At 40.1% G+C, this 144,179-nt stretch overlaps 2 protein-coding genes across 3 annotated transcripts; one reads left to right on the forward strand and one right to left on the reverse strand.

The window, feature by feature from the left end:
- Positions 1–80,257: 80,257 nt before the first annotated feature.
- On the reverse strand, positions 80,258–112,819 carry LOC147625271 (SKP1-like protein 21). 2 transcript variants are annotated; one of them, XM_086818576.1, is made up of 11 exons: positions 112,729–112,819; positions 112,354–112,550; positions 111,168–111,446; positions 110,888–111,079; positions 110,693–110,803; positions 110,520–110,598; positions 81,745–81,857; positions 81,490–81,650; positions 81,013–81,193; positions 80,748–80,862; positions 80,258–80,612 (listed from the first exon to the last, which is right to left on the reverse strand). In XM_086818576.1, the coding sequence occupies exons 2-10, from the start codon at positions 112,372–112,374 to the stop codon at positions 80,836–80,838; spliced, it is 1,164 nt and encodes a 387-aa protein (XP_086674702.1). In that variant the 5' UTR covers positions 112,375–112,550; positions 112,729–112,819; the 3' UTR covers positions 80,258–80,612; positions 80,748–80,835. The 2 variants fall into 2 exon arrangements, with proteins under 2 accessions (XP_086674702.1, XP_086674701.1); XM_086818575.1 differs by lacking the exon at positions 112,729–112,819 and having other exon boundaries at positions 112,354–112,675.
- LOC147625272 (uncharacterized) lies at positions 88,759–91,469 on the forward strand. The gene is made up of 2 exons (XM_086818577.1): positions 88,759–89,584; positions 89,704–91,469. Exons 1-2 carry the CDS (start codon positions 89,016–89,018, stop codon positions 91,268–91,270), a joined length of 2,136 nt encoding a protein of 711 aa, XP_086674703.1. The 5' UTR covers positions 88,759–89,015; the 3' UTR covers positions 91,271–91,469.
- Positions 112,820–144,179: the final 31,360 nt, after the last annotated feature.

Raw genomic sequence — 144,179 nt, forward strand, 5'->3', positions numbered from 1 at the left:
CATAAACCTGCTCACCTGTGAGACTATAAACTGAATGTCCGGCCTCATAATGCATACATAAATGAGGCAACCAACAGCTGTCTGATAGAGTGTGACATCAAAGTAATCTCCAGCATCATGAAGACTACCATATAAAGCCTTTTTCAACCTGCACACTTTGTTTTCCTACCCTCTTTGAACAAAACCACGAGGCTGCGATACATACACCTCCTCATGCAAATCTCCATTCAAGAACACAGTCTTTATGGCCAACTAATGTACATTCCAACCATTATGAGCTGCCAATGCACAAATGCTACGAATGGTAGTCATATGACAAGTGGGAGCAAAGGTCTCATCAAAATCAATGCCCTTTTCTTGAGCATAACCCTTTGCAACAAGTCTAGCCTTATAGCGATCAACACTGCCATCTGGCTTTCGTTTCAACTTAAAAACCCACTTACATCCAATGGCCTTTTTACCAATAGGCAAATCACACAAAGACCATGTACCATTCTTCATTATAGCATCATATTCACTTTGCATTGCAGCCAACCAATTTTTTGAATTTTGTGCCTCATAAAATGAAAGAGGTTCTTCCTCTTCACACATACTAGACACAGCCAAAGCATAACAATCTCATGTATAAGAGGCATGCTGAAAACCTGAACGAGTACGACTAGTCATAGGTGCATCAATCTTACTATCACACAAGGTTTGCACCAGCCATTTAGGCATACCTCTAGCCTGCTCATTTTCAGCCCTATCCTCATGAATTACATCCTGTAAATCTACATCAGAAATAGACTGATCTATGATGTCATTTGAAATCTGCATAGGCTGAATATTTGCCTCATTAGGACTTACATTTGAATTTCCACCTGTAAAGAGAGGCAACAATGTATCAAATACATCCCGTGAGCTCACACCTGTCTCTTTGGTACATGATAACAAGGACTGCACAGCATCTTCCACAAAAACAACATCTCGACTAATCAAGATACGCTTTGACTGCGGATGATACAATCTGTAACCCTTGCTTTCAGCACTGTAACCAACAAAAATGCATTTGACAGCCTTATCATCCAATTTTCTGTGTTGTTGCACAGCCACTAAAGCATAGGCCAAGCAACCAAAGACACGCAAGTGACCAATAGAAGGCTTCCTGCCATGCCAAGCTTCGTATGGAGTAATAGACTGCAAGGCTTTAGTGGGACACCTGTTGAGTACATATGCAGCACACATGACAGCCTCAAGCCAAAACGCATGTGGCAAAGCTTGGCTCTTGACCATACATCGTGCCATCTCCATAAGTGACCTGTTCTTCCTCTCAGTAACACCATTTTGCTGAGAGGTATATGGCACTATACATTGGTGTTTTATCCCACGACTAGCCAGAAATGCATCAAACTCTTTAGACATGTACTCCCCCCCTCGATCAGAACGGAGGGTGCCCACAGTACAATTGGATACATTTTCAACCATAAGCATAAACTGTTTGAAGCACAAAAACACTTCGGACTTTACCTTCAGTGGATATACCCATGCATGCCTTGAGTAATCATCAATGAAAGTCACGAAGTACAAGTGTTTACCAAATGACGGAGTTTGCATAGGCCCACATACATCACTATGTACAAGCTGCAATTTGCGAGTGGCCTGCACAGAACCATCCTTTGGAAACGCAGAACGCTGCATTTTGCCCAAAATACAGCCTTCACAAACATGTTTCAATGGTGCCTCAAGAGGGGGCAATGAAGCAACCATATCAAATTTCTGTAAACGCAGCAAACTAGCAAAGTTCAGATGACCAAAACGAGCATGCCATAGTTTTGCATCTGAAACTACCTTTTCATCAGAAACTGCATTTGCTGAATCTTCCACACACTTGTCATAAGAATTGAGCCTATACAACCCACGAAACAAGGTGCCAGATACAATAATCGTATCACCAGAAGTCAAATCATGAACAGTACATCTGTCATCCACAAATTTGACTACAAGTCTAAGTCTAGCAAGCGCAAAGACAGACAATAGATTCTTCTTTATCCCTGGCACATACAAAGCATCTGAAAGTGTGAAAGCGCTGCCATTTGCAGCAGCAATGAGCATAATTTTACCAATGTCCTTCACTGGGTAAGAAGCATTATTGGCACATGTGACAGTATTCCCATTAGGGACAGCCTCAAGAGAAGTGAACATATCACGATGCGAGGTAATGTGCTTTGTAGCACCACTGTCAAAATACCATACATGAGAGTCAACAGAAACTGCCAAACATGCATCATGTACAGATGGGTCACACTGGCAATACACGCTAAACGCCCATTCTGTATCCTGCACAACATTTGCAGAATCTGTATTTGTAGAAGCATCCACTATTGTGGCTGCATTTGACTCTTTCTTCTTTGCCTCTTTAGCCTTTAGCTTAGGGCAATTCTTAATGACATGATCATTTGCCTTACAATAGTTGCACCTGGTCTTTTTCTTGCCTTTATCAAGAGCCTTCTCAGACTTATTGTTGCTACCTATGGAAGGAGAAGAAGTTGCAGACCTACTAATAGGAGAAGAAACAGTGGAAGGGACTGCCTTACCACTTCTTCTCTGCTGCTGCTGCTGCTGGGCAGCAATAAATGCTTGATCAACTGCATGCTGTCTGGCCCTGTTTTGCCTGGACTGCACTTCTTGCAAGAGCTTGTTGACTAAAGTATCATACTTGACAGCATCAGGTTTATCCTCATTAAGAAGTCTCCATGTGGAAGCAAAAGTCTGATATGTCTCAGGTAAAGCATCAAGAACAGTCTACACAAGAGAATGATCAGGAATAATCTCACCTGCAGAAATCAACTGTTCTTTGAGATCTTTAATCTCAGCAAGAAAAACATTCATGTCATCATCTTCGTGCATAATCTTCAATTCTAGCTCTTTACGCAGGTAAGCGATTTTTACCTCGTTACGACCTGCATACAAACCAGCTAGAATATCCCAAGCCTGTACGCAGGTAAGCGATTTTTACCTCGTTACGACCTGCATACAAACCAGCTAGAATATCCCAAGCCTGTTTTGCTGTTTTAGCTGAATGAATATATGGGGTGATGTTACGTTTGACAGAAAGTGCAATCAAGGCATGAGCCTGCGCATCTTTACCATCCCAACGAGCTTGTTCAGCAGTGGGTAAAACAGCAGCAACAGTAGAGCTGCTAGAACCTGCAACATCCTCAACAGATCCTACATCCACAGAACCTGGACGTACATCCATACCCTGCACAATGTTCCACACTCCTTTTGCAACCAAAACATGCTGCATCATGTATGCCCAAAGTGGGTAGTTGATGTCTCCATCCAATTTGTCATCAGTAGATAACATGCGAAATACATCATTGCTGTTATATCAGCCATGGCCACTAACTGAAACTAATGCAAAAGCTACCTGTAATGAAGCAAAGACTGAACAGAAAACAACTCGTGCTATGTAGCATTGTCCACAATAGAGTGCGTATGCCTGTTTTGCAGAAAACTGCACTGTCAAAATTCCTGCAGAAATTGACGAAAACACCTGTGCAGAACTTGAAATGCAAAAACGGAGCCCGAAACGACCTCAGATGCAATTTCTGAGAACGCATAGCCCTATGGGCTGATTTGTAGAGTATAGGGACCGGGAAGCGCTCGTGAAAGCTCACCTCAATCGGAGAACATGAGTCGGAGGGTGCTGGCGGCGTAGCCCTTGGAGCCGATGCCTGCTCTAATACCAATTGTTGGAATTAGGGTTGCAGGAAAGCACACAAAGCTTGGAGAAGAAGAAGAAGCAAGAATGCACACAACACAAAGTGTATTAGATTGTGTCAATGTACAAAAGATAAGTTAGCCTTGGAAGGATGGGCGTATATACAAGCCGAGGGAAAAAACCTCCTAAAGAAGAAAAAAGTGCCCCGGTGGTCCTAAGTGTGTTCACACACATCACTGCCTATATATATATGGCAACAGAATCATTAAACACTTTTTGGAGTTGTTTAATAGTTAAAACATTTGGAGAGGATTGAAATAATTTAGTCTACTTGTGAGGTTGTCGAGTTATTTCTTGTCAAGGGTCAAAGGCTATTTGGACAAGATCATTGATTGTTGTGTGGCGAGGCTAAAATTTAAGGAATTCCAAGTGATGGTTCATACCACATGGATCAAGCATACACCCACCATGGTCCCCCCATTAAGAGATGTACCTAGAATGTGTTGATGATGAGGTTTCTACCAGTGGGGTTGAGTAAAGGTTTACTCTCATTGAGAAACGACTTCCTTTTATTATAGTAGACACGGTTGATTGGCCAATTGAAGACTATTCTTTTTTATGAATAGACCACAGGTGTGATTCTGAGAATCACGGTGGTGAAAGAGTCTATAAAATTATAGAAGAATGGTTTGAAGGATTTGAAATATAATAAGAAAACACTGTTGGCCATGTGGTTACACAATTGAGTAAGTTTTAGCCTCTGTGATTTTTTAGGTGAAGCAGTCACATCCATGATTGTTGAAGAATCACTGATGAAAAACCTATCTTTACACAAGATGATGATTAGAATCACGGGCATTATTCTTGGAAAAATTACAATCATGATAATTAATGCAAAACAACAAATGAATGTATAATATACATATGGAGTGCATTTGCTAAGTCTTGATCATGATTTGAGTGCATTTGGACATGTCTTCCAACCATGATTTTGCACAAGTGAAGTAATCACGGGTGTGATTCTTGAGGAATCATGGCACTCAAGAATCATGATAATGAAAACTTATTGAGATACAATGATACTAGTTCTTTGGTGATGTGGATATCATGGTGAGACATCTTGCACTCTTCCCTTTTTCAATGAATCCTTTTAAAATGATTATGATTTTAGTGCATTTGGACATGTCTTACAACCGTGACTTTGCACAAGTGAAGTAATCATGGGTATGATTACTTGAGTCACGGCACTCAAGAATCACGATAATGAAAACTTATTGAGATACAATGATACTAATTCTTCGGTGATGTGGAGATCATGGTGAGACATCTTGCACTCTTCCCTTTTTCAATGAATCCTCTTAAAATGAATATGATTGGCATGACTATAAAGCAAACCTTATGGGATTGTTGATGTAGAGGTTTAGGCATACTCCTTCATGCTTATGGATCATCACTGCTCATACCATTCTTTGGCTTTCTACTAACCTTTGGAAAACATGATTATGGAATCATGAGCGTGATGCTGGAGGTAATCCCGAGTGATGAACTAAAAGCTTTGGAAAACATGATTGTGGAATCACGGGTGTGATGCTAGAGATAATCGGGGTGATGAAAAAACCTTTGTAGAATTGATCTTATGTAGATCTTTTATCTATTCTTCTAAGGTGGACCCATTAGTAATCACCATATTTCTTGTATGTACAATGAGTTTTGGTTAACGTGATTTTTAGAATCATGGGTGTGATTTTTGGAGAATCACAGTTGTGAAATAATTTTGGAATCATTTTCTATCCTTTGTCATTTGACTCTTGAAGTATTTGATAGAAGTTGGACACCCATGAGTCCAATCTAACCCTTTATGCTGATCTTTCTTCTTGGTAGCATCCATTTGGCTAGTGATATGAAGTCTTTGACCTTTGCACTTCTTCCGATGATGCTTCACCATATTGTGTTTGTGGGAGGTTCTTGTGACATTCTACCTTTGTAGGTAGTGGTTCTTGTGGTTTTTTGGCATTTGTTTTACCATTATGTGAGCAATAGGTTCTTGTGTCCACCTCTATTTTAGGAGAGCAGGTTCTTGTGTTTGTCACCAAACTGAGATTTTGCAACCTCAATTGATTGTTCAAAGAGTGGGTTCATGTAGATGATCTGGGAAGTGGGGATATATCCAATTGCATCCTTTCATTAGATGAAGTGATGGGCAAGTCATCCTGATCTAGGCAAGTGGAGTCCTTTATGGGGTGGGTCTGTGGTCGCTGTGGTCTCCAAACCATAGAAGCCTTTTGCACACATTTGGTAGTTGAGATTGATGATGAAATTTGATTATATATGATAGCTTTAGGTACCCATATGAGGTTATGACCATCATAATATCCTTGAGCCTGAAGGGAGATTTGTGGGTATGATTTCAAGCATTGCACCTTGATTGATGGGCTTTAGGCTATGTCTTGAATTTTACCAGATCCAATTATGAATTTGATCTCTTTTGTTATTGTAGACTTAGGGACTTTAGCAAGAGGGGTTATCATTGATGAGGCCTGATGATAGCTTTTCCTTTGCCAACTATGCAATGATAACCTTAGTTGTTATGGTTAAGGGTTACGGAGGTGGCAATAGAGAGGCTATTAATAATGAGGATCCCTTGATGTGTCTTTTCTTATGTCTCATTGATGTCTATGGATGACTTTTCCTTGTAGTAGAATTTTCCATCCTTGGGTTCTTCGTTAGACATGGGTTTGACCATTAGTGCCACCACTAGTGATTGGGAATTATTTCTAGGAGTGGGTGTGTAAATGAGGTTTTGTGGTTAAGATGTTGCTACTTCCTTGGTGAAACTTGTAGAAGAGGTTATAGAAGAGGTTTTGTGGTTGAGATGTTGCTACTTCCTTGGTGAAACTTGTAGAAGAGGTTATAGAGACACTATCTTGGGTGTCCCTTCCTTCAAAAGATGTGGCCCTTACTCCGAGCCTTGGAGAAATAGAATGGTCACCTTCATAGAGAACTATAGTTTGAGGAATCTAAATATGTAGATTTGTAATTGGGTCTTGCTTTGGGGATATGGCTAATTTAGAGAGATTATCACAAAGGATTTTCAATGGAGAGGGGGGTCTTCAGTAGGAGTGGCCTCCTAATATAGAAGCCACTTGCCTCTTTTGGACAGGTTCATAATAAAGAGCATTGAGTGTTATTTCATCCTTGTCACAAAATGGCACCATCACTTCTTTGTTAGAAATCTTCATGGCACATGTTCGTCTGACAAAATTTGGTATAGCCGCTCGATCCTCCCGCCCCCCTCAAATGGATGTCTACGCGCTAGGGTGGGCTTATTCACTGCATTAGCCTAGGCCCTCAGAACTAGACAGCATCACAATCACTTACCTCAATCGGTGAACCTCATTCTCCCAATGGTATGAGGGATACCATGGGCCGACTCTGGGCCTTACTAATGTCTCCGCCGTCCAGCTACACATGCACAAGAATGGGGCAACGTCAAGGCAAGGAGAAGTTGAACCTGTACCTTAATTTAACCAAGATAACAATGCATTTACTCAACTAAACCATAGGAATAGAATCCACGTTAAGAAAAGAACCCTTTCACAAAGATTTTAGCATTTCAACTTGAGATTGCAATAAGCCTTTCTTTATTAAGGCATATGCTGTTGTTTAAAAGAATAAAAACTTTAACTAGTAAATCATTCAAATAGATCACTATTAACAATTAATAGTAGAGAAGCCGGGGCCATACCTCAACCCCTAAGAATGATATATAATTGAAAAATAAAAATATGTATACCTTATAAAAATTTATCGTTTATCGTTGTCTTTGCTCGCTAATAAGAGTTTCAAAACTTGATATATGAGAATAGAGAATCTTCTAATACCTTCTCTTACGATTGAAATCATCCGATCATCCCCACGCTTTATCTCCTCTTACTCGTACTTTGACTTTTCTCTCTTTCGAAGGTCTATGGCAAAGTAGCCTTCTCTTGCAGGGCTATGGCATACTATTCTTTCTTACTCGTACTCTGACTTTTCTCTCTTTCGAAGGTCTATGGCAAAGTAGCCTTCTCTTGCAAGGCTACGGCATACTATTCTTTCTTTAAAAGAAAAGCTATGGAGTAGTAGTCTCTTCCTCATAAAGGTCATAGCAAGCTAGCTTTCTTTTCCAAGAGATTAGATAAGAATGAAGGGATATATGCATCTCAAGGTCTAGAATCACCTTGTGGCTACTAGCTGCATTCTTAACAGTTTCCCTGTGTAGAGACCTTGACAGAACCAGCAAATTATTTTTGTCATAACTCTCTGATAAAAACTTAGAATATGGTCATGTAACCACTCAAGAGAACCAAAAGGCATCTAGTCTACAAGACATCGTGGGTAGAATAGGCAAAAACGTCTATATATAGCTGCAAACGTGTCATCTTTAGAAACGCATTATATTTCCATATTTTTAGCGTGCATGGACTCTAAATATGTAAAACTACTCTAAATACAACCTCTTATCACCCAAATTTGAATTTCTATTTTTGGAGATACTTATCTCTTAATAGAACTATTCTTGTCTTTTTATTTCTTTTAGGATTTTTTTTGGAGCTAATATTTTTATTCTATCACTTTCCTAATGTTTCTAGCCTTATTGTCTTACTCTTCTCTAAGTGCACTCTCTTTCCTTCTTGAAATCTATATTAAAAGAGACACATACATGACTTGGGAGGAGGGACCCTACATGTCTATAGGGATAGATTTGAGATTGGATGTTTTTGACTACCAAAGCCAATTTCTATACTAGGAATCCATTGAAATGGTTTGGATCTTAGGTTCTGAACCTTGAAGTTGTTAAGCTTTTAGCTATTTTGGATTTGTTAAGATGTGTTCAGACTCTATAGTTTAACTTTCAGGCAAGGGTTTCTCTTTTTGTAAGAGCAATGTAAAGGATGTGTCAAGGGTTCTAAAAGAAGTTGGTTTGTGTTGTTTTTCAATAAAATACCAGGTGTTGACCAACCAATCACCACCAAGGATAACATCTTCTAGCTCCTTAGGAGTAGCTTGAAATTCATATTTGATGTTATCATCCTTATTGCCCAAACTTTAAGGTCATGGCATTTTGTATCTAGCAATTCATTTGCATAGTAGTGAGGATGGGCTGGCTTAAAGATGCCCAAATTCTTCCCGAATAGCATTGTGAGGCTAATTACTTATTTTTAGTGAATGTTTGTGCCCACTAGGAAATCTAGGCAAATGTTGATTTGATCCTCAAGAGGTAGTAGATATGTTTTGGTGAAATATTCTCATTCACTTATAGATTGATTTTTAGTCCTCATTTCATATTCTCCTATGGCACTTTCAAGTCTACATTTATGCATTGAGGATTGATGAAGGGTTTGAAGGTCATTGTCAGGGTCCACAACACTAATTGTGTCCAAAGATGCATATCGTTTACCCCCTTCCCATTGGTTGCATTTACATTTGTGTCTAATTTGCATGGACACGTTTGGTTTCATTTACTTCTAGCTTATCATTTTCAATAAGCCAATGACATCATTCTTCCTCTGTATAGCACATTGAGTTCTCGCAAGTTAGCTTATCTGAGAGGTTGAGTTTCATATGGCAAATTTGACTCATTTTGAAAGGGAAACTGATAACCCTCAGGTTGGTCTTGTTGCTCTTGCATGAACATTTGGAAAGTAAATGGGAAGGAGTCCTTGGTTTTATTTGGTTTCTGAGGTTCCAGATCCCTTTTCTGAGGTTCCAGATCCCTTTTCTTTGGTTGAGCTTTTGGTTAATTTAAGGTTTTTTTGTCTCCATTTTAATTTTTGGGATTCATTCTCCAACTTTGAATCCTCATTGTGGTTTGATGTGTCATAACATAATTTTCCTTCGACCCATTTTGAAGTTTCAGCGTTGGTAGATTTTGTTTTGGCTTGCAGCCGTGTTAGCACATTCAATTGTATGGTGGTTATAATCATCTATTATGCACATCAACAATGTTGAGTGGTACAACTTCTATTGTGTTTGGTATTGATTTTTTTAGTTTCGGGCAGTCTTTGAACAAGTGGTGTAATGCACATTTCTCACATAGGGGTTTCAAAGTGTTGGTAGCTCTACTAGGGAGACATGGTGTTCCATATTGGGTAACCTACTATCTCAGTTTGGTCCACCACAATAAAAGCACTACAGTGATGGTCTTGTCATTTCCTTAACAATTTCTACCCCTTGTTTGGTCTCATTCTGGACAAAGGGAAGCACTAGACTTTCTAATGTAAGTTCTTGGATTTGTAGGATTTAGGGTTTTGTATCTCATGCTAATTCATTTGTACAGTATTTTACTTAGTTGAATATGTAGCACCACCATTCCACCAAGGTTTGGTGTACAACTTGTGTTTGTGATTTATTTGGTTAACTTACATAAGTGTTCGGACAAAGTGTGGTCTCATGGACTTGTTTGCAATGATTACAATATAAAGCATAGGTTTCACACCCCCAAGTGGAAAACGTTTTGGATTTTGTTATCGTTTAGCCCCATTTTCATCTTGGATTTCTTTCGCCATGTTTTCCATTGAGGTAACATAGAGCTGTTGAGTGGTGAACTCTAAATTCAAACTATTAGCCCTCCCTTGTTTGGATGAGAGATTCCCTTTCTCTAAGTCACTATCCAACATATTATCATCCAACCAGATAGCCTCTTGCAACATTAGTTAAAGGTCTTAGGATTTGATACAAGGATCAAATTGTGCAAGACATTTTTCTTTAGCCCCATCATAAAACATCATTACAATTGAGCATCATTTAATTTTTCCCATGGTTCACACCCTGAATCTAGAGGTTTTATCCAAAGGATAAATTCTCGTATGGTTTCATCAGTTTTTTGCTCAATTGAGTAAAGTTTACATGATGCACAGCACCAAGTGACCTTATCTTGAGAACTATCAATAAAGGCCTCTTTTACAGTTCTAAAATTGACCTTTATCTCTAGCCTTAGAGTTTGAAACCACTATCTTGCTCTGCCTTCTAAGCATAGTACATGCACAAACTCACTAGATACTAATCCTAAAGTGGTCGATTAAGTCTGTGAGGCCCTAGAAAAATGAAATGAGATTGCCAAGACTAACACCTTTATGGCAAAGCTAGAGATTGGTATAGGACTCTCAGGGCTGAGGAACGCATGAACTTCATAGTTCTTAGAATATTCTTCCTAAAGCAATTTGTGCATGAAGCGAAAATATGGAGTGTAGCTTCATAGCAGCTGCACAAAGCAGAGAGAGAGAGAGAAGAGTTGGATATAGATCTCATTATTCCTTCATTTGACCTACTTATTTGCATGTGAAAAGAATTATTTTAGTCACGTCCAAGATTCTATCTATTTTTTCACGTGTAAACATTTCATGTACTTTGGTCCTTGGTGCCTCATTGGAAGAGATTTTGTATGACCATCTTGCCGCTTTGACCAAATTTTATGCACGTGATAATTTTGAGATAATTATGACATGACTATCTCACCTAGTTTTTTTGTGTGTAATCCTCTTACACAATTTTTATCATCCTGATGGCTTAGATGATGTTGAAGGGTTCTGCAATGAACTAGCATTGATCACTCAAGGCATGGAGTGACAACATGGGTGTAGGAGCACCATCCATAAGCAAGAAGAAGGGCAAGATTACCATGAAAGCTTGTTAGTGCAAGAGACCAGGGTTGGCCACTCAAAGCATGGAGTGACAACATGGGTGTGGGCCACCATCCTCACATCTCAAAGCATGGAGTGACAACATGGGTGTGGCTCACCATCCTTACATCTCATATGGGAGAAGTTCACCATGAAATCTTGGGAAAAAGCACCAAGAAGACATGAATGTCTATAAAGTGAATATGATTAAAAAGGGTACAATGTCCATGAGCCCTATGCCTCATATAGTCCAAGGCCCCTAAAAGTACACATTTAAATGTCCCTAAGCCCAAGTGCCTAGGCCCCATTCCCCATGTGCATGTGCACCCAAGCCTACTTCATTATAAACCATCCCCTCCTACAATGATTTTGTCCTCGAAATTGAAGGGTGATCGTGTCCAAAGAAAAGACATATACAAGTGGCTATGTACAAAAGCCAAAAATCACATCCATGACTAAATGTAGCGGAAGACCCATGTATGAATCATATGACCCCCTGAGTTACATGGAAAGGGTAGAGGGTATCCATGCAATCTCTTGGATCCAAAGGAAATCTGAGGCATGCAAAATCCAAGGCAATGGTCCCATGATAATGCATTGCAAGTGGAGAGGATAAGGAATCACTATCGATTGATGAAGCTAGTTGAGTATCCTCCAGGATCAAAGGGATATGTATGGTATACACCCCAAACCATCGAGGTTGGAATGGTAGTAGCTCCTGGATCAAAATAAAAGCTTGACTCCAAAGAGATAGGATCCCCAGGGTTGAAAGGAAAACTCATAAGCCCATCCTCACGACCACACTGTGAATCTGGCATGAAAGGTAATTGCCGAAGAAGCTGGAAACTCCTGGCTAGAATGTCAAGTGGTCCTGTCACAAAAGAATCATCATGTAGGACAAGACTAGAATATGTCATAGATGCACCTAAATGTCGAGCCACATATCCAAAAACTATGCTCCGCAAATGGCAAAGAATGCATCCAAAGAAAAATGTCCTAAATCCAAAGAAAACAGGATCATGTCGACATCCATAGGAGCCAATTGAACACAGCTCAAGGTTGGCCTCATGTAGAGGCAAATGTGAACTCATACCACCGTCACATGTAGCACCACTCAAAAAGTCAAAGGCATGATCCACCATATCAATGTATGTATGAGTATGATCTGACCCATGCACAATATTATCTCCATGTGCAAGACACTCTATATGTGTGTGTCCCTCTAAAATAAAAGATGGATCATCATAAATATCATCATCACTAATAAGCACTGACAAAGTGTCTACACAAGAGATATAAGTGGTATCAATCGACTCACTATCAATGGAATCTCTAAGGCCACTAAGGTCATCCCCAAAGGTATAGACAAACTCCATCATCACAGTGGTGTCCCTATATGACTTAAATCCTATGATAGATCAATCTCCAATAGCACTGGATCTAAGGAAATACCTAGATCAAATGTAAAGCTCTCAAGGTCAATGTCATAGGATATGCTAAAAATATAATCGATATGCACTCCTATGATGTCTCACCTCTACGAACTCATCACTACTCTCATGCACTATCCCGGACTACTCAATCACAACAACTTGATCCACTCAAATGCTGCCAGCAGGAATGCTATGAAAACTAGGAGTAGTGGTCGTATCCGAAATCTCTCCACATGTAACAAATCTAGAGGAGTAGCCCAACACATCTAATACTAGAACCTTGGGTCTATGTTCCTCATGGTCTATGATGCGATCAACGACATGTGAAGTGTCAATCCCATATGTAACTAGGGATGTATGACAAGCCGAATGATCAGGACTAGTCAACTGCCCATCATCAAGATCATGGAATGCATCACTATGGTCATCTAATGTATCCCTATGATCACTAGGAATAGAGATACGTAGCTCTATGATGCTCGTAATGCTCGATGCGCTCACTGCTATATCTACCCTCGAGATCATGTCCACATTATCTAACTCACACACATCACCCTCACTATCACTAACACATACATCATCATCATGTGCATATGTGTTAGTGGCATCAAGTGCACATGTGCATATGTGTTAGTGGCATCAACAAGTGCACATGTATCACTATCATCATGTGTATGTGTGTGCGATATATCAATATCATCGTGTGTGTGTGTGTGTATACAATACAACATCATCCCCATCATAATACAATGAATGAGTCAGTCTAAGTAAATGAGAATCAATGAGATGATGGCTAGTCGATGTCATGGGTGAGTCGTAGAAGCTCTCAAGGCCCATGCAAACTATGATATCAACGAAAGTGGCAGCATGCTCGATCTATGTCCTCCAAGGATCCAAACTTGTCATGCCATAACTCAAAAAATGTATCCCATGAATGATCACTACGATCATCATCACCCATATAATCATCTATAGTCATAGCATGAACATCATCATCACTATCCACATCATCATCCCCTGAATGCATGTCATAATGATACCCATCCTCAAGTATATAGTCATCTCTACTCATAAATGTAGGGCACTCAATCAAGTCCCCACATACATCATCCCACGCAAGCAATGTTGAACCATCCCTCTAAAGATAGCCACATAGATCCTCAACAAAATCACCATATGTAGAACGTTTAGACCATCTGGCACGGACATTCCCCTCATCAAATAAGTGTCTAAACTGGCTAGGTAACAACATCTCAAGCTCAAACATCCATAAGTGACATGAATATGATGTGTCATCATAGCATGATGTGAGTGAAGAAAGATCTAGAGGTCAAAGTCGCGATGTGCCAAATGTATGTATGAACTCAAAAAATGATATGCATCACCTCACATGAAATGGCAAATCAAGATGACGGGCATAAAGTGATATGAGCAGATGCCACATGATCATCACTGGGATGGAGACATAGTGATGTCGACGACCATATCAGTGGGTAGCATGGCGATCGTAGGTGGGGTAGAGGTAGTAATGGATACCCATGTTGTCCCGTCAAAGCCCAAAAGTGTAGAAACACCTCTAAATGTGCTCAAGAATCCCACACCGCATATGGAAAAGGCACCAATATGCTCAAATGGTCACTTGCACATGAGCAAAAGCCAAAACAATGACTAAAATGCTCAGAATGACCACCCATGCATGAACAAGGGCCAAGATACACATGTGAACGCCAAAAATACATTAAATGGCAAAAAATGTGCGCGTGAACAACATCCAAAATGCACATGAGAACGATCTCAGGCTCAAAAAAAAATCTAAATCCAAAGAAGGAACCCACAAAAATGTTTTGGCACAAGAGCACATCAAAAGCTATGTGGAAACAAGTTGCAAAATGGGCAAGATGGGCTAGTGTGAAAAACTCCAAAGAAATGAAGGGAAAGGATGTAAAGTAGATGGAGGGTGGAGATGTGAGTGAAAATAGGGTTAAGGCCAAAAAATGATAGATTCAGAAAAAAAATCAAACACTCTTGCTCTCCATCTGCTTCTTCTTTTTTTCTCCTTCAGTGGTCGGCCACTTCCTTCTTCATTTGTGGGCTTGAGCAATGCAGAGTTGCTGAGAGCTTCAAAAGCTCTATGATGCTAGTAGTGCTCTCTACAATAAGCAAAAATGATGGCCTCTATTATTATTATTATTTTGTTTGTTTTTTTTATATATAAAAATAAATGAGCTCCGCCCGCTGGTCTGCGCTCGAGCAAGATTGTCTTTGCGCTTGTGAGTTAAGGTGATCTGTGTTGAGCCGTTGTAGAGAGTAAAGACAGTGTGTTGTGCAAAGACAGTGTCTGTTGAGCACTGTAGAACACCTTGGCTTCTACGCTGCTGAGAATCGAAGGTATGCTTGTGTTCTCGCTCTACCACCTTACCCATTGTGTGCTCAAGATCTTCCTAGAGAATGTGATCAGGGATGCCGTGACTTACACAGAGCACGCCCGCTGCAAAATTGTGAACGCCATGGATGTCGTCTATGCGCTCAAGCATCAGGGGCGCACCCTTTATGGCTTTGGTGGTTAAATAACCATCTCTTTTTTCCAGGTGTTTCTCAACACGACCTTACCTGTTCACTGCTCGACCTTACCTGTTCACTGCTGGGACTTGCAGTCCGTGAGAGAGAGAGAGAGAGAGAGAGAGAGAGAGAGAGAGAGAGAGAATGAATTAGACAGTTGCTGAGAGGGTTAGAGGGCTGCTTGCGCTGTTACTATTTCTGTTGTTTGCGTTGTTGCAGAAGATCCGTTTCCCTCCATGCCTATGCTTGATCATCTCCATCATATTACATCGCACTCATGGTGTTCATGCACTGTGGGTTGTTGGCAGCAGCTCGTTTTGGCACGCAGTATGTCAATGTAACTGATCACCGTCTTGTTTGAGCAGACTATCACTGCGCCTGTGAACTGGCTTTCTTCGTTGATGGCCTAATTTGCAGCATTCGAACAGACGCTGGCTGCTCGTTGTTCAGTGGTCCTGTGTTGATTATAGCAAAGCATTGTGATGGTCTTGCTCCTTAAATACGAGCTCGCTTCTGAGCTGCTGTTGAGGAGGTGGCAGATCACAATTTCCAAAGATTTGGAGATTCTTTTGAGAGATTATGGCAGCTTAATCTTTACTGCTAGCAGTTTGCCCGTGGTGTTTTGCTGCATTCATTAGCCTGGTCAGGTTTCAAATTCTCTGGGGAGAGACCGTGGATCTTGCATGTTCAAGTTGTCGTACATATAAATCATATTTGGTCACTCTGAAATCTTTGATCTTCTGAAACGCTTCACAACCACTTTTGCTATGATCTTTGGTGTCTGCTGTTGCATGGTCAATCTCTGATATGAATTGACTCATCTTTAGTCACCCTACCTTCTGGAGCACTTCAGAAGCACTATGTGCTAGGTATGATTTAGTTTTAGTCACTCTGACTTCTGTACTCTGAAGCACTTCAGAATCATCATTCTTGTCAACTTCGTTGTCTATTGTAGGTTCAATCTCTGATATGTATTATTCATATGTAGTCACTCTTAACTTTTCATTCTTTACAAGTGTTTCAGGATTATCATCTTTAGTGCTAGAGACAATGTTCTCTGCATTGTTTGACATGGTTGTCCCCCTGTAATTACTCCTCTCTTGGCATGCTTGTTGAGCCCCCACAAGGCCATGATGCTTTGTACAACGCTGAGCCTTGAATGATCAATGTTTTGAAGCCATTCACTAAAACTCTACTCTGCAGATTTTGCCCTATTGCATTTCACTGGTGCTTTGGATTATGTCTGAGAGCTGCCAAATCTCAATGAAGAAACTGCGTGAGCTTGTTGCAAATCCTTGAAGAAAATTGTGAACTCGAGGCTTAATGATGCCAAAATCCAAACTCCAAACTATTTTCTTTCTCAATCAAACCCTGCACTATTTCTCAGAGATCGTCACACTCAAGGAAAACTTGTACGCAAGTTAGGAGAACCTTGTGGTGTATGGGGCACATTGAGTTAAAAATGCAAGCAAGAGTAGGCTATGGCGAATCAAACACAAGAATGAACATAATTAGTAAAGTAATTAAAAGATAATTAAGATAAGATTAGTGAACATAATTAGTACATAATTAAAAGATAATTAAGATAAGATTAGTGAACAATTAATCTAATAGGATAATGTAGGCATAGATACTCAAAAACCAACAATTTCTCATTAGGCCAATGCCTCAATTTATGGGTTTTACATCCATAAGATGCCAAGCATCTAATCTCATCGATTTCTCCTTGATTTGTGTCACCTCCCCTACATCTGAGGGTACCTTTTCTTAGAATCTTTCCATACCCCTGTATTCACTCATGCCACCCTTAATTCTCTCATTAGTAGATTCTTCTCACCTTTTCATTGCTACCCACTCAATGACTGACTCTTTTACGATCTCTAGCTAAGGGCTTGTTTCCGCACACTTCCATTTACTTGCATATTTCAACACTCCCCTCAAGTGAATAACTCTAGCTCACTTGGATCCTATATCAAGTTTCTCTCTTACTTGGTAGCCCGCGACCAATGCCTTAAGTCTATAACTCATAGTCATTGACACTCTCTCTATGTGTCCAAGGCTATTACAAGTGTCCGTGACCTTGACTAAAGTGCTCACACATACATCTACCACATTGCCTATATCATCGGTGGCTCAGAGGTGGTTTTACTTTGTTGGGGTAGGTTACATTGGGTTGTGGGGTTTCTCTCTTTCTCTTAGAAAAGATGTCTTGACTCTTCTACCTTAGGAGTCTCTATGAAGTTTGTCGATGTCGATCTTTCTTCATTTGGTTTGTTAGCAATCTCTAGTCATATATCCTGGTTTCCCACAGTTGTGGCAAGTGAAGGTCCTTTCTCCTCCTTCCCTCTTCCTCGTCCTCATCCTCATCCTCGTGTGAGACCTCCTCGGGTGTAGAATGCTTTCTTACAAGGCATACATTGTGATATGGGGATCATACAATCTCTTGGTGCAAGTATGGCTTGAATAGGATTGATCATTACAAAGATTTCTTTGAAGTATAATACCAAGGATGTGATTTTGACTATATCTATGCTTTGAGAGTTGATTACCATACATGTGCATTGTAAGTACAAATTTTGAGAATACATGTATGTGTGTGAAGCACAATGTGACCATGATGTGATTGATTTTTCTCTTCCTCCTTTTCTTTTCCTCCCTTCATGGGAACATGGGTTGACTTGATGGTATACAAGATTGCTTGAGTAGATGAAGCCCAACATGACATAGATATAAGAAAACATGAGAATCTTGTGATCATGTAGTGGTTCGTGTGTGAGCACAACACAAGCAACATATAGGGTTCTTGCAAATTTGAAGAAGAGTCTCAAAATTTTGGGATTAGTCCTCAGATTATGGAGTGCATTTATACCCATAATGCCATGTGCCCTCCTTCTTTGAGTGAAAGTCCTCCATCTAAAAAATGTGTTCATTGTGAGGCACAATGAGGAAGCTTTGAGTTTTGGACTTGTGTGTGAGAGCCTTGATGAGTGGCCTTAGTATACTTGAAGATTTGTAAGAGCCCAACAATCAAGATTAAAGTCAAAAAAAATGGATTAGTGGTTAAACCACTTTTGTTCACTCAAAAGACTTAGAGCTTTTGGCTATGGAGGCTTGAGAACCTTTTGGCTATGGAGGCTTGAGAACCTTGTCTAAAAAAAACGATCACAACAGACAATTGGAACTGAATTAAGCCAAATCCTATGAGATCTTGTTAGACATGATGACGATGCAGCTATTCATATGATGGGTAATGCTGTCGATTGACGACGACATTTACAGATTTGACTATACGACTTGAAAACAGCATGAATTGGGAGAAAGCTTGTTCTCGATGGGTTGTAAGGGTATTTGTGCCAGAGCTGCGTCAGATGATCGCCTTGAGCTGAGTGAAATGTCCCTTACAGGATTTGGGTAATGGCTGAGTGGATAGGAAACATTGACTGCTTCTTCAAAGGGGTGTACAAGCAGCTATGGTGAAATGAAGGGCAATAGTGATTAAATCACTAAATGATGGATTAGGACATTAATGATAGGCTAAAGCAAGGATGGGCATGGATATTTGGCTCTGATACCAAGTTAGAAATGCAAGCAAGAGTGGGCTATGGTGAATCAAACACAATAATCAATATAATTAGCAAGTAATTAGAAGATGATTAAGATGAGATTAGTGAACAATTAATCTAATAGGATAATGTAGGCATGGATACTCAAAAACCAACAATTTCTCATCAGGCCAATGCCTTAATTTATAGATTTTACATCTATAAGATGCCAAGCATCTAATCCCACCGATTTCTCCTTGATTTGTGCCACCTTCCCTACATTTGGGGACACCTTTTCCTAGAATCTTTCCACACCTCTATATTCACTCATGCTACCCTTGATTCTCTCATCAGTGTATTCTTCTCACCTTTTCATTGCTACCCACTCAATTACTAACTCCCTTTTACGATCTCTAGCTAAGGACTTGTTCCCGCACACACCCATTCACTTGCATATTTCAACACACTGGCTCACACCAGTGGACTGGGTTCAATTCCCAGCAAGGTCATACTTGTAAACACAATCTTAATCAACAAACTTTTTTAATTTCTGCACTCAAAATCATAACACTTGTATACTTTTGCATCAACTAGTTATCGATATGCTTTCTGTATAATACTAATGCTCAGATCTGTAATAGAACAACATGCTATTCATCTTCTTGCTTGTAAACAGTGTTTTCTCAACACTTCTCTTGCTTCCTTTACTTCTAATACATCATGATTTATACTAATCTATGTAGATTTGTACTATTCCAATAGATTTGTAATCTATGTATATCTTATTTGCAAGAAAGTATCAAGATCAGAAATATTTGATCAAGAATCACTTATTGTTTTGTTTCTGTGTCAAGATTTGATTTCAGCACAATAAACTTTGTATAATTTGTAAATTGCTCTATTTTTACTGTAGATTTTGCACCAATCTTTGAAAATCTGTATTATCTACACATAATCTTGAAATCTGCACACCAAGATTTTGCACATTTTCTTGAAATTGTATCAAATTTTTGCACAACAATCTTGATTTCTACACAGCAAACTGTACTCTGTATAAACTCTATAATCTAAATACTTTGCACAGTCTACACCAGTCTTTGAAAACTGCAATGAAATTCTTGTTGCAACACTGCTTTTTAGCAACCAAACTTCTTGTAAATGTGCTCCAAGAACTCTAAGATTTTGGAAAATAGGACAAAAATAGAGACTTAATGGATTAATAATTAGAACTGTAGGCTCTCTAAGCAAGATAATGCAAGAAAATCCCTCAATATTGGTTGCTAAAATCTCTATAAATCCCCTAATTCAAAAATCAAGAAAATCAAGATCAAGAAGTTCAAGAAGTTCAAGAAATCAAGCAATAAATTGGATTAGGGTTTTGAAAACAATGTTAAATACAAATTCAAAAATGATTAACAAAAATTTATTTACTAATCTTGTCAAACAAGAAATTAACAAATCTGAAAACTATGTGAAAATCAATTTCAAATATGATTAATACTAATCAAGATTAAGAAAATGCATTTTAAAAAATTAGATTAACAATAATCTAAAAGTGATTATCATTAATCAAGATCTCAAAAAAGCATTCTGAAAATTGGATTTAGAATAATTCAAAAATAATTATCACTAATCACTTCCTAAGCAAAGATCTAAGCCAAGAACTCTGATCCTAGTAGGGATCTAAGCCAAGAGCTCTGATACTAATGCAAGAGACTAGGGTTGGCCACTCAAAGCATGGAGTAAAAACATGAGTGTGGGTCACCATCCTCACATCTCATATATAGGAGAAGCTCACCACGAAAGCTTGGGCAAAAGCACCAAGAAGACATGAATGTCTATAAAGTGAATATGATAAAAAAGGGTACAATGTCCATGAGCCTTATGCCTCATATAGCCCAAGGCTCCTAAAAGTACACATGTAAATGTCCCTAAGCCCAAGTGCCTAGGCCCCATTCCCCATGTGCATGTGCACCCAAGCCTACTTCATTATAGTTAGCTTGTAATTTGGATTAGTATGAGTTAATTATGATTAACAATTCACATTGGCCTATATACCATGGCCCCCTTTTCACACATACTTATTAATGTCTACCCTACTTGGCCTTTGGCCCACAAGCCTATGTCCCTCACTTACACTTGGCCCCTTGAACCAATACAGCTTATGCTTGGCTCTTAGCCTCATATGTATAATTTGTGTCCACACTTGTGTCCACCACTTCATTACAAACCATCCCCACCCAAATATGTTTCGTCCTCAAAACATGCACAAAGTCAAACCATAGTATGGATGGTTTGCATAAGCATCAACATGAACCACGTAACACTTCTTTGCCAAAGCTGTCTAAAAGAGCATGATTTGAGCCTTTGAGACTCTAAAACTTCATGTAATGCTCCCCAATTCATTGTCAATCATGGCTAAGAAGTGTATATGTCAATTGCATCCGTTTGAACCTCTTTTATGCCTCATAATAGTAAATTATAGCAAGCTGTTTTTTACTGTTTTGACTCAAAAATGCACCTCAGATGCATCAAAAAGGTGTTCCATCCCCTCCAACATAGAGGCAAGATGCTATGTTGCTTCATCTTGAGGTAAACCTTTCCACTTAACAAGGTATTCACGCAAAGTGTGGTTGCGTAACACCTTCTCTCTTTCTCCCAACACCTTCTCAGGAATGTAATCCACCATGCCATCTTCACTCATGGGTGGAATCTCATCCAATACTTGCACCTCGAGCCCAACATATGCTTTCAAATATGATATGTGAAAGACATCATGGATCCTTGTAGTAGATGGAAGTAGAAATTGATAAGCCACTTCACCAACCCTTCTCAATACTTTATATGGCCCATAATAACGATATGCAAGCTTTGTGTTGGTACTACCTTTGAGAGATCCATATCGAGTCTTAGGTATCATCAAGAATACAAAGTCCCCTTCTTTGAATTCCAATGGCCTTCGATGTGCATCTTCATAATGCTTCATCTTCTCTTGATACTTCTTGATGTTCTCTTTGCATTTTTGGAAAAAGAGTTTGCATTCTTTCCACTTCCTCCCTTGCATCTTCTGGATTTGCATTCTCTTGCTTGAATGCTACAATCGGTGCATACACCTTGTAGCCATATATAGCCTCAAAAGGCGACATTCCAATACTACTATGATAGGTGCTATTGTAGGCAAACTCCAAATACAACCAATCGTCCCATGCATGCCTCAAGTACGTCTTAAGCCACTTGTTGACCCTCTCAGTTTGACCATCAGTTTCCGGATGATAGGCCGTGCTAGGAGTAAACTTGGTACCCATGCTATCAAACAATGTATGCCAAAATGTGCCCATAAACTTCACATCTCAATCACTCACTATTTGCCACAAGGTTAACTTTGAGGTGCCAAAACTATGCAATGTAATAGTCTCCTTCCCATGCATAAACCTCAAAAAACATTGTTACAAATTCATAAAGAAGATTCCAAGAGTTGATAGCTAATCACACCCCAAAACCATATCAATTGGACCCATATCTAGCACCAACAATTCAGCTTTGCAAGTTTACTCCTTTGAGAGAATTAGTTCCACATTTCTACAAATCATTGTGTAGTCCATGTTATCCCCATTTGCTACTTCAACTTTTCTTTTCATTTCTAATGCCTCCATCTACAACTTTAGATTTCCCAATGATTTGTAGTTCACAAAACTATGTGTGCTACCGTTATCCACCATACCCCTTTGCAACCAGCATAGGATTCATTGGATATGAAACAAATAGTAGCATTGTGTTCATATGCATTTGCAGCACCCAAAGAGGTAATCTATCATCATAATCATAAAGATCACCAAGAGAACCACCAGGGTCAAAAGGAAACTCCCCTTCCAGTTCTAAAGAATAGTCTCGGCATCCACAAACTCATATGGCTCATCAAGTGGCTCCATTTCTTTTTCATTAGTATCATCCACCACTTCCAAATAAACCATATTAATTTTGACATTGCAGGCTTTGCACTTCTTCCAATGGTCCTTGCTATACTTCCCACCACATTTGTAGCATAGGTTTCTGTCCCTCATCTCATTGATGCGGTCTTCCCTCACAAATTTGGTCTTGGTAACCCCATAATTAGTTGGCTTTGCACTCGCTTGTGAAGGCTTTTGAGAAGTATTCCCACTTTTGAAACTACCCGCATTGTGTGGTTTGCCACCACTACCATAGACGATAGGAAATTCGGATACATTGGTAGTAAGAGGTGGCTTTGCGAAAGCATTTAACCCATAATCTGACCAACAATTCACCCATGTTTTTGCATACTTTTCTTCATATACCTTGGCCAAGATCATTGCATCCTTGAGAGTTGTTGGTCTTTGTGCCTTCACATCCGTTCCAATTGCATTCTTTAAGCCCTTGATATACTTCACTATTTTAAACTCTTCACTAAAACCTTCAACATGAAGCATAATTTTGAGAAACTTATGTGTATACTCCTTCACACTTGAGTATCTTTGTTGTAGATCATCCCATTCACAAACCATTTTATCTTTGTGCATCTCGGAAGTGAATGCGTCTCTCATATCTTCTTTGAATGCATCCCAACTTGTGGCCTCATAACCTTGTGATTGGAGATGCCTCCAGCATGCGTGCCAAGGGTTGGGGCCAATTCTTTGCATTGGTACCTAATCCTATGATGTACCACTTTTCCAAGACAGTCATGGCACACCGGATTCAAGACATGCTCCCCCCGCCCTCTGCACCATATGCCAATGTACCCTCACACATTCTAGATTCAATTGGATAAAATGTGGGGTACAAAGTGATGTGATAGGTGTGATTTGAACTTCAAAGATGTGGTAGGATGACTTACAATGCTTTGCATGAACTCATGCACAGTCCATCAAAGATGTAGGTAGGATGACTTACAATGCTTTACATGAACTCATGCACAGTCCATCATTTCATTATCATGTACTCATGCTCTACTTTCCCTTCCCAAGCTCCATTATCCAAACAATATCAACACCAATGCAACAATCAAGGTGAAGCAAATAGTATGTGGATTGGTATGTATCTTGACATTTCCAAGCATATAGATGGCTTGAATATCACACCAATGATTGAAGAAGCATCAAATGATTCCAATGGCATCCAATGGTATATGGAATTGATCAAAAACTCCTAAACTTAAGAAACATGGCTTGATCATTGGTCCATTTGAAGCATTAGCTTGCTTAATGGCACCATTAGTGAACCCAATGATGATTAGACAAGGCTAATGTCAAGTTGAAGTGGCCAATATCAAGGAATTAGGATTTCTTGGAAGAAAGCCCTAAATATTAAGTGGAGATTCAAGAAATCCAAGAAATCAACCAAGAAATGTAAGGGAATGCTTAGAAATTGCTCAAGCCCAATCTTGAATGTTGGTGAAGAGATGCCCTTACCTTGATGAAAAATGTGGACCTCTATTTGCAACTTTGTAGAGAGTTGATGGGCTTCATTCTCCATGAAATAGAGCTCTAAGAATCTTAAATGTTGTAGAAGACAACTTGGCTAACCATAATAGAGCAAATAAACTTGTGATTTCATGTCTTGGAGTTCACGAAATCGTCGCCTTGTGTAGAAAATGGCCACCGCCTTGCTACTACTTTTCCATGGCTTGAATCCCTTGCTTATGATGCCCACAAATCTTTACTAGTTCTTGGTTAGATGCTTAGTAACATGTATATGATGTTTAAGCAAGATATTTGATGAAACCTATGAGATTCTAGGTTTTTCTTGAAGCACAACAACTTTCCATGATGAAATTTGGGAAAATAGGATCAATGACAATCTCTGATGCCACTATAATGAACTAGCATTGATCACTCAAGGCATGGAGTGATAACATGGGTGTAGGAGCACTATCCATGAGCAAGAAGAAGAGCAAGATCGCCATGAAATCTTGTTAGCTTGTAATTTGGATTAGTATGAGTTAATTGTGATTAGCAATTCACATTGGCCTATGTACCATGGCCCCCTTTTCACACATAATTATTAATGTCCACCCTACTTGGCCTTTGGCCCATAAGCCTATGTCCCTCACTTACACTTGGCCCTTTGGCCCAATACAACTTATGCTTGGCCCTTCACCTCATATGTACAATTTGTGTCCACAAATTTGTGCCCATACTACTTCATTACAGGTTCCCTGAACTCCATGGGAGACATGTATATGTCCTCTATTTGAGCTACTTTGCTGCACAAGATTACCTGGAGATACTCATGTGTACAGATTTTAACCACTTTTCCAAGCTTTTCATCATTGGTAGAGCTTGTCCTTGGCCCAAATATCACTCATCCTCTAATTTTTTGCTTGAAAGGTATGACAATAGGAGTTATTTGAGTTTATTAGTTTTTAAAAATTGCAATTCTTCTTCCATCCAATTGATGTAGTGGTTGTCCCATACTCAATTTTGGCTATTCTATACTGGAGAGACGGAAAACTCTCTCACTTGTAGCAAGAGTAGTATGATCCACATGTAGCTCAATCCAATGGGATTTGCATCCCTTTCGGAGCTAGGGATTCAACCCGTACCGGTGCACAAAAGCTTATCCATTTGATGGAGAGAATACTAAGAATACTACTACTATTGACATAGACTTAACACACACACAAGCTCAATCTTGCTATTGCTCACTCAACTCCACATCCCACTCATCCATGCATCCAAACAAGAAAAAAGCTTAGCTATTGCATACACAAAATCAAAGCATTCTTCATTCTCAAATACTGATTTTCCTAGCATGCATACAACCCTTGAAGCTATCAATAAGAAACATGCACACTAGAGAATAGACATGAGAAGAGAGACAAATATCAACTCATTGCATTGAATTAAAGAAGAACTTACAATAATGTAGATGGGGAGAGAGAAGAGCTTGCACCTCTATGGGAAAAGAGGGAGAGCTAGTCTCAAGAGAGCTCAAACATGAGTTTGCCCAATGTGTCCCTAAGCTCTCAAATGAGCCACTTTTTATACAAAAACTCTAAAACTCCCAAAAGTTCCCATGTGGGATTATTGTCAAGCCCACTCCCACACTCATCTACAACTTGGAACTCTTTACAAGAGCCCTAAGTGTCTTTTTGTTGCATCCTTGCATCGATCTTCACTCGTCACGCAACACTCCCCCCTTCCTATTTCACGCACGTCCTCGAGCGTGGTAGAAGCAAGAACTGCAAAACTTTTTACTGTAGCCTTTGCCTCTACCCATTTAGTCAAATAGTCCGTTGCGACTACAATATATTCAATCAGGAGGTTTAATGGGACCGACAAAATCAATACCCCATTTTGCAAAAGCACGTGTGCTTAACATAGGCCGCAATGGCATATTGTCCTTTGTGATGGGAGGTTTGGTCCTTTGACAATCGTCACAACGTTTCACATATTCTTCGGCATCCATTTGTAACGTTGGCCACCAAAGCCCAGACCACCTAATCAACTTAGCTGTAGTATTTCCCGAAAAGTGTCCACCCCCGACACCTGCATGTGCATGAGTCAAGATTTTCAAGTAGTCAGCTTCACATACACACATGCGTAAGTTGCCATCCTTGCCCCTCTTGTAGAGTTGGTTCTCTATCAGCAGATAGTTGGCCGCTTCAACTTTAATAGCACGCTTTCAATGTTTAGGAATTTTTTGATCAGTATGACCATGCTGAAGATAGTCCACAATATACTTACTCCAACTTGGTGTAGTTGAAATTTGGAATAATGTGACATTATGAATTGGCTATTGAATTTGACATGAAGCACAGTTACGAACAAATGTTTCAGCATCTACATGCATGGTAGGCCACCATTGCCCATCCTGAGATATACGTCGCACACAAGTAGTAGCTGATGCATGGATTCCATCGATACCTGCATGTGCCCATTCCAAGATTTCCTCATATTGGTCAGGGTTAGGTATGAGCCGCAACACTCCATCATTACCCTGACGATATAATCTCCCTGAGATTAACTTGAATGGTCACCATAGGTCCACATTAGGACCCGCTAGTTGTATTTGCCCACTTGTCAAAATTTCTAAGATGGGTTCAGACCATTTAGGAGCTGTCTCTACAAGGAAAAGTGTTGAATCTAACATATCATCATCCACACCCACAGGAGCTTCGCCAGAGGTGATTCGAGATAAATGATCTACCCTAAGATGAGTTGTTCCTTTTCGAACTGCCACTTCAAAATCAAACTCAAGAAGGATGATAAACCACCTCACAATCCTTCCAGTTGCACAAGGCTTATTCACCAAATATAGCAATGCTTGATGGTCCACAAAAAATATGAATTTGTTTGCCAAAATGGTGAAACTTTTTCACTGCATATATCATGGACAAACCTTCTCTTTCTGTTGTGGTATAATTCTTCTCAGCATTGTTCAACTATCGACTAGCATATGAGATTGGGAAATCCTTATTATGTTCTCCCGATTGAGCCAAAATACATCCAATTGCAAAGTTTGAAGCATCAATATGGACATGAAAGATTTGGTTCCAATCTGGTGCCCGTAAGATGGGTGCAGTCACTAATGCTTGCTTCAACTTTTCAAAGGATTCCTTACACTCATCAGTCCAATTAAACTTTACAAGAAGAGCATATAATAGTCTGGCTAGGACAGCGTACATGTAGATGAATCGACGATAATAGCCACAATGTCCCATGAATGTTTGTACCCCTTTAGGGTTGATAGGCTGAGGTAATGAGACAATGACATCAATTTTATCCATATCTGTTGAAATCCCATTGCGAGAAACAATATGGCCCAAGATTTTCCCTTGTCTTACCATGAATTTGCACTTGTCAGGATTCAAGCATATACGATAAAGTTGACACTTTTGAAACACAAGTCTGAGGTGTTCTATGTGATCATCACGCTCTTGTGAGTGAACACATAAATCATCCATGAAGATCTCAAGAAATTGCCTAAGGTACTCCTTGAATATATGACTCATTAACCGCTGAAAGGTTGCTGGTGTATTTGTTAGACCAAATGGCATAACACGATAGGCAAAGATGCCATCTTCAATAGCAAAGGCTGTCTTGTGTTGATCCTTTGGATCAATTGACACTTGATTGTAACCAGAGAATCCATCCAAGAAACTATATGCCTTTTTCCCTGCAACTCGTTCCAGAACATGATCCGTGATTGGAAGTGGGTAATGATCACGTACAGTAGCTGCATTTACCTTCTTGAGGTTTACACATACTCGAAGTTTTCCATTTTTCTTGGGCACCACTACAATAGGGGAGACCCATTCAATGTGTTTAATCTCATAGATAAATTTTGCCTCTAAGAGCTTTTCTATTTCTTCCTTTATCTTCTGTGCAAAATTCTCATTGTAAGTATAAGGACGTTGCTTGGAAGGCTTTGCATCCTCTTGCAATGGAATTGTATGCTGACATATGCTTGGATCAACTCCTTTGAGGTCTTTATAACTCCAAGCAAAAACATCGCGATACTCCTTTATTGTTTGAATTAATAACTTCTCCTCATCTAAGGACAAGTGTGTGGCAATCCACACATAGCGAGGCTCTTCGCCTGGCTTAGCAATATCAATCTTTTTTGCATCTTTTGGACCATCATATGAAACCCCTGGTACGCTTGGTTTTTGTCGCATGGGCCGTTGAAGAACAATCTTCCGATCTTGAAGCGTGTACTGTGTGAAGTTAGGGGGAACATTGAGACCTTGTTCTTGTCCACTTGAGTCGTCACTCATTGAAGACCATGTGGTTTTGAGCTCTCTTTTGCCATCTTGCATCAGATTTTTTTGTTCAACCGTTGTCTTTGTACTTCCGACACTCTCTTTTGAATCGGTTTTAGACTTGAGTTTTTATTTTTGTTTCTTCATTTTTTTACGATTTTTGCTAACAGTTTTTAGCTTTTCTCCTGCTTGGAATCCATCTGATCGTTTTACTTGGTCTTTGATACTATCTTGTGCTTGGACATAGTATAGATATCCGTTCTTTCCTGAGAAGTGAGGTGGTGGTCGAGAGTGTTCACTCTTAATCTCCTCCTTTTCTTTTTGTATTCTCTCACATCATTCCCTCTCATCTTGTTTACGGATTCTCTTATGGCTCTTACAGCATTTACGTGTAGGTCGGCTTCGAGGGATCTCTACTTGAACCTCCCTTCCTCTCAAGAGTAGGCGTGCCTTTCCTAACTCTTCCTCAGGGATTATCACATTATTATCAACATCAGAGTCCCATCCATCTTCCTTATCAGCATCATTAGCAAATTCGAGTGTTAAATCCTCCACTGAGACTTCCTCTACCTGGCAGAGCTGTTGTGGATGCATCCCTATAGTACAAATCATCTAGAAGGTCATGTGGTTGTACCATTTGTATAGGAATAATGTCATATCCATCTGAGTCACAAAATTGAATTGGCTTAGGTAAAGCACATGTCGATAATGTTGCAAGGACATGACTCCATTCTAGTGGATCAATTAAGTGCTCAGGGAAGGGTTGTGGAATGTATGCCTCATCTGATACACTTCGATTACCCTTAAGTCTCTCAGTGTTGAAATCCCTACATGAGGCTCCACACATCCACAGATCTTCTCGCCCATCTGACAATGTAACCCTTGAGCCCTCAGATGAAGCAGAATCAAACTCATCTATTGGAGACCTTGTTACATCACGATATGAGTGATTCTTTAGGTTGACCCTTGTGATGACAGAATCATGTCAGAGGTACAAATAATTGTATCCCCAATCTTGAATCATTTGAAATTATCGCATGAATGGTCTACCCAATATCACTTCATAGTTTGGATGTTTTCCAAAATCCACTACTGCAAAGGTGTGCTCATATTCAATCCCACATGTGGTGACCAATATGTTCTCAAGCAGCCCAAGGGGATGTTCTAAGCTTCCATCTGCTAGCTGCAAGCGCATCCTGGTACTCCTAATAGCTGGTTTGCCCTACTTTTCCCAAATGGACCTTGTCACAATGCCCACTCCTACACCACTATCAAGTATTGCAATTAAAGCTACTTTTCGCACTTCTAATGGGAGGGTAGCATTTCCTTGATTGTCCTCACAAAATTTTCCTACTTTGTTGATAGGAACTGGCAAAACATGCTTTGTCTCAGGGTGTATAGTACACTCATGGGGGTGGTGACCCTTTTGTAGCAATACCTGCTCTGACAAAAAAGTGGCAATATCATTCCACAACTCAGGTCGAAGCTTTATTAAATCAAGCAAAGGTAAGGTACAAGCCACTGGTGCTGACAAAATAGCTTGCACGATACCCATATCCATCTCCTTTGTCAACCTTTTATGCATGGAGGGTATCCTCAAGGTTTGAGAACAGTTCTCATATTCTCCCAGATATGATGGTAAGGTTTTCATTGTATGCTTACTTCTAGGAGAAACAATTGTTTGAACTTCCTCTTGGATGCTTGGGCTTCTAGAGTTGTTTTTTGTGCCCCTGGTAAAGTCCACCTCTCAGAGAATGGAGGTGAAATAATAGAGGACATGTTCTCATTAACTTTCTCATGAACTGCTGCTTACATCTCATTTGCCATGTCCTTGTTAGCATCAATAACTTCATCATTGCATGGGAAGGCAAGGCTAGGTTGTGGCAGAATTCCTTCTTTCAATGGGGTGTCAATTGGTGTAGACCTCTCGCTATGAGCTTGTGAGATGAGCTCACTTCTCATTTCCCAACTTGATGACACTTGTGGTATGGTTTCTAATGTTGGCTTAAGAGAGGTTGGGCCCCGAGGAATGGGTGGAGGTGGTCCCTCAATTATTGATTGAGCTTCCCTAATGAGTTGCTGATGTACATCTAGATTGATCTTCTCCTCACGAGGGTTTGGGTATTCTTGAAGCTTCTTGGGTAGCTCAGATAAAGCTGCAATGTGACTTCTATGAGCATCAATGATGGCATCTAGAGTCTCATTCACCTTATCCACAAAAACAGAACCCCCAGAACTATCCTCAGTCGTACTAGCCTCATCTTGTTTAGCACTAGGCCCAGGTTGAGGTTGATGCTCCTCATGCACTTCTTGGGATGTAAAAGTTTTATCCCTCATGTTTTGTTTAGAGATTTCTTTAGAACTAGTGGATGCACTTTTAGTTTGCTTGTTGCGGTTCTTTTTCCTCCTAGTGGTCCTTTTTCTATTGGAATGTAGGGTCTTGTCCACTAGATTTGCCTTCGCATCCCTAGTTCGAGGTGTCTCATCAGTCTGTATTTCGGCATTTTGTGTCTGTGATCTAGTCATGACTCTAAGTGGCACGACATCCTCATTCTCAGATGAAGGTGGTGATGGAACTGCCCCTACAAGGTTGAGTGAGACCTTTGGTTGAGAGGCGCCTTCCTCATGTGGTTTCAGCAGACAATCCTTTGGGAAGTGTTCTACACGACACCCTAGATAATATCTTTCAATTGGTGGAAATTGTGGTATTGTTGTATTGGATTGAGCTGTTTGCCTTGAGCGATGTGGACAATCATGAGCCCAATGGGGTTCTCGGCACTCATAACAGGGGCCCATTAGTTTGGCTTCTACTTTCCTTTGCTGCCATTAACCTGAGGGGCCTAGAGTCCTAGGTTGGTAGCCGCCTAGCAACATCAAAGAATTTTGTTCCCCTGGTTGAGTGTCTAGTGCTGCTTGGCTTTGATATGCGGGACTTTCAAAGAGATTTTCCTTGGATGAATATGATGCATATTCGTCCTCCCCATAGCCTGGGTTTACCAAGTCTCTACACATATTTGAATTGTCGTAGTCAACAACCCTCACAGGAGCAGTCCCAGGAGCAGGAGGTTGAGCACCAAGAACAGGTCATGCTTGCTCTTGTGCCATCGGTGGCTTACGTTCAAAATTAGTATACTGGTGATACATTTGTGGAGCCACTCCACCCCTTGGCTGCTCACATTCCTGTCTCATTCTTGCAATGCGAGTACATTCCTGTGTGGTATGGGTAAAGTTCCAAGCACAGGCTTGGCACCACTTTTTTGTGGGTTGGTTTGTGACTAGAGGAGAAAAGGTATTACATTCTTCAGTTTTATGGTTACCGCCACATGCTCCACAAAGATGAGGACCTGTAGGTAGTACACTCCTCATTCTCTACTGCTGTTGTTGTGGCTGCATGGGTGGGTGATAGGTCTGTCCCAATCTCCTTAGTACTAGGTTAGCTATCTGGTCTGGATTGACTAGCGTGCTAGACCCTGAACTTTGGTCATCACCCCACTGATCTCTAGGTTTCACCTCAGGGCCAGTACCATCTTGGAATTTGAAGTTATCTGTGAAATCCATAGCATCATGGCAACACTCATTGAAATTTGTATGCTTCTTTTCATAGAGATGTGTATGTAGTGTTGAATTTTTGAGTCCTTTTAAGAAGAGAGAAATTAATCGGGGGCTTCTCATCTTCTGGGCAACGATTAATGTACTGCTTCATTCTATTTACACAGTCTCTAACACTCTCAGTCTCACCTTGCTTGAAAGAGTAGATGTTTGCTACTGTGTCATGTTGAATCTCCATCAAGGAAAAAGCAGCAATGAATCTCTCTTCCAAAACTCGTAAAGAAGATTTGTCTGAAGCCTCTAGTGCCTGAAACCAAGCAAGGGCCTTTCCCTCAAGAGTGAGCCCAAATCCTTCAATTTGAGTATGCTTGTCAACCACTTGCTCAGCTCGAACTGCTTGCCTAAATGCTGCTACATGGTCGTATGGATCTCCCGACCCTTCGTACTTCTTTACCAGTTTCTAAAGAGTTGATGGCCTTACTTGTCTTGAATACTCATCATAGGGCCTACGGCCTCTCACTCTCAGTGGGAATTGTTCCTCTCTTTGGTAAGATGGGCCACATGCATCCCAAATTGGTGTGGGTCCCCTATTACCTGCCTCACCAACCCCCTCCAAAGATCTTGTTACCCGCATTTCAGGAGGTGCATTTATGGGAGGCCGAGTTGGCTCCCCTACCCTCCGATTGTCATAGTGAGAGAAATGTTGTTGTGGTGTGACCTGTGGTCGCACTTTTGGTGTAGGACAATATCTTGGTGCTAGAGTTGGGCTACTAGCAGTGGTCCACTTTGATGTTGAGGGTCCCTCTCTAGTGAACTCTCATAGGGGAGGAGCAACAATTTCTCCAAGAAAGGCTGTCTCTCCTGGTTTGGCTGTATTTGTTGAGAACACTTCCATGAATAATGATTGTCCTTTCCACGTGAGCTCCCAAATCTCCTTCCAATCTAAGGTTCGGTATTCATTGGCCCATTTATCAACTATTCGGTTCCTGTGTCCTGCAAGCTTCTCGACTACCACCACAAGTGCTAGAGGAAGATCTAGCTCTGGCATTCTAGTTGTGGCATAATATCCCTCTAAAGAGTCCTTATAGACCTCTTGAAGTGGGTCATCTTGTAAGACCTTTGTCACTGGAATTTGTCGTACAAACTCCCATTGGTTCTCAGCTCCCTGATCCATTTTGCTCTTGCCTTTCCTATCCCTTTCCAAATTTGGATCTACAAGAAGTAAATCATCTATGGTTGGCTTTGAGGATTGGGCATTTGGATGGTCCTGGCATGTCCGGCTCAATGAGCCAATCATCTCTAGACTCCCTTGCTCTGGAAAGCTTTGATAAGTCTAAGAACTCGCTTTTAGAGAGCTCCCCTAGTTTGTCTACATTCTCTGGATGGTAGGTGACTTCATAGCGAATGCCATCTCCACCCATGTACATGTTACCCTGGTCATTGACTAGAGGTGCTCTATCAAGTTCTGAGAAAATGTCTGCGATCTTAACAAGATACCGTTGTTGTGGATCCCTAAAGATCTCCGCTCCTTGAGCATTAGTGTAGACATATTGGAGTCTCACATTGAGTGTTAACCCCATGGTGTCGGCTTCAAATGGATTAAAAGATCTTGTGGGTGTCCTATTTGGGGCTAAGGGATGACTATTTGACGGCCCTAGATTGTCCATGGACAATGAGCTAGTTGTTCTGGAGGAAAGGGTGTCGGATTGGGATTCAGAAAACGTTTCAGCAATATCTGCCAAATTTCCTACCGATTGGGTCCCACTTTCCTGCGTAGGTACTCTAGAAGGTGCCCTAGGCCCTATGGCAGAATCTATAGGACGTCCCGACCGCAAGTGCATAAGGTCTTTTTTTTTGGGTTTTTGTTTTTGTTTTTGTTTTTTGTTTTTTTTTGTTTTTAAATATATATACATATATGTATATATATATATATATATATATATTTTTACCCTACCTAACCACTAAATGAAACTAAAAATGAGTATGTGTGTAACTATCTATCTTATTTTTTTTATTTTTTTTAAATGGTTTTATTTTTTTTACTCTTTTTTTTTCTTTTTTCCTAATTACATAAAAATATGAATTACGCTAAAAAAATACTAATTATGCACAAAATTACAAAAATTTAAAACAATGCAAATTACTCTAATTATGTAAAAAATTATAGAAATTTAAAAAAATGAAAAATTACAGAATATGCAAAGAATATGGACTCCTAAAAAAACACATAATTTACAAAAAAAAAATTGTCATTATTTCTATTTCTTTTCTTTTGTTTTCTTCTCCTTTTTTTTAACTAATAAATTTCGTACTAATTACACAAAAATATGAATTACGCTAAAAAAAATACTAATTATGCACAAAATTACAGAAATTCTAAAAAAAATACAAGTTACTTTAATTATGCAAAATTTTACAAAAATTTAAAAAATGAAAAATGGACTCAAAATACAAATACAAAAATTGTTTTTTTTTTCTTTCTTTCTTTCTTTCTTTTCTCTCTTTTTTTTAATTTAATTTATTGTTTTATGGTTTTTTTTCTTTTTTTCTTTCTTTTCTCTCTTTTTTTTTAAATTTAATTTATTGTTTTATGGTTTTCTTTTTTTCTTTCTTTTCTCTCTTTTTTTTTTAAATTTATTGTTTTATGATTTTTTTATTTTTATTATTTTTTAAAAAAATTACAATTACAAGGAAATTAACATAAATAAATAAATAAATAAATCACTAACCTTATCAGCTCTGTGCCGTTCCGGATTCCTCGCCGGCTCCACGTGCCCGTCTTCAACGTTTGCTAGTTGTGCAGCTCTCCACCGTCTTCACAACTCCACGTAGCCGTCCGCTTCACCCGCCTCCTTCCACCTTTTGAGCCGGCCTCCTACGGCTTTTTTGCGGTCGCTCTGCAGCAGCAGCCGCCGCTATGCAGCCAACCTTCTCCTCTTCGACCTTCCAAGCACTCGCCTGCGTTGGCCATAGCAGGCGCTCCCAGGCGCCTTTTCCTCTTTCTTCTTCGCCGGCCTCAGCTCTGCCGGTCGCCTCTACCTCCAGCCCTCGCTCGGCCACTTGGCCTCCTTCTCTTCCACGCTTTGCTCCTTGCCAGTCGCCTCGAACTGCTGCTGCGAAGACCTCCTCCTTGCCAGCCGCCTTCAACTACTGCTGCGCCTCCACCTACACACCTCCCACAGCCCGCCTATACGCAGCTACAGCCCGCCTACGGCAACGCCATTAGCCACCTCCACGCAGCCTCCACTTTGACGGCCTCAGCTGCGCTACACACCTCCCACAGCCCGCCTATACGCAACTACAGCCCGCCTACACGCAGCTTCCACTTCGACGGCCTCTCCACGCCTCCATCGCAGACCTCCTCTTCGCGACGCCTTCACACTACCAGCCGCCTCCTCCACGTTTTTTTTTTTTTTACAGCCACATCAGCTACCTCTTCCTTCTTCCGCCAAAGGGCAGCAGCCCTTACCTCTTCTTGCCAAAGGGCAGCAGCCCTTACCTCTTCTTGCCACCATCCAAGACAACACACCAAGAAGACAATATAGATTTTATATATTACAATAGTGATCATGATGAAAGGGAATGGCACCGTTTACTTGCTTGCTTGCTACCAAAATTTTTATTATTTTTTACTAATTACATGTTAGCGAAAAGCATGAAAGCATGAAATAATGAATGTAAGCATAATGACAGTACTTGAAAAAGAATAAAAGCAATAAAACATAAAAAACAATACGGGAGAAACCTCAACCGCTCAATGGTTTTTTTTTCTTATCCTAACCTTATCCACTCACACCGGGATCGCACACCCGAACTTAACCTAATCACTCAATGGTTTTGTAACCAAAAGAGGAAATAGTGGTGGTTTCCACACACTCTCAACCGGATTTGAGTCTTCTCCCCGGCAGCAGTGCCAATGGAGAGACGGAAAACTCTCTCACTTGTAGCAAGAGTAGTATGATCCACATGTAGCTCAATCCAATGGGATTTGCATCCCTTTCGGAGCTAGGGATTCAACCCGTACCGGTGCACAAAAGCTTATCCATTTGATGGAGAGAATGCTAAGAATACTACTACTATTGACATAGACTTAACACACACACAAGCTCAATCTTGCTATTGCTCACTCAACTCCACATCCCACTCATCCATGCATCCAAACAAGAAGAAAGCTTAGCTATTGCATACACAAAATCAAAGCATTCTTCATTCTCAAATACGCATTTTCCTAGCATGCATATAACCCTTGAAGCTATCAATAAGAAACATGCACACTAGAGAATATACATGAGAAGAGAGACAAATATCAACTCATTGCATTGAATTAAAGAAGAACTTACAATAATGTAGATGGGGAGAGAGAAGAGCTTGCACCTCTATGGGAAAAGAGGGAGAGCTAGTCTCAAGAGAGCTCAAACATGAGTTTGCCCAATGTGTCCCTAAGCTCTCAAATGAGCCACTTTTTATACAAAAACTCTAAAACTCCCAAAAGTTCCCATGTGGGATTATTGTCAAGCCCACTCCCACACTCATCTACAACTTGGAACTCTTTACAAGAGCCCTAAGTGTCTTTTTGTTGCATCCTTGCATTGATCTTCACTCGTCACGCAACATATACTATCATCTAATCCTAAGTTTTCCACCTCTGTTATTTTCTCTCTCTCTCTTTGGCTTTGGTGTTAAATAACAATTATAGGTGGCACCTCCACATGTCTATCTGCTTCTTTTGTCTCCACTAGGCTAAGTTGATAGTTTGGCACTAGTGATTTTCTTTCTCCAAATCATGTGAGATTCTAGAGGCTTTTTGACAAAAATTTCTCTTGTCGTAGCTTGTGATTTCTTCTTGGGCTGCCAACTGTTGCCTACCTGTTGTTGTAGGTGTGGCTTTAGTCTTCTCCTCCCTTCCATATCTAAGTGACACCTTGATAATATCCTTGTACAAATAATATAGCTTTTGACCCCCAACAAGTTTGACATGTAGGCTTTTCCTTCTTTCTAAATTGAGCCTTTCTTGGATGGGGAAATTGATGATGAGTTTCCCTTGGTTCCTACCTTTTTTATTGACCTTTGTTTGGGTACTCATAGCTCTTATGATCCTTCATGGTACCCTTGTGCTCTTGATCTCAAGAGGTTTGCATCCTGGATTATTTTACTTCCACTTCTGTAGGATCTCCTTATCCTCCCTTGTTGTACCTCTATTTTACTTACATTGTCATGTCCTCCTTGTTCAACCTCAAAAATGGTAAGGATCTGGTAAAGTCAGCCAAAGGTAATACTCCCTCCTTTGGGTGAAACCCAAAGTGGTATTTTCACCTAGTTTTACTATCTTTCTATAGTTGTGCTTAGTTGTGTTGTGCCTTCAATGTATTGGTTGGTGTAGTTGGTTGCACTAATCCATGATCATCCTAGCAATAGAGCTACTATTCCATCATTCCTATATGCATCACATAAACCTTTCCACACGTAAGGTTATTTTTAACATTAATATGAACCTTTAATGACCCTTTAACTTTTACCATGATGGAGTGAAAACTACCAACTCTAGTGTTAGTTGGTTCCAGTTCATGTATACCCAAAGTTTCTCATGTTTCATAGGGACATCAAGTTGTGACTTGCACCTCTATCTATTAACGCAACACTTGAGGAATCGTTTATTACATCAGCAACTTTCACTTTTATTCTTGAACCTTGCCTCCTAAATTTAATGAGAAAATCTTGTGATAGATAATTATAATTTACTTTTAATATTAGATCTAGGGTGCTGATACCAACTAACAGCCTTATCCTTTAGTGTAAGTGGGAAAATATGTAACTTTTGATCATCGCCTATACGGTTTCATTAGCCACACATGTGACCTTAAATCTTTGTTTTATGAGCATCAAGATCTTCATCCCAAAAGTCCCCCCCAAAAGTCCCCCAAACTGGGTAAAGTCCGTCAAACAAACTATAGCTCTAAGTGTTGAGACAACCATTGTTTCAAAGAAAAGCGCACTTAGGTCAAAGTCCTCTTCTTCTTCGAAGAACTCTAATTCTTTCCCTTTAGGTATATCCTTCAAAGGCCGAAATCCTTACTATTTTCTAGATCACTAAATTATGGTGTATGGACACTACTTTCCTCCTCCTCCCTTTTCTTTCCACTACTTTCTACTTCCTCTTTGATTGGACTTACATTGGGTTGATAGTCACACTATTTTACTAATAGGACTTGAGACGATTCGATCCCAATAATGTGGATCGTTCACACATGCTTGAGTGTTTACTTCCCATTTTTATGCATCCTTTGTTTATGTTTAGACTACCTGATACCTCTCCTCTAAATCCTCCCTCTATTAGTTTGTTTAACCTCTCTAATTGCTCTACCCCATATGCTCACCTCTCATCTCTACACCTTTGTTGCTCGTCTCTCTACTCATCCATCTAACTCAACTAATTCACCTCTCAACTCCATTCTATCTTTTCATCTAAACTTCTTCTATGGTTGGTAAAGACGCAAGGGCTTCCCTCATTAGCACTTGTTTTGTAAAGGCCTCATTATAATAGAGAAATTCTATATAAAAGATTCAAAGCTTGCTAGTCTTCCTATAATGCTTCTAAGAGCATTTTTAGTAATAGACTCAGGCATTTATCCCACTTATAACCCTTCTTAAATGCTATAAGTTCAAATGATTTTTTTTAATCTACTAAATAAGAATGCTCCAAACGCACTCTAAATCTTCTAGTTCCTTTTTCGTTCTTGGGCAAAATCCTACTTTTCCATACCACTACACAAAGTGAAATACTTCCTAAAAGTCTTCAAATCACATGTAATAGGGAATTTGTGTAGTAGGTTTAGGTCCCCTCCAATAGCCCGAGCAACTTGAAAAATTAATAGTCGATTTTATCCACCACGAGTCCCCAATAATAAGTGGCTAACTAGATAGCTAAATAACTAAAGTTCGCATCTTCTATGTATTCTAAATCATAAACGTCTACACACAAGACTAAGCCTTCTTCTTGGGTTTCTTCCTCCACTAGTTCCCTCTTCTTGAATTAATTATTGTGTATGTCTCTCTTGTGTATCTTGGTTAGGATCTATCCCTTCCTTTTAATGTAAACACTATTATATAGGTTTCTTTAAGTAAGCACTCTATAATTACCAGGTTTACATTACTTGGGAGTTTACTCTACTCCAAAATAGCTCTCTCAACAGGGTTCTAGCCAGCCAAGTATTAGGTTGTTGTTGCACTACTTATTAAGGGTCAATTACTTATTATAAGTAATAGTCTAATCATCTTACATATAGTCCAAAACATTGCCTTCAATTAAATTACTCCACACATATATTTAATAGACTCTTCTATTTCTTTTAGGATAATGTTGCGCAATAAATAACATTCAATTTACAAAGCATATATGTGAAAAACATATCATTTAATGCTTACACTCACACATTCTTCTCAACAAAACTAACATTTTACTCCTTAAAACTACACATAAATTTTCATCAAATACATAATTATCATCCCTTTAACACCTCTTAATTTTGATCACTTTTAACAAAGAAAACTACCATTGAATCAACTCCATTTAACATCTCTTAATTTTGATCACTTTTAACAAAGAAAACTACCATTGAATCAACTCCATTTAAACCAAACTTTTGAGGATTAAATCATAAATAAAAATAAACATTTTCTTTGTTCAAAAAAGTGTCCCTATATTTGTTTCATATCTTCAATTATAGTGACCCTCCACTAATTCCTTGATTAAGAATATTTTTCAAAGAAAGTATACTTTCAACTTATTATTTTATGAATCCCTTTTTCATAGACATTCCTCAAAAGAATTAAACACTAGTTTATTTTTCAACTATCCTCAAATTGTGTCTCTTTACTGAGTTATTAATTTTCTAATATTGTGCTAAAAACTAAAGAAATAATATTAATTTTATTTAAGTAATAATTTTTATTTAAAAATTAATTTTTTACACTTCCACATTATTTTCTACATTTCAATGATAACAAGTATTCTCTCAATTTTACATATTTTAAATTTCCCATTTTCTAATTATTTCTAATTATTTTTCTTACTTTTAGTTTGTAAAAATATCATAAAAATATTAAAATAACAAAGTAAATCTTCATCAATAATTCTAGAACACACTAAAATGCATCTCTGATCCACTCCTTAACAGCAATCTCATTCATTTGGTATGTTTCTTGAAATTATTATTATAAAAAATGGTATTATTTAATTATCAAGTTAATTATAAATTATTAAAAAAATTAAAATATACTTCTCTAATTATATTGTTACTATGTTTTAAATAATTTTTAAAAAATAATCATTACAACATGCACTTCCTTTGTTAATTAGAAATCAATCAAAATTAGTAAACTTAATTAAATTAATAATTAATTATATTTAATTTAGAATACAGAGAGTGCATTCAATCAATTATAATATAAAGCATCTCTGTTATTCAAAATTTTATAATCTTCCATAATATCTCTAAATATTCACTAATTATTCTCATTCTTGCTTAATTATAAATTATGCTTCATAATATCTCTTAATTACAAAGGAATACCTCAATAATTCATCAATTACGGTTTTGGAATGATTAATAGTAGATGTGGTACTAAGCCTTCTAGGGTACAAATTCCATACTTCTTCACTCCATTTGCAGCAAATCATCAAATCATCTCTCACTAATTTTCCTAATCACCCATTACCCTAATATGAGAGAAGACATGATAGATAGTGAATAGATGATAAAGGAAGAAGGTCAAGAATCAGGCCCTCATGCACCCAATCTTGATAGATGAGAGGTAGAAGGTCAATAATCAAGCCCTCATGCACCCAATCTTAGCAAAATCATCCCCCTAATGCCTCGTCTTCTCCATGCCTCCTTTCTTGACTCCTTTCTTGATGATAACTCTTCTTTTCTCATGAAATTGAAGGACTCCTTCATAGAGACAATGTTTATTCTTGAGTCATCCCACTTATCTAATGAGAGAAATTCACATAAAACACATGAGCACTTGCATCAAGTGAGGATGTCTGTTTCACGAGCAATCACAAATGAGCAAAGAACCAAGCAAGTGCAAAAGATAGAGGTCACAAAGTGAAGTGTCATTAAAAGAACAATTCACACCCCCAATGTAAGATTCCTCCCCAACCTCTCAAGATGTCTAGCATCTTCCCTTGTAATCAATTCCCTCTTCAGAAATATAAAAGATCTTGTTTCTACCTGTTTTAGCCTAGAGAGAGAAAATATTCTAGAGAGAGAATATTCAGATTTTGAATATTTTTAGATGGAAAAATATATCTCCTTATTAAAATAAGTTCCCCCAAAACAGAAGTTCAAAAAGATTTTCAAAAGGTGCATTAGAAATTAAGTATAATTTATTCAAGAGGCCTTATCCTAGGGGTCCAGATTTTCGAAAAATTTCAAATTAAGGTTTTGAAGGGCCAATCAAATTCATCCAAATGTATGAAGAAGATAAATAGAATAAATAAAGAAAATCACCCCCAAAAATGAGTAAATACTCACATAAGATGAAGAGTGGACTAAGGACCAAAGGAAAAGCTAAAAAAATGGATTTTTGACACCTCACAATGGGGATTCCCCCCTCATGAATGAGGCACCTACTTCACATGTGCAATTGAGTTTTAAATCTTCAAAAATTGAGATATTTCATCTCTCCTCTCTCCTAATTCAAGTCTAGTTCCAAAAAGTTAGCTCAACTGACCTAAAAATGGTCAAAAATTGACCAAACTGATTTGGAAAACTCTAGAATCAGTTTGTTTGGTTAGGGGCTCAATTTTTCCTATAAATAGAAGCCTCCCCCTTTGTTGAAAAACAATAGTGTTTATGCACTGTTACTCTACTCTTCCCAAGCCAAGAACTATGAATTTATTAATAATTCACTAGTTTTTGACATTTTCCTCTTCCAAAGATTGGTGGCCACTCTTGTTACAAACAAGAGTTGAACCCTCAAACCCTCAAACCATCACTAGTTTTTGACATTTTCCTCTTCCAAAGATTGGTGGCCACTCTTGTTACAAACAAGAGTTGAACCCTCAAACCATCAAGCCAAAGGAAAGCTCCAAGAAATTATGTAAGTAGAGATTCTTGTAATTTTCTTTATTGATTTTATGTTTTTCTAATGTTTATGATTGTTTGAAGTGATAAATGGATGCTATCCCTTGATCGAAAGGCTTTTTCCCTCTCTCTTCTTAGAATCAACCCTTCTTTATCCTAGTTAAGTGATAATTATTGGAATTAAACTTTTTATAATGTTTTCTCTTTTATAAGTGAATTTTGATTAGTATAGATTACTTTAAATCAATTAGAGTTAATTTTTAAGACAAATTAAGTAAAAAAATTTTAAAAATGGTCAGCCATACAAAGGAGGTTATGGCAATTTTTTTTTAAAATAAGTATTATCTTTTATTATGCTAAAAGAGTAATTCCTATCAGTTCTATACTCTAAAAGTGTCATTTTCATGCATAGAAGATGCATATTGATTATTTATTTTTTTTATGCATAAAAGAATACTCTTTTTATTATGAAAGTGTTACTTTCATCAAAATAGATTTTTATGCATAAAGGAATAATTTTCTTTTTATTATGAAAGTGTTACTTTCATCAAAATAGATTTTTATGCATAAAAGAATAATCTTTTTATTATGAAAGTGTTATTTTCATCAAAACAGATTTTTATGCATAAAGGAATAATTTTCTTTTTATTATGAAAGTGTTACTTTCATCAAAATAGATTTTTATGCATAAAGGAATAATTTTCTTTTTATTATGAAAGTGTTACTTTCATCAAAATAGATTTTTATGCATAAAAGAATAATCTTTTTATTATGAAAGTGTTACTTTCATCAAAATAGATTTTTATGCATAAAGGAATAATTTTTTTTATTATAAAAGTGTTACTTTTATCATAATTGATTTCATGCATAAAAGTATACATAAAAGATTATTTTTTATTATAATAGTGTTACTTTTATCATAATTGATTTTCATGCATAAAAGTATGCATAAAAGATTATTTTTTATTATAAAAGTGTTACTTTTATCATAATTGATTTTCATGCATAAAAGTATGCATAAAAGTATGCATAAAAGAATAATTTTTTAATTAAAAGTGTGATTTTCATCATAAATGATTTTTACGCATAAAAGATATTTTTTTATATTAAAAGAGTGATTTTTATCATAAATGATTTATATGCATAAAAGATATTTTTTTATCAAAAGTGTGATTTTCATCATAAATGATTTTTATGCATAAACATATGCATAAAAGATATTTTTTTATATCAAAAGAGTGAATTTCATTATAAATGATTTTATGCATAAAAGAAATTCTTTTATATTAAAAGAGTGATTTTCATCATAAATGATTTATATACATAAACATATGCATAAAAGAAACTCTTTCATGACAAAAGAGCGATTTTCAACATAAATGATTTTTATGATGATAAAAGTGTGACTTTCATCAGAAATAGATTTTATGCATAAATAGATGCATATAGCATCTTTATAATAAAATAAGGGTTCTCCTTAATCCTCTGTTTAATTTCCACAAAAATTGAAAAAAAGAATAAGTAGATAATCTGTGAGAAGAAATGCTACCGTTTCATATTCACTAAGATGGTAATGAGAAAGTTCAATTAAACTATCGAAGTCGGAGATCGAGATAAATGATTATTTTATTCCTCATAAGTAAATATTCGTCGAACAAAATTTAGAAAAAGAGAAATTGAAATAGTACCTTTCGAGAAAGATAGCTTAGGAGGAACCTTTCTAGACCCAAACTCTGATTCACACTATTGACCAAGACCTAATTCCTTCGTCAATTTTCAATCAATAACGATGTGTCCAGTTCAGGAAAAATGTACTCAAATCCCCCTCCGAATTTGAAACTAAGTTAAGACTTTTGATTTTGATCTGAGGATCAAGTTAACAGAATTCGAGGAATTCTGTTTGAAATTCAGACCTGGATCTAGAAGTATTGGGATACGGATTTAAGTTATTCATGGTTTTCAAACAAAATCTAAACTGAAAACTTGCATAGAAACCTTGTTTTCTTAAAAGACTGTCTTACACTAGAATGCTGGAGGGAGCATTTGGCATTTATGTTTTCTAAGGGAAGTTCGGTTGCAACAGCTGGCGGGGAGTGTTCAAGGGATAGCTCACGCAGCAAAGCCTGCCCAGGTCTTGACCAGCCTCGGTATGGTTAAAATGGTGCACTTCCGGTACGATGGACGAGGGCCGACGAAGGGGTCCCTGAGTGAAGTGCCAGGACACCTAAGGAGGATCCTGGAGGGTTCTGACCAGGAGATGCACGGGCTCGCAGTGCCGAGGACATCCATGCGTATGTCAAGGAAGATATTATATGATGGACCTATGTTTATTGTAATCTATCACTGGATCTTGTTGTTGACTCGCTGGTCTCAACGGAGAGTCCAGAGTGATACTGTATTGTGAGAAACAAAAACTCAATGGAAATTTTTAAGTATGACATGTGTAATCAGTAAATTGTTTGTCAATGGATTGTTTTATAGATTAAAGTTTTAAAGAGGAGTGTGTGCATATCTATTTTCTAAAGCTAAAGTTTTAAAGAGGAGTGTGTGCGTATCTATTTTCTAAAGCTAAAGTTAAGAATGGCATTTCAATTCTGGGTGGGTGAGTACTTGTTCGGTTCCACCAATTCCAGTGGTAGGGTGGTGGCTAACCCATGGGCCGGATGGGGTTAGGCTGGAATCAGTGGAGTTTTAATAATCAAACTGAAAAATCTTAGGATTACGCTAGGATTCGAGTAGCTAGTCAATTCCCTGATAAATTTTTCAAATGAGTGGATCAACAGCTGTGCCTGATCTTGATTAGGAAAAAAACGTTGAATTTACTAAAATGGTCAAATTATATCAGTGATAGTTTCCTTCTATCTGGTTTATTCAGTTGAAGGATAGCTTCGAATTGATCACGTTAGAAAAATTCGTGAAGAAAATTCAAAAAGGTGGAATCGTCCCGCTTTCCAGGCATGGGAAATTTTCCCGGTTTTGGTTTTCAGAGTGACCACCAGCCTAGTCTCGTGCTCGGACATTCATGGGCGAGGTCCCGAGTGAGAAACCCTACCCCGCGCATGAGGGGGCTGCTTCCGCTCTCAGCTACCGGGAGTCCGGTGCGCGGAGGGGAAAAAGGGATCTCACACCCAAAGGAAATATTAGTATCAACAGAAAATAGCAATGTTAAACCCAATTGCTCGTCTCAAATGCCATCAACTCTGTATTCAGCAACCACCAATATTAGTATCAACAGAAAATAGCAATGTTAAACCCAATTGCTCGTCTCAAATGCCATCAACTCTGTATTCTAGCAACCACCAATATTTTTTACAAAATTTTGCATGAAAGAAAGACATTGTACAGACAGACAACAAACCAGCTTGAAATCCAAAAGAAGATTTTTGATCTTCATCTGCAAACCAAGATGCAAAATTACCCCAAAAAAATCACATAGTTATTCGCTTTCCTCGAATCACTAATTTGGGTGCAACCAAAGTACATATTTGTAGACCAATGCTTTGAAAATGCCAAAATTTGAACTACCATGTAGTTCAAACGTTTGAATGAAAGTTGTGGCCCAAAAAACATTGGAACAAGTACTAGCCTCATCCACCATGAAACCATAGAACTCTGGCCTCACTCTGGCAACATCCCATGACTATTTTGCATAAAAACACAATTAATCAGCATCCAAAACTCCATCTGTGCATATCTATCTTCAACTTTAAACTCATAGGATGATATGGAAAGCTCTCTAATGAAAGGGTCATACACGTGAGCACCCATAGTCGAGACCAACCAGGCACTCTATGCATATGATCAAAGTGGACCCACATTCTCTCCAACTCTCCTTTCGGCCTCCTCTTGTTCACCAAATCTAAAACACTACACTAGGTCCCAAAACAAACATCTTAAACACACGAGGTTGATGCTTTACCTCTAGCTCCCTAGGGAAAAGTATACTATGAACAAATGGGCATTTCAATTTACTCTTTAGATCTAAAATGACCTCTAGACCTTTTGCACTATATTGTGGACATCTCTTTGCCTCCTTCATACATCATTGGATTCTTCTTCTATCACACAAGGGTGTGAACAACTTCAAAAGATCCAACATCTTTAAGTCTCCAAATTCAGGGTCATAATTCTCTCATTCTTTAAGTAGCATGTCATGTTGAGATGTCAAGCTCAACATGAGCTGACACTCACGAGGCGCCTACATGACCATTCGATATTTACATCACTAGCAGGTTTGGTAGCTGGCACCGACATATCTTCACCAGAGATTCTACAGCTAGACTACACCAACTAGTCCACATCTACCCACTCCTCTCAGTGTATTCACATCATGGACCGCTTGTATATACTCTGTTATGTGTGTTAGTCACTTTATCTTTTTTGTAGACCTCTTTTGTTGTGTGAATAAGAAGAAAAACATTTAGCCTCTCACCTTGTGTGTTCTCTTCTAGGGTTTATGTGAGTGTGTGTGTGTGTGTGTGCTTACAACAAGAGCTAAAGCTCACTCCCCCCCTACATCCTTTCATGGTATCAGAGCCTGGTTCATTCTAAGGGCTAAGCAACCAAGCAAGAGAAGCACAGGAAGAAGCGGTACTCTGGGAAAATTGTGCTGATAAATTTGTGATAATCATCATTTTGCATTAACCCTTGGTTAATGCCTGCAAATTACACTCAAATTCAAGATTATTCACAGCCAGAGTTGTATTTGGGAATGTGCATAAGAATGAATGCTATACGCATTATGTATTGGGCACATTTCATCAGTGTAAATATGGGATCAGACATTGCCCTTGTCTAGAATAAGGCAAGAGGTAAGACCTCCCGCATAAATTTGGGTTTGCATTGCATAATGACACAAGATGAACATCAAAAGCCCAAAGAAACTGTCAGCAAAACATTGAAACATGTTGCTCACATGGAGCAAAAAGACCTGATGGACTCATGGCCCCAGTCATGAAAGAAGAAGAATATCTCTTTCCAAGAAGAGGATCCACACCAAGAAGATCTAAAGGAAGACATGGACACAAGAAGAGAAGCTGCCCCAAGAAGATTGAAAGAAGAGACGGATGCGTGGAGAGAAGCTGCCACCACGACAAGAAGACTGAAGACAAGAGAAGATGTGAGGCTCCAAAGAGTGAGGAGCCATGTGAAAATCTCTAAGAGAGAGAGACCCCTCAACCCAATGTAACCTGCCCCAACAAAGTAAAAAGAGAGAGATGTATGTGTGAGCACTTTAGTCAAGGTCGCGGGCAACTATAGTAAGCCTTGGACACAGAGAGAGAGTGTCAAGGACTATGAGTTTAGGGACTCGAGGCACTGGTCTCGCAGGCTATCAAGTAAGAGAGAAACTTGATATAGGGTCCAGGTGTGCTAAGATAACTTGAGGGGAGGTGTAGGCACTAGTCGCGGACTATCAAGTAAGGGGAGGCAAACTTGGTATAGGGTCTAGGTGTACTAGGAGTATTCACTTGAGGGGAGGTGTTGAAAATACAAGTGAATAGGGTGTGTGCAGGAACAAGCCCTTGGTTAGAGGCTATAAAATAGAATGTGTAAATGTGAAAAAACCTGTGAAAAGGTGAGAAGAATCTACAGGGAGAGAATAAAGGGTAGCATGAGAAGATTTAAGAAGTGTGGAGATATTCTGGGAGCTATTCTGGGAAAAGTGAAGAGGTGGAGAGAATCAGGGAAAAGAGATGGAGTGAATCATGGAGAAATCAGTGGGATTAGATGCTTGATGTAAACTCTATAAATTGAGGCATTGCCCTAATGAGAATTTGCTGGTTTTTGAGTATCCATGCCTACGTTAATCTATTTTCTAATTATCAACTAATTACATCTTAATTATTTACTAATCACTTTGTTAATGATGTTGATTCTAGTGTTTGATCCACCATAGCTCATCACAATGCTCAAATTTCAACACCAAAAATACCAGAGATTAATCCAACTACTGCATATGTAAAAGAATTCAAGGATTGGAATCAAGGAGCAAGGAAAGTCATGTATTAGCTTTCTATTAGTATATATGACACCATGATTGGGCATATACAGGATGCCAAGTCACCTAAGGGAGGCATGGGACACCTTGGTGAAGCTATATGAAACCAACACCAAGGCATGAAAGATTCAACTGAAGAATGAGCTTCATACTTTGGAGAAGAAGAATATGTCTATGAATGATTATGCCTTGAAGATCAAGGGAATTATGGAATCCCTTACATCAATTGGTGTTTCTATTGATGTGATGATGATAAGGTGGAAGTGTGCCTACGTGATCTCGGGCCATTATACAAGGTGTTCAGGACATCTATTTAGACTCAGGGGAACATTCCTAACTTCACAGATTTGGTGTCAACGTTGATCATTAAAGAGAAGAACTTGGGTGAAGATCAACAGTCTTCATAAAACAAAAACAATTCAGAGCAACAGGCCTTCTACACAAGTGCAGGTAGAGAACAAGGTAGAGGTTGTGGATGTGGCTAAGGTGGTGGTCGAATAGGTAATCAGAATTATGGTCAGCGTAGTAGCAACAGTCCCAGGATTCACAACAATAACACGTAGGTGGAAGAGGCCAGTTTAAAGGCAGGGGAAGTCAAAGAGGTTGTGGTAATTGGCAAAGGCAACATAATGATACACGAGGGTGTTCTTACGGTGGTAAGCCTGGACATGTGCAGGTAAATTGCTATAAGAAGTAGAGTGACATGCGAAATGGAAAAGTGCTACAAAACAACTATGCATCCTCTAGCAAAAATAATGAGGACAATGAGAAGTTGTTTGTTATGCAACATGTGGTTAATGTAGTGTTTGGAAATGATGTAGCAGCATGTAAGGATGATGTATGGTACGTTGATTCAGGTGCTTCAAACCACATGATAAGTCATGGGGTGAGTGGTTCAAGGAAACGAAGAGTCTTGAAAGACCAGGTTTTATTGAAACAGGGGATGACATTTCTCATCCGATTGCCCATGTTGGAGATGTGCCATTGTCTATGGAGGATGATAAGGTGAAGTACCTTGCAGATGTACTTCATGTTCCGAACATTACAAAGAATCTAGTTTTAGTTGGCCAAATGATTGAGCAGGGTTTGCACGTCTGATTTAACCTTGTGATGGTTGTTATGTAGAAGACTTTAAAGATAAGTGCAAGTTGGTTGCAAAAGGCAATAGAGTGGGCAAAATGTTTACATTGAATGTAAATATGCCTAAAGTGAGTACTACAATGCTTGCAAATGGTTCAAGAGTTGTTACAGATACAGACATTTGGCATAAGAGAATTGGACATGTAAATGTGCAAAGAATGAAGTGAGTGCTACAATGCTTGCAAATGGTTCAAAAGTTGTTGCAGATACAGACATTTGGCATAAGAGAATTGGGCATGTAAATGTGCAAAGAATGAAGTCTATGCAGACTAAAGAAATTGTGACAAGGCTGCCTAAGTTTAAAGTTGAAGGTATGCAAAAAGTTTGTGAAGCATGTCAATTTGGAAAGCAAACAAAACATTTATTTTCACATGACAAAAATGTGAGCAGGAATGTACTAGATGTTTTGCATTCAAATGTATGGGGTCCTGCGAAGACTATGTCTATGGGGGTGGCTACAGGTACTACGTAGCATTCATTAATGACCACGGGAAAAAAGTGTGGGTGTATTTCATGAAGGAGAAGAGTGAAGTGTTCACTCATTTTTAGAATTTCAGAGTTATGGCTAAAAAATAGACAAGAAAGCATGTGGTCAGATGGAGGGGGATAATACTTCTCCAATGTTCTCTGAATTCTTGCAAAAGAATAGCATTCAAAGACAATTTACATGTAGATATACCCTGTATAGCAAAATGGAGTTGATGAGCGAAAAATTAGACACATTGTAGAGATAGCACAAGCATTGATGGGGCAGAGAAGAATATGCCACATAGCTATTGGGCTAAGGTTGTGTCTACAGCATTTTATATCATGAACAGGACCCCTACTGCAGCCACACATGATGTAATACCAGAGGAGAAGTTTACTGGCAAGAAACCTGATTTGTCTCATACTTGAAAGTTTTTGGATATATTACATATGTGTATGTGCCAGATGAGTTACGTACTAAGCTAGATCCAAAGGCAGAAAAATGTGTGTTTATTGGGTATTCCCTTGAGAGCAAAAGGGATATAGATGTTATAATCTTGCTACACGTGAATTGAGGGTAATCAGGGATGTTGTATTTTGATGAGATGAGTAGCTGGTATACTGCTGAAAAGATGTTGTTGTTTGGTTGATGTAAGTGGAAATGTGGTTGCACAGAATGCAAGTCAGCAATCACAGTTATTGAGTGGACCAGGAGAGTCCTCATCCAGCAGTTTTGTTGAGTTTCGTACTAAGCTAGATCCAAAGGCAGAAAAATGTGTGTTTATTGGGTATTCCCTTGAGAGCAAAAGGGATATAGATGTTATAATCTTGCTACACGTGAATTGAGGGTAATCAGGGATGTTGTATTTTGATGAGATGAGTAGCTGGTATACTGCTGAAAAGATGTTGTTTGGTTGATGTAAGTGGAAATGTGGTTGCATAGAATGCAAGTCAGCAATCACAGTTATTGAGTGGACCAGGAGAGTCCTCATCCAGCAGTTTTGTTGATAGACCATCATGGAGTGGCAGGCTGCGTCATAATACCAATCCTAAAAATGTGGTTGCACAGAATGCAAGTCAGCAATCACAGTTATTGAGTGGACCAGGAGAGTCCTCATCTAGCGGTTTTATCGATTTTGTTGATATCCTGAAAATGTGGTTGGTACATCACAATAAAGGCAAAGAGAAAGTGGTTGAGCCCCTTGGTATGCTTGATATTTTTGCATGGCATTCTCTTGTTGATGGAGATTCTAGTGGCTCGAAGACAAGACTTAATGAAGAGCTTGGGATTCCAGCAATGAGGACACCTAGTGTGAAGAAGGCTATGGAAGCTATGAATGCAAAGCTACGAAGATATGGAAGAGTCAAAAACCCTGTGCAGAGGTTAACTTATGATGGTTATGTGGCACATCACTATGCTTATATGGCAAAAGTTGTGCAAGTTGTAGAACCCACATGTTTTGATGAGGCTATTGGAAATGTGTGTTGGGAGAAAGCTATGGATGAGAAGATGGATGCATTGTATGAAAATGAGACTTGGGGATTTGGTGCCATTGCCTAAAGGCAAGAAAGCTATTGGCTATAAGTGGGTGTATAAAGTGAAACATAATAGTGATGGTAGCATAAGTAGACACAAGGCTAGATTGGTAGCCAAAGGATATGCACAGACACATGGGATTGATTATGAGGAGATATTTGCCCCAGTTGCAAAGATGGCAACTCTGAGAGTTGTGATTACAGAGGTTTGCTAGCTAAAGACTGGTTTTTACATCAGATGGATGTAAAAAATGCATTCTTGCATGGTGACTTGCAAGAAGAGGTGTATATGGATCAGCCACCAAGTTTTGAGGATACATGTCACCTAGAGTATATATGTAAGCTTCATAAGGCCTTGTATGGGCTGAAGCAGGCTCCACAAGCATGGCATAATGTAAGATTCCTTCCTCTAGCTTTTGAGGTGTGCAGGTGTAAGAACCTTCCCTTCTGATCTTATAATTATTCCCCTCTCTAAAATAAAGAAAGATCTTGTTTTACCCTATTTTGGCTTAGAGAGAGAAAATGTCTAGAGAGAGGTAATTCAAAATTGAGATATTTTTGGATATAAAAATCCTCCTAGTGTTTAAAATGATTTTCCCTGAAACAGAAATTCAAAAATAACTTTCCAATGTGCAATTGGAATTAATTGAAAATAGGTTTAAAAAAAAGGCATTATAATGAAACAAGTACTAATAAGAATAATAAAACACAATTTATTGATTCAAAAAGACTCTATACACAATTTGGTAAAAGTAATAAATGTGACATGATTATATACCATTTTGTGATTAGATTAAATAGACAAAAGTTAAAGTTTGCTATGTTTATATTCTCAAACTAGCTCTTAACTCAAGGAGATAAAAAATACATTGTCATGAAAGTGTCTAATACATTGTCAAGTTTGAGATGTTTATATTCATTACTCAAATTAGTTAACTGAAGGAGATAAAAAATACATTGTCATGAAAGTGCCTACTATATTTCTTATATTCATTTACTCAAACTAGCTCTTGAGTCTTCAATCAAGGAGATAAAAAATACATTACTATGAAAGTGCCTAATACATTGTCAAGTTTGAGATTCTTATATTCATTACTCAAACTAGCTCTTAACTCAAGGAGATAAAAAATAAATTATCATGAAAATGCCTAGTCTATTTCTAATTTCCATGAAATTTGGGACTTTTCTTAAGGTGATTTATATTATGACCCGTACCTAACAATTGGTGCATTAAAACTAGGCAGTACATAAATGTTTCATACCATTCAATTGGTGCATTAAAACTAGGCGTACATAAATGTTTCATACCATTCAATTGCATTAAACAAGAATCAAATTATTTTAGTTCGATTTTTCAGATTAAAAACTTAAGAAAAAAGTATAAATTTAAAATTAAGTAAATTACACACACTCAAGTTTTCTTTATCATGCATTTAAAACTCTATACACATAGTGGCATGGCATAGACTTCCAAAAGTGATAAATATGGACTATGAAGCCCTCGACACCACCAACCTTCTTACCTCTTAGTTACTAACAACCCTATGGTTATTCCCTCAAAAATTCCTCCTCCAATAGAATCTATAGTGGTTGTGCAAGATAACAATTTCTTTCCTAAATGTCATCTTCTTTTAGGTTTAAAATTCCCAAGCAACTTTTATAATTATTTGCTATGTCTTTATAGTAGTTGTGTGGGATAACAATTTCTTTCCTAAATGTCATCTTCTTTTACGTTTAAATTTCCCAAAAGTAACTTTTGTAATAATTTTCTATGTCTATAGAATTTCATGGAGCCCATTGTAACCATAATGCATATATTTTTAGATAATTCAACTTACTCCATTAAGGGGCATCAATTATGGGTTCATCAATCATTTCAACTATGGGGTGACTCCTCGCTATACCATTTAAAATTTGGTTTCTTTTCTTAAAATATTTGAGCTTGCATTTGTGTTATTTAGAGTTAATTTACTGTTAAAACCTTATGTAAGTTAAAATGGTGGGTGCAACCTCATGAATAAATGTAAGAAAATTATTTAGTTGGTACAAAGTTGTTTAAGTGTGGTGGATATAAGTGAGATAAATCACATGAGCATTGGAGAGATTTTATGAATGAATATATGAGACATTTAATGTTATAGATTTCTTTACTAAGGCTATAATATGTAGCCTTTTATGAGAAAACTAAGAAAGAACATAAATTTTATTACTCTTTTTATCTTGTTTTGATGACCTTTCTTAAACTTCTCTTAAATGACATTCAAAATCATAGCTACATCCAAAAATTGGGACTAGAAGGTGTGTGATACAATGGCAGCTTCTCCTCATGCAATGGGCCCTAAGAGATAGTGCAAACCCATACCGCCATAGCATAGTGATAGTGATGAAGGTGGAGCATAAATTTCCAACACCTCCCCAATGTCCACACACTACGATCCAAGTAGATATGAAGATGCCGCTTCAATAGAGATATCTCCCAAGAGCCTATGTGAAGATATCCACATAATTATCTAATGTCAGCTTGACATTTACATCCAAGATCACCTCACACATAAAAATGTGATATTATATCTCAGTGTGCTTTGTACAAGCATAGAACATGAAGTTCTTAGTAGTTTCCATATAGCTTTAATTATAACATAATAAATTAGCTGGTTTCCCCTAACCACACTTATATTCTCCAAAATTCTCCTTGACCAACCTACTTCACATGAAGCATGTCATGTTGCCTTCTTATACTCAATATCTATAAGAAAGTGCCAACCATAGGTTTTTTTTAATTGATCGATGAGGTAACTCTAGACCAAAGTGAAAAATAATAACTAAAAATTGACTTCTTGGTACCACAATCTACCCAAGTGTACCTTAGATATATCCATGCCTTCCAATGGTTTTCACTTGAGGCTTGAGAACCTGCTCAATATGCCAACTTTAAAGTTGATGTCTAGACGTGTCTAGTATTACACAGTAAGATAAAAATCCCCACCATCCCCATGTAGCCATCCTGCCCTCACTTTGTCACACCAAAAATATTTCCTTTGCTAAGGGAGTGAAGGTAAAGCTCCCTTTTCCTAGATAGAGGCAAGAAGGAGGTAGCCCTCATGGGGGAAGAGCTCTCTCATAAAAGGTGGATGGAGAAGAAGCTAATGAGAGGCAGAAGCCTATAACTAAACCTATCCATCAAGTAAGAAAGATTAAATAGAACACAAAAAAGAGGGTAGGGAGAAGAAGGAGAGAGCACAAGTATTCTATTATAATGGAATGAATGTGTATTGCTCAATGTTGAATGACTTACATAGAAAACACTAGCTTTCACACACTAGGTCAAACAAAACTTAAAAATAGTCCTAGGCCACTAGTTCTAGTCATAAGTAACTATGTATAAAAAGTCAGCAACTTTTCTATATCTCATGGTAAGGACACTTTATAAAGTCCAACATCATCTTATAGAAGTTAGGTTGCTCATTTGAGCAGGCAAGATGGCAAAGTGCCTTACATTAGGATAGGTGGGTGTGAAACCATGTCAACATGCAAGGTGAATAACATACCTCCTTTCGATTGCATCTTCTCATCAACCAGGTCGGTGGTGAATCTTGTTACTAAGTGGAGAGGTGTGGATTATCCATGATATGGCATGAAGTTGGCATGTAAGGTTAAATGGTAGATTCGAGAGACTAATCTGCATAGTCAGATGCAGGGCATATTGGTGATAATGTTTGGGTAGCCTTGGTGGTAGAGGCAGCTTGTCAAGGTGGAATGAGAAGATACATGAAATGTAGAAGTTATTCATGCAAGGCCTCTTTCAATTATGGAAGTGGCTTGGGCCCTTTAGAAAAATTAGGTAGTTGATAGAATTTGCCACGCCCTTTAATGCGTCAAGAGACCACCATTGTAAATGATTTACATGGACCTTCTTGGCATGATAAGATATATTATTCCTAGATCTCATAGCTTAATGCTTGGAGATCAGGCATTTTCGTGAGCTAATATATTAGTTAGGGAGAAAGGTTGTATTTGTGCTGAATTGGAGTCAAAGCATAGGTTGTATTCTTTGAAGCTCTTTTGAGGTACCCTGCAAGCAAGGTACATGGTTAACCAAGTGATGGGTCATACCATGAGCTAGAGGCTTATATACCTATCGGGGACTTCTGTAAGGGCTATTTTTAATGAGGTTAGTTACGTCACGCTCATGTGTCTATAGGTGTAAGATATGGAAAAAAAATGTGATGCCCTTAGTGAAATATAAAGGTGATGTGCATGGTTAATAGGCAGAAGGTGTGCCCATGTGTGTAATCCTCCAATATCAAAGATTTCCCCAACTTAGATTCTTTCTTTGACTCTCTTTATTGCTTCTTTCTTTCACATTTTTTCAATTTGATTAAGAGAAAAAAACATGAGGGTGATACTTGTCATTTTAGGGATTAGTTACTGACAAGATTACGTTGTCAAAAATAATGGACAACTACGTGTGCATGCATAGTTCAATGGAATCCAGGTGAGGGCTCATACCATGGGCTAGGCTTTCACCCACGATGTTTTCCCCATCCAAAAATATACCCAGATGGATGTTGATGTTGAGAATATGGTGCATTTACACTTTGTAGTAATTTGGTCCTCAAGCGTCACCATTAGGGGAAGGTTGAGGTCTATAGGGGACCTTTAAGATGCCATGTGATTAAAAGGTTATTAAGTAAAAGGGCTAATCATGTGATGCCATGTATACAAAAATGTTGGGTGATTAAAGGTGGTCAAAAGATTCTCTAAAAGATGCCTTTTTGTACTTTTCATTCCCAAAAAGTGGGGGGGAAAGTTTTTGAAATTTCGGACATCCATAACTTCTACATATGAGCTCAAAATTTGTCAGAGATTAGAGATCCAGAATCTACTTGTCTCGCTGAGCTCTTTCCATAGACATGTCACATGATATGGTTTTGCCCAGACAATTTTAAATTCAATTTTGGTGCGGGAAACTTTGAAATTCAATCTTCTAGCCATTTGAAGAATAAGAAGGTATCTAAAGTCTTGTCCCGAGTACCAGGGAAAAGATTTCCCAGGTCCCCTAGCCGGATGTTCATGCAAACATACAACTAGTCACACCAGAAAAACCAATAGTAAAATGGCTCTAATTTCTTCAATATTTGTCCAAATTGAGCAACCAGGCATTCATTAGCTTAGCAATAGTGTCCATCAACTCCATGTAAGAGGAATTTGTCCAATTGTTTAAGACCAAAGATTAATTGCTCAATTAAAATGACCCTGTTTCTCTGCAACCAGTGGATAGCCTATTTAATCAGCTCATTCCCAGCTCAATTAAGCATAATTGATCAAATAAACCATGTATCCCTCTTCTCCAATGTGTATAGCAACCAATTGCTAAAGCAATTGTGAAATATAACAAGCAACCGAGTAATAATTGACCTCCTCGCTTCAAAACTAACAAATTTCTGCTCTGTTTTCCTGTGCAATCTGCGCCGCCTGCTGTAGGAGGGTTTGGGAATGTTTAAAGTGTTAATTGGTGAGGTATACAAGTCCCCAACACAATTGGGCATGTGTGCAACCAGTCAATGCTTGGATTTTTACCAAAAACACGCTCCAAATGCATCAAATCTTCACCTCCTTTTCTCTGTTTTGTGAGAGCTCAAAAACCAAAAATTTCCATACATTCATATGCATCCAAATTGCTCCAAAAATGAGTTTAGGGCTTGCATAGGAGTTGCCAATACATTCCTCTTTGTCAAATACATGTGTCTTTTGCCAGAATCACTTCTATTTCACCATACATCAGTGTTTCCAAGCTTTAATGGAAAGCTTCCAAAAACCAGAATTTTTCTTTGCTTTGATTTGCTCTAATTTGCTTTGTTTTTGCCTGTATCACCTGCAATCCGCTCAAGGATGTTTAGAAGACCTTACCCGATAGGCCAAGCTCTTAGATCTGATAAGAATTGGTGTGCTCTTAGATCTGATAAGCGTTGGTGTGCTCCAAGCTTTACAGCATCAATGGCAAGCTTCACAGCTTCTTCTCCCTCTTCTCTCACTCACTCATAAACCCTAATAAACAGCACAAGGCTCTGATACCATGTTGAAAGAATGGTAGAGGGGGAGGAGACACACACACAGGAGCAAACCCTAATGTATATTGCAAACCCTAACCATAGAGGGAAGCCATCTCCCGTCTCACACAAAGCATAATGCACTAATCCATAATACACACAACACTATGAGTTGTGTCCACACACATCTAACCCTAGCTAATGTCCACACACTATGACCAGCTGGACACGCGGTCATTTATGTCTCACACATGTTCCTACCTAACATGCCAGCACATAGCATAGCTGGCTCACACTGACATCAATCTTGAATCTCAACAGATGTGGATGTGGATATATGAATCTGGATGTGGATGTATGAATGTGAATTATGGGGATGTGGATGTATGAATGTGGATGTGGATATGGATGTATGAATGTGGATGTGAAAATGAATGTATGGATGTGGATGTGGATGTGGAAATGGATGTATGGATGTGGATGTGGATGTGGATGTGGATGTGGAAATGGATGTACGGAGAGTCAATGGAGGACGTCTCGCGTACCGTACCAAGGTCAGTCGAGGTCTTGACCAGCCTCAGTTTGATTAAAATGGTGAGCTTCCAGTACAGTGGATGAGAGACCAAGGAAGCGGCCTATGAGAAGCGCTAGGTGACCTGCGAAGGATCCTAGAGGGTGCTGACCATATGGTGCTCGGGCTCTGGGTCGTCGAAGATACCTACAAGTACGTCGGGGAAGATATTGGATCAAGGAGTAAGAGTTGTTTTCTGAATTCGGGTGTGGATCTGGTTGATTGACCTTGCTGGTCCTCAACGGATGAGTCCATGACTCTTTCATATGGATCTGTTGGTTGATCTTGCTGATCTTCCACGGAGATTCCATTTTGTTATGTGAATATATTGCCGGTTACTATGAGCTAGGAACTATCGAAAAGGCCCCTGAGTGAAAAGGTGGTGAGTGTTCTGGTTGCCAATGATGCCATAAGTACACCGATGAAGGAATGATTGGAAATTAAGATTCAACCAGATAATTTGGAGGATTGTGATCAGTGATACTATGGTTTCATTAAATGATTGTTTTAAAGATGGTTGAATCTGTGAAAAAGGCAATTTCATATTGGGTGTGTAAGTGGCATGACTGATTGTAAATTTACATGAATATCCCGCTAGGGGACCTGGGAACTCTTTGTCCCTGGTACCTGGGACAAAACCAAACCAAATTCTAAATTGGATCCCTACAGTGGTTGGGCGGTTGGCTAACCCATGGGACTGGATGGAGTTAGGCTGGACTGATGGATCCGTAAAATGAGACTCAATTTCTATTGTAGTACCCTAGATGAAGCATATCCCGGATAGTAATTGTTCTATGGAAAAAGGAATCAACGGCTATGCCTCTCATGGGAAAAAAAGCATTGATCTCTATGATTCAAGTGCAAGTTTCTTCCTTGATCTAACCAAGTGACTTTAGGTTCGTCGGATCAGTTTGGTCAGTAATGACCTTGACTATGTTAGAGTAAAATTTATCCTGGAGGAATCACCTGTGCTTTCCGGGTAAGGGAAGTTTTTCCAAGTTCGGTTTTGGAAGAACTGAGGAATTAGTCACCTATCCGGATATCCGTGGGCGAGGCCCCGAGTGTGGGACCCTGCCCCGCATAAGATGATGTGCTACTTCCACTGCTAGCACCCGAATCTGTTGCGCGGTGGGGACGGGGATCTTACAGGTGAGATGCGGTATTTCTTGGGCATAGAGGTGGTGAGATCACCTCATGGCATTTTGTTACTGCAGAGGCAATATGGCTTGGATATGTTGTCCAAGTATGGTATGACAAGCTGTAAGCCTATTTTAGTGCCATTGGAGCAGAACACAAATCTTTCCGTAGATACAGGTGAGCTTTTGGAGGACCCCACTACATACATGCGCATAGTGGGTAGTTTGATCTACATGACCATTACAATGCCAAACTTGAGCTATGCTATTGGACTTGTGAGTTAGTTTATGCAGGCCCCTAGGAAGCCACACTTGGATGCAGCTAGACAGATCCTCAGGCACATAAAGTCCATAGTTGATTATGGACTTTTCTATGAGGCTAGTACAGAGATACAGCTGCATGGGTACACAGATGCTGATTGGGCTGGTAGTATTGCAAATAGGAGATCTACTAGTGGTTTTATGTTCTCATTTGGGAGTGCTGCTGTGAGTTGGAGTAGTAAGAAGCAACCACCAACAGTTGCCTTGTCGAGTACAGAGGCAGAGTACAGGGGTGCTGTTATGGCAGGGGTGCTGTTATGGCAGCTTGTGAGGTAGCTTGGTTTCAGAAGCTACTTGGTGACATGGGAGAGCCCATGGATAGGGCAATTGTCATATATTGTGACAACATGAGTAGCATACAGTTGGCCAGTAACCCAGTATATCATGCTAGAACGAAGCACATTGAGATGCATTATCACTTTATGAGAGGAAGAAGATTCTAGGAGGAGATGTAGATCTGGTATATGTTAACACAGAGGATCAGGTGTGGCAGACATCTTCACGAAGGCATTGGTCACAGAGAAGCTCCACAGGTTTAGGAGCTTACTTGGAGTGCAGTGTGTAGAGTTGAGCTCAAGGGGGAGTGTTGAGATATCGAGCTCAACTAGTGCTACGGCAGACATTGATGACCCGCCTGGGTGATAGCTTTTGCATCTACACCACTGGCATGGTTGGTGAGATAATGGGTGATATACGGCTAGTGGGATGACAGGCTATGTGACAGTCATTTTGGATTACTAGAGAGACTGCATAGTTATAGCACCAGCTCATTTAGTCGGGTTCACATTATGGACCGACCCTTGTATGTTGTAGTAGTTGAGTACTAACCCATATAGTGTGTACTCTTATCTTTATGTTATGTTGGTTTAGTAGAGAAGAAGAAGAAAGAAGAAAATTCAGCCTATCCATCTCTCTCTTGTGTCTTGCTCTCTCTCTCTCTTGTGTGTGTGTGTGTGTGTGTGTGTGCGTGTTTGCTTTGCTAGGGTTTGAAGCTCTCCCTCTCCCCCACATTCTCTTTATGGGTGTTTTAAGGTGATAGTTCACATTGATTGATCAATAGAGTATTGAACTACTTATCCTAAATCCACCCAAGATGATTTTTTTAAGGTCATCCAAGAGTTACTTGAACTCCCATTCTATGTTATCCCCTCAACAAGAATAGTCATCCAGGACTTACTTGGAACTCCCATTCTATGTTTATCCCCTCAACAAGAATAGTGAAATAACCCCATATTTCCATGTACTCTCCACTAGCATCTATCAAATCTATCGAAATGGGTCTTTCTTTAACTGAAGCACCAAGTAATTCTTGTGCAATCCTACTTCCTAGATTATTCAATGTTGCTAGAATTTGGGAATCTAGGGGTTGCAAGGTTTTTGGGATGTCAACTCCAAGAATTTTCAAGAAAGTAGGACCAGTAGTTGTATTTGGCACATGACTAGTAAAATATAGAATTAGAATTACTAAGGGTTTGAAACCTTATGGCACGATCAGAGGTACAAGATTGGTCAAATGCATGGAAGATGTGATTTTGAGGTATCGAGCTCAAGGGCTGGTAAGTTTCACCTATTGGATTAAGCTTTGATATTGGCACATTTAACCCCCCTAGATTAGCCATTATGTCTACTATTGTTTCTCTATTTTTTTGCTTTTTTTTCTAGCCTGTAACAATGTTTATATGCTTGATCTACCCCCTATCTTTCAAACGAGGCTGACCCTACCCCACCCACACCAGCTCTAAATTCAAGAGACTTTTGAGCGACATAGGGCAACTTTCCCACACCAATGGTTTTCCCAAATGGTAGAGAAGGTCTCAAACCTTTTTTTCTACCATTATCAAATCATGATTTTTTTTTAAATGTCAAAATGACTTCCAATTTTTGCAGCCTTTTTTTTATGTGTTACAAAAAGAATTTGAAAATAATTTTTATGAGAGATTTGTGGTGTTTTTGGAGTACTACAAGTTTGTTTCCCTGATCCTGCTAAAATGCTTTCATTTGATAGCTTATACGATAGTCCAAAAGTGGTCTACAAGCTTGTTTTGTTGTTTTTAGCACCTTTTTTCACCTTGATTTTTGGGTTTTGTGGCAATAGTTGGTCGAAGGCCAAAATAATGGAAATCGTATTTATTTTGCTCAAGGAAAGATTTAAAGAGCTGAGAAAGAGCTTGAAGAACCAAAACACATTCAAGGGCCTCACAGTTTGGGAGATACGGATCTACAAGTAAGGCTACTTTCACTATCTTTTTTTAAGCTTTTCATTGCATGAAAATCTATGGTTTTTTATGTCGGCTTTGTCAGTGTGAGTATCTCAATTTATTTATTTTTTTGAGTTTTTCATGATGTGAATATTTGACATTTTTTATGCATGATTATCTCTAGTTTTTACATTAACATTAGCATGAGTAAATTTTTTAAAAAAATCTCAGAGTTCTTTAGGTGTGAATAAAATTTTAGAGAGAGAAAATTATGCATGAACTGTAGAGAGAAAAAAATCATATTTTTTATGTGGAGGGGGTGAAGTGGAGAGTAAACAATATTATTGCTTCCAAAAACTTGATTACAAACTGATGGCATCCACCCACCTATGTGCTTTGGATAAGGAGCTTTGATGGCAATTTAGATAGACTCTAGATGGAGGATATCTTGTTTACAAGAGTGCTTAAACACAATGAGCTCGATGATAAACTAAGGCTGCTAAATGAGTCTATATATAGTACCCAAGGTCAACAGGGATGTAGATTGGCCATGTCAGCCAACCCTCCACCATGACTTGGTCCAAAATGACCAACCAATCACATCATTAGATTAAGACAATATTAGACTACAACATATTCCTCTCCCATGGCAATATGAGACTTTCTAGACCCTCAAACGCCCCCCCTAACCCAAGAATAGTGTGTCCTCAATTTATTGTCCCGCACTTCTAAATGAAGTCATATAGCCCACACACAAGCATGCATCCTACTTCGTTGAGTGCCAAGTCTACATAAGCCATCCCCTAAACTATCTAGCCCATCATCCAATGTCTAAATTGGGAACTATCACAATGACTACTCCTCATAAAGGGGGCCTTACAAAATAGAGCACATATGTCACCCATAGAAGAATCACAAGTGTGGAGCATTGAGCAAATGCTTTTCCAACACCCCCCCCCCTCAATGTCCACCTGTAGTAGGTGAAATGCTTCTTTGATCTAATATTGAGTCAATGAAGATGGCACTAAAGCATGTTACATTGTACTCAGTCTCTGTAGAAAGTGCCACTATAGGGCTACTTATTGTTAATCCAAGATGTAATTCCAAACCTAATAAGAAAATAGTAACCAAAAACACATTTCTTACTAATAACAATGTCCTACCTGAGTCACAAAATCCAGTCACTCACAAGGAATTACTAGATTTGTAAGTGATGCCATACCCTAGGTTAACTTTGATGTATTTTAACACTTGCATCCCTACCTTCTAGTTGTTCTCTCGAGGCTGATTTTTGAGAACCTGCTAAGGATACCAACTACAAAGTTGATGCCAGGCCATGTATTACATCAACCTCCCCATTAGTACTTAGCCATGCAAAATGCCTTTAGAATTTCTCCTGCATACTTTTGTTGAGAATGAAGATTCCATCTAACTCTTGCCATACCTCTATCCCCATATCAAAATGTCTGTCAAATCTTCTCTTCATGGTTTCCCATCATAATGAGGTTATCCGCATATAGAACAATACCTTGCTTAGAGAAAATATAAAAATTTACATTTGGTGGGCATTTAGAAAGACCAATACTTATAAATAAAATATATATCTATTGTTACCATGTCCAAGGGGCCTATTTGAGCCCATACAATGCCTTCTAGACTCTGCACACTTTGTTTTCTAAACCGAGTATCTCAAACATAAGTGGCTACACCACATAAACCTTATCCTTGTCAGAAAATCTGACTTTACACCCATCTATAATACCAACCACTTCCCATGAGAAACCAAGGCAAGTACTAGATGAATATTGGTCAATATAGCACCTAAAAGTCAAAATTTTAACCTGAGTGTAAAACCCTTTTCCCACGAGCCTTGCCTTGTACTTATCGAATGTATTATCAGACTTGTACTTAGCCTTTCAAACCCACTTGGTGCCAATAACCTTCCACTTTGCAGGATGATCCATAAGATCCCAAGTGTGGTTTCTCAAAATTAAGTCAAACTATGACTCCATGGGCCCCCTCCTACTAATGCTTCCTCCAAGCTAGCTGGCTCCTATACTTTCATTATCTCGGCCATTAAAGCTATATTGACAACATGAGCACATGCCCTCTTTTTCTCCTCTATTCTCTTGGATCTGTGAATGAGTGCTAGCTCTTACCAAAAAAGCGTTCTCATCCAAGAGATCTACTTCACCCATTTAGGATATGGCCCCTTATGAGGTTTTCAGGCTTCTCTTCTTCATCATCTAATGAATCCATCTCTTCTAGAGTTGGTACTATCACTGGGGGTTGTGTCTATTGCTGGGCTACTTCTTCGTTAAAGGATAGTGGATAGATCCCTCTCCTCCACCTATAATGAGGTTGTTTCCTCGAACACCACATCATGAGCTTATTACAATTATCTTCTTTGCCTCTGGGTTGTATAATCAGTAAACCTTAACTCCATAATGTATCCCAATAAGATACACCTTCTGATCTTAGAATCCCACTTGGTTCTGGATGAGTCTCGAACATGCACAAAACAGTCTCACACAACCAAATGTCCTGAAATATGTAACTAAGGATTTCTTACCTAAGTAAGGTTTTATGCTCTTCACTACCTTTATGTAACTCCTAATTAAGGATATACACTACAATGTTACTACTTTGGCGGCCTAAAAAGAATTCTGTAATCCTTTGCCTTTGAGCATACTCCACACCCTCTCCACCACTATGTGATTCTTGCGCCGCTCTGTGACACCATTTTGTTGTTTGCAGAGCATGAGCAATTGTCAAACCTCTCTTGATCCATGCTCCTTTGCAGTATGCATAGAATTCACTCAATGTGAATTCTCCTCCTTGATCTATTCGAAACTTCTTCAACCTCTTTTTCCTGTCTCATTATCAAGGTATGCAATACTTTCCAACAGCTTCAAACTTATCTCGAAGAAAATACACCCACATATTCCCACTAAAGTCATCAATCAGATACAAGAAGTAGGAAGAACCACCTAATGCAGTGGTTAGCATTTCACCACACAGAGATCTTCATGTACATGCTCTAGAGGATCCTTTGCATGATTCTTTCTTTCCTATGGAAATGCATGTTGATGGTGCTTGCCATAATAAGAGTTTCACATACATCTCACATCTCTAAAAATGCTAATGGATGTGCCATAATCCTACATCTCTTTCAAGAATACAAAGCTTATGTTCCCAAATATCTCATGCCATAGCTTTCTTGTCCCCACATTGGCTCGGGCTATAAAAGTCAATAGCTCATACAAGTTGTTATGCCAAATTCCTTTTCCCAAAAATGACTTTTTCACTGGCATCTATGATAACTGAACCAGCCTTATCAAAGAAAACCTTCAAATCACGGTGACCTATGGCTGTAAATGACAAGAGATTCCTCTTGATGTCTAGAACATAAAGGACATTGAAACACTTCTTTGTATCACCATTGCTAGAAACAAAATAAACGGTACCTAAACCCATAGCTCAGCATTTGGTGTCATTCTCAATCACTACCAGGATGGACTCTCCCATAGCCTTGAGGGAGGTATACCAGCCCGTTTGATTGGTCATATGTTAGGATGCTCCACTTTCAATGATCCATAAACCATTGGATGCTAAGAAATGTTTTTCTTTTACATAGATTTCTTCTATTGCCACCAACAGCTCCAATTCCACTTCAGCATTGTTCCCAAACTCCTCCTTCCAAGGCTTTGAAGTGTCATTCTTCTCATCTACTTCCTTTTATTTGATCACATAAGTAGGCTTATCTCACAATAGAAACACTACCTTAAATTTCTTCTTCTTTTCAGAAGCATTGTGGAACCTTTCCAAATTTGGCTTTGAAATGTATCTCCTCCTCCGCTCTAGAATTACACCAAACTCCTGTTGAGAATCATGGATCGAGCTCTCCTAACTATACATCCTAATAATAAGACATTTACCTAATCATAAACTAATCCTACACTAATCACAATGCTAAACTAAGGTGGATAGAAATGAAAAAGACTCCTGTTGAGAATCATGGATTGAGCTCTCCTAACTATATATCCTAATAATAAGACATTTACCTAATCATAAACTAATCCTACACTAATCACAATGCTAAACTAAGGTGGATAGAAATGAAAAAGACTCATCATGAGTGTGTGCAAATTAAGGTTTAGACTCAAGTTCAGTTAGGTTACAAGATGGAAACTTGTACTCATAAAAAGACTTGAGATGTTGTGCTTGTATTCCAATGCTTCAAATGTCCTCCTTTTATATGAAGAGAGTACAACTTTGCCTTTCTCTTGCATGTGGGATAATTCTCACTAGATGATGTGGCTTCTCACACTCACTCCATATTTTCCTTGTGCTCTTTGTTGGCACCATATTTCTCAACACCCCCCCTCGGTGCCAAATCTTTGGGCTACTCAAGGTGGTTGGATGTTGGTTACATAATGTTGTTTGAATTTTTCCTTTTTACATTCCCCTATGTGCTATGAGCAACTTTGGCCCATGTGCTACTTTGGCACTTTCCCCCCTTAATACTACTTTGGCTCTAGGTGAGGGATGAATTTCTAGCTTGGGTACATCATCGGTCCCAGAGGCTAGTTATTACAAGCACTTTTTGTAGAAAGTAGGATTTTTACAATTGATTTATTTTTTTTGTAGTGAGGTGGGTATGTCCTTTGTCTTCATGTTCAAGCTCTCGTGCTTTGCAAAGCTTCTTTTGATTGTTGCTCTTGGGCAATTGAAACTTTCACACACATGCATTAGCGTGCTCATTTGGCCGCTTACAATATTTTTGAGATTTTTTTCTTTTGCAATGAGATAGCCAACGTGTTCATGGATTGCATTGATTTTGTGAAGTCCATGTTGATTATGATGCCATTACGACCCGTTTCTTTATCATTGTAGCTCTTGATGAAGCGAAAGCTAATGATAATTTTTTGCATAGCACTTGGTGTTGCACTTGATGGTGCTAATGAAAAACACAATTGGAAATGTTCAAAGAAAAAAACGTAGAAGGGTTCATGTGAGGGCCGTTTTTTCTCTTTTTTTTTGTTTACCTTTTTTTCTTTTATTTTCTTTTTTTTTCCTTTTTTTTAAATTTAAAAAAAAACAACAAAAAATAGTATCTTTATCTCTTTCTTTTGTGGTGCTATGCTACTTCAGCGACGTGGGTGCTGTTCACCACTATTTCAGTTGGATTCTGGCGCATCACGAGGAGCCTCCTTGCCCTCTCTGCTTGTTCTGTAGGTAGGCTCTAGTAGCTCCTATGAGGTACCTTGCTGGCCCCGACCACTAGCATGGTGTCTTTTCGCAAGGGCGAGCTACGGCGTTGTGTAGCATGTAGGCCGCCAGAAGAATGAGCTGCGCTCAATTGGCTTAGAGCTGTTGAGATGGCAATGATGGCTGCTCTGCTGCGGTGGTGTTGTGCACTCTCCATGATGAGTAAGACTCTTGCCATCATCCTTCAATCGACAACCTGTAGGAAGCTTGTGCCTCTCCCTGAAGAGCACCTTCTCTAGTGGTGGATCTTCCAAGATTTTTCCCTTTCTGAGAGGGGATCGAAGAGTCAGCATGTGAGCTACAACCAAAGGAGCCTACATCTGCAGGGACTCCGACTATATCTACAATGATAGGAATCCCTTTGATTAGTTGCCTGATGACTTCCGTTGTCCTATTTGTGCCTCTGCATGGCTGTGCGGACTGTGCAAGCTCTTGCTCCTTCTTTCTCTTTGATGCACAATAGCTGGTTCTCTCCTTCTCTTGGTTATGGTGGGCAAGTGCATTAATAGGTGAAGGTTCATATGGGTGGATTTACTTTGCAAGGCTGAATAATGGCAGAAACCACACAAAATCCTAATTTCTAATACATTTCCTAATTACCTACACTACTACAAAACTAATGATCAGGAGAAAGGATTCTAAACCCTAACGAAGTGAAGAAAAAAATACTAAGCTAAGAGAGCAACACCTAAGCTATGATACCATGTTGAGAATCATGGATCGAGCTCTCCTAACTACACATCCTAATAACAAGACATATACATAATCATAAACTAATCCTACACTAATCACAATGCTAAAGTAAGGTGGACAGAAATGAAAAAGACTCATCATGAGTATGTGCAAATTAAGGTCTAGACTCAAGTTCAGTTAGGTTTCAAGATGGAAACTTGTACTCATAAAAAGACTTGAGATGTTGTGCTTGTATTCCAATGCTTCAAATGTCCTCCTTTTATATGAGGAGAGTACAACTTAGCCTTTCTCTTGCATGTGGGATAATTCTCACTAGATGATATGGCTTCTCACACTCACTCCATATTTTCCTTGTGCTCTTTGGCACCACATTTCTCAACAACTCAAAAGTAAGAGGTGGGTTGCACATCTGTGTGTTCAGTGAGGTCACCAAACTATCATACTTAGGGCAACACTATGGTGCACCTACATATCATCTCCTTACTAATCTTAGTGATCCCCATTGCCACCATCTGATCTTACAGATTCTTTATCCGCGCCGCGATATGAATTTCTCTACTACTTCTCCATCAAAATTCCTTTTTTCTTGCAAGTTGATTCTCAAGGTTTTGAATCCTCATTTGATTCCTCGTCTTATACTGGTTCTTTATAACTTGCCATATGCTTTAGAAGCTATGGAAAGTGGTAGTATGTTGAATTACCTAATCACTGATGCTGGTGACAATGGTACATGGTGGTGAGAACCTAATGCACCCTCTAATTCTTTATGTGTTTGTCTAACCAATCTGTGAGCTACAAAGACACTTTTTTCCATAACAGCGTTAGAATATTGTGCTAACTTTTTGTATAGTGCTCAGGGGTTTTCCTGAAGACTACCTTCTATAACTTTCTTAGTTTAGAATAGTGTTTCATTTGTAGGAATAAAGTGCAAAGATAATTTTTTCCATCTAAGTTTTCAACTTTCTCATCCCCTTTTCCAATTTGGATACTCTTCTTATTCTATTTCACATTATTTTTACACTCTTGATGGAGAAGGAGCTTCCTTCTTCTTCATCATGCAACAAAAAAGCATGGCTTCCTATCATTTTAATGGAGGGTAGCCCGTGCCATTTCTTATGGACATGGATTTTAAAGATGAAGAACAAGAGCATGATGTGCCATAATAAGGTAATCCATTCCCTAAGTGGTATAGGTAACTTTTTGGATGAAGCGCCTCAAGATGTTTATAGATCTAGAAGGTTAAAGGACTAAAATAAGGCTCAAGAGAATATTATGAATTTTACTCTTAGTTACTCAATATTAAGGAGCCAACCACCTTTGTTATAAAGAACATGGGGATCCAAAGTGGATGGCATCCATGCAAGTAGAATATGACTCTATCTTGAAAAACTACACTTGGCTAAGGCATAAGGTAATTGGCACTAAGTGGGTAAAAGTAAAATACAGATCTGATGGTACTTTGGAAAAGTACAATGCATGGCTAGTCTAACAAAGGTTTTACACATTCCAAGGTTTTGAATTTCAAGAAACAAGGATCTTAGGAAGGATCAGATGGAGAAGCATCTTCATTAACTAAGGCATTGGACCATAAAGGTACACCTACATTGAGGGCGGCTAGCTCATGTTTGTATGGACCCACCATTATGAGAAGTAACCCCATTATGAGAAGTAGCCATGGTTGAGTAGCTGACATCCTCATATTCACATGGGAAGGTGACCTATAAGGCTAGATGGTTTAGACATAGCTTAGCTTAGATTTGGCACACTGCTAGGCTACATACCACACTGGTATGTTACCTCATAACGGTTCACACATGGAGTAGGTAGAATTTACTCTTGGACACCCTATCTTGACATTTTGGGGTCTAAACTGGGCCCAACATGATGCCAAATGGCCATGGGGGGTGGGGAAAGTACATCTTTATGGTCTAATACTACTACATTACGGGGACAGTGACACCGACTATGACCATGGACCTACGCAATCATGTCAGCGTTGCCCACATATGCAGGCCTATATTCTCTACACTTTTCATCAATCATCACTGTGAGCTTACTCCCTAGCTTCTACTAGAGAGTAAGCTTCTACTAGCATACAACCTCCGTCTTAGCAATTCTAGAAAGCTCCCTTCACAAGAGAAAATGGGTGTGGTGATTTTCCATCTATTGTATCACTCCAGTAACATAGCATTCTTCTCTATCTTTGTTATTATGTAATTTGAGTATTAAAGATTTGTGCTATGAAAGACCCTAGTTCTTGTGAGTGTTCTCTTGTATACATCACACGTTGTTTTCTGTGACACTTCAATCTCACCATTCATTAGCTTAAGATCTAGATTCTTGGGCCAAATCCAAAACTAGAAATTTAAGGCTATTCAAGAAACTCATAGAGGTATTTTGTTTGATAGAACATGGTAAAAATAGCCATTATATCAAAGTTGTCAAAATGGTTGCTATATAGATGTTCCAACATGGTAGGAGCACAATCCTATGATCAATTTTCAAAACAGGTTCAAGATGAGTGTGGGAAAATGACCTCACTTAACAGATTTTTTATGAGGTCCACACAAGCTTTTAGAACCTTGTCTTAGAAGTGAGTAATAGGCATGTACTCTAATAGTACGGACTAGCTTCATGAAAAATCTTGTCCACTAAAACTGATTCTTAGGTTAGGATTTATAGCCTTGCCAAATATGCTCTTTTTTCAAATTTTTCTAAGTTCTAGACTTGGAAAAAAAATCCATACTTAGAAAAATTTCAACTTAGCTCAAAAAGAAACCAAAATTAACTTCTAGAGCTAGTCAGAAACTTGTCCAAATGGCACCAAAATTGATAGGTGGGATGTTTGGAGCATCAAGGACACTATGATTACTTCAATCCTAAAATAGGTAGTGACCCAATAGTATCTAATCGTGATCAAACTTTGTGTGACCATAGTCCAAACTACCGTTAAGACGTGTAAGCTCAAATCTAAGAAAGACCAAAAGGGGATATTTCCAGATCCAGGCATGTAAACTTAGAGAGTTTCTATGCCAAGTCCATTTACTCTCCTTTTCTTTCTATTCTAAAATCTGAGGAGCTAATGAGGGTTCTCTTTGATATATGCACACACATTGTGAAAATCCTTATCTAAAATGGATCAACCAGCTTGAGATCTTAGCTGGCATCAAAATTCTCTTTTCCCAAATATGTTTTAGTCCCATACTTGTGGTCTTGTTCCCCACTCAACGAGTAATTCAAATCTCATTGGAATAGTTCTAAACTTAACAACAAGGATGTCTACAGTGTTTAGAATATTGTGTATGCTTCAAGTTAAATCTTTGATGAAGAACTGTTAATTCTAGCAAGGACTCCTAAAAATAGGCAGTGAAATCTTGACCAAACTTGATGTGAGGGTACCTCAGGCTGTTTGTAGCACTTTGATCTATTGTTATATTTGAAGATAATCAAGTGGCAAGAGTTTTACAACCACATGTGGAAACCTAGAGGGTTTCTATGCCATGCCATATCTTGCACCTCGTGTCAGAACTCCAGGAATTGTGACTAGCAAAGTTCAAGGTATGTGTATTGAGCCTAATTTGTACAAAACCCTATCTGATTTGGGTCTACTGGTGGCTGAAAGTTATTGCCAGGGATGAAATGAAAGAATTTCCACTTAGACTTGACAATATTTTCATCCAAGAACGCGTTTAGTCTGGGTTCTTAGTCTAGTCATCCATTTTTTAGGGGAAACTATGTCGGTTTGGTTCAAACCCTCTTCAGGCATAAATAGGGGATTTGTCAACCCACTAGACAAAACACTATAGGCATAAATAGGGGATTTGTCAACCCACTAGACAAAACACTATAGGCACTTGAGATTTCTCTCTCACACTATCCTCTACTATTTTTAGCCAAGCATGGAAATGCAACTTGATTAGGGAACCTATAATCAAAACCTAAATATAACATATTGAGGCCAAATGTGGTATATGTCTAGGCCATCTGATAGTGACCAATACTTAAAAGTGAGATTCAAGAAAGAGAAAATGGGGAGAGATCTAGAGGCAGGCATGGAAAACCGGCCTCTCTTGTCTATTTCTTAGTGTGCAAGGCTATCTGGTGTGCACTTGCACTCTAACCATAATGCAAGTTGATGGGTGGTCTAGTTTAATGTAAAGTTTTGTTCAAAGCTTGGGCCACTGGAGCTAAGAGTAACTAGACATAGATTTAGCTCAAAAGCCCTTCTAAGTTAGCCTAATTTTCAGCCCCAATAATTCTTGAATTAAGAAAATTCTTGATCTGGTTTGTTTAAGGGGTACACAAGCTCAGATTAGCACCAAACTTGGTAAGAAGCTAGTCAATACAATGGATATCATTATTGGCCTTTCACACATCTCTCCTCCTTTGTAAAGCCAGTTGTTATTTTTAGCCAAGCGTGGAAACCTAGTGAGGTAGGGACACCAGCAAAAAGAGAATTGTTTGAACTTTGCCTAGTTGGGAACAAATTTAACATGATGTTATTCCCATTGTCTGTAAACACTGCCCAAAGTTAAATACAATAAAAAGAAAATGGGGAGATGTCTCAAGCTAAGCATGGAAAACTAGTCTCTCCTAATGTTTTCTCAATCCGTCTGTCACATACACAAGGATTCTATTCTTCCAAGATGTGAATAGATGGGGCTAGGTGTGGAAAATTGATCTCTTCTAATGGTTTATAAGTCTAGGGCTAGCAAATGGGGCTAGACTCGATTCCAAGATGTGAATAGATGGAGATGGGCATGGAAAATTTATCTCTCCTAATGGTTTCTAAGTCCATGGCTGTCAAATACACAAGGACTCAAGTCTAAGATTATAATAGATGGATCCATGTGAAGTCTTGTGAAGAATAGTTGAATCTTGTGGTCTCTAAAACTGAGTGAAAACTCCCTCTAGAAAGGCGTAAAACCATCTCAAATAATGCTCAAAATTTCAACCAAGTTTTATGTGGCAGCCTCATCTTAATATGCTTACAAACTAGACAAGAATGAGAAGCTAGGTCTAATATTTTTTTACAAAATGTCAATGCCCTAGACAAGAGTAGATGCTAGTTTATATGCATGCACTCACTTTTAGCTCAAGAAGAGTAGGGGATAAAGGGTCAAGACCAACTACAAGATTAACTAAATGCAAGCTTGCATTCACCATACCAAATGAGTTCAAAAGTGAATGCAAATAATCAAATCTAGTAGTAGGGAAATAGACAAATTCTTACTTGGAGTTCTTGCTATTGTGGTGTAGCACTCACGGATGCCAGAGATGATGTCTATAGGATGACCTCTTTCCATTACTTTGGTTGCAATTTGCTTCAATTTAAGCTCGTGTAACCTCCTAATCGCTTTTGAGATCCTTACAACCTCCTAATCACTTCTAAGATCCCTGGAAATAAGGTCTTACAATCATTAAGCAAAACTAGCTCCTCAAGAAGCTAGACCCCCAAAACTTTAAAATCACATAAAAGTGTAAAATACCAAACAAAGAATGTCTCATCCACTCCACTCATGTATCCAACCATGGAGGTGTTGGTATGACCTCCAAGCTAAAATTATGTCATGCAAGGGTGGAATAGAAATCTTGCATTTATTTACTAGTATGGCATGCTAGAAGCTGGTTCTTGCATAAATTGTTCACATTCAATAGCTCAACTTGTAAAAGAAATTCTTGTCCTATGCTTCTGAGTCCATCCTTAAGCTCTATGGGCTAGTTCACCAGGATCTTATGAGATCCACCAGTGTTGATCGAACACTAAAAAGAGTGTGTTGGAATAGGCCTACAAGCTCCTAAAATCGCACCTAGAACACAAAATGCATCAAAGCACCACCAAATAAGTATGTATTGAAACAAAACCACAGGCACACATACATGGAGTTGTATGGAAATGCAAGAGGTCAAGAAATCTATAGCTATGAGGGCCAAAAATGCATCCACTCCCAGTAAGGGTAGTGAATACTATACCTACTTTTACCTTAACCCAAAGTATGTCTCCTTCTATATGACTTCAATCAACACCTTAGGAACTCATTCCAAATGTCAATATCCATATTAAGGTAGAGACCATCCCCCATGAAACTTGTGAATGATGCAATCTTATGGTCAAAATTAAAGCAATGAATCACATACACAAACTCCTTTGATACTCAGGTTATGCAGCACCACCAGTTATAAAACAATCCAAGAAACAAGCAAGTTAATCCCCTTAATGAGTTAAAACCAAGGAGATTACTTCATCTTTTGTTCTCTGTAAACTATGCACAATATAGAAAAGAAAACCAAGGAGATTACTCTCTCTTTTTGTTCTCTGTAACTATGCAATAGAGAAAACTTAAAATAATCAAAACTAGTTACGTCAAGAGAAGGCTTATGCAACCTATTTTAAGATGATCTATAGCACTAATCATGATTAAAAATCAAAAAATATAAACTTTTTACAGTCCTAATCCAACCAAACTAAGGTTATAGGAGCAAAGAGCTTGATATCACAATTTCTTCTTATCGTATTAAATAGGGTTCATAGTAGTGTGAAAGGATGGAATTTTAGCTGACCTACTAGCAGAGATGCAAGCTAATTAATTAGCTAGAGCCAAATATGGTAAATAAATTTAAGGGATTTATAGGATTAATAGGATGTTATCTGATTTTTTATCCATTGATATGCCAATACTGCTTCTCCCTTAGCAGTGCTTCTCAAGAAGGATTTCTCAAGAAGGATGCCCCATTTTCATGGGCCCCTATGTGCCAAAGATTACGTTAGTAACAAATTGTGATTTAAAAATACCAAAGTGTGGCAAGCCTTTTGAAGTTATCTTTGATATCAGTGGATTTTCTAGATGAGATAGATCACTAATTAGAGTGGAAGTTTCTAAATAGATGCTAGATGAGATGGATCATCAAATGGAAAAAACTATATCAAAGTTGCCCAAGACAAGAAGAAGCAATATGCTAATCTGAAAAGGTCTAACAAGGAATTAAAAGAAGGTGACATAGTTTTTCTTTGTGTGTATATACAACCCAAGAGAAGTTCTCTCTCCTTAGGAAAGTACACGAAGTTATTACTTAGATATTGTGGACCATATGTGAGTACATTGAGAATTGGACCATATGTGTGGACCATATGTGATTACATAGAGAATTGGAGAGCAAGCCTTTAAATTTCTACCTCCCCCATATCTAAAATCCACAATATCTTCCATGTTAGTCTACTGAAGAGGTATGTTCCACATCTTAGTCATATTTTTTTTTTACTTCCTGCCTCTTCCCACGTATATAAGAATCCATGATGTCTTCCATGTTAATCTACAGAAGAGATATTTTCTAGATCCTAGTCATATTTTGGATATAACAAACAAATTTCTTAGATGTTGGAGGAAAACCTCTTAGAAATAGAATCCTAAAAGAGTATAGTCAAGTGGAGGATTCATTCCCAACTAAAGATGCCACTTGGGAAAGAGAAAGAATTGATGAAGGATTATCTCCACTTCTTATGAGATAAGGAGAATGTAAACGATACCTCTTACCATGTATTAATTTAACAACATGGGGCTCTATCATGCATATCCTAGAGAGATACTAGAGAGAAAAGTGTCAAATTAATGAGGAAAGCTCAAGATCCAAAGAAAATAAGATTAGATAAGTGATTAGGGTTAGGCAATGTAAGTACACAATTTCATTAGAACCCTCCCATATGCACATGTGTATGTGCACCCACCCCCAACACATTAATATGATTCAAAGAGGTAAAATACCTTTAGAGTATATTTAGAAAAAAAATTAATAAGTAAATTAAAGATAAAATGATAAATATATTATTTATAATTCTCATTGAAAATTAAACCTAGGTGTGGATGTAAATAATATTCTTAGAAAATGTAAATGGGAATGTGTACATTAAATTATCTAATGTTGTTGTCTAAGGTTGAATGGGTAAGGTTAATTTCCTAAGGTAAAGTTTTTGGACCAAGGAAATAAAATAATGAGAAGATAAGTATGGAGACTACTAGCTGGAGTGAACCATGTATGAGAAGAGCAGAGCTTGTTCACTAAAGAGTAAGGGTTAGTTGCATGAGGAAGGATTAGTTTCATGGAAAATGGGTGGTTGCATGCATAGTTGGCATGGGATATTGTGGGCTACCAACCTTGACTTAACTAGGGGAGCATGTGGAGTAGTCAACCATCATTTTCAAGTATATAAAGTCCCCCTAGTTCTTTAGAAATATAAAAATGTTTTATGAAGGAGAGGAGATAATAATTTGTATAGTTCTCAACACTTGCACATCATTTTACCTAGTGCAATCATTATTTAACACTTTTTGGGTGCTTTAATTGGACATGTACAAGAGCTTTGGGACTGCTACAGCACACTAGGGAGCTCTAGAAAAACTATGGACTTCTAGGGTCATGTGCAACATATCTACTTCATAACTAGACTAGTTAGACTCTACTTCAATCCTAAAGCTAGGCTAAAAATGTAAGGTCAACTCTCATATTTAAAAATTGCTATTTTTTGTAAGTTGATCATCTTGATTCTAATTGAATAATTATATTAATAATTCTTAGTTTGATCTACTATATTGTAGCCTAGAAAGGTCTATCTTCACCTTAGGGTAAGATTTTAATAAGGTTGTATGACCAAAAGGGATTCAATAGATTAAAATTTACCCCTTTTCCTCATAGGAATATAAAGTAGACTATGCTTGAGTATTTTGTTAATTTTTTGAGATGGGATAAGGTTTCTACACATATCCCAAAACTAGAATTAATTGACCTTTACTTAGAATCATATAGACCTTAGTATTATTATTAAAAAATTATTCATTTTAGGACCATATAAAATTATATGCACCTAGATTAATCTAAGAAAGAGTTATGTTAAGAGAATTGACCCGACCTTAGAATTAGGAGAAATAGTCTAGGTTTGGATCAACAAATAATTATAGATAGAGGAAACCTTAATACATATACACATGTGGATTTAATATTAATTTAGGGACCAAATTGGACAAATCATTACAAAGGAGACTAGATTCTTAAGTGACTTGAATAATTAACTTATAGGGGTAATTTGGATCAATAGTTATCTTCAAATTCAGAGAGAGAAAGTCACTAATTTCCCCCATTAATTAAGGTCATGGATGCACAATATATTACCCCTAAGATGTGCAAACCCATACACTAATTTTTGAAAAGAAATAAGGGATAAAGACTCAAGTAAAACTAGTTTATCATTAGTGAGCATAGTTCAAATTCATAATTTATCTCTCTAGAAAGAAAGAAAGAAAACATTGAACCTAGAAAGAAAATGAAAGATAAGCTTTCTATTTGAAGGTGACCTTAGACAAGGAATTTAGATTAAGGACCTTAAGGATCCTAAATCGTAAAGTTATAAACTTAGACCAAAAATGTCCAATTAATTGACCTTAGACAGGAATTATAATGACCTTAGATAGGAATTATAATGGCCTTAGACATGAATTATAATGACCTTAGACATGAATTATAGTGAACCTAGGACCATAGAAGAAAAAGAGTTGTGAGATCTTGATAAATTTAGGGGTGACCCCAAGAAGTTAGAAAGAAATGTTTTAAGAAAACCTTGCCAAGATACATGCGGGTGGAGAAATTTGACTTACTCAGAGTATTAACTAGAGAGATCTAATGTATCCTCAAGTTTGTGATGGTTTACATTGCTTTAATTATGTGTATTGTGCATGTTTCTTAAAAGAATTTCTTGCAAAACAATAACAACTATTTGGACACTATAGTCATGCGATGTATATGTGTAGTTTGTTTGTGAAAGCATGTCGTGTGGTCATCCGAGACCTTGACCCCTCTCAACCAAACATGGGTGTTCTCCTAGTACAATATTTGGGTGGCTTGCTCTATGATGGAAGCAATCCACTCCAACTTCCCAATGTCCTTGAGAAGATTGTTGAGGCAGTGCGCCATGCATACAGAAAATGTGATATGAGAAAACCCGTCAGTGAACAATCTGTCAACTGCCTTGTTCACATTCTCTCCATCAGCCCCACAAACTGAATCACCTTCTCTTCACCCACCGCATGTATGGCTGCTGACTACTCTTGGAAAGTGCTTCTACACTATTCCCTGTCTCGAATGCATCATGCGATGAGATAAAGTAAGATTGCTCTCTAGAATAGGCAATGACACCATGAATGGATCTAGACCGATGTCACTCCACCCATCTACAATAAGTGTGATGTCATTCATATCCGAAGAGGACCTAACAATCTATGTAGCTGCAACAAATGTGTCCTCCTTTGCTAGTAAAGTGGTTCTCAATGCCTCTGATGATGGAGGAGTGTAGGTGGATCCATCCTCTGCAATCTTACGCACCATGTCCTTGAAGTAGAAGCTACAAGCAACCTGAAAGGAAATGGCATCATGGTAGAAGAAGCATGCAACAATACCATCCATCTCCTCCTCCTCCTTTGGGTCCCATCTACTCTGAAGTGTCCTCCGCCCCGAGCGAACAATACCCCTCGCCTCCACTACTAGTGGTGGTGCTCCAAATGGACTTGCATTGGGTCCAAAAAATGATGGTATTCCACCAAATGAAGACCTAGTGGTACCAGAGGTTTATCCTTGAGTATCCACATATGTGGAATAATCTACTCCCACCCCTGCTCTAACGTAATGATGAAGCAGGTACACCCGAATACGAGTTGCACTACCTGGCTTCATATGGAAAAAATATTTGCATAATCACTTTTTCGTCTCTCCTGTTTTATAGGCACCCTCTGCCAGTACCTCATCCCACCAAGACCACTCCGTAGATTTTGACTTCCTTTGAGGTGAACTGAGACCGATCCATTGAGCCCATGGATGCAAAGACTACAAAGAAGAAATGAGAAACATGGGTCATTGCAATGGTCAATAAGAACAAGGTACCACGTGATTCCGAAAAAAGAAAGTACACAACAGAGCGGACAGAGTTCGAAAGAAAATACATTCTTTATCCATTAACATTAACAACAATTTTTAGCAATACAAGTTACAACAAGCGACTTTCTACATGGGATGATCCTCAGGCGTGGCAAGTGCCTCAACATCAACTAGAGCCACAACAGTGCTTTTAGAGGCTGCACTTTTCGCCATGTGTACTCGTTTTCAAGTGTCTTGGAATTCCTTAGAGTAGCAAGCCATCTTTATCATCCCAAAACCACACGGAACAACAACGAAATCATCTAGCCCTCTTAGAGTTTGTCTCTTGCAATGTAAGGCTCTCTCGAAGAGGCAAAGGGCATCAACAATGAGTTGTCTCGATGTATTGTCACTCAACCACACATGAACGACAACCACCACGCCGCTCATAGAATGCCATTGGTGCTAACTATTCAATGCAACACAATTAGAAGAGAGATTAATTGAAAAACAAGGTCTATTTATTCCAAAAGGACTTGTTATATAAGAAAAAAAAACCGTGCATTTTAATTAAGATACTTCCCATCTATTTTATATGGACTTGCTTCATTCAATGATCATTTAATAAACTTCAATGGTCATTTTAAAAAAATAAATATATAAAAATATACTCAAAAATAATAAAAAAGCACTTACTGTTTACACTTTATTGAGTGTGGAAGACAAGAGCTGAGAAGTGAAGACAACTGCCTTCCTCCAACTTCGGCCTTGCTCCGCACCAAAACAAAGAGAGGAGGGGGGGGGAGAGAGGGATTTGATACTCTGCTCTTGGAACTTGTGTGCGATACTCTGCTCTTGGAACTTGTGCGCGAGTACAAAACAAACAAGTACTACATAGTACAAGCTTATATGCTGATAAAACAGTCGTCGTGATGCCAACGAGATTAATTTTTTTCTAGCCTGAGCACGCTTGCCGTTTGTATTTTTTTTCTTCCCATGCTGGTCGGTGGGCAATTTAGGTTTTTTAATGGAGTGGGCAACACGCGCCTAACGTTTTTTTTCGCCTTTTTTCATGCACCTTACAACATTTGTTTTTTTGCCTTTTTATCCACGTAGCAAGGACCTCACCCGGAAACGGCGTTCAGGGCAGCCGTTTCTGTCGTTTCTTGTGAGGCGCCTAGCGGTTCCACGTGCCTGCCATTTCAAGGCATTTTTCCAGCTTGTTGGAGTGGGGAAATGGTGTTTCGTCGTTTCAAGGGCCCGTTGGGCCCGTTACCCTCGTTTCCTGTGACTATGCCAGGAACACCTCCACATCACAATATTCCAAATGGAAGATCAACCACTGCCTTAAAGCTTAGCAGATGGTGCGACCACTGCATAGGGCTAACCCTGTCCGTGAGCACAGGCAAACCTACAACGTAAAACCTCTCACAAGCACACTTCAGAGTATCAAACTACACCTTACATTGGCCAAATCCAGTACTGAACCTCTACGCCTGTCAGACGGGGACCTATCTTGGCTGCCCGTGAGGGATGGTCTTGCCCATCCCACTCTCTGTCCCATGGGCAAAGCCATAACCACATTTGTTAGGGATGTCATGAAACCCATCAATTTTCACAATTACAGAACTGTCTATACATTTAGTGGGAACCCACATGTATGGAAGCTACGATAACAACCCAGCAAAAGAACCTCTGGTTATTTGCCCAAGCAGCCACAGGTACCTGAGTTGAAAATGCATGCACTGCACACAACCAAGTCGTATTGCAAAACTTGATAAGTATCTTGGAATACAGTTACAAGAGGGGGCCCTGGCTAGAATGGCCAGCCAGAGGTAAGCTAGTAGCAGAAGAAAAATCTGGCATATTTCAGCATGTTTGCCTCTCAGAGTTGGTAACAAAGAATTCAGACCAAAGCCTCTCTTATAGTACAGACATAGAGACATTGTCAAAACTTCTTTGGATGAACAAACACCACCAAGGACAATACGAAAAACGATACATTTTGTCCATGAGAAAGCAATGCAAAGAATGATAAGGTCTCTCTCGCCTATAATCCAAGTCTTCTCCAGTTGAAAATTCTGCACAAAAAATCTTATGTTTTCAATAGAGGTTTTGGCATCAAAAAGAAGCTAACTCCAATACTGCAGCATGGACACCACACATCCACGCAAGAAAACATAAGCAACAAACAAGCAGGTAAAACACAACAAGACCTGCTGGAAGGTAATTGGTTGAATGTATTTGAGCTGGGATCCTCATAAAGAAAGCCTCCTGCTCATCTTGAAAATAAATAGAAAAGCTTTATACAACACCTCTGCTATTTTCCATCTGAAAGGCAATTTTTTAAGGATTTGAATTAGTAAAGACAATGGAGAAAAAGCAGTCATAAATGCATATAGGCATATACGTGGGCGTGCATTCGTGCATGGTGAGAAGTTACTCGCTAATATATAGTAGGTTTCCTTGTATTTGTGTTACCTCGCTCTTCAATTTCCTGGATTTTCCTCCACCCCACGAATCAATAAGCGACACGGACGCTACTCTCAGAGAGATCTGACCTAATTGCCTTTGCTCGTGAGCGCTTACAGCTAGATAATCCGGCATCCGTCTTCGTTCGGGCCAATCGGAATTCAACCGTCTCGCAAAGTCTTCAACTTCCCTGTTTCCAACAATTGGAATAAGAATTACAAAGCCAAAAACAAATAAAACTTGTAACATATAAATATTGTGTACAGTATCACACACACACACAAAGAATTAAAGAAAAAGGGAGATACTAGTATAAATGGATAGACAGTACATTTTTGCAATATATGATTATGTGAACTATTTATAAATGGAAGTATTATGCACATTTCAATAAAAACTATATAAAAAAGAGATTGTTTGGTCATACACACACACGCGTACGAGCACACATGTACATGCATCATGCAAACACATTTACATGCATACCTGTCCAGCTCCTCCTTCATTAAAGGGTCCAAGCCATCATCTCCATCGAGTTCAGTTTCAAGCGCAAAGCCATCATCTGACCTCTGAAGATCCACCTCAGAAGAGAAGCATGTCCCAGCAAAGGCTTTCGTTTCTCTTAAATCCATACCCTTGCAGCTTATCTGCTTATAGCAATCCATCATGTCCACCATACATGTTAAAAAGCTCTACTTTGAAAAAATCTTCGCAAGTAAAAAGCCAGAAACAGTTACTGACCAATTCCATCCTGCTACTAGAGGCACTCTCAATTACTTGAACCTTTGAAGGTTCTTTCTTTTTACGATGATTGCGCTTCTTTTTGCACCTTCCGCCCTTGCCACTTTTGCAATCTGCAAGCATCAAATCAGAAGAGCTTTACCAAATCAGCAATATGTGAATGGGGACACATGTGGCACAAGCCTTAAACCCCCAACCACCAACGAAAAAAGGGATAATCCTTGAATATACAGTACAGTCTTTTTGCAAGAACATGTGACCTTTGTGATCTTGTGATGACATGTCAGTGGTGCTTGTGGATAAAATAAGCCTAGAGGGAGCTTCTAGAATGGTAAACAAGTGCCCAGCTGCTGTGTACAGATCAACCCACTTCTCAACAACCCAGAGGCAAAGGCACCCGCAAGCAGGCTCCAAGGCCAGAGTTATCTCAAGAGCAGTGAGTTGTACCAAAAGGGGAAAACGTGCTTCAAGTGTAAGGCCCTAGTGTTAGGACCACCGTACCTAGAAACCCTAATAGGGTTAGGAAAAAACCGCATCGAGTTTGGATCGATGACCGCAATAGATTGTGGCTAGTGACTCTCCTCCAAAACATAGGTTTGTTAAATATTTAGTTACTAGTGATGAATGTGGGAATAAGCACATGCTAGGTGGTTGTGCAAACTTAGTATTCTAGGTTAAAAATAAAGTGGTTCTAGTGTGTGGGAACAACCTCTTAAAAGGATCTTATGTAAGCAATGATGTATGTAGGTGACACCTCTTAGGGACACTTGGGATCATGGTTTGACATGTGGCATAGGTGGTGGCAGCATATGTATACACCTTGTAAAGGGGGAGGCCATTATTATAATGTTATGAGTGTGCCTAATCCAGGTTAATCTCAAGCCCTCACGCTTAAACATGCTTGTTGAACTCTTGTGATTAACTCCTAATCCCAACGAGGGCAGTCACATTGCCGTGAGAGTCAACCAAGCCCCGACAACGCATCCCATACCACCAGACTGACTGCCTACCTGCAGCTAGTGTTAGGAACACATACCTGGAAACCCTAATAGGGTTAGGAATAACTGGCATCAAATTTGGATCAATGACCGTGATAGATTGAGGCTAACAACTCTCCTCCCAACCATAGGCTCCCTTCCGGAACCACTCCTGAGCCTAAGGTCAAATTGTCGTGAGTTAGGCAAGCTTCGACAGCATGTCATGTGACTTCCCATACCACCAGATCGCATGCGTGCCTACAAGCTACTGTAGCCTTGAGGTCTTGCACGATCTGCAGCCCTCTCTCCCCGCGTGAATATCTCATAATTCCCCACAAGTGAGCCCAAACCCACTTATATAGAAATAACTAGCCTATATTTGGCCCACTACTTTTATTACAAGCTTTTGGCTTGGCTGACTTTGTGTTACAAAGCTGTGAGTGTCTCTCGTTCGCACTTCGTTACGTGTACACTGTCTAGAGTACATGTTGTATGGTCATGATTTAACTAAATCAACTTATATATCCATGGTAAGTTGTACCAACTTTCCCACCCATTGCATAGACCTATGCACCCTACCACTGATCATACAACATGCCAATAGTTCTTTCAAAGCCATGCATGCTAGTCTCACCATGTGGTACATGCATCCATGCGCAAGTAAAGTCCTCTAGCACAATGACAACATGTACCCAAAAGTACCATAAAACGACCAACAAGATCCCCTCTATCAACAACCCAAAGAAGGGACTAGAGTAAGACCAAGTTCCAAATCCGTTCAACAGTCAATATACTCTATTGCTTCCCTGCATCTTTTGGCCAGAAATTCCTCCCTTCCACTAGAACTGGCCCTCGTCTAATTAATGAAGTATCCATACAAGGATGCAAGAAGTAATCAATCACATATTTGAGTCGGTCAGAAAAAGTTCCCAACCCGTTTCTGGTACGATAGAGACTAAATTGTCAACCTTCTCTCCTTGTCTAGATCTCCTTGTTGGAATTTGGAGCCTTGAGTGTGAACACTCCCTAAGAATGTGTATGTGTGTGTGAACCCACCCTTAGGTGTGGATAGGAGAAGTGTGCCATGTGTCACTCATCCAATGTGTGTGCTGAGATTTCTTTGGGTGAAAAGATAAGGCTATATGCCTTTAAAAGCATCGTACTTGGTGAAGGTTAACACATCAATCAATCAAAAAGCAATGTTAGAATTGTGTTTTACATGGCAATGCCAAATTCAAAATGTAACCCCCTTTCAATTTGCCATTGGCAACAACGTTAGAATTTTGGATTAGATGGCGATGCCAAATTGAAATTGTAATGATGAAGAATTGGGTGAATTGTAACAGACAAATGGTGTAAGATATGGTCAAAAAGGTGTGAGGTGAATGGATAGACTAGTGGGTGAAGCTCCAAAATCACCCTTGAGACAAACTGGAGCATATTCCAGTAAAAAAGACGATGTATGATTTTTTTGGTTTACAGGAACGTCATGGTTATGAAACTATTCTTTCCCTATAATAATGTCTAGATTCATCGACTAAAAATCTAGACTATCTCAATAACTCTGGATAGATATACGCAACTCAGTCACACATCTGTCCCAGACCTATCCATGCCCCGTTGCCAAGTTTACATGGTAGACATGATCACTTGGCTAGGTCTCCACTCCCAATTTCTACAGCAATTTAGCATTAATAAAATTGTGAGTGCTACCTGATCAAACAAGAGGTATACAAGTTTTCCCAATACTGACCGATACATGCGTAAAAGATCATGTGATTCGAAAACTGCCATGCTAAAGTTACAATCCATGCAAAAACTATGATCAAGACCTGTGGTATGAACGGAAGTAATCTTAGGGTTACCTATAATCTCTGTCAAGTGAGCTCCCTTAGGCTTTTGCTTTTTCTGCGCTCGAGGGCAACTCCCTTTCCAATGACCCGCTTGGCCATAAAGAAAGCACCAGCACTCTCGAATGTTCTCGAGTGAGACTCTCCCGTTCGGGATTGAGCACAATCTTGCCTTACACTCAAGCAATTAACACAATTAAACAAGCTGAAAATTAAAATCACTTGCACACTACACTAGGACCGTAAAGGGCTGCCTCCCCTTGTAATAGATTGTACTATCAAGGTTCCTAATACAAGCTTCACGGGCATTCGCATGCCAAACTGTCCATAGGCATTCATGCAAATGAAAACAGCATTGCAAACATAGTTGTTGATGCGATTGATTGGTTCCATAGCTTCCATTTGATTTCACCATCCCACTCCTCCATCCCTCATAGCTAATCAAATGCAACTATGCTCCATTAGCATCCATACACAAACATTGTGTGTACCAAGACCGAGGCATAGAACCATAATGACTAGTATTCAGATCTTGTGTAAGTGAAAGAGAGCTTAAATGAGCTCTTACCGCAACTCTGCTTCTTGCATTTGAGTACAACCATCATATGGTTGATGTTCACGCTTCCAAGGCTCCATTACCACTCCTGACTGAAATTAGGGTTTTTGTAAATTAGGATTTTCAACAGTTATTTGGAGTCCAAAATTGGGGCTTTTGGGTGTAAAAGATGCCCAAAACAGAGGGCTATAGATGTACTATGGTTGCCTCAAAATTAGGGTTTTTGAAATTAGGTTTTCTAACAGAATTAAGGTTTCTGTAAATTAAGGTTAACAAAAAATTTGGGAGCGATAGAATACTTAGGAGGCTCCATATTCATGAATATAAGAGGAATTTTACAAATTAGTGATCATATGGAGACTATATGAGTAGAAGACAAGATTTCTCAAGCTTTCATGGCTATGGGAATCATGAAAAAGAAGAAAATCAACTTTCCCATAAGTGTGTGTCCAAAAATGAAAACAAAAGCCACCATATATGATTAGCGCCCACTTCTAGAGAGAGGAGAAATCGGAAAGATAAGCTTTTCCAACATGTAAAGAATGAGTGGATGGTGCCTATTGGACCACCCATCCAAACTATCCCTCCTCTCGACATGTGGAAGGCCGCCAAAAGCTCATAACATGCTCAAAAGGACGCCTAAATATGTGCCTAGCCAACCGGGAGTGGAAACTGGCCCAACCTCTCTACGAATTGTCGCCCGAACTCTAATGAAGTGTCGACGCCCAAACTCACTTATTGTCACTAATTGGCCGACCATTTGGTCCATCTCCAGTTTTGTGTCTCGTTCCCTTGAGGCCAGGCCGGTGTCTCATGTGAAGAGGCCAGTATTCTTTTTGCTTAACATGGACGGGAGCTAGACTAGTGCCATCCGTGTGTTAGCAGGATGGTGTAGTATGGACAGGAGCCAGACTGGTGCCACCCGTGTATGACCTGGACTGTGTTCTATCCATGGGATTGTCACGCCATGGAAGAGCCAGTATTTGTGCCGTGTCTTACCTATGGGATTGTCACTCCATAGGGAGGCTCGTGCTTGGAACTGTGTTTTACCTATGGGACTGTCACTCCATAGGAAGACCAAGATTTATGTTTTATGTCGTGCCATTTTTGTGGCGACAGATGTTTTGTACTTGTTCCATGAACGGGAGATATATCCATGATACTATTTGCACATGCACTCATGTTTTGCATGTTTGACACTGTTTTCGCATGACTTGTATTCTTGTGTTTGCCTGCTTGACGTGCCACTTACTGAGCGGGGACGCCTGCCAGTGAGTCGTGAAGTTTGCTCTGTCTTCTGACGAGTTTTGTTGCATGTGAACAGGTGGTAAGTATATTGCACTTGTTGGTTTAATAGTTTTATTTCTAACCTTTAATGTTATAAGGTTGTAAGTTCACATTCATTTAAAAGTGGGCACCCACATATGGGCCAAGGTGGGGAGCCACACTTAACCCTTTATATGTGTGGGGGGTGGGTGCATGGCCACCTACCCACACCACACCATGAAGCTAGCCGCCCCCATGCAAACGTGGGGAGCCGGCCAGCTGTGATCGTTTAACTCCCCTCCAACATCTACAAAAAAAAGCGACCACACTTCTGCTCACACATGATTGTGAGCCTCCATCTCCTCAGGCTGCTCCTCTGCCCATAGAGTCGACTGTGCACTTCTGCCTCCTCAGGAGGCGCCACCTCCCTTTCCTCTCCAGCAGGCGGCTGCCTCCTCTGCATAGCGGCTATCTCCCTTCCATCGATGCATGCTCCTCCTCCCGTACAGTCTTCTCTACTCTTTAGCTAGCTGGCAGCTGCGCATGCTCCTCCTCCCATACCGGCGACTGTGCTCCTACAGCCAAGCGTTACCTCTCCTCGACAGGCTGCTCCTTCTGCCCTGCAAACGGCTGCAGCCAGGTGTTACCTCTGCAAAGGCAGCTGCTCCCTCTGCCCAGCAGGCGGCTGCGCTACAACAGGCGGCTACCTCTTCTCCTCTGCAGGCGACTTCTGCACCCCTCAGGCGGCTGCACGTGCTCTTCAGCAAGCCACGCTTGCTCTTCAGCTGGCGGCTGCACCTTCTCCTCTCCAAAGGCGGTTGTTTTACCCTTTGCAGGCGGCTGCATCTTCTCCACAACAGGCGGCTGCACTCCCCTTTACAGGCGACTGCGTGGGGTTGCACCTTCCTTCCATAGGCGGCTACTGGTGGCTTTGCACCTCCTAAGTGGCTACACCTTCTACACAGGCAGCTCCTACAGGTTGCTGTGCCCTGGTGTCCACTTCTAGTAGTTGCACACAAACACCTCGGGTATTTGACTCCCATTTGCGAGCTACAAGTAAGTGAATTCAGATTTAAGTAAAGAACTTTGTTATAAATCTGATAAAGGATTCTCTCTACCGCTAACACCCGTTCGGTGCCGGGTAGTCCAAGCTTTTGGAGAACCACGGTCCAAAGGTGCCGAGATCGGGAGAGCCAGGCGTTAGTACGGGAGCGCCTGTTTGTGCGTGGTCCTGGAACACCAGTGGGGCGCTCTCCGCGGATTCCAGTGAAGGCACAGGACCGTAGAGACTGGACCACTCAAGTGGTCGCTTTCCTACGAACATCTACTTCGACCTCTTGTTTGGTACTGTATTCAGCTCAGTTGTACATGGACATCATCTAGTTCATTGAACCCATGGAGCATTGTATTTGTTAAATACTCCCAATAATATATCATATATTGAGGGGGGGGTCGGCCCGTTTCGGCCCCAGTGCTGGTGTCCATCTATCAACATTTCATTTCATTTCATTTCAATTTTCAGTTGTTATTAAGTTGTCCATTTCAAATTGTGATATTAAGTTGTGCTATTACGCGTGTGGGTGTCCAACGGAGTCTATTCCCACTTGACGGGATCGGTTTCACTTATAACTTGGATGGACACACTTATTAAAGTGTGGACCTACAAAACAAAAAAAATTTGCCTTTTGCTCATGAAATGAGCAACATAAAGTAAAGTAGTATACATACCACCTCTCTACATCCCACAAGCGAGGTCAAAAGACGGTTTCACTCACACGGTTCACAAGACGACGTCCCCAACTCATGAACTACACGCACAATTCAAGCATGCAATAAAACAATAAATGCGAGAACAAGTTCAAAACCTTACACGCATAGATGCAATGAAAGAATGCACCATGAAACAGTTTCCCATTTCATTTAGCTAGTAACCCATGGTACCATATTTTGAATATGGGCGCGGATCAATATCCCCAACCTACATAACTAGTCTACCGGCTCCTTGTGTTGACAACAAGTCCTCGACCATGCCAGTCCATCTTATGTAACTCGTCCATAAGCTTGAAGCGTAGAGAATGTCCAAATAGATGTCCAAAGAAAAGGACTATAGATATACTATGGGTGTAAGAGTCAGAGTCACACGGGGACGCGGGGACGGGCCGTAGGGACGCGGGACGCGGAGACGGGGACGGCCGGGGACGCGTGGGACGTGCAGGGGACGCCATGCAACACGGGGACGCCTGAAGGCGTCCCGGGGACGCGTTCCCGAAACGTGGGAGGGGACGTCTCCAACGGCCAAAAACGGGCAGAAAACGGCCAGAAACGGGCAGAATTTCAGCTATAAAAAAAGGCACACTCACCCACACTCGTTTCTCAAGCCTCATTGCTCAAGCTTCCAAATCCATCTCTCTCCAAGTTGTGCCAAGTTGTGCCAAGTTCCAACTTCCAAGCCATCTCTCTCTCTCTCTCTCTCTCTCTCTCTCTCTCTCTCTCTCTCCAAGCCATCTCTCTCTCTCTCCAACTTCCAAGCCATCTCTCTCTCTCTCTCTCTCTCTCTCTCTCTCTCTCTCTCTCTCTCTCTCTCTTGCACCCTTCTTCCCTCTCTCACACTATTCATCATTCATGGCATCTCAAGGTGAAGGCGCCGCCGCCACATCTTCCGTTGCGGGCTCTTCACGAAGGAGGCCGGCGGTGCACACATGGTCATGGTGGGATGAGGTCCACTACGCTAGTCGTGGAGTGGGCGGTGGTTCAAGGGCATGGAATTGCAAGCTTTGTTCCTACAAGAGAAGTGGCGGCGCCAACAAAGTGCGAGCTCACTTTTTGCACGAGGCCGGTCATCAAGTGCAATTTTGCGCACGTGTTACTCCTGAGAAGCGAGCGGAGCTTCTTGAGAAGCTCAAGGTTTATGAGGTGGCCGAGGCGGCAAAGAGAGGGCGACATGTTGCCGTTGATCCTCATGATGTGGTGAGAGCACGAGAGCAACCGACACGAATGGAGGTGGAGAGGAACCCAAATCTTGCTTCAAGCTCTCAACCATTCAAGTCCACTCCATCCACATCGGGTGCCTCCATTCCCATCCGCCGTCAATCCACTCTTAACGAGAATTGGAACCCAAAATTAAAGGATGAGGTGGATAGGTCGGTGGCTAGGTTCTTCTACCACGACCACATTGCGTTTCAAGCGGCACGGTGAGAGTCGAGACTCAATTCTCTTCACTCTTTTTTTTTTTAATGTCTCATGCTTCAAAGCATTTGTCATATTGCCAAAAAAAGCTAACATGCTACATGGTTTTCCTTACTTGAAATAGGTCTCCTTACTTCCGTGAGATGGCCACAAAGATCGGGGAATATGGCCCCTCTTATGTGCCACCTTCATCGGAAAAGATTCGCACCACTTTGCTTGATAGGGAGAAGTTGGCCGTTGAGCAGGCGGCGGCGGATACAAAGGCAACATGGGAGACTAACGGAGTCTCTCTCATTGTAGACGGATGGAGTGACACGCGCAAGCGCTCCATCCATGGAGTGGTGGCCTACTCAAGGGGCAAAGTGTACTTCATCGAGTCACATGATGCGAGTGGCACTGGGAAGGCCGTGGATGTGCTTGCCGCGGAATGGGCGTCCACGATCGAGGTCATTGGGCCGGAGCTTGTGGTCGGCATGGTGGCGGATGGAGAGGCGTCAAATAGGGCAGCCGGGAGCATTATTGAGTCAATGTATCCATCCATCACAGTTTCTTTTCGCATGGCCCATTGTCTCAACAACCTCCTCAAAGACATAGGTGCCTTGCCATCGATTGCACCCACCATTGAGGAGGCTAACCAGCTTGTATCCTTTGTCCTCAACCACCAAAGGCTGCGACATGAGTTCTCTAAAAGGAGCACTCTTTCCCTCCTCAAGTATTCTGAGACAAGGTTTGCATACAACTTCCTCATGCTAGGCCGCTTGTCTACATGTGGCGGAGCCCTAAGAGGGCTTTTCCTTAGTGATGAATTTTCTACCATGCCGCAGTCAAAATCGGCAACAGGGAGAACGTGCCGAGATCGCGCCGATGATGCCGCTTGGTGGGAGAAGGTGAAGACACTTGATGCCTTGGTCAAGCCTATTGTTCACCTTCTACGAGTCATTGACGGCCGTGAACCATGTATCGGCAAGGTCTATGAGGCCATGGATCGCATGATCGAGTCACTCCAGCAGCTTGTGCCAGACAGGGCCGAGTTTGAGGAGATCCACTCATTATGTGAGTCCAGGTGGAACTCCTACTACTCCCCTCTTCATGCGGCTGCCTTTGTGGTTGATCCAGAGTTCCAGGGCAGAAAGCAAGAGGCCGACAAGGAAGTAAGCAGGGGATGGCGGATCATTTTGGAGCGCTTAGAGCCCGACCCTACCATCAGGCGGAAGATCAGAGACCAGCTATCTCAGTACAGGACGCGGCAGGGATCTTTTGGATGTTTAGATGCACAGCTTGAACGCCTCAAGATTGGGTCTCCTCTTTGGTGGGAGGATTACGGATCAGATGGGCCGGAGTTGCAGCGCTTGGCTATTCGCATCCTTAGCCAGGCTGTGAGCTCTAGTTGCTTGGAGCAACTTTGGAGCGTTTACAGTCACATTGCCTCTAAGAAGAGGAACCGCCTTGAAGTGCAAAGGGCAAGTGATTTGGTTTTTGTGAGCGCTAACTTGGGCATGCTATGTGCGACAGCAACAGGGAAGGCGGATCCCTTCACCGAATGGGAGATGGCACAGCAGGATCCTGCAGCTCAAGAGCATCTTGAGGAGGTAGAGGAGGAGCTACAGCCTGAGGGGGAGGAGGAGGCTTCAAATGGCATCGACGACTTCGACTTCCAAGCCTCCCGTCAGGCTAGCACTTCAGGAGCTTGAGGCTTGACTCTTGAGCCTTGAGCCATCTCACCTTTTTTGTGCCCACTGCCAATGGCCATGATCTATTGTGATCTATCTAGTATCCCTATTTTGTACCCACTCTTTTTTGTAACCCTCACTGCCCATGAGGCATGTACTTATCTCTTTGTATCTATCAGACTATCAATCACATAATCAGTGTGCCATCGATGTTTTATTAGCGCATTTTGCTCAAAATGACTCTTGTTTTTTTGTCTATTCGGTGTAAAATTTTGTTCAAAGTGTGTCTCTATATGTATGTCATGCATACAACTCCTAAATTGCTTTTAAAAAGAGGTTTTTTTTTGCCGTTCCCGACCCCGTCCCCGGGACGGCACTTCCCCGTCCCCGTCCCCGTCCCCGTCCCCGTCCCCCGTCCCCATGTGACTCTGGTAAGAGTTCCCCAAAGCAAAGGGTTATAGATGTACTATGGTTGCCCCAAAATTAGCGTTTCTATAAATTAGGGTTTACAAAAAATTTGAGAACGATAGAATACTTAGAAGGCTCCATATTCATCAATAGAAGACGAATTTTGCAACTTCATGAGATCATATATAGAGACTATATAAGTAGAAGACAAGATTTCTCAAGCTTTCATGGCTATGGGAATCATGAAAAAGAAGAAAATCAGCTTTCCCGTGAGAGAGTGTGTCCAAAAATGAAAAGAGAAGCCTCCATATGGTTGGCGCACCTACTTCTAGAGAGAGAAGAGAGAGGGAAGATAAGATTTTTCAGCATGTAGAGAGTGAGTGAAGGGAGCCTATTCGGCTACCCGTCCAAACCATCCCTCCTCTTGACATGTGGGCAACTGCCCAAAGCTCATAACATGCTGAAAAGAGCACCTGAATATATGCTTGGCCGTCCGGGAGGGGAAACTAGTCAACCTCTTTATGAATTGTCCATCCGAACTTTAATGAAGTGTGGACGCCCAAACTCACTTATAACTTGGATGGACACACTTATTAAAGTGTGGACCTGCAAAGCACAAAATTTGCCATTTGCTCATGAAAAAAACATGAGTAAAGTAGAATACTTAACACCTATCTACATCCCACAAGCGAGGTCAAAAGACAATTTCACTCGCACGATTCACAAGAGAGCGACCCCAACCCATGAACTATACGCACAATTCACGCATGCAACAAAAAAGTTCATGCAAAAACGGATTCAAAACCTTACATGCATAAATGCAATGCAAGAATGCACCATGGAACAGTTTCCTATTTCATTTAGCTAGTAACCCAAGGTATCATATTCTAGATATGGACACGGATCAATATTCCCAACCTACATAACCAGCCTACTCGCTTTTGGTGTTGACAACAAGTCCTCGATCATGCCAGTCCATCTTATAGAACTCGTCCATAAGCTTGAAGCGTAGAGAATGCCCAAATAGTGACATCCCCCCTGCTTCTAAACACTTGACCGCAACTGAAATGCTTCTCGAGTTTCAACATCCTGTGTGCCACTAACACAAGGAGTGGCAGTCGCCGCAGCACTAGTATCCACACCAATAGACACGGATGCAGATGCAATGGATGGCTATTATGATGCCGCATCAAAAGTAGCCGGATGGGCACTATGAGCAGATGGACCACTGGTAGAAGCTAGAGCACCAATAGACTGAGGTCAATCGGTAGACTCGGGCTGTAGCATGTCTACCACAAGTTTTGCTCTCTCCGCATTGATAATCTCCTCAAGTCTAGTGGTTGTAATAGGAGCTTCCAATCGTTCCATAAGACCAATGTATCTCTATCTATCTCCACCATATGCTAGCCACACCTCCTCTAGCACAGCTAAACATGAATCTGTACCCTTGCTACTAGTCCAAGTCAAATAAGCTTTCACACGTGTCACACCCCAGTCAACACCTTCCCACAATGTACACACAATCTTTCTGGAACTCGATCTTGGGTACTTTATTACACTTACCCGGACTAGGAGGCATATTCGAGACAAAATCCATGGATATATCTTGGAAAGGTCCTTCGGAAATCGATAAAGGCTGTAACAACCCTATCTTCTTCCCATAAGGAGCTTTCACTTTCTAACAAATGTCACATTGTTGCACATGTGCAAACACATCTCGCCTAATTCTTGGCCAATAAAACTGCCTTTCTAACTTCTCCAGAGTCGAATTCATGCCCCGATGACCACCAGTAATGGCGTCACGGACATCATGGAGAAGAGTTGCCCTGAACGAGTTCATGACACAAAGGCGCCCTTTGTAGAAAAGCCAACCATCACGTGTCAAAAAGTGGCATTGTCATGTGGCATCCAATGCCTATTTCCATTGTGTACCGAATTCCTCGGAATCCGCGTAGGTATACTTCATGTCATCTAGTCCCGTACAAGTGAGGTCGAGTCTAGTAGTCTGAATCAAAGTCACTTGTCCCTTCTTGCTCAAAGCATCGGCCACTGGGTTAGCCTTTCCTGGAAGGTACTCGATCATACCACCAATTTGCTGGAAGATCTGACTCCATCAGTGCTGTAGGTCATTCCACTGTGCACTTGGCATTGTTTGAATCCAGTGTAATGTCTGATGGTCAGTGCGAACCTCAAATTCACGGCCATAAAGGAAAATGCTTCCAATGTTTCAAGGCATGAATGACTACTAGGAGTTTCCGATCGTAGACCGAGTAATTCTTTTCATCGGGCAGTAACTTACGAGACATGTAAGCTACTGGATAGCCATTCTGTTGTAAAATACCTCCAATTGCGATGTTACTCGCATGGGTGATCACTTGGAACGGCCCATCCCACGAGACGAGCTAGACATGCTGCTCAACGATAGCTGAAAAAACTAGTATATTGTCGAGATAAATGAACACGCATATTCCTATTAAGTCCTAAACACACGCATCATCATATAGTTGAATGTGCCGGGACGTTTGTCAAGCCAAAGGGCATGACAACAAACTCATAGTGGGCCCGTTCCGTACAGAAGGCTATCTTGTGGATGTCCCCCTCAACAATCCTTACCTGGTGATACCCATTCTTTAAGTCGAGTTTCGGGAACACCTTGGTCCCATTCAGGCTCTCGAGAATGTAATCTATTCAAGACATCAGGAACTTACTCTTGATAGTCGGCTTATTTAGTGCACGATAATCGACACACAATCGAGAAGACCCATGACGTATGAAGCCAGGTTGCAATAGTTCTTGGAGCTAGCGGTCAAAATCCAATTCCATTGCCTTGGAAAGGTGGTATGGAAAGGAGGAGGTCTATTCTATGGTCCTCCGGTCTAGACGAGGGAAGCTCGGGAGGAAGATTGTCAAAATGAATGTTAGAGAAATAACAGGATGCACATTGTCTCTCCAAAAGAGGCTCGTAGTCCTAGGATCTCTATCCCCAACAATGGATTTAGACATACCATGATGTTTGCAAATGTTAGCAAGAAAAAGCTTTACCATAAAATCAACTTTAATGGTTTTCTTGACGGGCAAAAAACTAGCTTGCTTGCTAAACCTGTCCACACAAGGATCCAAATAGCATCATTCCCATGCTGGGATCTAGGCAAGTCCATAATAAAATCCATAGTAATACTTTCCCAAGGTTGCGAGGGAATAGGCAATGGCTGAAGCAAACCTGGAGGTTTTTGCTTGTCAAATTTCACCTTTTGGCAAGTAATACATATGCCTCAATGTCTTTACGCATGCTTGGCCAAAAGAAATCTCTCTCAATCATGCGTGTAGTGGGCCTGATACCTCTATGACCAGCATAAGGTGGAGCGTGACATTCCTCCATAACCTTTGGACGCAAATTCTTCACCACACATAGACAGTTATCCTTCATAAGATAACCCTCGTTGATAACATAAGAGGCATGTGAGTGACCAGCCATCAAATCAGTCCATATATGGCAAAAATCAGCATCCAAATGATATAAATCTCGCATAGCAGATAAGTCTCCATGAGAGGCCACTGAAACTGCAGCCACATAAGGCCTCCTGGATAATGCATCTACCACCACATTTTTCTTTCCCGGAGTATACACAATCTGAAAATGAAACATGGAAAGAAAGTTTGCCATTCTCATCTGCTTCTCCGAAAGCTTTTTTTGAGATAGAATGTATCTCAAGCTTTGATGATCTGTTTTGACTACAAATTCAGCCCCAAGTAACTGAGCCATCTTCTGTTGACTCAGATTTTCATCGGGTTCGGGCCTAGGTGACCCAAGCTCCCTCCGACATTGAACGACTGTGGCACTTTCGCTATGGTCATCTACCCTATTCCACTCTCTATGAGCTATCTCGAGACAAGTTAGTTGAAGGTATACCAGCCTCAAACTGACAAAGGATGTCTGTCGGCCCTATCAACTGGGTAAACAACATTGCTCCCCATTCCCACAACATGCTACTCATCGGGCTTCAGGAATCCTCCAGTTGACTCATTTCAACTTGAGTGGCCAATCCCCAACCCCTTCCTTGAATGGAAGATACATGTGGGTATATACTACATGCTGATTGTTGATGATTATTCAAGATACATGTGGGTATATTTTCTAAAGCATAAATCTGACGCTTTCCAATATTTTCCACATGGGTTCGTTTAGTCAAAAATCAAATGGGCGTCTCAATTGGGACTGCTCGTAGTGACAATGGGGGTGAATTTATCTCCCATCAATTTTCTCAGTTCTTGCAAGATCATGGCATTCAACGCCAACTCACTTCCACCAACTCTCCCTCACAGAATGGAGTGGTCGAGCACAAGAACCGAACAGTCATGGATATGGCACGCTCCATGCTTTTTGCAGCTGAGCTGCCTAAACGCCTCTGGTCAGAATCGGTCAACACTGCGGTGTATCTTCTAATCCATTGCCCCACGGTTGCTGTTTCCCACAAGACCCCATTTGAAGCTTTCTTTGGCGAAAAGCCAGTCGTTTCCCATTTTCGTGTCTTTGGATGTCGAGCATATACTCACACTCCGAATGATACAAGGGGCAAGCTGAGCCAAGGAGTGAGTTGCTCATTTTTGTGGGTTACTCTTCTGAATCAAAAGCTTACAAAGTTTTTGATCCACGATCAAACAAAGTTTTCGTTCGTTGAGACATTGTCTTTGATGAGCGAGACTTACTTCGCCTTTCGCTGCCCATACCAACTGAACAAGAATCTCAGACTGTGCCAAATGAACCCTATCAGTTACCTCCTACTCCACCTCTTGAGGAGGCTTCCTCCTCTCGCCAACCACCCACGGACCCTTTACCTCGCTGGTATCAACAAACCATGCGTGATTCCGGTATACTTCCCTTTGATATCCCTTTGGCAGTCCTCCTCGATCCAGCAGACTCGCCCCTCGAGCCTCATTTGCTTCTGTTTTTTCCGCAGACTATGTGGCACATGATGAGCCAACTTCGTGGAAAGATGCTATTAAAATTCCATCCTGGAAACAAGCCATGGAACTCGAACTCGAAAGCATTGACCGTAATGGCACGTGGTCCCTTGTGGATCGCCCTCGTCATAAGAAGGTCATTGGAACCAAATGGATCTTCCGCACCAAATTTAAAGCCGATGGTACCTTGGACAAATACAAAGCCCAGCTTGTTGTGCAAGGCTTTCGCCAAAAAGAAGGCATTGATTTCGACGAGACTTTTGCTCCCACTGCTCGAATGACCACAATTCGTCTTTTATTCAATCTGGCTGCTCACCATAAATGGCGCATCTAAAAGATGGATGTTAAGAGTGCCTTTTTAAATGGCATTCTTAACAAGGAGGTCTACGTTGACCAACCACCGGGTTTCCCTCTCCTTGGTCTTGAGGACAAAGTCTTTCGTCTTCATAACTTAAACAAGCACCCCAGGTGTGGCATCATCGCATCGACAAATTTTTTCACAGCCAAGGTTTTCACCCATCACACTGTGACCCCAATCTCTATATTCACACTGACCAGGTGATGGTTTGCTACCTTGTCCTGTATGTCGATGACCTCATTATTTCAGGTTCCCATCAAGCCAAAATGGTTGATATCATGGCACAGCTCAGACAAACTTTTGAGATGACTGATCTCGGTCTTCTCTCATATTTCCTTGGCATGGAGGCGATCCAACATCCTGATGGTATTTTCGTGTCTCAACACAAATACTGTCTCCAACTCATTACTTTCTATTTTCCTGATGGTGCTATCCCCGTGGCCACTCCATTGGATCCCACTGTTAAATTGTCAAAAGAAGTGGACTCACCTCCACATGAAGAGCGAGCCTATCGATAGGTAGTTGGGAAACTTATTTGGCTCACAAATTCTGGTCCTGATATATCCTATTGCACATCCATTTTAAGTCAGTATTTCAATGCTCCCAAGGAGCCACATTGGAGTTCAACGATGAGGGTTGTTCGCTATCTAGCAGGTACCTATTTGTATGGCCTTCACTACAGTCGTGGGATCACCTTGCACGGTTACACGGACTCCGACTGGGCTGGTGATCTCGATTCCCGGCGTTCTCACGGTGGTTATTTGTTCTCCCTCGGATCTGCCCCTTTCTCTTGGTCTAGCAAAAAGCAGGACACTGTTGCAGGTTCTTCTGCAAAGGCCGAATACCGAGCCCTCTATGATGCCACCTCTGAGGTTATGTATCTTCGTCACCTTCTTTCCGACATGTGCGCGTCTCCATCGACACCGCCTCTACCATCTTCGTCGACAGTCAGAGTGCGATTGCCCTTGCTGGCAACCCTATTTTTTCTAACCGTACCAAGCATGTGGATGTCCATTTTCACTTTAACAGGGAACAGGTTGAGCTTGGTACCATCTGACTTCAGTACATTTCCACGGCAGACAACCAAGCAGACATCCTTACGAAGTCCGTCAACTGCCCCATTCTCGAGCGTCTTCGCGATCGGATTGGCATCAGTCCACCACCATCACCCTCCGCTCATTGAGAGGGGGATCTGTCTCTCCCTTCATTTTTTACCATTTTTGTATCGGGCACATGAGTCAGTGAAAACCCCATGAGGGCACGGCTCCTGTGAAAACCCACTGCATCGCATTTTTTTCCATCCTGCATTCCCTCTAAACTGCATTCTGTTTTGTGTGTTTGGGACGCATGTATGAATGAAAACCCAAAAATGGGCATTCATGCATGTGAAAACCTCTTGCATTGTGGCATTCTTCCAATACTTCTCAATCCCAGATACCTAGTCAAACACAGAAATCCTCATCTTCGACAACCAAATTTTTTTCCCCTCATCTTCTCTCATGATCCCTTTTGGTTTGAGAGAGGGGGTGTGAAAATATTCCCAATATTTACCTAGCCCAAAAAGGGCCAATTCTTTACTGGCCGACTTCCATGATTGGCCACCAAATAAAAACACCTTATATAAATATAAGGGTCTCGACTTGCTTTCGCCAACCATCAACCCACGAGAAATCCTTGGCACCTTGCGATCTTCACGCTTTGCGTTTCATCGCACAGTTTGCCTCGCCAGCTCCTGCTGGTCAGTGTTAAACCATTGCTGGTTTTGCCGGCGCCTGCACAGCAGGTTCGCAGGTCCTCTTGCAGCGTTAAACCACTGCTGGTATCGCCCGGCTACAGTAGGTTCGCAGGTCCTCTTGCAGCGTTAAACCACTGCTGGTATCGCCCACCTACATCAGGTTCGAAGGTTCTCTTGCAGCGTTAAAACCACTGCTGGTATTCCCCACCTACAGCAGGCAGTGTTACCTGCTGCAGGTTTTGGCCGCCTACATTAAGCCTCACCACAGTCTTTTTCGCTGCCTACATCAGCAACCTTACTTCAGGCTCCCATCAGTCTTATATCAGGCTCTTTTTCAATGCTTTCATCAGGGTCACTCCAGCCCTGCTATCTACGTTTTATGGGACAGCAGATCTCTCTGCTTATTCGGAGTCTCACATAGAACTCCTTGTACTGGACTTCATCTTTTATATTCACATCACCATTGCATGCTGTGTGTTTTACTCTGATCTTACATATATTTGGTCCTTTGGTTTCTTTTGTCCTCACATGCCTCATCCTCATGATCTACTGGTGTCGCACTGCTGGTGTTGCACTGCTGGTGTCGCACTCGTACTAGCAACTGCCTGGGATCGTGTACCATGAGATGTAGCTGTAATCTCCTCATACAACATGGAATAGATATCTCTGTCCTCCTGAGGGATGTCGGGGATCTTCTTGCACTTTGTGATATCAATCTTGTCAGGATTGACTTGGCAAGGCTCGATGGGGTTCCCTTTCTGCTCTATCAATCGCAAGTTGCAATGACAGAACACATGCCTCTCCAATTGTGCAGTTGAGAGCCTATTTCTCTTCTGTGTGGAAAAGTGCCCATGTACTCCAGTTTCTCTCTCACAACGTCCTGAACTACAATTTTGTTAGAGAACTCTCATGGCAATGCGTCTCTGCAGATAAAAATCAACACCATTCATCATTGAATAGAAGTATAAGACTGTCAATATTCTTAGACAAGTTATACTTAGTAACTTGTTACTTACCAAATCTGGAGTACCATGTCATATTTCTCCCACCAAGACACAGGCTCCAACTGTGTGTCCCTCAATTGTGCTATTGGCCATCCAAACATATGGCTACTCTTCTGATATATGAGAAGCTCATCCTCCAGCTTTCTTATAAGTTGCACATCACCACCCACTAGCCTGGAAATGTAAGAGCTCCATCCTGCCTCTAGCTCTTCACTCAAGTACTGCTCCTCACTTCTCCAAAGAGGATACAAAATGTGTGCAACTGCGTGGATTGGCCTATGAAACCAATCCCAGCGTTGGTTCCATATCTCCCTAATATCTTGAACTCTGCATATGAGTTCAAAGTTGTAAGTGGAAAAACAAAAAGTACGCAATGAGCATATACTTCAATCTTCTAAGTTCTATGATCTATCTAACTTCAAGAGAAAGAATAAGAGTGATACCTCTCAGGAGACAATTGTTGGGTGTTAGACTCACACACTCACACACACACAAACCTGCACATTAGGGTTAGGTGCAGGGTAGAGAAGCTCACACACAGAAATGAGAGAGAGAGAGAGCCAAAAGTGTGGTATCCACAAAATGCAAGTCAACCCTTGCATGTGTGCCACATCCATATAATATAGAAGTACAAAATATTATATGTTAGAGTGTCCTTTCACACTTGATGTCCAAGGGGAAAAACCACATGGGAAAAAGTGCCCTTGGTTAAGCCCTGTTCACACATAGCACTACCATAAGTGAGCATATGCCTACAAATCCCCCCTGTAGCGGAAGTGTGAACCTGTACAAGGTAGCAGATCACTCTTTGTATGAGAGTAAGCCCAAAGCTTTGCGGAAAGCTTCAAACTTTTCTCGAGGTAAAGCCTTTGTGAATAGATCTGCAACATTATCCTGTGTAGGGCAATAAGATAAACTGATCTCCCCTGCATGTAGCCTCTCTCTGACATAGTGATAATGAATCTCTATGTGCTTGGTACATGCATGAAATACTGGATTTCGTGCCACGGCCATAGCACTCTGGCTATCAGTGAGAATGGTGGTGGGTGTCTGCTGACACTCACGAAGATCAGCCAATAGTCTCCTCAACCATACACAATCTACTGTAGCTGTAAAGACTGCCCTGTACTCAGCCTCACAAGTAGATGTAGCAACAGTGGGTTGCTTTTTACTCAACCAAGATATGCATGAGCTGCCAAGAAAAAAATAATCCCCACTGGTGGATTGCCTGGTATCATAATCACCAGCCCAATCTGAATCACTGCATGCATAAAGCTGCAAGCTGCCCCCCCGGGATAGAACAAACCAAGATCCAGGGTACCCTTAAGATATCGAAAAATGCGTTTGACTGCTTGCCAATGCTTTGTGCCTGGGCTGTGCATGAATTTGCTCAACAAAGACACTCCAAAAGATATGTCTGGCCTCGTGTTACACAAGTAAATGAGGCATCCCACTGCCTGGCTATAAAGGCCGGCCTCAAAAGGCTCTCCAATATCATGCATAGTAAGCCGTACACCTGGTTCTACCGGAGTAGAAATGGGCTTACATTCATCCATGTGAAACCTTTTTAGCAAACTTTTTATGTACTTAGTTTGCTGCATAACAATGCCATCATCTGTATGCATAAACTATATGCCGAGATAGTAGTGTAAAGGCCCCAAATCTGACATATCAAATTCAGCTTTCAAATCAGATTTGAAATCTGAAATTGGTGCTTTGCTAGTACCTGTAATGAGCATGTCATCTACATACAAGATGACTATGAGAATATCGGCATCGGTTTTCTTCACATACAATGTGCTTTCAGCTGGACTATTCTCATAACCTTGGCTGGTTAGATGAGCATGTATCTTATCATACCAAGCTCTTGGAGCTTGCTTTAACCCATACAATGCTTTGTGCAACCTGCATACTTTATGTTCCTCACCAGGAACTACAAAACCAATGGGCTGATTTACATATACTTCCTCTTGTAAATCCCCATTTAAGAATGCAGTTTTGATATCCAATTGATGCACTTTCCATCCTTTATGGGCAGCCAATGTAATCACGGATCTTATTGTGGTCATTCTCGAAGTAGGAGCAAAAGTCTCTTCATAATCTATTCCCTTTTTCTGGGAGTAGCCTTTAGCCACAAGTCTTGCTTTGTACCTGTCAATAGTACCATCAGACTTTCTTTTGACTTTGTACACCCACTTTGTTCCAATTACATGCTTGCCTTTAGGCAATTCCACAAGATCCCATGTATTGTTCTTCATGATAGAAGAAATTTCAGCTTGCATAGCTTGCAACCAATGCTCATTCTCATGTGCTTCTTCATAAGAAGAAGGCTCTTCTGAATCAAAGAGACCACCCATTGCGAATGCAGACTCCCCACGATGTACATTCAAAGCATGGCTAGAACTAGCCCTTGTTCTACCTGTGAGTGGAGCTGCAAGTTTGCTTTCTTGCAAAGTTTTCAGCAACCATCTTGGCACTGACTTGGCTGTGTCTATGGCTGTTTGCTCTTCCCTGACAAGATCTTCCACTTCTTCCATAGAAGGGGGCTGAATGGCTGGCTGGTCCACATGTTCTACATGTGGATTTTCTTGTGTAGGGGCTGGCTGATCTGAATCCCCCCTTATTGCAATGGGTAAAAGTCCATCAAACATGTCCTGTAAGCCTGTATCATTGCTTTTATACAAGCTGACGATGGGCTGTTCTGAATTTTCAGCAAATACCACATCTCTACTCACAAAAATCCTTCGTGTAGTTGGATTATAAAGACGGTATCCTTTGCTTTCATTGCTGTAGCCCACAAAAATGCATTTAATTGCTTTGTCATCAAGCTTTGTTCGGAGTTGTTCTAGCACATGTGCATATGCCAAACACCCAAATGTACGCATATAATCCACAGTTGGCTTTCGGCTATACCAAGCCTCAAATGGTGTTATGGTTTTCAAAGCTTTTGTTGGACACCTGTTCCACACATGAGTTGCACACATTATAGCTTCCATCCAAAATTTGTGAGGCAACTTTTGTGCTTTCACCATGCATCTTGCCATTTCCATGAGAGATCTATTTTTCCTTTCAGCTACACCATTCTGCTGCGGTGTATAAGGCACAGTACATTGGTGTTTGATGCCCTTTTGAAGCATATAGTCCTTGAATGCATTTGACATGTATTCTCCACCTCTATCTGAGCGAAGTGTTTGGACTTTACATGCACACATATTTTCAGCCATTGCTACAAAGTGTTGAAAGCATGTAAACACATCTTCTTTTGCTTTCAAAGGGTAAGCCCAAGCAAACCTGGAGTAGTCATCAATGAATGTGACAAAGTAAAGATGCCTCCCTATGGATGGTGTCCGCATTGGACCACATACATCACTATGTATGAGCTGTAATTTACTTTCAGCTCTAACAGAGCCATCTTTGGGGAATGGTTTCCGTTGCATCTTTCCCAAAATACACCCCTCACATACATGTCTTGGTGGAGACTCAAGAGGCGGCATATTATCAACCATATGATGCTTCTGCAAAAGCATCAAACTCTGAAAATTTACATGCCCAAAACGAGCATGCCATAGCTCTGCATCATGCATAGCAGGAGTGTGGGCAGCCACTGTATTTGCATCATAAGTGCACTTGTTATAGCAGTCCAGCTTATACAAGCCTTTGTATCGTGTTCCAGAAGTGACTATTTCATAACCCTTTGATGGGTCTTTTACCAAACACTTCCCATCTTCAAATTCAACCTTTAAACCTTGGTCGTTTATGGCTGAGACGGAGAGCAGATTTTTCTTTATTCCTGGAACATACAATACATTTTTCATACATATATTGGCACCATTGGCTGCAATAAGTATGACATTACCAATTCCCTTTACTGGATATGTGGTATGAACTGCACATGATACAGTGCGGCCATTTGAAGCATAAATTAAGTGCTGAAATACATCTTTGCATGAAGTGATGTGGCTCGAAGCACCACTATCAAAATACCATGATGCATTCTGTCTGCAGATGCAATGCAAGACATACCAGTGTCTGAAGCACTTGGTGTGTCACTAGTGCATGTGACTAAAAAAGTGTACTCTTCCTGGATTACATTAGCTGATTGCTGTGCTTTGTTATCCGAAGAGTCTGCTGCTACTGCATTGCCTGCTTCTTTCTTTTTCTCTTTTGCAATCCTTTTCCTACATTCACTGATGTAGTGTCCAGGCTTATGGCAGTAGTGACATTTTCCCTTCTTTTTGGGCTTGTTTGCATCCCCTTTGTCAAACTTTTCACCACTAGAAGAGGGCTGTCCATGACCAGCCTTGCTAGACTGTTGTCCCCCATGCCTAAAGCTCTTTGCTTTACCCTTATCCTTGGTTGTAAATGCCTTTTCTCCACCACGGTTGCTCGATATGTTTGCTCTTGTTTGCTCTTCCTCCAAGAGTAAACCCACGAGCTCTTCAAAAGTGACGGGATCACCACCTCCTCTCATCGAGAGGTTGAGAGAGGTGTGAAAGCCCAAGTAGGAAGGCGGTAAAGAATGAAGAGTGTTGGTGACCATCTGTTTGTCTGGGATAACCTCATCAATGTTGAGCAATTGTTCCTGCAAATCTTTCGCTTTGGTGAGATGATCTGCCATGGAGTCACCCTCATCCATAGAAAGAAGATCCAATTGTCTCTTCAAGTAGGCAACTCTTGCCTCGTTGCGTACCTGATACATTGCTTCCAATGTGTCCCATGCACGCTTTGATGTCTTGCATGAACGAATGTGCGGAATAATAGTCCTTTTCACTAAAAGGGCTATCAATGACATGGCCTGTGCATCTCTAGAGTCCCATCTCTTCTGCTCTTGTGTGGGAGCAGGATCTACATCAGGAGCTCTTTGAGCACCTCCCCTTTGAGGCGTGGCTGGCTGTATGGTAAGTGGGCGTGTGTCATCACCACACACGATGCCCCAAAGCCCTTTGGCTACCAGCAAATTACGGATCATGAAACTCCAGAGGGAGTAGTTAGATCCATCCAGCTTGTCCTCCTGGGTGAGCACACCAAATACATCTGTAGCATTTTGTGCCATGTCAACAAAATATATCTACAAGCAAACCAAGCACAAATGTGCACTGCCAGGCAACCAAATGTCCTGTGCAAATGTATGCTTGCAAACCAAAGCAAGTGTAAACCTGCACCAAATTGTCCAATTACACCCAATGTGTATACATACGCGACAAATCGCAGCTGTAATGCCCAATTACATGCTCCAATCAAAAAATCCCCAATTTTTATGCACTCCAATCGCTTCAATGTGCATCTAATTGGCCAATTTTCACAAAAGCCCCAAATTTCTGCAAGTGAAAGAGGTTCAATTTGCCAATTTTGACGCCAATTTTGAAAACCCCCAAATTTCCGCAAATGAGAGAGGTTCAATTTGCTGATTTTGAGTGCCGCCCGATTGTGGTGGCTGGACGGAGGAGCGCCGACGGAACCGGCGGACGGAAACCTCTGACGGACGGCGACGGAAATTTGCAGTCGACGAAAAAACACAACATCGACGGAATTTTGCAGTTTTTTCTGCAGATTCTGCACAGCCACCACTCCAGGGCCAGCTCCCAGCTCTGATACCAAATGTTGGGTGTTGGACTCACACACTCACACACACAAACCTGCACATTAGGGTTAGGTGCAAGGTAGAGAAGCTCACACACAGAAATGAGAGAGAGAGAGAGAGCCAAAAGTGTGGTATCCACAAAATGCAAGTCAACCCTTGCATGTGTGCCACATCCATATAATATAGAAGTACAAAATATTATATGTTAGAGTGTCCTTTCACACTTGATGTCCAAGGGGAAAAACCACATGGGAAAAAGTGCCCTTGGTTAAGCCCTGTTCACACATAGCACTACCATAAGTGAGCATATGCCTACAACAATAATGTACAAGCATCGAGGGCTTCTCCAATCTTGTCCATGAACTCATAGAGGAGCCCAATGGTACTCCCCTCCATGTCCGTGAGTCGAAGGACACTATACATGGGATTGAGTGTCTTGACAAGTGCCTGTGCATCATTCCACCAAGTCTCCCTCATGACCATACGAGCAAATGAAACTGACTTTGGTGCATCTTTGTCATCCCATGTTGCCCACTCACGACATACCACTGTGCACATTAGGCCACGGTGCACCCTCACGAGCCTCTCCATTACAATGAACATGTAGGCAAAGCGAGTTTTGAATGGCTTCAAGAGCTCTAGATCAGAATTGGCTCTATACATGCTCAGCACTTTCGGCCTTTTAGCAACAAAGTTCACCATACTAGAGGCTACAGAAAAAAATGTTCCTCACCCAATCCAGCTTTCCCACATCTTCTATCATCAAATCAAGGCTATGTGGAGCACAAGGTGTCCATACAATCTTGGGAAACTCTTCTTCAAGCATCCTTCCCATGGAAACACAATTCGACCCATTGTCTGTTATCACCTGCACAATGTTGTCTGGGCCAATCTCCTATATAGCCTGGCGTATTTGCCTGAAGATGAACTCCCCTGTCACCACTGTCTCCACCACACAGAGGCATCAATGGCACGAATAAACATAGTGCCTTTGCATGAGGAGACCAAAATGTAATAAACACTCCTCTTCTTCACATCTGCCCAGGCATCACACATCAAAGTACACCCATACTTTACCCAAGTAGCCTTAAGAGGCTCCATCTCTGTCTCAACTGCTAGCTTCTCTCCGAAGCTCTGTAGTACATAAGGCCTCATATGAGGGACCATCCCACTCACAACCTATGCGTGAGATTGCTCTCATGGTTGTCCTCCATCGAGGAGTCCGCAAAATATTGAAGGACAATGCACAGTGCACAAAAAGCTTGGTTATCTCCCTTGTTGCCTCCTTCATGGCAGCGCTCTTTGCTCGAGGTTGTGAATTAGAGCTACCCCCAACAGTAAAAGTCCCATGATACTGACTTTGCATGTCACCTACTATAGAATCTTGCTCTTCCACAATCATGGTAGCCTCTCTTAAATGCTCAGGATCCACAATCTCCTCAACAGGAAGCCCTACTTCCTTAGCCTTCCAAGCCTTAAATCTTTCATAAATGTGCCTTGGTACGACCTTACAAGGTCCCACCCCATGGCCCTTTGTATGTGTGAAGTGTGCCTTCAACCGTGTAATGCTGCCAGGATGCACTTCTGCACAAAAATTGCACCTCCATTTTCTCGAGCCTGAGTCTACATACTTGCTCTCCCATGTGACATTGCTCCACAAGGGATCCTGTGCACGAGGCATATTGCAAAGTTGCAAGCAGCAAGAGAAATACCCTGTAACCTATTGCCTGCATAGGTTGTGATAAAATCCCCATTTTAGTTATGGAAAAAAAAGCCTGATATAGGCAGCAAGTGCAGTAGGCTAGAGCAGCCTATATTATGTATAGTTAATAGTATACTGTATAGAAACATAAAACACAATAGTATAGATTCTAGAAACATAAAACACCTAGGCAGCTAGGCTTACCTTGAGACTTGGCACTGGGCAGCAGGCTTGGAGTCTGGACAACAGTCGTGACTCGTGAAGGTGGGTGGTGGACAGGTCACACTGCACAGGTTACAGCACTTGGTCGGGTGAAGGTGAACACACTGTACACAACAGTCAGCCACGGCCCACAGCACTGCAACAGTCGACCACAGGCTGTAGGCAGTCGGGTGGAAACGAATGGACAGGCCACAGGCTGTAGGCAGTCGGGGTTCGCCAATCAGTCGTGAACAGTAGTCGTCAGGAGTTGGCCAACAGCCCAGCAATCGTGAACAGGAGTCGCCAAGCAGTGGTCGAGAGTCGCCATGCAATCGGGTGACGGGTCGCGGGTGGAGTCGTGGACAGCTTCACTCAGCGCAGGTGGCGGCAGCAGCTCGAATGTCGAAATGTGTGCGACTGTGCACGACGGGTGAAAAGATGTGATAAGACCTTTTTTTTATAGATAAAAAACATGTTTCAAAGTATGAAACTTTTGTGAAACGTTTCAATCCTTTCAGTCCGTTTCAAATGGACCGAAACGAGTTTCGTTGCTACTATGGTCCAGACCCAATTTCTGCACAAGTTTGTAATTAGCAAAGTTGTGTGAGCTGCCAGGATCCAAAAGAATGTGGATTCTATGGCCATTCACTTCTCCATAAACTCGGAGAAGATCATGCAAGCCAAAAACTTTAGATATATTTATACCTAGATGAATCCAGGAACATGCCCAAATTCACCCAAATTCACCTTTTAGAAACATGCATGTTATATACTCATGGTAGTCAACCCACAAGACTATATAACTATCAACTTCATTATGCATAGTATGGACTAGATATTATGACATCCCCACTAAGGTCATCACTGCCAATAGTGGGTGTAGAACTCTATATCAAGATATGCTCATAGACGCACTCCACACACACACACACACACACACACACACACACACACACACGAGCATATATTCACACAAAGCACTTCGTACTGAGTTTCTATCAAACCTCCGGAGATGCAAGGCAAACTCAGCCATAATGAAGCCTAGCACTAAGGGAAGTAGCAAATAGAAAGAATTACTACAGCAAATAAGTAGTTGATAGAACAAACGCACCGCTGAAGATAGAAAGAATAAGCACATACAAACAGAACATGAACTAGGACGAGAGTATAGTGACTGAAGTACCTGTCAAAGACAACTGGTTGGTTGCCTTCGTCTTGGGTCCTACGTTGATCTTTGCACTCTTCTTCTTCGAGCACTCGTTACGCATATGTCCTTTTTCTTCGCAGATAAAGCAAAGTCTCTCCTTCTTGAGCTTTAAAGCCTTGAGGAGACGATTTTTCTTTACTGAAGTCGAAGTAGAATTCTTCTAAGGTTGGTCCGAAGACTTACCTTCAGTCGTGCTAGCCATCGGCACAGATAACTTTCTTTTGTGCTTGTTCCCCCTGCTCGGTCACGGGTTTGGTTTTAGAAGAGACCATCGAATCGTCATAAATACGAGCAGAATGAATGCCCTCGTCCAAAGTTTTGCATTTGTTGTTTTTGACCTGTAAACGGTACGAGTCGGATAAACCTGCTCTACGAAGAAACCCAAAAGAGTAGTAGAATCCATCTTCGTAGCTTTCATCTGCAAGTCTCTAAATTTTTGGAGGTACACCTCCATCATGCATAGTATGGACTAGATACTACGACGTCCCCACTAACATCATCGGTGCCCAATAGTGGGTGTAGAACTCGGTATCAATATATGCTCCCCCACACACACACGTATAAGAGCATACATCCATACAAAGGTCTATGTACTGAGTTTCTGTCAAAGCTCCAGAGCTATAGTTCTTGCATGAGAAAGCATTAGCCAGCATGTAGATCATTAGCACATGGGCCAGCCCATAAGGGCCATCATCAAAGACCATAGAAGACATAGGCAGCCAGTCGGCAGCCTGTAGATGTCCAAAACAGTGGTCAGCCAGGATCAGGTGCATATTGGCATGAGGCGGCCAACAGAAGATGCAAACCTTCCTCAGTCGGCCAGCATCCAGTCCACATCAACAGTAGTCATGTAGTCATCCAATCGGCCAGCACAAAAAGGGCATCATGGGATTTGTGCGCAGCATTTAATGTTGTAGAAACAGCATTTTGTGTCCCATGAAAACAGGCCAACAAGTAGCATATAAACCTATAACTATCATTCAGCAAATATCATCATTCAGAAATCCATCATCAGTCAGCAAATCAGCCTACAGTAGTTTTCTAAGCAATTATGTGTGCCAAAAACCTCCGGCTTTCTTGTGCATACTCTCAACAGTCAGCACCTCAGCCCAAGGCCTCCACGAAGAGATTCTTTAGTATTCAGCCAGCATATGTGCATTCCTCAGTTTTGAGCATGCATAGTGGTCATTGAAAAGCTATGCAAAGAAGCTTGGACAGCATCTGGATCAGCCTGCGTTAGGTCTACTTCATCCTTACGTTTGGCAGTCCTCAGTCTTCATTCATATTCATTGTAAAAGTTCTCCAAAGAAATATAAGCAAATACTTCTACTTGCAGAGGGAAAGGGGGGGGAGGGGGAGGGGCAGGGGGAGGGGCAGGGGGAGGGGGAGGGGGTGCAGTGGGTAATTGGGACCCAATACTGTATCAACTCTATCTTCTCTCTCTCTTCTCTTCCCTCTCAAGTAAAGTGGAATTGCATAAACTCCCGGGTATAAAGAAGGCTTTGTGGCGCGTTACGACAATCAACCTATTGGATGCTACATGGTGAGCTCATCACAAGAAACTCACATAATTCAATCACTACTCTTGTTCTCCTAGTGATCCACCTTTTCATCATGGGATCCTACTTTCTTTTCCAAGCTAATCTAGCTTATCTTGTTAATTTCTTCTACATTATGCCTTCACTTGATATCTGAGCCACATGGCTTTGATCTTGAAGCCTCAAGCTTATATTTGAGGTCTAGCAAAAAAGGGTATCTCGTCTCTTCAAGGTCCACGATCACCTTTCCTACATGCCATATCAAAAAGCTGCAAGTCCTCTGCAGCTACTGCCAATTATTATCCACAGCACAACAGCCAGGATATGCTTCCTTTCTCACAACTAACGCTACTACAGTATGAAAGGCGTTGTTCATGTGTTCAGTTAGCAGATCATCACGCATGGCTCCAACAACATGATAAAGCTGTACTGGTCAATCAAAGGCTTAGCTAATAACTCCATCCCTACAAAAACTATCCATTCAACACCCATGGCATAACAATGTTATAATATAGCAAACTGAAAGCTTAGTTTGCCACACTAGAAAATTCAGCTCTGTGCTTGATTAAATTACCTTCTCCATCACCATTGATGAAAGACAACAAGTCCTCCAAAGGGCGCTCATCTTGCAATCCTTCTTCTTGATCTACACTCTGTGATCAAAACACAAACCAAGTTAAACACAAATAAGGCTTTCAATATTGGCTTCATAAAGGCCAAATAAAGCAAAGAGCTATGACATCGCACCTTAAGCTTCTCCTTATCCTGCAGTTCTTTTCGTTTTTTGGCATAAAGACGGTTCAGCAACCTGATTCGTGGATCGTCTGTTGTATTCTTTAAGGGTTCAAGTTTCTCCTCCTAAAAAACGGCATGGATACCAATGTTTCCCTATGAGCAAAGCCAATACATACATACCGAGTGGTCTTTGAAAAAGCGACTTACCTCCGTAAGATCATCTGGCAAATGGAATGTTTCACGAATTTCTTCAGGTGTTTTCCCCTCTATCATTCGTGCTAAAGCTCTGCTTGTCAAGTCAACCAATGCCTTCATTTGAAGGCTATCAGCTGCTGCAGTTAATTCGCACAGTTTCTTTGTATCAAGCCTAATAAATCTCTCATCAAACAGCTTACGTTCCTGCAAGAGAACAAACCAACAGTTCATTATGCAGCCCAAAAATTGATGCAGAAGCACAACAAAAACACGGGCACTTCTGAGTCTCAACCTTGTTGGATCTCCCTGGTAGCTGATGGAATCTGCAGTACTCCAAGATAGGTTTCAAAACACTGAGGGTGACCTGTGAAGGTAGGACGATTGGCAATTTCCTAGATGTTCCTTTCCCCTTCTGATATGCTTCCCTGCATATAAAGGGGCATAACATTGCTACTTCTTGTTCCACTTCTTCTTGTAAACCCTCCGCAGTTTCTAACCAGATAAACGATTTGGGAGCTTGAAACAAACTTCCAGGCACCATGCTCTTGACCACCATGTTGTGGTTTTCCTCCTGAAGTCCAATACAGACCAAAGTAAGTACCTTGACAGCAATACGACAATCTAGCAGCCTTGATTTCATCACATAAACATTTGCACAGCTGCAATCTCAGCAAGAGACCATCCTCCTAAAAAGCAACCGGGCAGTCCCCATTTTATCAGTCGTTGGGTGGGCAGTCTCCAAGAGTCTCTCCCAAGAACCATCACAAAAGTCGGACCAAGCTGCACCCATGCCATCTGGGGAGACTCCCCAGATGCAAGAGGCCATTATCCACAATGCAATAAGGCCATCATCCTCAATGCAATGAGGCCATTAGAATATAATCGGCCACAACACAACTAGGAAATCAAAGGAAAGTTGGACAGCCTCTGTAGGGTATGAAAAGACATGTAAGCTGCCCGAAAAACAATTTTGAGCTGCTTCCTCTGAAAAAACAATCTAGTGAAATAGCGGCCCGTCTGGCCATGAAGTGGTCCATGGAAACAACAAAAGGCGGGGGGGGGGGGGGGTCCAGGGATTTAACCGGAAAACAAATCGGGCAACCTTGGTTTCATCAACCAAAAACAATTTGGGCTACCTCCATTTCATCGCAAGAGAGGTTGAATGGTCTCCATTTCATCCGAAAACCATTTGGCCTGCCGCCATATCATGTGAAGAACACCTGGACACCTCCGTTCCATCCTGAGAACAGTTGCGCGGCCTCCATATCATGGGTAAAGCATTTGGGTAACCTCCATTCTATCCGAAAGCAATTGAGCAGCCTCTACTCCATCAAGGAGCTGACGGGCACACTCAATTAAGGCAAACAGACAAAAGGAGAGGTTTTTTTTTCCAGGAGAAGACAAAAGACAGCTACACTGCAAGAGATGATCATAAACCAAGAATTCTAATAAAAAGCGATAATGATAAGACGGAAAACCTGGTGCTTGGCAACGGCCATGCGGCTGCAGAAAACGTGGATACGGCGCTGATGGCTATGGGAAATCAGGGTCGGAGTTAGGGTTAGGATTAGGGTTAGGGTTAGGGACGAGGAGTAGGGATTTTTCCGACAGCCACAATCTTTCTCTCCAGTAAGCGCGAGCTTTTGCAGACGCAATGCTTTCTGGAGCCGAAACCCTAAATCAAAAAAGCGAACAACTTGAACAGATCAAAAATGCCAAACCAGCTGAATGAGGAGGGGCAAGATTTGCCTTTCTGGAGTGTGAAAAAAAAAAAAAAAAGCAAATTAAAGTGGTTAGACAGAGACAGGAAAACATAGAGATAGAGAGAGAATGGCAAAAACGGGTTTGTGTACCTTTTGTATCTCTGGCTGCTTTTAGGGTTTGCACAATGAAAAACTGCTGTTTCCGAGTAGGTTAAAATCCATCTTCTATTTATATCATTTTAGGACTTTGTTAGTGCAATGGCTAATTTTTCAGCTATCACATCACATATAAGTGGACTAGACTAAGATTTTTTAGGGCCTTGGCCATAAAATCAAATGGAATTCTCGCTCCATCTTGCGTGCCCAAATGCATGAACGTGGAGTCTCACCAGCAGTTGGTGAAGTGTGTGTGTGTTGGGGGTAAGGTCTCCTGATCGAGTCTTACTTCCAGCTCTCATCCGTAAGGACACTGCTTGGTACAAATAAAAATCTCGCATTACAAAAAAAAAAATGCATGAAAGTGGAGTCTCACTAATCTTCACCCACGCGTTTTCAAGCCAAACATTTTCAGATCCCTTTGGTGTTGAGAAGCTAGCAGAATCCCAAAACTTTTAAGGAATCTGGCCCACCCAGGTTTGTGGACACTCGAATTTTAAGGATTGAGCCTGAGATCTACACTTGAACGTGTAAAGGCTCTGAGGTGAATCTACTAGGCCTTAAGGGCTCAAAAAAAGCCAATTGTGTACATTCATGTGGCTCAAGAGTCTGTTTCGCATTCCCTAAAGAAAATCGTTGTTGTTATTTGACTACGCAAAGAGGGGGACACAGTTTACCATGTGAAGGCTAGTGTTGTGTCACCTTGACGCAACTACTTCTCCAACAAACCCCCTCCTCATCAAAACTACACATGAACCAATAATCATGCACCACATAAAATTTTGGCCAAAGAGAACCATCTTTCACCCACATGTTTTTGTGCTAATTATATGTCTTCAACTACATGCCTTCTCTACTAATACAACCCCTAAGGGCTCAAGTTGCGTTCACAGCACATATTTAAAATCATGTGAACATAGTCAAGTGTTAGACCAATTGAGATGTCAGCCCTATGATTAACCAAATGTTGCTTTGTACCACCCCCAAGCACTTGAGAGTTGTTGTGAGAGACTACACCCAAGGGCAAGGGCTTTAGGTTCCTAGGCCACCTTGCCCACTATCTCCAAACCGTTCGCATCCCTTATCATGGATTGCAATTAATCCATAGGGTTCAACAAATTATTGTTCATGGGCTAGCCACACATAGACACACATCACCCATAGATGTGAGATACCACATACATGTACAAGCCTTAAGCCCCCCCCCCCCCCCCCCCCACGGCAGTGGGTTCATAGCCCCATTATTATGGAATTATTAAACGAACTCTTCAGTAGACATAGTGCGTAATAATACATGTACCTAGTTAATTCCTTTAGTGAATGGAACCTATGTAGTGGCCTTCTCAAGGTTTTGGGGGTGGGGTTGTTGGAACTAGATTGCTAAAAAATCAAATTGCCACAAAAATTGAAATTGAATGCTTTTGTGAGTCAAAGATTTTTACTCTTTTTCAAAATGGTCATGTTCCCTTTATTGTGTATGCCAAGTGAGTTTGTGGGAGGTTAACTATGAAAGTCACTCTCATGCATAAAGAGCCCATCACATATATAGTGTCTCTCAATAGTTCGTATATATACATGAAATCCATGTTTCCTACGCCTTTAAAGCCAGTGGATCATGGTTTTGTGTTTCTATGCATCTATTTGGGAAATCAATGATAATTTGACTCTTTAGAACTGCCTACCTATGAAACCAAATGAATTTAAGGTCGTCATCACATTCCTACTCCATTGGCCACCCAAAAGATGGATATTCCAATTTTGAAACATCCTAAGGTATTTTTAGGTTATTAAACATAATTCAATCCCTCATCCGCCCCCATATAGTGTATCCCCACGTGACTAGCACCCAAAAAAAAAACATATGCTGCACAATTTGCAAAATGTGACTACTTTTGATGCTTGTTTGAGGCTTGCATAAAATTATAAATGGGAGTGGGTGAATGCAATCATGTATTTTTTACTTTAAGGGTAAGATTGTAAGTGAAATGCCACTTTCGAGAATAATTTTGAGCCTTTGTCGAGCTATGGGAGGATAATGAGCTCTTGTAAGCTCACACCACACTAAGTAGAGATTAGATTGTGTATGTAAGATCTGAGTGGCAACAAATGAGTTTGTATGTGAGATCTAGAGTGGAAACAAATAATGAGCTCGTGTAAGCTCACACCACACTAAGTAGAGATTAGATTATGTATGTGATAGGTAGAGGGTAAGATTGTAAGTGAAAAAGCCACTTTTGAGTATAAGTGGAAACAAATGAGTTTATATGTGACAACAAATGAGTTTGTATGTGAGATCTAGAGTGGCAACAAATGAGTTTGTATGTGAGATATAGAGTGGCAACAAATAATGAGCTCGTGTAAGCTCACACCACACTAAGTAGAGATTAGATTATGTATGTGAGGAGGTAGAGGGTAAGTTTGTAAGTGAAAAGCCACTTCTGAGTATAAGTTTGAGCCTTTGTCAAGCTATGGGAGGATAATGAGCTCGTGTAAGCTCACATCATGCTACTCACCCCTATTTATCCCCTTTGTGAATGCAACATCTTCCTTGTTGCAAATGGGTATTGTATTGGCTAGCTATCACAAGGTTTTGGCAGTATTAGAACTACATTGCCAAAAAACAAATTGGCATGAAAATTAAAATAAAATACTACCATTGTGAGCCAAAGGTTTTTACCTTTTTATGGTATACTTATGTTCCCTTTATTGTATACTTATGTGAGCCAAAGGTTTTTAGCTTTATATGGTATACTTATGTTCCCTATATTGTTTATGCCAAGTAAGTTTACAAGAAACTTAGCCTATGCATGTCACTTACATGCATCTACTTATTATTCCCTTTATTATTTACATTGAGTTTGTGGGGAAACTTAGCCTATGCATGTCAGTCACACGCATCAATGGCTTGAAACATAGAAAACTCTCCATAGTTAGTTCATACACTTACATGCATCTACTTATTATTCCCTTTATTATTTACATTGAGTTTGTGGGGAAACTTAGCCTATGCATGTCAGTCACACGCATCAATGGCTTGAAACATAGAAGACTCTCCATAGTTAGTTCATATACATATAATTTATGTTTCCTCGGCCTTTAAAGCCCATGGATAATGGCTTATGTTTCTGTCCACCCATACTTAAGGCAATCATGTGCAAATAACACATACATTTGACAAGTAAATGGTAAACTACAAGCAATGCAATTTCTCTCAATGCATTAAGTTTGACAAACTATCAATGTCCTAGAGTCTCCACTCTCAATGAAGAACAAGGTATAAATAAATGTCTTTGTACAACTTTCTTTCACTAGTTACCTCTTCTATACCTTTCCATGCCACACGATCTTATGGATAATCAATACTCTTGGGATTTCCTTCCTATAAAACTAAAGGAAATCTCAATTGGTCACTCCCTTGTTGGGTTCAAGCAAAACCATATAATGTGTCCCATGTGACTAGAAGCCCAAAACTTTATATTGGGTGAACACAAACATACTCCTTACTTTGAGAGTAATAATGTAAGTAAATATCCACTTTCAAGTATAAATTCGGTCCTTTGTCAATCTATTGAGGATGATGGAATCTCCATATTATGAAAGTGAGGATAAGATTAGCATAACAATTTTGGCCGAGGTGGATCTCTCCAAATCTCGTTTTTTGGAGGAGGAGGTTAGTTTGTCCATTCCCAAGGATATTTTGTAGAGTTTATCTAAATCCATAGAGGAGGAGGATGAGACTACGAGAGTTCCCATGGCTATCACTATAGTAGCATTTTTATCAGCGCGATGAGACTGAGCCCATGTGTTGGGAGAAAAGTGGATGAGACCCAAGAAGGGTCATATGCATCACACATATGTGAGGGCCACATGGACATTAACCTTACTTTCAACCTCAAGACATGGCCCAATGGTTGGGACACAAGTTGGGCATAATATGAATACATTGATGATGTTTTAAGCCCTAAAAATGGATGGTGGCCGACCTGAAAACACGTGCCATCAAATCACTTTCAAAGGTCATTATAAAGCATCTATAGGCTTTCAGTATTGATTCAAAGGCACTATAATGAGCATAGTTACGGGAAACTCTGAAACTTCAGGTTTTTGGGCTGACTTAGAAGCCATTTCAGGATGTCCAAAGATCCAAAACATGTTTCACCAATTTCCATTTTCTAAACACCTAGTTCAAGTCATTTCATTTGTGCCATTTCAACCATTTCTTAATAACATGTGTCATTTTCCTTGCAAAACCCCAAGTTCACTAATCTTCTTGCTTAATAAGGGTTAGTTCACCTAAGCCTAGGTCCTCATACTGATTTATATTGTATTGAATCAAGGAGAGGGTTAGTGTAGACAAAAATAGAGTAAGAGTTTGAGGAGGGGCCTGCGGGGTTACTGGCACAACTGACCTATCTCTGAGGCTCGCTCAAGGAGTAGGCACATTTCATCCATAGGCTCTTGTCTTTGACTACGGTCCTTTATGGCTAGTTGGCATTCCAATTCTTGTAGATGGGAGTCATTGGTGCTGAGAAGGTTTGATATGGCTGTTTCGCGGACCTCCGTGCAACATCCAACTCCTCAAAGCGCCTCGTTGCTTCCTCTAGGGCACGTCTAGCGGTAGCCTCTCTTTCTTGAGCTTTTGTGATTCTCTGAAGTCTTTCGGCAGCCAGTCTTTGTCTGTCGTGTAACTGTTGGGTGACTTGTGCCATTGCCTCTTGGTGTGCTATCACCATCTTTGCATCTCAACTTGATTGGGCTAATGGTATCATTAAGGACTCTCACCTTTTCTACATATGCCTTGTTTGTCTGTTCTCTTTCTTGTTGCAAGTGAGTAGCCTTGCTTTTTGCTTCCTTCAGACTTAAGGATAACTGCTGGATCTAGCTTTGTAGCTCCTCTTCTTTGGCCATGGACGTATGGTAAAGCTCTTGTACCTACTGGGCATGAATGGCTATTAGCTCGTGATTATGGGTAACTTCCTTATAGAGTTGCTCCTTAGCCTGCTCCAGCTTCGCCTTAAGATCCGTATTCTCTTTAATTCTATGGACAATAGTTTGGCTTAGAAGAACCAAATTATTATTTTCTAGTGCTTTGTACCTAGCCTCTTGCTCCTCGGTGGGCTTTAAACTCTTCATGATCACATCTCAATGCGTGGCCTCTGCTACTGTGAAGTGTTCTTTTAAGGTTTGTACTTGTGTGTTGGACTCTTGAACTTGCTTCCACATTGCAGCATTACGATCATGAAGCATATGTGTAGTGAGGAGATGGCAGCACCATACTTGTTGCTCGTGCTCCCAAAGTGGTGCACTTATGCCCATTGCCCCTTCCAGTCCAGCATGCGGTAGGTTCAGTAGCCCATCCAAGTCTTCCATAGTTTCCTACATGAACTGGTCATAGTCTATATTCTGTAGGAATGACAATTGTGGTATTCTTTCTTCATCCTCCAGACGCCTTCTTTTGCTCAAACTGGATGTATCTTCATCTCTTGGTCTTTTACCTATATCAAGTGGTGCTGGTGGATCTTGCACTAGGATTGATGTTGCTTCTCATGATTCTTTGTCTGGCACTACTTCTGCTGCTGTCTCTAGCTCCATTTCCGTAGGTGTGTCTGTCATAGTAGAATCCTTGAGCGGAGACATGTTTTTGAATATAAGCTAAGCTGGGCTCTGAGGAGGAGTCATCTGTTGTGTTCGTTCTTGTGTGGCCTCACTGATAGTGGCTTCTTGCAGTTCCAGTACTTCCTGGTATGATTTAATCTCTTCTGCGAGCTTAGCCTCAATCCGTTGTGTTTCCTCAACCACGTCTGGAATAATGTCCCTCATCTTTCTTTCCATATTCTTTTTCCTTCCTTTCTTGATTTCCTTCATTATGGCTTGTGTTTCCATGAGGACAGCTTGCCCTTCTTGCATCTCTACAGCTGTCAACATTGGTTGCTCTGGAAGGAGTGCCAATTGCATCTGCTTTGTTAGTTCAAGTTTTGGAAGGGTCCTCTTCGCCACATGGTTTAGGACTTGTGTTCAGGAGGTATGGGTTGCATATCTTGGATTGATGGGCTTTGAGGTAGTTCTCCATTTCTTGGTGTATGTAGTATGCCTAGTCCTCCTCATTCTCTTCATGGACTTTCGTAATTCTGTTTAGCGGTACCCTGTTTGTAGCAGTCCACTAACTTCACCTGCATGATTAAAGACATTGCCCTGCATGCCTTCTCTGTGACCTCATCTTTGATGTTCTCATATTCAGCTCTATTGGAATTATGTGACTCTTTTTCAGCATAGCATCCAAAGGCATCTTGTCAAAGGCATGGGCATGTATCTTAACTGGTGGTGGGAGTTTTAGAGCTTCACGGATTAGATCTTCCATGATCAGGACTTGGTCTGTTGTGCCATCGACCTTCATTATTATACACCGCTTGGTAGCTTTGTCATATGTTTTAATGTACTCGGCACAAAGCTTCGTGTCAATATTCTTGGGAAGAATCTATGCCATTCTGCCGAGGCCCACCTTCTCCAATTTATCCTTTACTTCTACCTCTTCCACGGTTTGGAGGCACTCCGGGCTATGGTACTACAGCGCCACCTTTCCATGTGCCGTATGGATCTCCTTACTGATGATGGCACCATGGAAGACTTGGGCATATGGGCCCAGGTAATTCATCTTTGGTCCCTGTGTTGGCCTCTTATTCTGACTCACCGGGGGGAGCCCGTAGCACTGTCCTGTGTTACCGCGGGGGTCTCTGCGGCTTCGGGTTCTAAGGTCGACACCTGTACATGTAAAGAAGATCAGTCTCTAGACTGGTGGGGCAGGTACCACTCCTTGTTTTTTTTTTGTATGAATGGCAAGAAGGTTAATTGTGATGAGAAGGGTGTTAGTGGTGGGAGCAATAAACAAGGTGTGTTAGTTGAAGAGGTCAATTATGTAGCATGAAGGTGCAGGTGCTCAAACTGTGAAAGTGCAGGTCGTGAGGAGTAATCTCGTGAGTTGGGAAAAACCCGTGAGACGAATTTCCATGAGAAGGAAATCTGTGAGAGTTAATAGCGTAAGGTGGATTTCCGTGAGATGGAAATCCATGAGAAGGATTTTCATGAAAGTTAAAAGCGTGAGAAGGATTTCCGTGTGAAAGTTAAAGGCGCAAAAGTTAAAAGCATGAGAAGGAAATTCGTGAGAAGGATTTCCGTGAAAGTTAAAGGCGTGAAAGTTAAAAGCATGAGACGGAAATCTATGAGAAGGACTTTCGTGAGTTTTAATAGCGTGAAACTATAAGTTTTAGGAGTTCCGTAAAATTGCAGGTTTTGGGCAATTCTGTGAAACTGCAGATTTTAGGCAGTTCCGTGAAATTGTAGGTTTTGATAGTTACGTATTTATGTTTTTGTTTTTTCTTAAAGATTTTATTAGTGCATGTTGTGATGAGACCGCCTAGCAGAGTTTAGAGCGAACTCAGAGCAAAACACAGGAAATCATTTGATGAAAATGCAGACGGTCATTTTACGTGTAAGACTTTGTGTGCCCGAGACATTCAATTGATCATGATCAAAGTTTGAAAAGATGAAAAAGAAAAGAAAAACAAAGAAGGGCCCAAGCTCCCACCTCAGTGTGTAAATGTCGATTGGAGTTCGAAGAAGCGAGGAGGGATGCGATGCAAGAAGACTGATTGCACTGAGCACATGATGCAAAATGACGAAAAAAGGAAAGATTTTCAAATTTATGGTGCAACCGTGGGACTGGGCAGCTTCCTTAATGAGCAATGCCACATGGCATCTTATGATTGGCCCGTGAGAAGTGACTGTTTCATGGCATGAACTATTTTGCACCAATTCACAACGTGAATTATTTTGGATTAGTTCACAGCATGAACTGTTTTGGATCAGTTCATGGCGTGAACCTTTTAAGATTGGTTCACAGCGTAAACCTTTTTGTATCCATTCACAGCGTGAACTTTTTCAGATCATGAGTGTGCAATATTGATACCTTCTATTTCTCTTCATGCTCAGTCATTCAAACATGCATATAAAGGAGTGAATGATACCCAGTTTTACCTTGTATCCATTTTATGACTAATGGATACCTTCATCTTTTATTGCCATGGGAACCATGGTGACACCTTGGCACTCCTTGGTAGGTGTTGTTGCAGGCGTTTAAGTTTTGTGTGGGAGTGTTTGATCCTTCCCTCCACCTAACTGAACAGTTTTACTACTAAGTCCTTTGGATTGGGGCTTTCATCCATGTCCATTTGCGAAACTTATTTTGTTCTCCCATTAAGGTGTTGTTGCAGGCGTTTAAGTTCTATGTGGGAGTGTTGGATCCTTCCCTCCACCTAACTGAACAGTTTTACTACTAAGTCCTTTGGATTGGGGCTTTCATCCATGTCCATTTGTGGAACTTATTTTGTTCTCCCATTAAGGTCCTTGTCTAGCTCCTTGATTGAAGTGGTTATTGGTATTATTTTGGCAATATTCAACCCATCTTGTTGAGTTGTCTTCTTCCTCCACACCAGTGTTTCTGCAGTTTGAGCATTGGTTTTAGTTGGGAGTTGGTTCCACTTGCTTTTACTTCCCCTTCCTTTGTATTCGGAGCTGTTTGCAACGATGGCCCCACTGGGGGTGGGATTTGGGCACCCACATTGTTATATTTCCTTGTGGTAGTATCCTTGTGCCAATAGTAAATCCTTGTGGACCCATTGCTTGCGAATGCCTTGTGGAGTGTTGATTTGTCATCACTGGGTGGGATTTGGGCACCCACATTGTTATATTTCCTTGGTAGTATCCTTGTGCCAATAGTAAATCCTTGCGGACCCATTGCTTGTGAATGCCTTGTGGAGTGTTGATTTGTCTCTGGAGTACTGCTAACCTGATTGTGAAGGCCATTTCTGATTTTTGACTCCCTTTTGAACCCTTCTTATTGTTTCCTTATGAACCTCCTTCTCCTCCTTGTGAGGCTGGATTCTACGTTGAACCTTGGGCACCCATTGCTGTGTACCCTGTGACTTAGGATGCTTTCTGCATGGGATTGCGGAATCGTTGCCTTTTTTACTTCATGAGTTAATGTCACCATGCTTGATGTTGCTATCTCCTCAATCATGGCCTGCTTTCCTATGTTTGTCAGGCTCCATAAGGGTACGGATATAACATTGTCGCCCTCGTTCAGCAATGCAGTCCTCTTCTCTCATTGGATATTACAATTTCTCGTACAAATCCAGGATCGTCCTAGGATCATTTCCATGGAACCTACAGGCACGACAAACACCTTCCCAACCAAGGAATTATTTATGATGGAAATGTTAACACTTAAAAATCCCTCAGCTTTTGTAGTTGTCAAGTGCACACTGCGTACTTGTGCCTTGGTGGGTTCAAGGTGCAGTTTATATAAGGTTACCCATGTCTCATATGAGATCAGGTTATGACTTGATCTTGTATCTATTAATGCAATGCTTGTTGCATGGCATTTAGCTGTAGATAGTTCCACCCTCAGTTGTGCTGGCTCAATGTTTAGTTCCTCTTCAACGAGGAGAGTTAAGAAAGCCATGTTCACGTGCAACATTCTCTTCTGGAGTAATTGTTTGGCTTTGGCCTCCCTTGCCTTAGCCTCTTCTTGAGCTTGCTGGATTTTTTCCTTTGCAAGTTGTTTTTGTTGTTTTAAGAGATGTTCTTGCAAGAGCATCTCTTGGGTCAGTGGTCCAAAATATTTTTTGAGTTTGCTCCCATTAACGTAACCCTCCATCTGTGCGCCGTCAATTGTCTCATTCTAACTGACTCCTGAGGTGTGATCTCAGACACTCGAAAGGGTCCTAGGCCTCTATACTTGACTTTCTTTTTCCTGGTGCTCTCTACACCATACATGAGGACCAGGTCCCTTGTTTCCAGTTCTTTTTGTTTTAGGTTTTTGTCAAACCAATGATTTCTGCGCAGATTCTTGACCATGAGTCCATGCGATGCAATTAGTCTAGTCTCATCAAGCTTCTCTCTAAATCAATTAGCCTTTCAGCTAATGCATTCTCCGTCAAACGTTCTTGCACTGTAATCCTTAAGCTCGGAACTACGTATTCCATAGGCATTACTACCTCAACACCATAAGCTAGACGGAAGGGAGTATATCTCGTCACTACCTTATATGACGTTCAGTATGCCTATAGGGCTGCTCTTAACTTATGCTTCCAGTCCGTTCCAAGGTTTTCATCAAGATAGTACACAAAATTTTATTTGTATTCTCTGCTTGACTATTAGCATGTGGATAATAAGGTGATGATTTCGGATGGGGACTACTAAGAATCCAGCAAGTAAATGATCAATCACCTCATTAATGAAATGTGAGCCACGATCATTAACTAATTCTAATGGGCAACCGAATCTCAAGATAATTTGCTCATATAAGAATTTTGCTATTGTTCGTGCATGAGCTCTCTTAGAGGCCTTGCATTTGGTGAAATAGTCCATGGCCATGATCAGATATTGGGCTTGTGGTGGATGTGCCATTGGACTAATAGGTCCAACAAAATCTATCCCCCATTTCTCAAAGGGTTGTCTTACAATAACAAGGGTGAGCGGCATCTTGTCCCTTTATGGCGGGATAGCAAATCGCTGACATTCCTTGCACCTTTTGACAAATTCTATGGCATCCTCGAACAACGTAGGCCACCATAATCTTGCTTGAAGTACCTTGCGAGCCGTAATCTCTCCAACAAGATTCCCTCCAGCTATCCCTGAATGAGCTTCATCCAATATCGTGAACGAACTCATCTTCTCTCACACATCTTCTTAGGACATTGTCTTTACCTAGCTTATATAGTTCTCCCTCAATTAATTGATAAGGTACAGCAAGATTGATAAGCCGCTGCATTTTATCTTTATTTAAGGGTGTTTCTTGCAAAAAACCATAAGCTAGATAATCCGATATCTCCTCGTTCCATTTGGGTACCATGTCTAGTTTGAACAAACAAGAATCAAGGAGGTCATTATCAACACGAGTTGCTGGTTCCCCATTTGGAATTCTTGACATATGATTGGCCAACACATGCTCTGTCCCTTTCCTTTACCGCCGTAACTAGTATTACTCTCTTCCTCTCATGAAGGTGACCCTCTCCGTCTCTCCTGCAAACTTGAGAGAGAGAGAGAGAGAGAGTTATATTTACGCCTTACAAAATGTATGAGACAAGATAATTACAATTATCCATGGAATATCATCATCATGGAAAATTGAAAATGAAACTGCAAACCTAGTAACTGAAGCTAAGTGCTAGGTAAATGCATAGAACAAATAAGGGAGAGACTCCCATCTATATGCTCTCACCTTTGGAAGCCGACTCCCCTGGCACTGATGTGTCTCTATGTATAAGACCAAGTCTCTCCCTCCAAATGTCTACTCGAACAGACTTGCATCTACGGCCAACCCTTCTTGCTCCGTGGTGGTGTAATTCACCTTTGCATTAGAAGTTAATTGACGACTAGTGAAATAGACTGGATAGTCCAATTTGTACTTGTTGGGTTGTGCTAGTATGCATCCAATAGCAAAGTTCGATGCATCAATATGCACATGAAATATGAGGTCCCAATTGGGGGGTCTTAGAATTGGTGCACTAGCCAATGCATGCTTCAATCGATCACATGCTTCCTGGCATTCCTCAGTCCATTCAAAGATAATGAGTAGTTTGTACAATGGCTTGGCGATTTCAGCATAGAAGATTATGAAGCGACGGTAATACCCAACGTGGCCCATAAATCTTTGCACACTTTTATAATTAGTGGGTGGTGGTAGCTCCAAGATCAACTTGACCTTGCTGTCATCTGTGGATATACCATTCTTTGAGATAATGTGTCCCAATATCACACCATGTTTGACCCAAAATTGGCACTTTAAAAGGTTTAGGGATATATGATATAATCGACATTGCTCAAACGCCTTCCTTAAGCAAGCGAGATGCTCTGCCCACCATTGAGAGTGTGCACACAGATCATCAACAAATACCTCCAACCACTTCTGTAAGTAGTCTTTGAAGGCTGTGCACATCAATGGAATGTTGCTAGGGCATTGGTGAGACCAAAGGGCATGACTTTGTATATGCAAACGTCCCCCACATTGTATTGAAAGCTATCTTATGCTAATCCTCTGGTGCTATTGACACCTCATTGTAGCCTGAAAATCCATCCAAGAAGTTGTAAGCTTTTTCACCAGCCACTCTCTCCAAAACATGTTCCGTATAGGGCAATGGATAATGGTCTTTCCTAGTAGCTGCATTGAACTTTTTAAGATCGACGCATACCCTAAGTTTCCCATTCTTTTTTGGCACTATTACGATTGGTGACAACCAATCCATATGTTCTATCTCATAGATGAAATTCGCAGCAATGAGTTTATCTATTTCCTCCTTTACAATTTTCGCATACTTAGGCTAGTATGGTTTTTGTCTAGTTGGTCTTGATCCTTCCATGATTAGGATCGTATGCTGCACCACCTCAGGTGGTACACCCTTCATTTCCTTGTAATTTCAAGTGAAACAATCCTTAAATTTCTTAAGGAGGGTAACGAGCTCATTTTTTTCAGCTGAATTTAAGTCCTTAGCAATATATACGAGTTCGGCTTTCTCCCGTGGTCCTGCAATATCAACTTCCTTGACTTCAGTCAGGTTATCATATGATGTGGACAACCCATCTTTTTCTTAACCCTTTTTGCTGCCGTCAGTCGAACCACTTTATGCTCGTCCTCACTCGACAGTGTAGGTTTTGAAGTGATCTGGTACATTGAAAGCAAGTCTGGTTTATCCTTATTCTCACTTTTTGTTTTAGCCATGACTTTTCTGGCCTCTTGCTCGGCTTCTACAAGAGCTTTGTTCCGTTTTCGATGCCCAACTTTCGTAAGCTTAGGTGTTTCTGGTTCTTGAAGAATGACTTTCTCCTTATGTTTCCCCTCCACTGATATCTTACTCAATTCCTCACCCCAATCCTTAGAAAACTCATTGTGTACCTTAGTGGCGTTGAGGTATCTCAGCCACTGGGCATCTGTAATAGGGCATTTCGTCGAGAAATATATCGTTTCTATTTTCACCATCTTCTGAGGCGTTGAGCGTTGGTACAGCCTTGTGATCCAGTCCCTTCTATGCTAGAGGCCTCCTCTTCTTATTATTCATCAATGGTTTGCCAATTAACCATACAGACAGAGGTCGTGGTTGGGAACAGTTTTGGATTCCACATATTGGGTTCCTCTAGGTTGCATCACATCTATGGTAGCTAGCATATGCATCCAATTTTCACTGAAATTTGGAGGAGGAAGTGATACATACATTTATGTTTCCTCTTCCTCTTTGGAATTTTCCATTGAAGGCTGGGATATTTGTACGGATGTGGTCTATTTAGTTTTGTGACTGAATCATTACCGAACAGTTGCCCTTCCATGCTGTGTGCCCTTCCATGTTGTGTGCTCTTCATGTTCTCAGATCTATCTTAAAAATTTGTGAATCCCTACGCACATACACATGATCTAATGCCCAATCGTGCACCAATGGATTCCCTCATGAAGGGTCTCCCCAATATTATGTCATACGAGTCTGGTTGGTGTAAGAAGTCCATTACCACAAATGTATGATGGTAGTGAAACGTAAAGAGTTTGAGTTTCACATTCTCCAAAAGTCCAATGGGTCTTGAAGATGTTCCATCTGCCATTTTAATGATTAGTTTTGCTCTTTTTAGATCGGGTTTTCCCCAGTTTTCCAAGCAACGTTTTGTGATGATGCTAACCCCTGCCCCACCATCATCCAGGATAGCCAGTGCTTTGGTACTTGTCATGAGATGAATCAGGATTGTAGCATTTGTGTCATCACTTTCGTAATAATGTCCCAATTAATTAATTGGTATCTTGATAAATCTGGTTTCCCTTGTGTGTTTTAGGGTTCTTTCTACCAGAGATGGCATGATATCTTCTGTAGTGTCAATTGGCCTTAGTCCGCCTTCTACCCATTCCTTTATGTCTGTCCATAGTGTTGGTGAACTGCGTAGCAATTACCCCAATGGCATTTGCACAAACGTGGACAGTACAGCTGCGAGGCTTCCTATGTCTTTGGGTTATCTGGCGATTGAGGGTCGTATCCATCCCTAGGGAAGGAATGGTGAGTCTATCCCTAGGGAAGGAATGGATGGACTCACCATGCGCATTTTTCTCAAACATCCTGGACATTGTGTTTGCTTGAGATCCCTCTTCCATTTCTTCTAGAATTTGAGTAGGTACGTCTAATTCTCTTTCCCTTGATGGCTCGTTTCTTGGATACATTGTATCCTTGACCCGGTTAGCCCTCAGCTTGGCTTCATGAAGCCATTAACATTCTTCTACTAAGGCCCTAGCGTCTTTGAGCTTCCTTATCTCCTCTTCGGTATTTGGGTACTCACCAACTCCTTTAGGGGTTGATGGTCTTTCACTTTGCTCCTCTAGGTCAGGCTCTTTGTGGTTGATTGCTTGATCCCCTTCTTCTCTCGATTGGGTGGATCCAATGTCGATCGTATCTTCTTTGGATCCATCTTGGATTGTGATCCTAGTGTCACCTTTACCCACTTTTTTCACTCTTCTACTTCGGCCAGTTCTGGAAATGGTCGCATTTGCTCGGTTCTTCCCCTTGTCCCCCAATTGGGCTTGAGCTTGTATCAAGGCATTGAGTGGTGTGATATTTCCAGGCTGCACACTAATGGTCCAAATGGTGTCCTGATTAGAAGCAGAAGTCGAACCACTTGCACGGTATATGTTCAAAGAAACAAACCTTAGCACCAAAGGCATCAACAACTAGTTTAAAATGTACATCAAAGATGGGTGCTTGTACATGTGCTTCAACAACAAGGATACTATGATGGTAATCCCATCATATGGTTGCCAAAATCAAACAACGTGAAGAAAGCCTCACCACCGACAGCTTCACCTAAAGTTTGACAAGAATGGAGGCCCAAGCAAGTCACTCAACTACTCATGCATTCATCATCATCAGCACCTACACAAGAGCTTGTGTGTTTAAGCAACCCCAATGGTAACCAACCAGCACTCTTATCTACTACCTCGACAACATTTGAGCAAAAAAATTCAAGAATCAATTCCCACATCTACAATAACGGAAACTTATGAGCACATCAAAGACAAACTCACAATGCTCTTGTCACCCCTCTTGATTTGAAGCGTAAGTGTAGAAGCTACACTGTACACATAAGAACCTATTCTCTCAAAAAGTAGAACAGCCACAAGAACTTGTTGCTCATAAGGTGGTAGTAAAAAAAAGCACAAACACAAGGGAGTCATACATATGGCCTACCTAGAAGTGATAAAAATCACAAGGGAGTCATACATATGGCCTACCTAGAAGTGATAAAAATCACAAGCAACTCCCAAGGATCTTCAATAGCCATTATATCTTGTTAAGCTTATCTTTTACTATTCTTTTGGCTATGTTAATGTGGCAACTACTCCATGAGTAAATATCCATACTTATGCACTAGAGAACATTTGCACCACTAAAGCCTCACCATCGACAACTTCCAGATACATCTCTAGATGGGGGGGGGGTATGGTGGCCGAAAGCCTGGTCAATGGTATAACCCATCACCTATAAATTTCTTTCAAATTGCACACCTCTCCAAACGATGCTACCATCTTCACAAATCAGTGATCTCCAATCCTTAGTGAAGATATCTATATTAGCCTCACAAGTCGACTTAATTCTTCAATCCTCGCCAACCAATGGTGACTTCAACGCTAAGCAATTCAATAAGAGTCTATATGACTTAATTCTTGTACTTCATGTATATCTACTTCATAAGAGTACTTAAATATACATAAAAACATAAAAAGTACATGGGAAGAAACATACAGGAACACGTCCTACTCAACAACATTTGACAAGAATTCTGCCACACACAAAGGGACTGCATCAAATCCCAATTTCTTCAAATGATGAATGTCACTTCAATGAATCAAATGAGGAACTGACAATCACCATCTCATTTTGATGATTATGTCTACGTTCCTCTGGATCCTTCCCTCTCTTCTCTCCCATTATTAACATCTATTAGCATCCCCACTAACACAAATCACATGTAACCTTGTTTATGATTGGGTGCCAAAAACAAAGTGAGCAAAAAACTCTTTAAAAAAAATGCTTACACAAATATAAAAAATGCAATCACTCATAAAAAACCCCCACCCCACCCCGTTAGGACTTTCCAATAAACCATTAACCTTTTCATTCACTAACTAGCTTTTATTATTCCTTCTACAGGAACAAAGACCATTGAACTTCACTCAACATCAAACCATCGACAAATCTTGTCCATTCTCCCCACAAAGGTCTTCAATGCGATCATAAGACGTGATCACCATCAGCAAGGGGGGAATATTAACCCATTCCTAGGGTTAACAAGAGCTACCACCATTATCTTACATCAAGGAGTCAAGGTAGATACACCAAAGGGTCTTACATTCAAGATATGAAGCAATGGTGTCCAAAGCTACAATTTGGACGAGCGCGCATAATGGTGTTGTGACACAAAGTTGGGGTTTTGACTTTGGTCACTTCTTAGAATCAAAACACACTTGTATGAAACTTCACAGCCTCCTCATCTCCCTTTCTCTCCTAGGTTAAGATAAAGATAAACACATCAAAGGTGAGATCGTAACTCACGGAAGGAAAGCTGAAAGGCTCAGGAGAAGCAAGAATTTTTGCTAGTTTTGCAGCTCCAAACAAGAGGGCAATTCTTTGTGTTGGAAGAAAATCTTCCGACTCAGGATTATGTGAACGGAAACATACGGGGAATGTTGGTAAGGTTCATCCACTCAAATTGGGAGATTTGCATAGAACATCTTAAAGTAAAAGAATATAGCAATCACTTACAAGAGGATAAGATACATGGGATTTGCTTTTTGATAAGAGATTAAGAGGAATTAATCATTATTAAGAAGAAATAATGGCCAAAAGTCTTTAAAAACAGAGATACACAGAGAATTACAGTTTTAAATCCATATAGACTATACAAAATAGGATAACATAGATACGTAGAGCTTGAAGAGAGCTTCGCACCTACATAAAAACTTTCAAAAACGGGCAACCGAGCGAAAAGTTATGAGCATTTTACTATAAGACTATAAAACTGCCGAAATTTGCCTAAAAGTTAGCAACTTTGGGAGAAATTCTGATCATCAATGCACCCCAGAATTCGTTGCATGGTGGGGACAGGGATCTTTCAGCTGGTATCAGAGTGAATTGGCTAAAGTGGATCAACCAAGAAACCAGAAATGTCAAAAATTTATGAAGTAGCAATAAAAGGTTGTAATTGTGAGATGAAATTCATACAAATTGATATTCATAATGAAGATTCATAATTAGGTAATTGGGTCTTCAAATAGAAGTACCGCAATTGTATGGAATCCTTGTTTTTCTTGAGGCCTAGACATAATGGTATTACCTTATAATTCCAAGGGCCGTGACTACCCGTATATACCGCGAGGGTATAACTCTGCAGCTCTTTACTGGTAGTATATACGAGTAAATCTAAGACCTTGAAATTATAAACAAAAATGCTATCCAGATGATGAATTCGAATGTGGTTGATATGATTTTAAAACTCTGGTTGAGAACTGATAAGTTGATTTGGATTCTGATTGAAAATGATGATTCTTGAATTTTGGTTGAAAAGCGATAGGCTGAGCAAAAACACAATGAGGATGAATGGGACGAGTCCCTATGATGATGTTCATAACTGGAATAACGATAATGACTTCAGCAATAACTATGAGATTAGTGGATTGTGCTGACAGATTACTACTGTTAACACTTGACCCAGTGGATCAAGTTAAGGGATGACAAATTAAAAACCTGTATAATTGAAATTCCCATGGAGGAATGTTCAGATGAAAAATTCGATCTAATGGACCATTATTGTGTTAAGGATATGAATGATATGATCTGAAAGAATTGTTATCTGATGATGAATTCTATATAAGGGATCTTTATCCCAGGATTCTCTTGGGTTCACCAGACTATAAGGAACCCCAGAATCAGTTGGATCTTAAGGGAAAGAGTTATCCTCCAGCTCTGCGAGATGAGGACATCTCGCATTTCTTTAAGTGGGGTAGGATGTAAGATTCCTCCCTCTAGATTTTGAGGTGTTCAAGTGTAAGAACCTTCCCTTCTGATCTTATAATATTTCCCCTCTCTGAAATAAAAGAAAGATCCTTTTTGGCCTAGAGAGAGAAAACGAGGGAGGTAATTCAAAATTGAGATATTTTTGGATATAAAAATCCTCCTAGTGTCTAAAATGGTTTCCCCTGAAATAGAAATTCAAAAAGAACTTTCTAATGTGCAATTGGAATTAATTGAAAATAGGTATGAAGGACCTTAGCCTAAGGGTCCAGATTTTTAAAATTTTTTGGATTATGGTTCAATTAAGGTTCCTATGGGGGGGGGGGGGGGCAATAGGATCAATCCAAGTGTAGAGAGGAGATAAATTGAAGAATACAAGAAAAACCCCCTAAAAATGAGTAAATGCACACATAAGATGAAGAGTGGACTAAGGACCAAAGAAAAGAAATAAAAAACTGAATTTTTGACACCTCAGTGTGGGGATCTCCCCTCATGAAGTAGGCACCTTTTTCTCATCATCACCCCCAATTTTTTATCATTATTAAATTGAGGTATTTTCATCTCTCCTCTCTCCTGTTTCAAAACTAGATCCAAAAAGTAAGCTAAATTGACCAAAAAATGGTAAAAAAATTGACCAAACTGATCTGGAAAATTCTAGAATCAATTTGCTTGGTTAGAGGTTCACTTTTTCCTATAAATAAAATCCCCCCCCTTTGTAAAAGCTTAATGGTGTTTATGCACTGTTACTCTACTCCTGTCCTGAGCCATCTACATTGAATTTTTTAATAATTCAATTGTTTTTGGCTTAATCCTCTCCAAAGTGAATTGGTGGCCACACTATTGCTTCAAACAAGAGTAGAACCCTCAATCCCTCAAGCCAAAGGAGAGCTTACAAGCTCCATGTAAGCTAATTTTCTTACTTTGTTTATGAATTTTAATGAAAAATCTATAGTTTTCTTGATTTTTATGTTTTGTAGTAGATGATTGAATTAAATTCAAATGCTATGCCTTTGATGAAAAGGCCACCCCCTTCTCTTCTTTACATTCCAACCTTTCTTAATCATAGAAAGATTAACTAAGTGATTCATTAAACTCTTCTTATTGTTTACTCTCTTGAATTTAGAAATTTGTGTAGATTAGAGTTCTATAGTTCTAAATTGGGTTAATTAAGTTAGGTAGAACGATAAAAATGAGAAATGGTCAGCCATACAAAGGAGGTTATAGTAAAATTTTCTAAAATTTTGTGAAAAAGAAAGTTTATTTTTATGTTATTCCAAAAGAGTAATTCCCACCATTTTTGCATCTTAAAGAAATATTCTAATTACTCCATGTACACATTCACCTATGAATATGCATGGATATCACTGATATTAATTATTAAATTTGATTTCTATGTATAGAAAGATGCAAAAAGGAAACTTTATAAATTACAAAAGTTTTATTCTTATTAAATTTGATTTCCATACATAGAAAGACGCATAATGAAATTTTTTTATTATAAAAGTGTTATTCTTATTAAATTTGATTTCTATGCATAGAAAGATGCATAAAGGAAAATTTTTTATTACAAAAGTGTTATTCTTATTAAATTTGATTTCTATGCATAGAAAGATGCATAAAGGAATTTTTTTAAATTACAAAAGTGTTATTCTTATTAAATTTGATTTCTATGCATAGAAAGATGCATAAAAGAATTTATTTTATTACAAAAGTGTTGTTCTTATTAAATTTGATTTTTATGCATAGAAAGATGCATAAAGGATTTTTTTTAATTCCAAAAGTGTTATTCTTATTAAATTTGATTTTTATGCATAGAAAGATGCATAAAGGAATTTTTTTTTACTACAAAAGTATTATTCTTATTAAATTTGATTTCTATGCATAGAAAGATGCATAAAAGAAATTTTTTAATTACAAAAGTGTTATTCTTATCAAATATTTAGATAAATGATTAATTTATTCCTCATCAGAATTCGTAAATCAGTTAAGTGAATATTCAAAGAAAGAAATTCAGTGAAATAGTGGCTGAATAATCAAACCTTTTCGAGAAGGATAGTTCAGGAAAAATCTTATCCGACTCGAACCTTGAATGAGACTATGACCAAGACCAAACTCTTTCGCCAGTTTCGAGGAAAGAAGTTGTGACCAATTTAGAAAAATACACTCAAAACTATGCCAAATCTGAAACTAAGTTTGAGACCCTTCAAATTGATATGTGGATCAAGGTTATAGAATTCGAGGAATTCTGGTATGAAATTCAAAATTTCGATCAAGAAGTTTTGGGAATACTGATCCAAGAAATACTCCTTATATTCAAAAGAAAATCAAACTGAAAACTTGCATAGAAACCTTGTTTTCCTAAAGGACTGTCTTACGCCAGAATGCTAGAGGGAGCATTTGGTATATGTTTTTCTAAGGGAAGTTCAGTTGTAATCAGCTAGCGGGGAGTGTTCAAAGAACGGCTCACACGGCAAAGCCTGCCTAGGTCTTGACCAACCTTGGTATTGTTAAAAAATGGTGCGCTTCCAGTAGTACGATGGGCGAGGGCCGACGAAGCGGTCCCTGAGTGAATAATTGTGTGATGACATGTGAATCAGATAGATGTGAATGAATGGATGAGATGTGATGTCATGTGAATTGGGATGTGAATGGATGATATGGGATGTGAATGGATGATATGTGATGAAAATGGATGTGGATGATATGTAATGAAAATGGATGTGAATGTGTATGTGAAGAATGGATGTGGATATGTATGTGATGAAAATGGATGTGGATATGTATGTGAAAGAATGGATGTGGATGTATGTGAAAGAATGGATGTGGATGTGTATGTGAAAGAATGTGATGTGACATGATGTGATGTGGATCGGGGTAGATATGAATGGATGTGATGTGATGTGATGTGGATCGGGGTAGATATGAATGGATGAGATGTGAATGAATGTGATGTGATGAGATGTGGATATGGGTAGATGCGAGTGGATGAGATCTGATGAGGATAAATGAGGAAAGATGTGATGAGATGAAAATGATGTGATTAGATGAGAATGGGAATACATATGAAATGGATGTGGATTGATGTGGAACACTGTGGAAAGACGAGAGTTTGTTATAGAAACTGTATTTATGACTTGTTTTTAAATGATTGTTTTATGTCAAGAATGCTGGGGAAGCATTTTGACCGTCTTGTGTGAATAAGGTCGTGGAGACCTAATTGATAAAGTTGCAACAGCTACTAACGGAGAGTCAATGGAGGATGTCTCGTGTAGCAAGGTCGGCCGAGGTCTTGACCAGCCTCGGTTCGATTTAAATGGTGAGCTTCCGGTACGGTGGATGAGGGACCAAGAAAGCAAACTATGAGTGAAGCGCTACGTGACCCTGCGAATGATCCTAGAGGGTGTTGACCATACGGTGCTCGGGCTCTGGGTCACCGAAAATACCCACACGTGCGTCGGGGAAGATATTTGGATCAAGGAGTAAGAGTTTTTTTCTGAATTCGGGCATGGACTTGGTTGATTGACCTTGCTGGTCCTCAACGGATGAGTCCATGGCTCTTTTATATGGATATGTTGGTTGATCTTGCTGATCTTCAAGGGAAATTCCATTTTGATTTTTTTAAGTGAATATATTGCCGGGTTCTATGAGCTAGAAACTATCGAAAAGGTACTCGAGACAAAACCTTACCAAATTCTTAAATGGATCCCATCACCACAGTGGTTGGGCGGTTGGCTAACCCACAGGACTGGATGGGGTTAGGCTGGACTGATGGATCCCTAAAATGAGACTCAATTCTGTTATGTTATGATAGATGAAGTAAATCCCGGATAAAAATTGTTCTATGGAAAAAAATCAATGGGTGTGCCTCTCAATGAGGAAAAAAGCGTTGGTCTCTATGATCCAAGTGCAAGTCTTTTCCTTGTTTAGACTATGGGACTTACGGGTTTGGTCAGATCAGTTCAGTTCAGTTAGCTAAGGCTCTTGACTACATTAGAGTAAAAATTTCCTGGAGGAATCGCCCGTGCTTTTCGGGCGAGAGAAGTTTTTTCCGAGTTCGGTTTTGGAAGAACCGAGGGATTAGTCTCTTGTTCAGATATACGTGGGCGAGGCCCCGAGTAAGGGACCCTGCCCCACGCAAGAAGTGCTACTTCCACTACTAGCACCCCATAATTCATTTTGCGATGGGGACAGGGATCTTTCAGTAGAGCTGGTATCAGAGCGAATTGGCTAAAGTGGATAAACTGAGAAACCAGAAATGTCAAAAATTTATGAAGTAGCACAGTAAAAGGTTGTAATTGTGAGATGAAATTCATACAAATTGATATTCACAATGAAGATTCATAATTAGGTAATTGGGTCTTCAAATGGAAGTACCACAATTGTATGGAATCCCTAACTTGCTTGAGGCCTAGACATGATGGTATTTACCTTATAATTCTCAGGATCGTGACTACCCGTATATACTGAGGATATAACTGTAGCTCTTCACTGGCAGTATATACAAGTAAACCTAAGACTTTGAAATTATAAACAAAAATGCTATCCATATGATGAATTCGAATGTGGTTGATATGATTTTAAAACTATGGTTGAGAACTGATGAGTTGATTTGGATTTTGATTGAAAATGATGATTCTTGAATTTTGGTTAAAAAGCGATAAGCTGAGCAAAAACACAATTAGGATTGAAAATGATGATTCCTAAATTTTGGTTGAAAAGCGATAAGCATAGCAAAAACACAATGAGGATGAATGGGACGAGTCCCTATGATGATGTTTGTAAGTGGAATGACGATAAAGACTTTAGCAAATCACTATGAGATTAGTGGATTGTGCTGGACAGATTGCTACTATTAACACTTGACCCAGTGGATCAAGTTAAGGGAAGACAAATTAAAAACCTGTATAATTAAAATTTCCATGGAAGAATGTTCAGATGAAAATTTCGGTCTAATGGACCATTATTGTGTTAAGGATATGAATGATATGATCTGAAAGAATTGTTATCTAATGATGAATTCTATATAAGGGATCTTCATCCCAGGATTCACCCGAGAATCAGTTGGATCTTAAGGGAAAGATTTGTCTTCCAGCTGCGAGATGAGGACATCTCGCGTTTCTTTAAGTGGGGTAAAATGTAAGATTCCTCCCTCCAGCTTTTGAGGTGTTCAGGTGTAAGAACCTTCCCTTCTGATCTTATAATATTTCCCCTCTCTGAAATAAAAGAAAGATCATGTTTTACCTTGTTTTGGCCTGGAGAGAGAAAATGTCTAGAGAGAGGTAATTCAAAATTGAGATATTTTTGGATATAAAAATCCTCCTAGTGTCTAAAATGGTTTACCCTGAAACAAAAATTCAAAAAGAACTTTCCAATGTGAAATTGGAATTAATTGAAAATAGGTATAAAGGACCTTAGCCTAAGGGTCCATATTTTCAGAAATTTTTGGATTATGGTCCAATTAAGGTTCCTATGGGCCAATAGGATCAATCCAAGTGTAGGGAAGAGATAAATTGAAGAATAAAAGAAAAACCCCCCAAAAATGAGTAAATGCACACATAAGATGAAGAGTGGACTAAGGACCAAAGAAAAGAAATAAAAAACTGAATTTTTGACACCTCAGTGTGGGGATCTCCCCTCATGAAGTAGGCACCTTTTTCTCATCATCACCCCCAATTTTTTATCATTATTAAATTGAGGTATTTTCATCTCTCCTCTCTCCTGTTTCAAAACTAGATCCAAAAAGTAAGCTAAATTGACCAAAAAATGGTAAAAAAATTGACCAAACTGATCTGGAAAATTCTAGAATCAATTTGCCTGGTTAGAGGCTCACTTTTTCCTATAAATAAAATCCCCCCCCTTTGTAAAAGCTTAATGGTGTTTATGCACTGTTACTCTACTCCTGTCCTGAGCCATCTACATTGAATTTTTTAATAATTCAATTGTTTTTGGCTTAATCCTCTCCAAAGTGAATTGGTGGCCACACTATTGCTTCAAACAAGAGTAGAACCCTCAATCCCTCAAGCCAAAGGAGAGATTATAAGCTCCATGTAAGCTAATTTTCTTACTTTATTTACGAATTTTAATGAAAAATCTATAGTTTTCTTGATTTTTATGTTTTGTAGATGATTGAATTAAACTCAAATGCTATGCCTTTGATGAAAAGGCCACCCCCTTCTCTTCTTTACATTTCAACCTTTCTTAATCCTAGGAAGATTAACTGAGTGATTCATTAAACTCTTCTTAATGTTTACTCTCTTGAATTTAGAAAATTGTGCAGATTAGAGTTCTATAATTCTAACTTGGGTTAATTAAGTTAAGTGGAGCAAGATAAAAATGAGAAATGGTTAGCCATACAAAGGAGGTTATGGCAAAATTTTCCAGAATTTTGTGAAAAAGAAAGTTTGTTTTTATGTTATTCCAAAAGAGTAATTCCCACCATTTTTGCATCTTAAAGAAATATTCTAATTACTTCTTGTACGTATTCACCTATGAATATGCATGGATATCACTGATATTAATTATTAAGTTTGGTTTCTATGCATAGAAAGATGCATAAAGGATTTTTTTTAATTACAAAAGTGTTATTCTTATTAAATTTGATTTCTATGCATAGAAAGACGCAGAATGGATTTTTATTATTATAAAAGTGTTATTCTTATTAAATTTGATTTGTATGCATAGAAAGATGCATAAAGGAAATTTTTTAATTACAAAAGTGTTATTCTTATTAAATTTGATTTCTATGCATAGAAAGATACATAAAGGAACTTTTTTATTACAAAAGTGTTATTCTTATTAAATTTGATTTCTATGCTTAAAAAGATGCATAAAGGAAATTTTTTTATTACAAAAGTGTTATTCTTATTAAATTTGATTTTTATGCAGAGAAAGATGCATAAAGGAATTTTTTTATTGCAAAAGTGTTTTTTTTATTATATTTGATTTTTATGCATAGAAAGATGCATAAAGGAAAAAAATTTTAATTACAAAAGTGTTATTCTTATTAAATTTGATTTCTATGCATAGAAAGATGCTTAAAGGAAATTTTTTAATTACAAAAGTGTTATTCTTATTAAATTTTATTTCTATGTATATAAAGATGCATAAAGAAAATTTTTTTAATTACAAAAGTGTTATTCTTATTAAATTTGATTTCTATGCATAGAAAGATGCATAATGGAATTTTTTTAACTATAAAAGTGTTATTCTTATTAAATTTGATTTCTATGTATAGAAAGATGCATAAAGGAACTTTTTTTTATTACAAAAGTGTTATTCTTATTAAATTTGATTTCTATGCATAGAAAGATGCATAAAGGAATTTTTTTAATTACAAAAGTGTTATTCTTATTAAATTTGATTTTTATGCATAGAAAGATACATAAAAGAAATTTTATTATTATAAAAGTGTTATTCTTATTAAATTTCATTTTTATGCATAGAAAGATGCATAAAGAAAAATTTTCATTATAAAAGCGTTATTTTTATAAAAATTGATTTTTATGCATAAATAGATGCATAAAGAAATTCTTTTTATTTTAAAAGTGTTATTCCTATTAAATTTGATTTTATGCATAAAAGGATTTTTTTATAAAAGTGTTATTCCCATTGAAGTTGATTTTTATGCATAAATAGATGCATAAAGAATTTTTATATCAAAATTAGAATTCTCTTAAATTCTATGAGTATTTGATAAATGAGTAATTAAATACTCTAAGAGAGAAATTTCTATCGTTTTATATTCACATGGATTGTAAAAAGAAAATTCAATAAATCTATCGAGATCCAAATATTTAGATAAATGATTAATTTATTCCTCATTGGAATTCGTAAATCAGTTAAGTAAATATTCAAAGAAAGAAATTCAATGAAATAGTAACTGAATTATCAAACCTTTTCGAGAAAGATAGTTCAGGAAAAATCTTATCCTACTCGAACCTTGAATCAGATTATGACCAAGACCAAACTCTTTCGTCAGTTTTGAGGAAAGAAGGTGTGACCAGTTTAGAAAAATACACTCAAAACTCTGCCAAATCTGAAACTAAGTTTGAGACCCTTCAAATTGATTTGTGGATCAAGGTTATAGAATTCGAGGAATTCTGGTATGAAATTCAGAATTTCGATCAAGAAGTTTTGGGAATAGTGATTCAAGAAATACTCCTTGTATTCAAAAGAAAATCAAACTAAAAACTTGCATAGAAACCCTGTTTTCCTAAAGGGCTGTCTTATGCCAGAATGCTGGAGGGAGCATTTGGTATATGTTTTTCTAGGGGAAGTTTGGTTGTAATGCTGCTGCTAGCAGGGAGTGTTCAAAGGATGGCTCCCACGCGGCAAAGCCTGCCCAGGTCTTGACTAACCTTGGTATGGTGCTTTCGGTACGATGGACGAGGGCCGACAAAGCGGTCCCTGAGTGAATAGATGTGATGACATGTGAATCAGATAGATGTGAATGAATGGATAAGATGTGATGTCATGTGAATCGGGATGTAAATGAATGATATGGGATGTGAATGAATGATATGTGATGAAAATGGATGTGAATAATGGATGTGGATATGTATGTGAAAGAATGGATGTGGATGATATGTGATGAAAATGGATGTGAATGTGTATGTGAAGAATGGATGTGGATATGTATGTGGTGAAAGAATAGATGTAGATGTATGTGAAAGAATGGATGTGGATGTATGTGAAAGAATGGATGTGGATGTGTATGTGAAAGAATATGATGTGACATGAATATATGTGGATGTGAAGTGATAGATATGAATGTATGGATAGATGTGGGTAGTCATACATGTGAACGATTGGATGGATGTGGATGAATGAGATGAGATGTGTATGAATGAGATATGATGTGGATAGATGTGATGTGATGTTATGTGGATAGAATATATGTGATGGGATGGTGATGAAAATGAATGTGATGGATATGAATGAATGTGATGTGATGGATGTGAATGGATGGAGTTGATGTGATGTGAAATGGATAGATGTGAGTGAATGAGATGTGATGTGAATTAGGATGTGAATGAATGAGATGTGATGTCATGTGAATCAGGATAGATGTGAATGAATGAGATGTGATGTCATGTGAATCGGGATGTGAATGAATGAGATGTGATGTCATGTGAATCGGGATAGATGTGAATGAATGAGATGTGATGTCATGTGAATGAATGAGATGTGATGTCATGTGAATTGAGATGTGAATGAATGAGATGTGATGTCATGTGAATCGGGATAGATGTGAATGAATGAGATGTGATGTCATGTGAATCGGGATGTGAATGAATGATATGGGATGTGAATGGATGAGATGTGAATCGGGATGTGAATAAATGAGATGTGATGTGATGTGGATCGGGGTAGATATGAATGGATGAGATGTGAATAAATGTGATGAGATGTGATGTGATGTGATGAGATGTGGATTGGGGTAGATATGAATGAATGGATGAGATGTGAATAAATGTGATGTGATGAGATGTGGATATGGATAGATGTGAGTGGATGAGATCTGATGTGGATATGGGTAGATGCGAGTGGATGAGATCTGATGTGGATATGGGTAGATGCGAGTGGATGAGATCTGATGTGGATATGGGTAGATGCGAGTGGATGAGATCTGATGAGGATAAATGAGGAAAGATGTGATGAGATGAAAATGATGTGATTGGATGAGAATGGGAATACATATGAAATGGATGTGGATTAAATAATGTGGATTGATGTGGAACAATGTGGAAAGATGAGAGTTCGTTATAGAAACTGTATTTATGACCTGTTTTTAAATGACTATTTTATGTCAAGAATGCTGGGGAAGCATTTTGACTATCTTGTGAATGAGGTCGTGGAGACCTAACTGATAAAGTTGCAATAGCTGACGGAGAGTCAATGGAGGATGTATCGCGTAGCAAGGTTGGCCGAGGTCTTGACCAGCCTCGGTTTGATTTAAATGGTGACTTCCGGTATGGTGGATGAGGGACCAAGGAAGCGGCCTATGAGTGAAGCGCTAGGTGACCTGCGAAGGATCCTAGAGGGTGCTGATGACCATACGGTGCTCGGGCTCTAGGTTGCCGAAGATACCCACACGTGCGTCGGGGAAGATATTTGGATCAAGAAGTAAGAGTAATTTTTTGAATTCGGGCATGGATCATCTGGTTGATTGACCTTGCTGGTCCTCAACGAATGAGTCCATGGCTCTTTTATATGGATCTGTTGGTTGATCTTGCTGATCTTCAACGGAGATTTTATTTTGATTTTTTTTAAGTGAATATGTTGCCGGGTACTATGAGCTAGGCACTATCGAAAAGGCCCCTAACTAAACAAGTGGTGAGCGTTCTGGTTGCCAATGATGCCATAGGTACACCGATGAAGGAAAAATTAAAAATTAGGATTCAACCAAAGGAGGATTATGATCAGTGATACTATAGTTTCTTTAAAATATTGTTTTAAAGACAGCTGAATCTGTGAAAAAGGCAATTTCATATTGGGTGTGTAAGTGGTGTGACTAGTTTTAAGTTTGTATGAATATCCGGCTAGGGGGCCTGGGAACTCTTTTCCCTGGTACCCGAGACAAAACCTAACCAAATTCTTAAATGGATCCCATCACCACAGTGGTTGGGCATTGGCTAACCCACGGGATTGGATGGGGTTAGGCTGGATTGATGGATCCCTAAAATGAGACTCAATTCTGTTATGGTACGATAAATGAAGTAAATCCCAGATAAAAATTGTTCTATGGAAAAGAATCAACGACTATGCCTCTCAATGAGGAAAAAAGCGTTGGTCTCTATGATCCAAGTACAAATCTTTTCCTTAATCTGACTATGGAACTTACGGGTTTGGTCAGATCAGTTCGGTTAGTTATGGCTCTTGACTACATTAGAGTAAAAATATCCTGGAGGAATCGCCCGTGCTTTTCGAGCGAGGGAAGTTTTTTTCGGGTTCGGATTGGAAGAACCGAGGGATTAGTATCTTGTCTGGATATAAGTGGGTGAGGCCTCGAGTGAGGGACCTTGCTCCGTGCAAGAAGTGCTACTTCCGCTGCTAGCACCCCAAAATTCGTTGCGTGGTGGGGACAGGATCTTTCAGCGGTACTCCTCTGGGTTTTGTATTTTGGTTGCTTTTTTAGGATTGGCATTATTAGGTTCAATCATACCTGTTTATTCTAAGCATGCTCTCTTGAGCTTGCTTTTTATGTTCCGTATATGTCATATGATCATGATTTTCATTTTGGGGTGGTTGGGTGGGTTCTAGTTTCTGGATTGGTCTAGGAAGTGCAATGAGTGAAGAGTCAGAGTTTGTTTCATCCTTATTTAACGACGTACTAGAACATGTTTCATCTTCTGACTTTCTTTGGATCGTGAGGTTTTCTTTATGTTTTTCCATGCGACGAGATCGAATTTTCTTTTGGGCTCATGTGTCACACATATGGGTTTTATGGTTTGTGTGGTGGCCTTTGAGGTGGATGCTTTTGCATTATGTGTAGCTTTTGGCTCTTTTAAGTTTATGTCCTCTACAGGCTCCTTTTCCCTGTCCTTTAATTCAGCTTTGGTTTGGATAGTTTGATGCCCCTTGTTTTTCTTGGGTTTAGAAGGTTTTGTTTTTTCTTTTGGTTTTTGCTTTAAGGCATGTTCTTCTACCCATTTTTGCTTTGGTTTTCCCTTTTCTTTTTTGCATTCTTTTTTACTGTCTCTCGTGCCTTGGCTTGTAAAGCATGTAAGCACATTCAAGGGTACTGTGGACAATTTTTCGTTTTGTACACTTAAGATGTTAAGAGTTGTATTCTGTGAGACAAGTTGCATTGAAGAAACTCGTCTTGGAAAATTTTGGAACATGTGGTCAATGCCACATCGTTCATGCATGGGTTGCAAAGTGTTAGTGACTATGGGCATGGAGGTATTCCAAACTGTGCAGTCTGCCACTTTGTGAGGTCCATGATAATAGAAACATTGAAGTGTTCGATTAACTGCTTCTTGAGAAGTTTCTACCCTTTGGATTGTTTCTATTTGGTACACGAGAGATGGGGGTTTTGAGTCAATTGTTGATGAATTGTAACACTTTGTAGTATCATGACCAAAGGATTGACAATATATGTAGTACAAAAAAACACAAGTGCCTTGTATGCACAATGGGGATTGGGATGGTCTTAGTGATTGCACTTAACACAAGGCATTTCACTCCTCACTTGTAGAGGCATTAAGGATGGTTGGTTTTGAAGGATCTCATCCTAGGATTATGCATGCATGCAGCATCACCATGATGGTCATGCATGCAATCATATGCCAGCATTTATGCCCACTCATGATATGCCATGCATGTTGTATGTGTGGGAGGATGGGTTGAATGGCCATGGGATGGGTTGTTTGTGAGATATGGATGGACTGTATGTGTGCAAGATAGGATGTATGCCCATGAGATGGGTTGTTTGTGAGCTATATGAGTTTTATGTACACTTGAGGACCTATATAGGCACACCAAATAGGCTATATGTGTGCAAGATGGGATGTATGGATGTGGGATGGGTTCTTTATGTTCTAGATGGTAGATGGGTTGTATGTGCACGGGATGGGTTATTTGTGATTCTAGATGGGATGTATGGCCATGAGATGGGTTGTTTGTGAGCTAGATGGGTTGTATGTATATGGGAGGGCTTGTATAGGCACCAGCTAGGCTGTATGTGTGCAAGATGGGATGTGTGGATGTGGGATGGGTTTTTTATAATCTAGATGGTACTACATGTGTGCGTGGGATGGGTTGTATATGTGCAAGATAGGATGTATGTCAATGGGATGGGCTATTTTTGAGCTAGATGGGCTGGTTTGTGATCTAGATGGTAGATGATGAGATAGGTTGTTTATGATTCTAAATAGGTTGTATGTGCATGAGATGGGGTCTATGAGATGGACGGGTTGTATGTATATGAGAGGGCATGTATGGGCACACCAGACAGGATGTATGTGTGCATGGTGGGATGTATGGATGTGGGATGGATTTTTTGTAATCTACATGGGTTTTATGTGCATGGGATGGGCTGAATGGCCATGACATGGGTTGTTTGTGAGCTAAAAGTGCTAAATGTGTGTGGGAGGGGCTACATGGGCACGAGATGGGTTGTATGTGTGTGTGATAGGTTGTATGTATGTGGGCTATATGGGCACGAGATGGGTTGTATGTGTGTGAGATGGACTATCTAGGCACTGTATAGGTTGCATGTGACCAGTATGAGTTATACGTGTGCACGGCGGGTTGCATATGAGTGTGATGCTTCATGTGTGGATCAGATGGGCTATATATGTGTGAGACGTCCATAGGACATGTTTGGATTGGTTATATGTGTCCGAGCGG

This window comes from Cibotium barometz, chromosome 24, assembly GCF_041138505.1.
Source record: "Cibotium barometz isolate CiBa-2024 chromosome 24, ASM4113850v1, whole genome shotgun sequence".
Classification (NCBI taxonomy): Eukaryota; Viridiplantae; Streptophyta; class Polypodiopsida; order Cyatheales; family Cibotiaceae; genus Cibotium; species Cibotium barometz.

Coding starts and splice junctions, on each gene's coding strand:
- LOC147625272 (XM_086818577.1), top strand. CDS start 89,016: ATGGCATCTCAAGGTGAAGGCGCCGCCGCCACATCTTCCGTTGCGGGC. Junction 89,585..89,703: donor ATTGCGTTTCAAGCGGCACG/GTGAGAGTCGAG, acceptor TACTTGAAATAG/GTCTCCTTACTTCCGTGAGA.
- LOC147625271 (XM_086818576.1), bottom strand. CDS start 112,374: ATGGCCGTTGCCAAGCACCAG. Junction 81,194..81,489: donor ATGAAGGAGGAGCTGGACAG/GTATGCATGTAA, acceptor TGTTGGAAACAG/GGAAGTTGAAGACTTTGCGA. Junction 80,863..81,012: donor CCAGGAAATTGAAGAGCGAG/GTAACACAAATA, acceptor ATTGCCTTTCAG/ATGGAAAATAGCAGAGGTGT.